At 45.7% G+C, this 126,773-nt stretch overlaps 1 protein-coding gene across 1 annotated transcript; it reads left to right on the top strand.

The window, feature by feature from the left end:
* Window positions 1–10,476: 10,476 nt before the first annotated feature.
* Window positions 10,477–121,367, top strand: PAX2 (paired box 2). The gene is made up of 12 exons (XM_031949352.1): window positions 10,477–10,748; window positions 23,261–23,406; window positions 23,490–23,687; window positions 27,990–28,158; window positions 29,110–29,307; window positions 63,287–63,372; window positions 64,272–64,391; window positions 96,542–96,717; window positions 98,616–98,742; window positions 115,726–115,827; window positions 118,239–118,325; window positions 118,775–121,367. Exons 1-12 carry the CDS (start codon window positions 10,477–10,479, stop codon window positions 118,849–118,851), a joined length of 1,758 nt encoding a protein of 585 aa, XP_031805212.1. The 3' UTR covers window positions 118,852–121,367.
* The last annotated feature ends 5,406 nt before the right edge of the window (window positions 121,368–126,773 follow it).

Below are 126,773 nucleotides of genomic sequence, written 5' to 3' on the forward strand. Positions count from 1 at the left end.
ATGGAAACCAAAGACAGACAGACTGAGCTGGAGAAACAGTGAGAGAGGGAAAGAGGGAGAGGGAGAGGGAGAGGGAGAGAGAGAGGGAGAGAGAGAGAGAGAGAGAGACAGAGAGAGAGAAAGAGAGAGAAAGAGAGAGAGCCAGGAGAATTGCTGCGCCTCCGGAGCTCGGCGGGCTGGGCTCCCCAGGGAGACGGCAGACACTTTGCGGAGATGTGACTCCGGAGTTGGAGACGATGATAAATATGATAATTTGTATAAAATCTGAATGGGTCCTGTTTTCAGGGAGAATGCCTCCGATGATGAATGGGCCCGGCTCTCAGAGAGATGGCTGATAAAAAGTGTATTGGATTGTTGAGAGCGATTTTAATTTTAATTCCCTACCTGCAGATGTCTGCTAATAACGCTGTCTCCCGGTAGCGCAGGGCTGGGAAGAACCGATGCCCGGCTCTGGCCGCGGCCTCTCCAGCAGCTCGGGAGACTTGTGAAATGACTCTAATTACAGAGTTATTAATTTTAAGAGGAGGGTGAGCGGGGGTTTATGATTATTAATCGAGCCTGTGCGCTCTCCAGGAGCGACGGGGGACTGGGCAGGAAGATGCCTAGCGTCCCGCTCTGGGAACCAGAAAGATCCGGAGGATTGGCCAGAAGTGCGGCCGTGGAGCCGAGTCTCTCTAGATTTGCTTAGTTCTCTTTTAAGTTTCCGGTAGGTTATAACTCCTGCTCCCTACCATGGTCCAGATCACTGCAGCCAAAGAGAATGGTTTCCTAAAACTATCAGAGTAAAACATTTAGTTTAAGGAAAGAAGGGGGGAAGGGAATAGGGGAGTAGAGGAAAAGGACTGTTCTCAGGAATTTCGGTTCCAAGTCCCATCTACCAACTTTCTACTGTCCCTCCACTTCAGGCCTAGCCAGGGAATAAGGGGTCCTGCAGGAAGAGAAGGTGTAGGGAAAACAGCATCGGTAGATCCAACTCACACAACTACTCACTTTCGTTCACACTTACACATACACACATTTTCTCATGCTTTCTCTTATATCTACTCACACAGAAGTATAATTGATTCACAAGGGAATGGCTATTAAAGTGATGGGAATTTTTTAAAGATTGTAACTTAATCTATGCAAAATCAGACTATCCCCTTTTAGAAAGGTCACAAATTTCAACAAAACTTTGTTTTCTCAGAGCTCTTCCCAGACCTAATTCTTCTCTTAAAACTACAGAAGTTTAGAAAGAAAAGCTGATTGTTTCATTCCTTTGCCATCTCATCCTGGTTTTGGGTTTTGTTTTGTTTTTCCCAAAATAGAATGCCCAAAACCATCTCCCTATTCACACCCCACACTTATGTAGTCTGAACCCCTTTGTGTAGTTTTTGAAAATCAAAGGATAAAGATGTTTTATCATGGAGAATATTCAGAAGCAGTACAGGGGTTTTCAAAGGCAATTCACAAACAGAAGTGAATTCCTAGACTATTCCCTACAATTGAAGTCTTGTTGGAACAAGTGGTTGTCCTCCCAAGGCAACCAGTTTAATGGGATGCTGTGTTCTTATGGATGCCTAAATTCAGGTCAAATATATCTATACACATACCCGTAGAGATGTACACAAATATACAATGTATAAACATGCACAAATGCATATTCCTAGAATCCATGCAGATGGTGACCTGTACAGATACAAACACAGAATTTTCCTCCTTTGTTAAAATGGAAGGAGATCAAGCTAGGTGAGCTCTAAGTATCCAGTTTTTGTATGTTATAATTGATTCTATGCAGACATGCAGAGATATACAGCAAAAGAACCGCCCCCACCCCCAAATAATAATAATCAGCCAGGGAATAGTGACCTGGAGATTTTTCTTTTCCTTCTTAAAACCTCTGCTTCTTTATAAAGGGCCATTTCTCCTTTAGGCTGTTCTTTGGAGTGTAGCATCTACCTCCTGCCAGCTCAGGGAAGCCTGGAGCAGAATCGGTTTGGCTTACAGCAGAGTTAGTGTGGAGGAGTCACCAATTGTTTGGTCAGTTCTAGAAGCTGGTTCCTAGTCTGAAGATGGTCAATAGCTGTTGGGCCAGGAGCAGGATTCCTGAACAACCTAGAGAGCAAGTAGGCCTGGGGTTGAAAAAATCAAGGAGTCAGTTATGGGTCTCCAGAATAAGGTGCAAAGGGGGAAGAAAAGATTTAGGGTTCTCTTTAAATGAAATTCATAATTTGCTTAAAGAAACAACTGAATAGACCCTATAATCCCATCACACACACACACACACACACACACACACATAGTACTAGAGTTCCTACATGGGTGAGCAGACAGGAGTGGGGAGTGGCCCTCCCACTGGGTCCAGAAAGATCAAACCACTGTCCCTATCCAAGCTGGTTCTGGCCTCCTCTCCTCAGAGAGACAGAATGAAACTCAAATTGGTGAGAGCAGAAAGCAGAGAAAACTGGAGCATGTCGAGTGCTGAAGTTAGGTCTGGAATAGAAAAGGATTAACAAATTATGAAAACTAAAACATTCTCTGAAAGACTTCTAGATTCCACAAAATTAGATCAAAATGGAATTGGGCCTCCCCAAGTGAGAAAGCCCCTATTTCGAAACTATTCAGTTTCTTTTCTCCAAACCAAAAACATCTGAGACCCAACTCAGGACATATCAAATTCTTCACTTTCCAGGATTTGAGGATCATCTACCTGCAGAGTCCATGAAAAACTCATCAGAATAGATGAAGGACTATCAGATGGGTGCCTCTTTCTCATCTCTAAATCCCATCTGATTTTGATAGCTAACCCAAAGAATTATTTTCTCCAAAGCTTTTTTGAACCACCACATCCTGCTCCCCCTCTCTCTTCTATTACCATCTGATTACAGCTTTGATACCTATTATGAATTGCCTGCTTTTGTTGGTTTTTGGAGTGGGTGCCCAGACTTGCATATACTTGGCATTTAATAAATGTTTGCTGAATTGAATTGAAATGAACTGTTGTAGTCCCTAAGGGCAGGGATGTGACAGCCTCTCTATCTGTCCAAACTTGGAAGGGAGGCTTGTATATTCAGAGGTTCATGAATGATTGATTTAAGGTTAGGTATCAAGAGATTCAGTGTTCTGAAGAGCTCTGACCCACAGACAGAGGACCTGTGTGACGGTGGGTAAATCATTTAATTTCTGAGCCTCAATTTACTAATTTGTAAAAAGAGGGGGCTGTACTATATCTCTTTAAATCCCTTAAGTTATAAAGTCTATGACCCTAAGAACTGTTCTGCCAAGGTGATAATTCTCCACAGTTGGCTGATGGGAGAACACAGGCGGCATGACAAGCTCCACAGATAGGCTATCTTTTTTGCTCTAGGAACACTAAGTCCAATGGGGGAGAGGGAGGGATGGAGAAAAATAAGGACATAAGGTGACAAGAAATTTTTCAAAAATCTTCATCTCTTCCTTTCTCCAAATGGATGCAGTGTAGTTCCAGGAAGCCAGTTTTTCCTTTCGATGACTTAAAGATCTCTTGCTCCCTTCTTGGACAGACTGTTAGCTGCCTTCTATGTTCCAACTTTGATCTATTCAACAGGAAGAGATTGTTTAGTTTAATCATTGGAAAAGCTGATTGCAACCAAAATGATTCATCAGCTCTACCCATTCATTTCCTATATGTGAACTTCTAAGTGCAAATAGTCAGATAGCAAATAGCAATAGCAAAACCCCCCAAAAAGTGCAAAGGAAATTCTTAAGATAATCTGGTAGGTTCAGTGCAAAACAACCCCCCACACACATTTTACACAGACACAGACATACACACACACACACACACACACACACACACACACACACACACTTCTGTGTATGGTCTTTTTGGGGGAATGTAATATAAAAGGCCTAAGTCCTGTAATTCCTGGAAGGAACAAGGTGTAAGACCAGTGTAGAGATGAATATGTATGTGGGAGAAGAGGCAGAACAAGGCTATAAGCTCAGGGTGATTCAGATGGGGCAATTCTGATTGTCACAACAAAACTTGTAAGATCAAGAAGAGATAGTGGTATCCCAGGTACTGACTCTGGGATTAGGGGAAAAACAGTTCTAGCCCGCTTCCTATGCTTGTTAGCCCTGTCCCTATCCTGTTTCCATGTTCTGCCAATTTCTAAGTCTTGAGGTAGATTGAGAAAGTGTCCTGGGAAAGTTCCACTAAAGAAAAGGAATTTCATTCTTTGTATGTCTCTTGTTTCTCTATGTCCCTCTCTTCCTGTCTCTGTCTCGCTGACTCTGTATGTCTCTCTGTCTGTTTCTCTGTCTCTGTCTCCCCCTTTCTTCTCTTTCTAGCCCTATAGAATCAGAAAGATTCTGCGGATTCCGCGATCTATATACCTCTTTTTGCCCTTTAGGAAAGAGGCTGCTTGGGAAATGCGCCCTCCGCTGGTCAATGGATACAGTTTCTTCCCGATTCTGCCTCCTTTGAAACCAATATTCAGAACCCAATATTCAGAGTGGATGATAGTGAAGTGGGAACCTGTCCAGAGGACAACTGTATGGACTGGGTGGGAGTCAGAGTTTCATAAAAGCTCTGATTTAACCCTCCTTAAACTGAGTAAACAGCTTTTGCCTGGTTCTGTCCCAGAACTCCCCAGTTTCTGTCCGATGTTGCAAAAAGCTCCTAGTTCCTACTGAGCACTCAAGAAAAAGTGATTGATGAGGAAGTAGGATTCGTCCACTGCCTCAAGTACTCAAGTCTCAGTCAATTTGACCGCAGTAGGTCTCTTTCCCTCAACCTCAGGTGAATAGTCCTGGAACTTATCCCCACCCTCTCAAGTGCCATTCTTCCTTTCCTGTGAATTTCTTATCCAAACTTCCCATTTTAAACACTTTGTCCGCTCCTGGAGTAGAGTTCTGCTGTAGTGGGGCCCGAGTAACCCCAGCTTTCACTGTGGCGCGTCCCTGAGGCCCAACCACTGCGGGGCGCGCTTTTGCTCCTTGACAAAGCTCCCTTGGGGCGCTAACGCTTAAAAACAAAAGCCTTTCCCAGTTTCTTCCTTCTTTTTTTTTTTTTTTTTCTTTCTTCTCCTTCCTTTTCTCATTTACTATATCCTTTCCTTCTTACTTCTTTCCGTCTTTTCCTTTTCTCTATCTTTTGCTTCTTATTTATCCTTTTCCCCTCTTTCTCCTGCTACTTTTGTTAGGGCTCCTTCCCTGTTATATATATATATATATATATATATATATATATATATATATATATATATATATATATCTTCAATAAGACTGTCTGTACATAGGTTTCTTTGTACTGCTTTGGAACAGCTCTGGACAGGAGCTGGAAGCCTGTCAGACTTTTTCATTTCTCCTGCGCTCTGTCTCCTTCAAAAGCTCCTTTTTGGATCAGTTTCTACCCCAGCGGGAGTCAGGTGCTGAACTGAGCCCCTACATAAGGAGATAGATTTCCAAAAGAAAGGGTGAACTAAATTACCCTAATGACGGGTTTGCAGGAGCGCGGCCCGCAGCTCGAGGCCCGGGAGCGGGGGGAGAAAATAGAACCGAGCTGAGTGCCGGGAAGAGGAGAGATCTGAGGCAGCCCTCCCGGGGTCGCAGTACCCGCTTCACCTTTCACCCGGGTTTCTTTTTCTTTCTTTTTCCCTTCCTTCCTTTCCTTCCTCCCTATTTCTTTTCTTTATTCTCTCTCTCTCTCTCTCTCTCTCTCTCTCTCTCTCTCTCTCTCTCTCTCTCTCTCTCTCTGTCTGTCTTTCTTTCTTTCTGTCTGTCTTTCCCTTCCTTTCCCTGGGAACTTTTCCGTACGAGTTAACTATTAACCGTTGGCAAAAGGCAATTTTCTTCGGAATTTAAACGATTTCCTTTGCGCGGCGGAGGCAGATTAACATGCAAATAATGAGATTCTCTGGATGTGTCCCCGAACCGACAAGGATCCCCCCGCACCCACAAACGAGTCCTTCGCGTAGGAAAACTACAGCACCCCCCCCCTCCCTTCCTCCCTCTCTCTCTCTCCCCCTCCCGCCCCCGCGCCCAGCTCAGAAAGCCGTGACGAAACCAGGGCGGCTTACAATTGTATGTGGAAAAAGCCGACTGCACGTGCTTGTGTGTGCTTGAACCCGTGTGTGCACCGCTGGTGCATTCACCCACTCACACCTAGAGATACGTGCACAAATACGATCCCCCATTTTCAGACACTTTCTTGAGTAGACTCACTCCAAACTTTCTCAAACTAAAGCTATTTACTGTTATTTACCAAACTTGAGCCTTGGCCACAAATCTCTGCCTCTTTCTCCTCTCCACCGAAAGTTCTCTGCCCTCCCTAGACCTCTGAAGAGTCAGTGACTTTCCCCGCCGAGTCGGTTCTTACTTTATTCCCTCCCCCGCCCAGTCCCAGTCCCAGCCCTAGTCCCACATAGAGGATACTTTCTAAGGACGACAGAAGTCTGCGCTCCCTTTCCCCACAAGCAATCCCAGGCAGCCTGTCCTCGCTATTCTCGGCCTGCGTGAGCTGCGTCCGGTCTCGTCGCTCCGCAGCAGGACTTCCCAAGTCCGTCACTGCTCGGCTGTACTCTGGGCAGTGACCAGGTGGGGAGTCCTCTGGCAAAGCACGGAGCCCCTGGCGGGTGACTTTTCTGCCCTCACTCCGCCTGCCCATCTCGAATTTTCTCTTCCTTTTGTTCTGTCTCCTCGGGTGGGAGGTGGGGAGGTGCTTTAAATTCCTGGCCCGTTCCCCTATGCCCTTGGTCTGTCTTCCCGATTCTTAAAAAACAACAATCAAGAAACCACCCTTCTACCTTAGGGCCGCTCGCTCCCTTGCTGCTTGACTGCTTCTTTGTCCCTGTCTCTCTGTCTCTAGCTGTGTCTCTCTGTCTCTGTCTCTCTCGTTTGTTCCAAAGCCCGGACACTGATTGCGCCTTATGAAGTTCTAACTGGTTTTCTGTCAGGAAGATCTTTCTCGCTGCTCCCCAGTGTGGCGTGACGGATTAAACATCAACTAGTTAAATAAAAATTAATATCAACTGCCTCCTAACTTCTAATGTCATGTTGTTTATAACTAATGAACTGATTAGGGGATAAACACATCAGGGAGACACATTCCGCTGCCCCAGCCTTTCTTCACATCTGCCCATTGCCACCTTCTTCCACTCATTCCTCTTGGGACCCGCAGGCCCAGAGGTTGCGGTCAGAGACTTTCTGGAGGAGACGCTGGTCTCCACTCTCTCCCTGCCTTTTCCTCTTTCTTTCCATTCTCTTTACCTCTCCCTCTTTTCCTCTCTTTTTCTCTTTATCTTTGACTCTCTTTTCTCTCTCCTCATTCTTTTCCTTCCCTCAGTTTTTCTCTTTTTGCCTATTTCTGTCTCTGCCTCTCTTCCTGTCTCTCTTTCCCTTTGTTCCTCACCTCCCCTTAAGTTGAATTCTTTCCTCCCTTCCAGTGAACAGTTAATGATTACCAGGACTTGTGTGGAGAGTTAGGGTTTCTGCTACTGGTACAAAGCAGACTGCTCTCCCTCTAGGCCACGCACCTAGTAGAAATGATTCTTAGCTTGGCTGGAATTGTTTTGTTTTGTTTTTCTTTTTTTAAAATGTGGAGGGGGGAAGTGGGATGGAGATCTACTTTTCCTATTTCCCCTTTATTCTTGGGGGGAGGCATGGACAAAAACTTTCTCTTTTTACCTTAATCCAAAATTCAGTAAAGAACTTTTGTGTTGTGTGTAAAAGGGAAAGAAAGAACTTGGGGTGTCTTCTTTGGAATCTCTAAGAGAAAGGGGTTGGGCTGAGGGAGCTGAGAGATGCTGTCAACTAAGCCCTTTCCATATCCCCTTCTCCACTTATTCCCTGTGTCTGTCACCTTCCACCATTCCAGTCACCTTCTTTTCCTAAAAAAAAGATACCAAAATACAATCCCAGTTATCATGAAGTCTGTAATACCTTGGGATTGCTTGGGATGCTAAGGAGACTGTAGTCACAACAGCATCACAAGATTGGGGAGGGTTTTTTTTTCAAGAACTCTGTTATATGTCCTCAGACCACAGAGTCTGACAAGAAAATAACAATGAGGGTGGGAGGGGGAAGCTTTTAAAACCAATTTAGCAAATGTGAAAATGTAATTCTAATGAAGAATCAATAGGATGGTGGATCATTTTTCCTGGGACTCCTTGGAGGACCTGAGAGAGACTTTCAATCAATGGGGGAGGGAGCAAAAAGATCCAAGAGAAAAAGCTGGGCTGGGGACCTAGGCATCTGGAGACAAAGAACCAAACTCACTAGGCCCTGTTCCTTTACCCAAGGCCACTTTTTTCCCTCTTATACTGAATGTTTTCTGAAAGCTTGAATTGTGGCTGGGTACAGAAGGGGTTTGCCAGCTACTAGAAGCAACACTCTCTCATTCCAGTCCTCACTTGGTTTCTATCTAGACTCTATCTCTCTTTTCTTACAGAAATTCACTTCCAATGCACACTATTCTAGCCATTTTGTCCCCTCTGCTCAAGTAACTTTTTTCTAAGAAGGCCTACAGAGCCAGGAGCAAGCCAGGAAGTAAGGACCTTCATCCAAGTGTCTCTCAGTTCAAGATGCTTATTTGTGCATGATCTTGTGCATGAAGATACATTGTATATGACTGAATCTTCATAAACGATTCTTGAGCATATATTTCAGAAAATAATTCTGTAGTATCTATAAAAGTGCAAGGCATGTATTTGTGAGGGAAAGAGTATAAAGGTGTGGTTCTGTAAGAATAACTCTTTTGAGTGGAGAAACCATTGAATGTGTGTAGCCTGGGAAAGTGTAACTGTCAGATTGATGGGTGGCTTTAGTTGTATAAAATGTCTGTGTCCCTGGAACTGTCTCTGTGTGTCCAGGCTTTTATTTCTCCAACCATGGAAGGACTCTGGGGAAGCCAAACTGGAGGCTGGAGCAAAGTGGATTGATTCATACAAGTATGTATTGGGAGTTTCTGTCATTATTTGCTTTAAAAAAAAATAAAAAAAGAAAGAAAAACCATACTTTTGGTTTTTTTCAATGATTCTGACACCTGAATTTGGCCCCAAGAATAGAATTTTTATCCTCATTTAGAAAAATGTATACTTTAAAATCTGTAGACAGAGATTTGAGGTTCATCCTTTTCAAGTGTCCCTTCACAATTAGTATGTTTGGGGAGAAGAGAGGAAAGGACTTACTTCAGGAGTGGGTTGATTCTACCAGGGCAAGCTGGGGCAGGCTAGACACAAGGAAATGTAATCTGGAGACTAGGCAAGGCATCTCTGACCAAGCCTAGAGTTTTCCAGGCTGATTATTCAAGGAGTCCGGGGAATTTGAGAGCCTTTGTACATCCCCCCCAAGTACACCGTATTTGTTTTCTGTGTGCAAGCAAGGGGGTCATCGGAAATGCAAGGTCATAGAGTCATCGTGTGGTTTTGTAAGATGTGTTATATATGGGTATGGGGAAGGGTGCACAAAATTGTGGGAGTGTGACAGAATTATTGTGAATGTGTAGACTGGAGAAAAGGTTAATGAATCTGGGAGAGAAAGAGTTAGAGGGGTGTTAGGGTATGTGATTGATAGGATGTTTGTCAGTAACAGTGCCTATATGTATGGGAATGTCCACTGGGTCAGGATACATGTGCATGTGAGAGCTTCACTTCTCGTTCCCAAATTAGTAACAACTTTTCCCAAAAATGACTCAAAGAGAGAAAAGAGACCTGGGTATGACTGAAGGCCATTGGGCCTTGGTTTGACTTTCATTTGTTTTGCTCCAGGCCCCAGATTGTATCCATTTAAGGAACCCTCTTTTCTTTATGATTTCTATTCTTGTTAAAAGCTTACAGACCTTAAAGTATAAGTGTGAGAATCTATATACTTTCTTTAATGAGTACAATAGATAGTTGGAAGTACATTTATGACTGTAAAGATGTCCGGAAATGTGTGAGAAGGTTGAGTTGTGAGTGGATGAGTGTGAGAATGTGGAGGAGTATATGGCTACTAGGATCTCTGGGAATGTGTGATTGTATTTCAGGGAGTGTGATTAAGGTTGTCAGTGTGTGACTAAGTGTCAGGGAGTGTGTGACTTGTGAAGATGTGGGGGAGTGTGTGGCTGTGTGTGTCAGGGAGTTTGTGATTGTGTATGTCAGGGAGTGTATGTGACTGTGAGTATTAATGGAGTGTGTGACTAAGGATGTGAGGGAGTGTGTGTGACTGTGAGTATATTTCATGGAATGTGGGACTGAGGATGTGTGTGAGTACGCTGGAAGTGTGCAATGTGGAGTGTCTGAGTGAGTATACCAGGGAGTGTGTGACTGTGTAGGGAATGTGTGTGTCTGGGAGGGTGTGGAGAGTGTGACTGGGTAAGTGTGCCGGGAAGTAGATGAATGAAGATAGGGAATGTTTGTGGATCTAAGGGTATCTCTCTGGGTCCGACTGTCTTTTGAGTGTGTAGATTGGTGGGTAGTGGTGGGGTGTCTAGGTGAGCAGCTGTAGGCTTGTGTCCTCGAGGCTTACTTTGTGTGGATGCGGGGAGTTCTGAGTGTGTGGCTCCTCGGGAGTGTGGCTGTGTCTGAGTGTTGCTACGTGCGTGTGAGAGAGCGAGAGCGAGAGCGAGAGAGCGCCAGCGCGAGAGGAGAGTTAGCTAGGTTATCCGAGCCGGTCAGTTTTGGGTGGCTGCGCCCGATCTCTGGGAAGCCGCGGTGGGGAAGGCTGAGCGCTCAGGAGGCCAGACTGCACCGCTGCGGCCGCACTCACAAGGGGGACTCGGAGAATGGCTCAGGGCGCGGGGCGTACAGGTAAGGGGTGGGGGTAGGGTGGGAGACCCGCGTCAGACCCAAAGCGGACTGAGAGCTTAATCCTAAAAAGGGAGTGAAAAACTCTGGCCTCCGCCGTAGCCCGATGTCCCCGCCATCTGCCCCTATCTTCCCTGGTCTCCGCTCTTCCCCGAGTGACCCAGGTAGGGGCTCTTTTGAGAGAGGGAGTTAGGGATGGGGGAGTAGGGGTAGGAAATGCCTGGCTTGGAGAGCCGGACTGCAGGCGGGCCATCTACTGAGGGCGGATCTCTCTAGAGGCTTAGGAGAGGGGGGAGGGGCGACTACTTCAGTCTGTAGGAGAAGCTCGGCTGAGCTTCTGTGCCCTCAGTCTGTAAGGGTCGCCCAGTGGGGGGCGAGGGAAAGAGAGGTGAGGTCTGTGGTGGCCGCAGAGCATAGGGGATAGTGCCGGGGCTCGACCTTTCCCAGCTACTTAGGTCCCCTCCGGCTTTGCGTCCTTGAGTTTGTTAAATCCATCACCAAAAACTTTTCTCCGAAAAAAAAAAAAAGTGAGTTTTCAAAATTCTCCTTGATTTTACGATAGAAATCCTGTTCCGATGTTTTCTTTTCTTTTTCTTTTTTTTATCTTTCCCATTTGTTCTCCCCCTCTTTTTTTATTACTTCATTTCTCTTTTAAAATATGCCGTTTAACTTGCTAAAAGTTTGGGCATAGTGGTGAATTGGTTGCATGGGCGTGGGGTGGGGGAAGTCTGTGCAAGTGTGTGGGAGAAGTTGGAGGTAATCTCCATCCCCCCCCAGCTTGACATCAGTGGCACGGAACTCATTGCCCTATTCAAGGGACTATCCTTCTTGGGAAGTGGCCCAACGGCGGAGAGAGTGAAGGGGGTCCTAAGAAGTCCGAAGTGCTAATGAGAAAGATCAGGAGTCCTCTGACGCTTGAGTGGGTCTATGAGTAGAATGGTTGCCTTTCCCCACTCCACCCCCTTCTCTCTTCCCCGGGGCCCTGAAGCTCCAGTCTACCCTGGAAAACAGACAGATTCCAAAGTCAATTTGAATATGTGGTTAAAATCATTAGGCTTCCCCATCCCATTTATTTGGGATGTTCTGACTAGGGAGGAGAGAAGAGGAGGGAAGTGAGGAGGAGAAGATCCAGTTAGGATTTGGAGGGTAAAGTCTTATGACCCGAGTCTTCCCCAAAGCAGTGTCTAGTGCCTCTTTCTTAACTAAACTGGGACCCAGCACGCTCACATCTTCCCTTCCCACCCATCTCAGATCCTGCTAATTTCCCTTTTTATTCTTACTATCCCATTTCTGCTACCCTTCCTGCTCACATCGTCTTTTTGAAGGGTCAGCTTAAAACCTCTTCTTTTGACAACGAAATAACCCAAGCCAGCCGGTAAACCTAGCTTATTTTTCCGCCTCTTTGCCCCACAGGCCGCCTGCTCTCGGGCCTGCCCAGCTTTAGATCTAGGCCTCCACCTAAGATGCTGAGCCCTCCGACTTGTGCTTCCTTTGGCCTCCCAGAGGGTTTCGGGACCCAGAGAAACCCCTCTGCACGGAAGGTTTAAGTAGGGAGATCAATAGCAAACAGTTGTAATGATCTAATTAATTATGGCAAAATTAAAAGCGAGTAGAAAATCAATCTCTGATGGTGTTGAAGATGGAATTCAATTGAGAGTCCATCTGTGCACCCCCTCGACCGTATAAATATGCAGCCCAAGGACAGAGCTAATAGCTCAGCCTTCCTGGGAACCTCTCCCTTTTCTCTCTGTGTTTAGGAGTTGGGCTCTCTTCCTCTGTTTCTGCTTACCCCTATCTCCCTCCTACTCTTTTTTCCTCTGGGATTCTTCCTACCTAGCTTTCTCCTTTTCCCCCTTTCTTGTACTGTGTAGCTTGTTCCCTTTCAGGCCTTTCCTTCCTTCTGCCCTTCTCTCTGGAAGTGATACACAGACCTTGCTTCACTTAGCTTCAACTTTCCTTCCAGATAAGCAACCTCCACCCCTACGCAGCTCCTACCCATCGGGTTTTGCCGGGAAGGACAAATAATCGGGAAACCAGCGGGAGCAGAGGAGGTTGCCCAACTGGCTTGGCGGGAGCCAGGCAGCTCCCTCCAGCTCCCCTGGTCCTCACAAAGTTTCCGGACACCATCGCCTGCCTCTCGGCTTGAAAAAATAGATGGTCTGGCTAGACGGACACAGATAGGATTGGGGAAAGAGTCAAAGATTTCGTCCCGGCTTTCCCAGGAGCATAGACATCCTCCCACCCTCCTGTGCCCGTGCCTACCTGCACCTGCCCCAGCTCTGCCAGCCGGCTCCCTGCTCCTCGGGGCTAGTTGGAGGAGATGGGAATGCAGGCACCAAGGCAGCTGGGCCGGGAGCCGGGGGCCCGCGCCCCTTCCTCCCTCCTTCCCTCCCTCTACTTGGCGCTCTGCGCTCTCGGCCGCCCCGTGGCTTCGGGGGGAGGGGGGAGGGACAGAGGCGGGAGTGAGAGCGGGAGCCTAAGAGGGAGGGAGGGAGGGCCGGGGTTATAAAGAAGGAACTGGTTCCTCTCTCGGCTGCAGGAGAGAGCTATTCGGACTCTCTCTCTCTTTCTCTCTCTCTTTCTCTCTCCTTTCCTCCTGTCCCCGCCCCCTACACATACTTTTCTTTTTTCCTCTTCTCCTACAACATAGTAGGGCTAGCCATAGAGCCACGCCAGGTTTTGGCGTTTCTCCAACTGGACCCCACTTCCCAAAGCCCTAGACTGTGCCCCTCCATATCCTGCTAATTCAGTATGATAAAAGACACACCTCAACAAACCATGCGAAACCCGGGCGATGGCGTTCAAGCGGGGTTTCCGAAGGATACGGGTTTTATTTGACTTTTACTGAGCTTTTTCCTTCTGAAAGCAAACTATAACAAACGAGGGAGTGGATGAATAAACTGTGGAAGGTTGGGGGGAAAAGGATTTCGTTTTTACCAGGTGCATTCTCAGTACCTCGCCGCTTATTTTCACACAATTAAATATTAAAATATTAATCTGAAAATTCCCCTCTCTGTTCTCCTATTGCCACTCCCACTTCTTCCCCTCTACTTTTTCTCGTGTCCCTTTCTCACCCCTTTTCCTTTTCTTCTCACTTTTCTTCTTTCACTCTCTTCCTGAGTCTCTCTTCTTTTCTTATCCCCATCCTATTCTTCTCTCGACATCTCATCCTCTTCGTTGGCTGTCTTTTTCCTGTTTTATGGGGAAGAATCTAGGAAAATTGTACTCTTTGACCAAGGGCACTTGGATTCAGCCTGACTCCACCATCCTGGTCCCTTAAGGCCTCAAAACCACGGGGAGTTTGGTTTGCTAGATAGTATAATTGCAATACTGACAAAAAGGATTGATTGGCATCATTGCTGGAGGAGACACTTCCTCAGTCTCTTTCCTCCCTTCCTTATAACTAAGCCTCCCCGTAAAAGTCAGGGGACAAAGGGAGAATCCAGTGAGTACTGTTTGTTCTGAGGTTGGTTTTTGTTTTGTTTTGTTTTGTTTTTTTGGTGGCTAATATCTGAGTTGAACAAACATACACCTTGATTCGTGTCCCTTCCTCATCCCACCAAAAAACACCCTATTAAGATATACATTAAAATATATCGAAAGTTCATCCTGGTTGAATCAGAAATAGAAAATGAGGAATAATATTCATAGTAGTTTGTTTTCAGAAAAAAAATCTAATTTTTCTAGATTCAGAGATGAGAGGAAATAGAAGCTGCCTTGTTGGGAGACTGGAGAAACTGCTCCTGCATTTACTTTGTACCCTCTCTTTTCTAGGAACAACAAGGTTAGGAATTGGGTGATGATTCTTGAAGAACAATTAATTTTTTAAAAAAAGTTTAACATATTAGACATTAAGTGATCTTGCCCATGTCTACATGGATTCATTTTACTCATGTTTCAAGTTCATGTTAGGGGGCAAGATTTGAACTTGATGGCAGAATTCAGACTACAAAACGGGCACTACAATTTAAAGACCCTTAAGAACCTTCCCAACTAAATCTCTCTTCAGATTACGTTTTCCATATTTTCTCCTTTTCTCCCCACTACACATACAAATATACCTCTGAACTGTACACTCACCATCGTCAGTAAATACCATACAAAACATTAGGAGATCCAGCAACATAAGCATGCACTCTCAGCTGGGGCTAAAGACATTTGTTTTGCCGTCTCAGGAAGGGGGAAAGAGGCACAGAAAGAGGGGAGGAAGGAAAGATAGATATACAAACCTACGCTGGTCAACAGAGATTCCCTTTCTTCCTGATGTTTTTCATTTTATTTCTTACTCTTTCTCTAACTCTGTGTCTCACCTTTATTTCTCCTCCTTCCCCCTTTTGCTACCTTGAATCTCTTTCCGTTTTAATCTTTTTGGTTCGATCCCTATCTCTGTCACTATCTCTGCTTTGGTTCGTTTCTACCAATCTCTCTGCCCCTCTCTCTTACTACCCTCATCCCACTCTTCCAGTCTCTCTCCAGACTCTCATCCTCCTCCTGCTTCCCTCAGAGTCTCTAGGAAGGAAAAGGGGGAGGAGGCTGACTGAGAGAGAGTAGATCTGGTATCTCATCATAACTCTAAGAAAACTCAGTTCCTGTCCTGCCTCTGTTCCTCCACCCACCCCCTTTTCCAATCATTGGTCTTCTTTTTTTTTTTCTTTTAGGAATTCCACCTCTGTGTGTGCCTCTCCCTCTTTTTGTCTCTTTTCTTCTTCTTCCCTCGTCTGTAAATCCGGCTCTCTCACTATTTCCCTCACTCTTTTCTACTGTGCATCTGTTGTTGCAACCCCCCCCTCTCCACTTCAGCCCCTCCCCTTCCTAGGGCTTCGTGCCCCTTTTGCTTAGCACTCCCTCTCTCTCACCCCTCTAATCTCTGAGGTGGCCAGGAACAGCAGTGTCAGAGACATCCCCACTTCTATCACCACACTCCCTCCTCTACACCATATCATTCAGTACTCGGGGCTCAAAACTGACTGGGGAGGGGGACGGTTAATCATTATATCTTAACCAACATCCCTAGTCCCAGCTCCTTGCTCTGCTGCTTTCTCCCTGACTGATGGTTCAACTGCCTGGTTGGGAAGCTCTCAGCTATCCAAAACAACCTCCTTAGTTCTTCCAAAGAGACAGGTGCCTGCTCCATACTCTGGGGTTCCCTAGTCCACACCCAATTTTCTTCTCTCTACTTTCCAATTATATCTTCCCTTTCTCTCACTCTCCCTGCGCTCCTCCTCACCTTCCCTTTCTTCCCCAGCCTCGTTTCTGACCAATGGGCTTCCCAGTAGCAAACCTCCAGAAACACCTCATCCAAACTCAGTGCTCTGGTCAGGTCTGGCTTCTGGGTTTGTGCCTCTCTTTTCCTTTGTTTGGAGAAGGGAGCTGACTGGCAGGGAGGAACAGGATTTCTCATTTTTCAAACCTCATCCCATACCCTTTTTCATTCCACCTTAACTCCCTCCCATAGGCTAGCTCTCCAGGCGGTCTTCCCGAGCTGGCCTGAGGAGGGGACAATGCCAAAGGCCATAATTAACCCTACTGCTAGGGAGAGAAGGGGTGTGTGTGGTGGGGGGGAAGCTGCAGAGGAGTTGACTGCTCCACTAGCAGCTGTGTTGTTGTGAAGGAAAGCCCGCACTGAGAGCTGGACAAGGGGAAAGAAACAGTGAGGACACAGTAAAAGAAAACTGACCAATCGGGATAGTGTTAGGAAATAATAGGAAAAAGAGAGAAAGAAAGAAAACTACGGGGGGAAATCACAGGCAAAAGATGAAGGAAGGAACCTCTGGAAGCCCTCAGATTGTGTCAGTCTTTGTGAAAACCTACAGCCTCAGCCCTACAGGCATGGCCACAACTCCTGCCTTTTCTCTCACCCCTTGGGACCAGAGGGAGATGAAGGAAAGATAGGCATTACCCAGGTCTTCCTCAGGCTAAACTGGGAGGCAGAGACCTCATAGGGATGTATCTGAGGTCTGCATTGACCTGCCAAATACATGTGGTTTGGAAACCATAGGCTCCCTCCATCTGGGCACTCATTTTTGTCTGTTGTATGTATATGAATGTATAGGCACGACACACTTATTCCGAGGGACCTCCTTGGGTTATCCTCATTGAGCCATCAGGACCCTAATCTCTGTTGGAATTGATTATTCATATCAGGAAAAGCAGAAGGTTACCGCTCCACAGCTACCCTCAGCCCAACTAGTCCCAACCAGTAGGTGCTGCTCACTTACCCTATTGTGGGTTGGCCTTGTGGTCACTACGGGCCTGTACACTTAGCTCAGCCCACTTTGGATCTCATCACAAGCTGCCAGTAGAGCAGCACACCGTGGCTTCAGCCCTTCCAGCCAGCCTAAAAGAGGCTGCTTTGGTGGCCAGATGTCTCAAATTGTCGCTACCCCCTCTAAGGGACTGAGAAGGGCCAGCCAGGCCGCATCACTGGGCAGAGGCTGTTAGTGAAAAGGAGCTCAGGGTTAAAGGGGGGCGGTAAGGATAAAGGGCCAAGCACGTGCGCAAGGCTCAGTAGGACAAACAGACCATGCAGAGAAATGCTTGAAGCAGTAGGGGGCAGGGATGGGGGGTGTGGAGAGTGGAAAGAAAAGAGAGACAAGGGACAGCCTCCTGGGCCTCCAACAAGGAGCCCAAATATTAGGGACAAAAGCAGAAAGGCGAGAGAGAAGGGGAGGGAGGGAGAGAGCGAGGGAGCGAGAGAAGCAGAAATTAGGGGGTCTTAGATGAAAAAAAAAAAAAGTAGCTTTAGGGGAAATGTGCTGTGGAGTGTGAAATTGCAGCCCATGGTGCTCCATATTGTACCAGAAGCTCTTCCAAAAAAAAAAACCCATCCTCCAACGTGACCAGAGGGCTGGGAAAGGGGAGGGGGAGGGGCAGGGGGAGAAAAGGAGGAAGAGTGGGGCTGGGCTGGGCTGGGCTGGGCTGAGATGGGAAAGAGCTGCAATGGCAGGCAGCAACTGTGCCTTAATCTGGGTTTGAGGACTTGTGAATGTGTGCCCTCGTGTGTCTCCGTGTGTAAATATCTGAATGCGTGTTTGTGTTTTCATGCTAACTTTGGGAGCCCCATTTCCAGTCAGCTTAACTAGGAAAAGAAGGGGATCCGCCATTGAGCAAAGCGCTCTCTCTCTCTCTCTCTCTCTCTCTCTCTCTCTCTTTCTCTCTTTCTCTTCCCTCATTTCCCCTCCCCTTTCCTCCTCCTCCTCGTTCTCTTTTTCTTCCCCTTGGACTAGTTTTTCCCCCCTTGGTTCTAAACAGCTTTTTCTGAACTTTAATGCGTTTAATTTGGTCCGCGCTGTGGGGAGCATTTCCTGGGGAGATACATTTAATTTCGGAATTTCTAATCCCCTCCCTCAGAGCCCCAACCCCAGCTCCCCTTGCTGCGCTCCGGGAGGTGGAGGGAGGGAAGGAAGGAGGAAAGCAGGAGGCGGCGGGGCCACTGGGGGGGGGAGGGGCGAGGGTGAGATTCTCTTGCATTATGCAGGGGCTACAGCTGTGGGATCCGGACACTCTCGGCCTCCCGGGACACAACCCTCGACCCTCAGGCCCGTGCGCAGTGATAAGATCCAAGGAAAGAAGGGGAAACCTTCAACACTTCAACTCCCTTTCTAAAGGCACTGGCTTCCATTTCTCCCTCCATCAAAGTCCCAGCCTGAGATTCTGAAAGGAGGTACTAGGGGAAAAGCCCTAGTGATGGGTGGAGAGCACCAGAGCTCTCGCCAAAACAGAATGGAATAACCTTAGTCTTCTCTGAAGTTCTTTCCCGAGCAACCATGGGACATGTGCAAAAGGACAGGAGAATATATACATATAGATGTTGATGTTGATATAGATATAGATGGCAAGACGATGGTGCATGTGTATATGCAGCAATAAAACTGGTCTGAAATCAATAGACATGCAAGTTGCACTTATGGTTCTACCTTTCACATATGTATGTACACATGTACACCTAGACAACCTTTCTGTGGCATCCCTTGTGGCACTACCGACACCTTTGTAGCCCAATACCAAGCACATATTCTTGTAGCCCAAATCCAGCAATAAGATCGTGGGCAGGCATGTCACCCAAGCTAAAGGAAACTCCTCCGGCTGCAGCCCCTGAGGCCTCCGTGTTCTGGGTGAAGACAGGGTACTGGAGAAGAGCAGGTTGGAGGGGGCCTGGATCATATCTAACCAAACTGCCTGTTCTGAGAGGGAGGGAGAAATCAGGAGTGCCTAAGGAACGAGGAGAGGGGAAAGAGTCGGAGCCGAGATCCACAAGGAAGATTTATTGGACAGATCAGATGCAGAGAGGCGGCTAATGAAGCAAATCCCGAGATCGGTATCAGAGCAACTCCCCAAAAGTTTATTTTCCTTTAAATTTCCGCAGGGAGGCGGGCGCCTTGTTTGAAGTGTAAATGCCCCTAGGTTGGGGGGTGGAGGGGCCGCTTTGAAAACACAAGAGAGAAAAGGTTCATTTAGAGGCGGAGGGGAAAAGCAACCAACCCTGACAGGTCGGAGCCCTGGTGGTGTTTGGGGTTGGGTTGTTTTTCTTTCTTTCTTTCTTTCTTTCTTTCTTTCTTTCTTTCTTTCTTTCTTTCTTTCTTTCTTTCTTTCTTTCTTTCTTTCTTTTTTTCTTCCTTCCTTCCTTCCTTTTTCTCTCCTTCCTTCCTTTTTTCTTTCTTTCCTTCTTTCTTTCTTCTCCCCTTTCTTCCTTTCTTCCCTTCTCCCTCCCTCCATTCTTTTCCTTCCTTTCTTTTTCTTCTTATCTCTCCCTCTTTCCTTTTAGTTTTATTTTTTCACCTCATTCATCTTAACCAGAAGAAGAGGGTAAAAAAGAAAAAATAAAAGAGAACTAAAAAGAAACTTTTCAAGCAGGGCCCTTTACCATAGCAATAGCGAGGAAACCAACTTTCACTTATCTTCAACTTTTTTCAGTGATTTTTTGCTAAGCTGCCTGACCAGAACTTATGGGGGAAAGAAACCAGCTTTTTGAAGAAAGTTGAAGAGGGTATGCAAAGAAAGTTGGCAAAAAACAGTTGAAGAAGAGGAAGGGCTTTGGGGGCAACAAGTATGTCTCTGTCTGCTTGCTTGTCTTTCTCTATTTTTATAAGTTCCTACCAGACCCAGAGCATGTTTGTTAGAGTTTGTAGTTTTCAAACACTAAGTGTTGTGTGTGAATAAGTCTTTTTATGTGCAAACACCATCACGAATATACATTCTCATTGTGTGAATATGACCTTACACATGGATATATTTATTTTTTTTTTTTTTTATGATAAGATGATACATGTATTAGGTGTGGTGCCACAAAAGCTATAATCATCCATTGGAGATGCTCATTTCCCTCTTCTTTTCTTTTTTTTTTTTTTTTTTTTTTTTTTTTTAATTTAATAGCCTTTTATTTACAGGATATATACATAGGTAACTTTACAGCATTAACAATTGCCAAACCTCTTGTTCCAATTTTCACCTCTTACCCCCACCCCCTCCTAAATGGCAGGATGACCAGTAGATATTAAATATATTAAAATATAACTTAGATACATAATAAGTATACATGACCAAAACATTATTTTGCTGTACAAAAGAATCAGACTCTGAATTATTGTACAATTAGCTTGTGAAGGAAATCAAAAATGCAGGTGTGCATAAATATAGGGATTAGAATTCAATGTAATGGTTTTAGTCATCCCCAGAGTTCTTTTCTGGGTATAGCTGGTTCAGTTCATTACTGCTCCATTAGAAATGATTTGGTTGATCTTGTTGCTGAGGATGGCCTGATCCATCAGAACTGGTCATCATCTAGTATTGTTGTTGAAGTATATAATGATCTCCTGGTCCTGCTCATTTCACTCAGCATCAGTTCGTGTACACATGGATATATTTATTTGGCTGCTGTGTGAATTCCACTCTGGGAAGAGTCCCATATTCTTCACATTATCCAAGACCTTCAGTTTCTGAATAAGAATTAAAGAAATGCCAGTGAATTTTAGAGCTAAAGTTGGGCCTGCACACCCTGGCACAGATAACCCTAACCACTGTCCTTTTACTGTAGGCCGGCAGAACATTGGGAGAGGATCCCAAGAAGAGGTGAAGGGATTGTTGCCAGTTTTCTCCTTTCAAGTTAAATAGTCGTTCAAAATCCTACTTCCCTCTAAAACCGACACCAAGGCCAGTTCCCACTTTAGGGTGGGAGGGGCAGAGTGTCTCCTAGTTCCTCTAAACTGTCTTCTTTACTGTTTCCCTTCTCCCCGAAAGCCGGTCTGTGTTCGTGGGGTTGAGGCCAAAGTAAACCCAGGAGCGCCACCTGCAGGTTTTCTGTGGAAGAGACTGACCCTGGACTCTGCCCCTGAAACCTCAGGCCCAAGATAGCCTTCTTTTCTTTAGGAGGTGCCTGAAGTTGAGTGGGCGTTGATGAAGGCAGCCGCTTTCATCCTAGAACTTTCCCAGAGGTTGGAGAGGGCCAACCTAGAGGAGTGTTTGAAGACCATTCTGTGTGGGGGACCCAGAGAGAGGAAAAACTAGAAGTCTCCTTGGGAAATAAAAAAACAGGCCTATGACGTGAGTCGGTCCAGACTCCACTTACTCAGATGGGAGTTGCCAACGACCGCAATATCCACTGGAGAAACAGGGTGAGGTCTTCTGGGTGACTGCCCCAGGGCCCAGAACTTTTTCTGTCAGGATGTTTTTAGGCAGACGCGGTGGTGATTACTGTCCAACCCCTTAGCCCCACTCCCAGAGGCAGAGGGAGATCCCACGGTGGACCTCTGCAAAATCTGCCCTTTCGGAGATCTAAAGGAATGGGGGGAGGGAGGGAGGGAAGGAGAGAGAGTTAAAACATCAGCTGAAGTGCCAAGATGATTTATGAGACGAGGGGAAATATTTCATAAAGATCTCTCAGATATTCTGTACTTAACCAGTTAGGAGACAAAGGGACCTCTGCTGCCTAGCGCGGGTGAAATAGATCCGAGCAAAGGAGGTTGGGGAGAGATTGCTCGGAAGCCAAGGATGTGTCGTTTTTCCTCCGGTGTGCTCGGCTTTGCTGCAGTGGCCGCTCCCGAGCTCCGAAAAAGAGGCTGTGCAGAGCTCCCCTTGCCTTGCTTTGCGGCCGGCTCTTCACTCCACCCGGGGAGAGTTAGTTATCCCCCGTTTCCTTAGCTGCCAGCTCTGCACAGCCGCCCACGTTCTTCCGAAACCCGCTCCCTTAGAAATAGAAATGCAAACGGAGCTCACAGAAACTCTTAGTGTTTTCTTGTCTTTGATTGGGTCACATTGAGGCAGTTTACTCTAGGTGGTCAGTCTTGCTCTGAGCTAAGTCTGAGCTTCCAGAGATGGGAAGGAGTGATCATGGGGACGGGGAAAAATACCTAACGTGGGAGCAAGTCTTGCACAGCTGTGACTAATTGGGTCTAGAACCGTCTGATCGTCATTCTAGGGGTGCCTGCTCAGGGACCGAGAGAACGAGTCTCAGCGAATGGCCGAGGGGTTCATCTATTGGGTTTCGAATCTGGAGGTTGTGAAAGCAAGTTGAAGGGGGTAGAAGATAAGGCAGAGAAAAACGGAGAGAAAAGGGAAGGAGGAAGGAACAGAGGAAAGTGAGGAAGGGGATGGCGCTGCTATAGCCTAAGGAGAAATGAGCCAGCAGCCGCACTAATGACACTCACTGCCTGTTGGAGAGGCCGGGACTCGGGACTCGGATGAGTTGGGAACGTAGGTCCGGAAGAGCCGAGCGCAGTGCGCTCCACAGCCCCTCCGCTGTTGCCTGAATATTCATTAGCCCGGTCCCTTCTTTATCTTTATCTAACGTTTATCTTATCGGCGAGTTTCGTTTCTCTCTGTAGTTTTAATCCTCGGCTCCCCCAGTTCTCACCACTGCTTCCCCCCCCCTCTGCACCCCTCCCTCCCTTCTTCCCTCCCTCCTTCCTCCCTCCTTCTCTCTCTACCCTCCCCTCCCCTCCCCTCGCCTCCCCTCACCGCCGCCGCCGCCGCCGGAGTGACAGGCGCGGGGCCCTCCTCGCCCAGGCTCGGGGCTCCGGCGCTGGCGAATCACAGAGTGGTGGAATCTATTGCCTTTGTCTGACAAGTCATCCATCTCCCGGCGTGGGGAGGGGGAGGGAGATCTGGAGGGGGCTTTGCAGCTTTTAGAGAGACACACACCGGGAGCCGAGGCTCCAGACTTGGGCCAAGCCTCTTCGCAGCCGCATCCCACCTGGGGACAGGGCTGCGGACACCGGCTCTGGCTCCAGCTCCAGCTTAGCTCCCAGCCGCTACGAGCGTGCGCCTGCTTTTTTTTTTTTTTTTTTTTTCTGGGGGCGGGGGCCCAGTTCTCCCTCCAACCCTTCCCTCAGGCTCTCGGACATCCCGGGGATTGCTACTTCTCTGCCAACTTCACCAACTCCCGGGACTTGAAGCGGCCCCACTCCCTGGCCCGCTCACTCGGGCCACCTGGCCTTCTCCATCCTGAGTCCTCTACAACTGCCGTCTCTTTAAATGACTGGGTTTAGGGGGTTCTGAGCACGGCCCCCCCACTGCCTCAGCCGCCGCCGCCGCACTGGCCATGAGACCCCTGTGCCCCCCGGTCGGCGTCACTGCCCCGGGGGCACTCTGCTGAACGGTCAGTCTCCTGCCCCGACATCCCACGCAGTGGCAGAAAGTTGTGGCGAGTGCTGCGGCGGCGGCTGCTGCAGGTCGGGGCAGAGGCGTCCTCTCTGCCGAGTGTAGCAGCCCCCAGTTCTCCTCCCTCTCCCCAGCCCCCGCCCCCGTCAGGTTTCCCCCCCCCCCCTTTCGCTTGGCTGACCCGCGGCAGATCGGCCCGTTCTCGCCTCTCCACCGTCCCTCCCTTTTTTCCTCAAGTCCTGAAGTTGAGTTTGCGAGGCGACACGGCGGCGGCGGCCGCGCTGCTCCCGCTCCTCTGCCTCCCCATGGATATGCACTGCAAAGCAGACCCCTTCTCCGCGATGCACCGTGAGTACCGGCGCCCAGCTCCTGCTCCCCTTTCCACACTCCCTGCGGTTCGGGATCGCCCCCGCCCCCACTCTCACCCCCCCACTACCTTCCCTTTACCGACCCCCCTCCCTTTCCTTCCCCTTTAGAGTCTCTCCGACCGCTGTCCCCTTTTACTTGTCCCTTTGCCGCTTTCTCCATTAAAAAAAAAAATCTTCCGTATGCCTTCTCTTTCTGTCCTTCTCTTGTCTCTATCCTCCTCTAACCTCTCCCTACTCTTTTCATCCTTCCATCCCCTGCGCCCCTCCACAGCTACACCCCACCCCTTCCACCTGCTCCCTTCGAAGGCGGACAGGTCTTCCCCAGCCCTCTCTTCCTTATCTAGCCTGGCTTTCTGCCGCTACCACTCCCTCGGCGATCCCTTTCTGCTCCGGTAGCCGAGGGAGGGGAACTGGGGCAGGGCATCCTTCCGTTTCTTTCTTTCTCTCTGTGGAGTCCGGGACATCAGGGAGACTCAGGAGGGACCCCTGGCGCAGGGAGCAACAGTGAAAGGGCAGAGCCCTAATCCGAGGTGAATCCGCCTGCGGGTGGCCCCTTCCCATCATTGCTCTCACCAGCTCAGGGCTCTCCAACCCTAGCCTGAGCAATTCTTGTTTGTTTGTTTTAAACATTCCCCTTCCCTCCTCTTTATTTTCTTTCCTCTCCTGTTCTTCCCTTTCTCTTCCTTTCCCTTTCTTTCTCTTCCTTTCTCTTTCTTTTCTTTCCTTCTCGTTCCTTTCTTTTTCCTTCCTTCCCTTTCCTTCCCTTCTTCCTCCTTTCCCTTTACTGTCTCTTCCCTTCCTTTTTCCTGTCCTGTCCGTTCGGATTTTGGTGGCGGTGGTGGTAGGGAGTAAAATGTCTTGTTAATACCCCATGGGATCTGCTTTAAAAACAAAGAGGGTTTCTGAGGGAAATTGCGGATCGGCTCTAGAAAGAGTAGAGCCCTCTCAGGGCCGTGGAGCAGAAGGGCCAAAGCCGAAAGCCCAGGTAACTGGGCAGTTCTGACCGAGTCTTCCTGCAGTTTCTGCAGGGATGAGAGAAGGGAAAAGGGAAAGGAAGGAAAATTATGAGGAAAGAACAAAAGGACAGCAAATGACAAATGAAAGGAAATATCGAATGCATGTAAGGAAACGAAAATAAAAAATAAAAAAAGAGAAGGGGAATGAGAAAAGAAAGACCAGGAAAATAAGATACGATATAATATATGAAAAATAAAGAAATAAGGAGAGTAAAGAAGGAAGAAATTGTTTTAATGAAATCCAAAATCTTATTCTTCTTCAGCTTGGAAAACAATTGAAAGAATTTTGTGAGTGAGTGTTTTAAGAGAAGCAATATTTCAAATAGGAAACTCGTCGCCTCAGGAGCTTAATAATTAAGGATAATTTGCAACTTTTCACAGGGAAACTTTTTAGACTTGGCTTGGTTCTCTACCAAGGACAATTGAACAGAAGAAATAGCCGATTTCTCTAAATAGACATTTAGAGTTTAACGACAGATTTTTACAAAACCTCCGAAATAAAACATTTTCTTGCCTCCCTCCCAATAATTACAAATCAAACGAAGTCGAGAGCTACGAGTCTGGGGACAGCCTCAGCTCTTCCTGAGCCCAGACCGTAAAACTGAACCCCTTTGGGAAGCTCATCGAAGTCTAGCTCCCTGAACGTCTCCGGCTGGCTGCTCGCTCGCCTGCTCTACCGCTCTCCCGGGCGGCTGCGGTTTCTTGCGTCCTCGGCTAGCTCCCGCAGGAACAAGCAGTGACCACTGACGCGGCTTTCAAAACCAGATGAATGAATGCAGAAACTGGGCATCGAGGTGGGGTAGGGGTAGCGAAGGACAGGCGAGAACGTAGAGCAATGCAGCCCTGGGCTAGCCAGCCGGAGTCGGAGCTGGAACCTGTGCGAGAGCGGGAGCGGGCTCGGGCTCGGGCTCCGGCGCGGCCCGAGGCCCCGCTCTCCTCCTGCCGGACTCCCCGAGCTCACAGCTAGTCCAGGTCGCACCTCCGATCGCCCATTCTCTCCTTTCCCACACCCCATCACCCCTCAGATTGGGCCGGAGGAGCCAGGCCGGGCCCAATGCCCGAGAAGGCTGAATTATTCATCTCTAATCTGCCCGCAGCTGCCGTCTTTTCAAGTCGGTAACGCGAGTTCTCTCGGGGCCTGAATTATTGATGGTCTAGGTTGAAGTAGGTTTGAGGGTAGGGACCGAACCGGAGCTGGATTCTTGGAGGTGGAGAAGGTTGGAGAGGGGAGAGCCCCACTTCCTCTCCATTACATTCTAGGGAGTTAGGAGAGAGCGGCCTTCTCTCTCCAGGGAGAAGACCGGACTCCTGCCCTTCCTTGTTTGTGCTCATCCGGACAGGTGGACCGGGCAGCGCCGGAGTAGTTGTAGGATTGGAGTAGGGTGAAGGTGGAGGAACGGGAAACAGACTGGGAGGTACAGATATGTCTGCTCCCCCTGAAAAACTTCTCTATTTTAGAGCAGTGAGCTCTTTAAGTTGTCAGCCGCCCCAAGCTCCAGGGTCTAGGGCTGCCGCTGTAATAATCCTGAGCCAAGACCTGTCTGGCCACGGCTGGCTTCTTAGCTCTGATTTGTTTATTTCTAGGAGGAGATGCAGGCTAAGGAAAGGGCTTGGAAGTGGAGGACTCAGTGCCCCTTCTGGTCGCTACCTTCTCCCCTCCCCCAACCTTCAGTCTGGGTCAGGTACCCCGGCTGTTGTTTGAATGTGTATATCTGTAGGTAACTGGGATTGAAATTCCACCCTTCCTCTCTTTCCAGGGAAGGACAGTCCCTTCATATTAATGCCCCCGACACCGATCGGTGGTCTCTCTCCTCTTCGATTTGAGCCAAATGATTTGTGAGCCAGGCCTCCGCGGCCGCGCAGGGCGTTTTCTATGATCCTTTGCCCTTTTCCAGACCAGACTGTTATTTCAGCAAGGGCAGCTGAGTTCCTGGGGAGATAGTTTTTTTCTTGAGGTGCAAGAGCAAAACTAAGCTACTCTATGGAGCGGTCCGAACAGAGTTTAATGTCCCTAAACCCCCGCGTCTCCTCTCCTTGGTTTTGTTTTGCTTTGATTTTTCCTACACGGATTTCTTTCACTTTATCTGCCCCTAAAACAAAGAGGACAAAGAAACACTAAGTGAGAAAAAAAATAAAAGAAATGAAGTTAATAGAGAAAAGAAAGGAGAGAGAAAAATAATAGGAAAAAAAATCAGGGAACTGGAAAAAGAGGAAAGGCTAAGAGCAATATAGCCGGGAAAAAGCGTTGGGTTCAGCGAGATACTGCCGCACCACTCACTATTCAGTTCGTTTTCCTGCCTTATTCGTTATATGAATCTAAGTAGCCTTGGATCACAGACCCCTGTTCCCTAAGGTCTGGGGCTCTGATCTTAGAAAGATTAGCCTTCTTCTCCCCTCTGCCTCCACCCCCAAAAAGTTCTCCTTCTCTTCTTAGCACAGAAGAAATTAGTCCCTTCCTTGTCCCGATTATGATCTTGAATACATATTTCTCTGCCGCTCCATCCCTCCTTCTTCTTCCTATCTTTTTATGTCTCCCCACTCATTCCATTCCCTTCCTCCTTTTCTCTCCCTATCTCTATTCTCTTCCTTTCTCTCTCGGGCTGGTTCTCCGGTCCTCTTCTCCTTCAATATTCCAGGAACATCATCCTGTTCTGTCCCTTCCCTTCCTTCTTCTCCTTCCTTTGCTTCCTCTCTTCCTTTCTGTTTCCTCTTCCCATCCTATGTTCTTTCCCTTTTTCTCCTTTCCCTTCTTTTTCCTTCTCATCCATTCTCCTCATTTTAATCTTTCAGGTTTTTAATTGTTTCCTTTCTCGCATATTTATTTTATTTCCCCTGTCATTCTTTTCCTTCTCTTTTCCTTTCTTTTCATTTTTTCTTTTTTTTACTTTCTCTCTTTCAAGCCTCTTATTTTCCTTTCTTATTCTACCTTCTTTGAAACCACATTTCATTCTATGTTTTTGCTCTGTATTTTTCTGTCTCCTTCCTTGTTTATCTTTTGTCTGATTCTTCTTCTCTCCTCTTTCCCTTTTTATTCATTTCCTCTTCTATCTCTTTATCCCTTTTTCAGTTCCTCCCACCCCCTCTTTCCTTTCCTCAGCCTTTTCTCTCAGTCCGGGTTCAGAACCTAGTCCCTTCGGTCTAGCGCTGGCTCCCAGCATCCCTTGTCCTCCCGCTCCCACCGTCGGGTCTGGCCTACCCGCTGTCCCTGACTAACGGCCTGTCTCTGCTGTGTGTGGGGCGTTGTGTTTTTTCTTCTCTCTCCCCAGCAGGGCACGGGGGTGTCAACCAGCTCGGGGGGGTGTTTGTGAATGGACGGCCCCTGCCAGATGTGGTGCGGCAGCGTATTGTGGAGCTCGCCCACCAGGGAGTCCGGCCTTGTGACATCTCTCGGCAACTGCGGGTCAGCCACGGCTGTGTCAGCAAGATTCTGGGCAGGTAAGGGCTACCCTGAATCCCGATCTGCTCAAAGCGATCTTTTGGAGGTTCCCTTCTTTCCCCTCCTTGCCTTTAGACCGAGTTTTCTGGAAAGAAAAATTTCCCCAAACGCAGAGAAACAGGGTCTGGGAGTGGGTGACCCCTCATCCTGCCCTGGGACAAGTTCCACTCAAAGAGAAAAAGGTACACTTGTGAAAGCTGGCCCTGGAGCCTCAACTCTTTCCCTCATTGTCTGGGAAGGGTAGAAAAGTGGAAGAGAAAGGAGGATAGGATAAGTGCAGCCCTTGTTTGCATTTCAGGGACTTTCTCATCAGACTTCAAGCCTCTTAAAAATGGGGGTGCTTATACTGAGTGAGTGCCGCCCTTAGCTAGAGGCTAGGAAAAATAGAGGGAGAGGGCAAAAGCGGACCCCTCAGGGGCAAAAAACCCCGAAGTCCAGCAAAGGGCTCTGGCTGCAGCACTGGATTACGGGAGATCGGAGAGGGGATAGGGTAAGAGATTGAAGGGTGGCGCCTTCTGGCTCAGCGCTCTTAAATCAGAGTAATCGATGGGCATTTCCCCCCTTGGCGGAGCGCAGATACTCTGGCCTCTTCCCGTATCTCTGGCTCCAGCCGTTGTCCCCCGAGAAAGGACGGGAAGGTCAGCTTCTCTTATCCTCTGGTCCAGCGTTTGTCTGCCCTCTCCCCAAAGAAACAGGCCCTTCGTGGGAGCGCTCCTAAATCCTCCTTCCCTTCCCTCTGTAGGGGATTCATACTATTCCGGAGAATCACAATGCTTTTTGACTTGATTCCTCTGATAGGACACTGAGGCTTCAGTGCACTGGGGTGGCCCCAGGGACTTGAGGCTGGGGAGCCGCGGTAGGGACGGGTCGAGAAGCTTGGAGCTTTGATCTTGTTCCCTTGGGGGAAACCACCCACTGCCTCCTGAGTCTACCGGGCTTCTCGATCACAGGTACTACGAAACGGGCAGCATCAAACCCGGGGTGATCGGCGGCTCCAAGCCCAAGGTGGCTACACCCAAAGTAGTGGACAAGATCGCTGAATACAAGCGGCAGAACCCGACCATGTTCGCCTGGGAGATACGCGACCGACTGTTGGCGGAAGGAATCTGCGACAACGACACAGTGCCCAGCGTCTCTTCCATCAACAGGTGAGAGAGCGCCCCCGATCGGCGGTCCAGGGTCCCGGGTTATTAAGGTGCTTTCTTAGGGGCCGGGGTCGGACCCAGGTGACTAAGGCGTCTCCTCCGCCTTCCATTCCTTTCTGGGCCAGATCGATCTGCTCTGCCCTGTTCTCCAATCACGACTAAGTGGAGACCCCTTCAGTCAGGTGGGACTCTGGCCAGGTGATACCAAGGGTACGGGAGAGGCAGTGCGGTGGTGGCCCTTTAGGAGAAGCACAAGGCTTCTCTCCGGCTTCCTGGCCTCGGCGTCCCTGCCCGGCCTCTCTCACTGTCCTGGAAATGAATCCAAGTGTTTGTGGTAATTAAGACTCCAAGATTACGCGCCTCACTATCTAGAGACAATCACAACCCGTAGCCCGAGCCGTTAAAATGACCAGGGTCTATTCATCGCCTCCAAACAGACTTCCCTTTCTAAAGGGGAGTTCACTTTCCCCAGGGGCATCGGCCCCCCTGCTCTGCCCAGGCTCTAGCTCTGGCTCCCTCCTCCCTTCTCCCTCATCCCAGCCCCATCAGAACTGCTTCCAAAAGCTTTTTAGCTTTGCTAGCTAGGTCGAGAAAACAGTCTTCCTCTCCAGTGGTTGGCAGAGAGAAGCCAGCAAGCCATCAGAGGAAGTCTACTTTCCCCATAAGCCCAGGACAAATTCTGCCGTAATGGGGAGGGAGAAAGGCAGGTTTCCCCTGTGACTCTTTGGAATGTCTTCTACTTTAATATTCCTAATGTGATTTTTAAAAGGTAACAATAAATAAACATCCACAGTCCATCACAATCATAAACTTTCACCAACAGGTTGCATTTGGGTATTGCCGTGACCCTTAGTTTAGGCACTGAAGATTCATACCCTGCTTTACCTACATTTATAACTAGCCCTATCATTCCCTCATGCCCTAAGGAGAGGCACCCACCAACACACACCTGTGATTGCAAACCTTCATTGAGAACTTATATTTGAACACTCATGCAGATACACATTTAGGTTCTCACCTCTAAACCACCCTGTCCCCTCCCCAATCCCACAGGGATCCCTCTGGAAAAACACATGTACACTGGATTTATGTGCATCTGCTAGGGAATGGCTTACTTTATCTGGTGATGGACCCGGTGTGGACCACAAGTATAGCCTGAAACCAGTGCCGGAGGAAATCACAAATCAGATATACAAATATACACACATGCAGCTAGAGGGAAGCCCACAGTAGAATCAGCCAACATTTTTTAAAGCCAAACAAACAAAAATTAAAAACTCAAACCTTTCAATGCAAGATGCAGAGGGGCAAAGGGGTGTGTGTGTGTGTGTGTGTGTGTCAGAGAGAGAGAGACATCTTGTTTTCTTGTGCATTCTTCATCAGGCTATTATTAGAATAATGCTAATAATTCAGATGGTGTTGATTTCTGAATCTGGCATCACATATCAAGGGTTTTCAATATTTTGCAAATGATATGGAATTATCCCAAATCATCTTGAAAACAGCAGGTAGAATTAGCTGGTAGAATGTACCTTGGCTAAGGAAGATTCCCTCTGCCACTCTCGGGCTGTAACGTACTGCAAGGCGACCCCGGAAATTATCCCAGCGTGTGCCATCTGTATTAAAATGGTTATTCAGTTATGAACAGGGTAACATAATACTGATCAGCTAATTATACACCCTCCTAAACCCCTCCAGCTCCCTGGGTCTAGCTCAGCCAGGTATTGAAAGCATAGCCATTTGACATTCAGACACCCTGGAAGGAGCTAAGGAAGGCACAGGGGTGTTCCTGAAAGGGATAAGACTGTCATATCTCACAGTCCAGGAGAAGGATGGCTAAGGCCCTGGGGAAAGAGGCCTTGCTTTCAAAGCCAAGCTGAATTGTAACTTCCCTTTGCTGGCTGTTCCTCCTGAGTGGGGTCTGGGCTGTAAGCTTTTTAAGGGAGGGAGGGACTGGGCAATGGGAAAGAGCAGCTGGGGACAAGCCCTACTGTGGAGACAGACTGCCAGGACCGGACACTATGTCTGTGGGGACATTCAAGGGTCTTTTAATGGCACAAGGTTCACGTCTTTGACTGGGACCTAGGAGTAAAGTAACCGGCCGTGTTCGTTGCTGGACTAAGCCTTTTTAAAAAGCCAGCTTGGCGTCCTGGACAACTCTGTCATGAGAAAGCACAGATAAAGGGGTTGGCCCCTTGGAATATACCTATTACTGCTATAAATGAGCAAATGGAGTGGGGAAGCACCCAGGCAGGTGAAATGGGAAAGGGGTGAGTGGGAGAAAGAACAACCCAGGTATTGCAGTGGTGGGAACAGCTCAAGATGAGGCTCTGTGCCCAATGTGTAGGTGTGGAACCTTCCTTTGGGGTGTGGCAGGGTTCACAGCAGGGAATTTTGTTGTTCGAGATCGAAAGCCAGTGGGAGGAAAAGAATGGGGATGCCACTGGCAGCACAGATGAAAAGATCCACTGAGTCCAACAGTCAGGTGGGAACAGGTTGGCACTGTTTCTTTTTAAATAAGGAGAGGCCAGAATGTTCCTATTTCTCACAATGGGACAGACACTGCTTTCTGTTTCATATTTCAGAAAGGGCTCCGCTGGTGGCCCGGAGCTGATTGGCTGCTGGGTAGCTCCTGGCCATAGCACCGCAGGCCCTATTCCTTTTGGTCAAGACAGCCTTTAGTCGCTTTGCTTCAATAAGGAAAAATTCCTTTTTTTTTTTTTTTTTTCTGAGATGAGTCTATTCTCTTCAAAGCCCCATGAAAACAAGAAACTTCCTGTGCATTGGTCAAGCATGGGATGAGAGCTCAATTGCAGAGACAGTATGGTGTAATGAAAAGAGCAAATGGATTTGGAGTCAGCTGATTTGTATTAGACAAATGGTTCTGATCTTTACTGACTGTATGACTTGAGATACGTCATTTAGCTTCTCCTGGCCTCGGTTTCCACTTCTGGAAAATGAGAAGGTTGGCTTCGATTATCTCTAAGGTTCTAAATCCTAAAAATCTTATGGATTGTGCTGGAGCCATTGCCCTTCCTTCTGCCCTCAGTTACAATTGCTTCCTCAGTGCAAGGAAAATTGGTGGCTTTCCTTTGCTGAGGAAAAAGGGGAGGACTTAAGCAAGAAGCAGCAGTAGAGCTCAGTGGTTAATGATTGTGTAGTGACAGTTTGTGTTGGTGTTTTTGAGTGCATATGAGGGAGGGTGGGGGGATGTGTGTCTAGATCTGGCAAGGAGAGAGGCTACACAATTGCTCACCCACCTGATCCACACTGCACGGTTTTTATCTTCCCCTCCCCAAAACAGATGCTGTCGCTGCACTTGAAATATGCTGTTGCGCTTATAAACCAAATTGCTTTTCATGCTTTAAAAATTGGCTCTTCAGTCTCGGCAATCTCTGCTCCCGTTGCCATGAAGACTTGTACCACCCAACCTACAGCTTCCTTGTAGCACATCCTTTTGTAAATGTCTAAGTCCTTTGAGAGCATGGCTAATTCCTAGAGGGTTTATTAGGATGGTCATTGCCAGGACTGAGAAGTCAAAGGAATTTCATCATTTACATGGCACACGGAATTTATCTGAATCGTTTTAAATGTTGGGGCACTTGCCCATTTGTGGAATGTGAGTTTGCAAGCTTGGTAGCTTTAGAAGAGGAGTTGATGTTGGAAATGGTGTAGAATTGAAAGCAAGAAGATTAGATCTTTGCTATAGAAAGGGGGGGAAGTCCTGAACTACTTTACTGGACAGTTGACTGGGAAGGGAAAGATTTTCCAGATAAAATGATAATGTTCCAAAGTTTAGCTATTACTTTAGGTTGGGAATATTTCTTCTTCAGAAAAGGGACAAACCAGAGGCAGAATCAGACTTCTTTGCAAGGAGGAAGGAGGTTCAAATCCCTTGGAATTTCCATTTCTGATTGAGCTAGTATTGGTTGAGACCATTCTTCTCCATCCCTAGCTCCATTCACATTTTCTAGGACTCTCAGGTCCTAGAATCCAGTTTTCTCAGCCTTTCTGAGTGAATCTCTTTCTTTGTTGCCCATTCTAAAGTGAATCTGATATCCTTCTTCTTCTGCACCAGTTGGAAATGTACTGAGTTAGGGCTCTGAGTGATGGCTGCTCCCCAGGCTGCCACGAAGACTGTTATAGTTAGGGAAATTCATCTTACGGCATTCATGATCCCTTAATAGGCAGATTTCTTGACTTATTTTTAAGAGGCTCTGGCATGAGAGAGATATGTCAGTCCACAAACGGCTAGGTCAAAGATCTTCCCAATCCAAATGATTGCCACTAGCCAATTAGAGGCATAGACTCTCTGGTTGATTATTTGTCCTCAGATGAGCCACTAGGGTTGGTATCTGTGGTTTTTCTTCTGATATTCAATGCTCAGGGATTAGTCATGGAAAAAAAAACCTTGACTTTCCTTGGATCCTGTGCTCCACTAAGTGACAGTGGAATGGCCAGAACTCACTAGGTCCTTGTAACTACTTGGTGGAAGGGTTCCTGGTTTCATGGGACACTCCAAAACTGGTTGCTTAGCCTGCTGGCTAAGGGCCCAGGAATGACCCTCTATAGGTGTAGGAATGAGTACATGTATAGGGAAATTTTGAGATTAATAATTGGCCTTTTTGACCTTGAGATAGACAGGGCTATCTCTAGTAGGAAAATGTATTGGTCCATTGAATTACAAACTAGCATGAGATGTCCCTCAGATCTTGCGTTTTAGTGGGAAATTCTCTTATTACAGAAACTTTGACTCTCTCAACCCTACTGAGAAGTGGGCAGGGCAGCTGGCTTTCTCATTGTTTGGGAGAGACCCGGTCTGACTTTCCTTGAGTCCCTTTTTCAATTTTCTCACTGGTTTTAGGAATTGTTTGCTATATTCGCTTCCTACTCATTGGTTAGTCTCTTCCATTCATCTTTGTCTCCTGGTCTAGTGCAGAATCCCATGTTAGTACATGTAGCCCCTGAGTAAGGAGAAAATGTCTACATTGTGAAGCTTAGTGTCCCCCAACTGGGGAGGGGGAACATGGTAACTGACTGGCAGGATATAGCCATCTGACTCCAGAGAAGGGGAAAGTGGGAGGGGTTGTCCCCAGTGAAAGCACCAGGTGGGCTCCCAAGAGAACTACAAAGAAAAAGAGAGGAAAAACCCCTAAATAAATAAATAAATTGTGTCCTAACTGCTCAGAGAACTCAATAAAACAATCACATCAAATATGAGGAGGTATAAATCTCACGTCTGCACAGGTAACCCACTCAATTGCTTTTATTATCGCTCAGGCTGGCTCCATTTATTACCGTCCGCAGCCTGGGTGAAGGAGACTGCGTGGAGGGTGGTCTCTGGTGCAATCCTACACCAGGAGTGGCAACAATCAGGCCATACAGCCGGGGATTTCGATGGGAGACTGGGACGGGCCCATCTGTCTGCATGAAAACCAATCAATAACTCTGTAACCAGAGCCCTTGTCACTGGGAAATGGACAACACAACAGTTCAATACAGGGGCCACAGGGGGAATTAGCCAAGTGGAGACAGGGCCAGGCAGGGGATGGCCCCCGGAGGGAGGAAGGGAGATATGGGGGACTAGGGGATTTGTGTTTATGTTTTATGTGCAGGGGAAAAAAGCATATGTACATCTGTGTGTATGTGTCTGTTTGCACGTGCACATGCACGCACAAGAGCAGAAAACACAGTTCTTGTATATAAACATGAAGAAGAGGAAAGGGAATAGAAATGGGAAGTTGGGGATGGAGGTTAAAGAGCATGTGTGTGTGTGTGTGTGTGAGAGCAGATGGGAGCATTTCTGCTACCATAGGTAGCATGTGTCTGTGTGTGTGATTGAACTAGAACCATGGGATTCAGAGCTGGAAAGGATTTTCAAGATTATCCAGCCCAACCTTTTCATTTTACAGATAAGGGAACTAACTGAGACCCTGAAAAAGTTAAATGACTTGCCCATTGTTGCAAACATGGTAAGTGACAGAGTCAGGATTTAAATCTAGGTTTTCTTATTTCAAAGGCATTGGGCTTTCTGCTATGCTACAGTGACTAGGGGCGGCAGGCTATCCAGGGAAATGGACCTTGACCTTGCTGTCCCTTGGTCAGCTCCCCAAGGTGCAATCTTCCAAGTCTGTGCTCAGAAAAGAAGGCTCTAGTTCAATGCTCAGGAGTTAATGCTCCCTAGGTTTCTCAATGGTTTTTTTTTAATCTAAAGGATAGCTTTCCCTTCCTCCAAGAGAAAGAGCCTCATCCTGCACCCTCAGGTTTCCTGATCCCAATACCCACTAAATATTTTCCCTGTATTCCTGACCCTGTTCATAACTCTCTCCTTTCCTTTGTTTCCTGATTTACTAGCTCCTGCATTAAGATACAAACATATATAAATGCCTGGATATTCACTTTAATTCATCTGGACAAGCATTTTTTAAGCATCTCTAGGGACACACACACATACACACACACACAATGAGAAGCCCCTTAAGGAGTTTATATTCTCCTGAGAGACATGAGAAGTACGCAGATAAATAAATACAAGATAATTTAAGGAGCTTGAGAGCAATGATGCTCAGGGGGATCATAGAAGCCTTTCTATAGGAGGTGCCATCACAGCCTTGAAAGCAGTCTGAGAGGCCTGGGTCCATTCTAGGGATGAGGGACAATCTCTGCAAAGGCAGAGAGGCGGAAGAAATAATGCCAAGTTCAGGGAATAGAGAGGAAAATTCCTGGGGGAAGAAATATTAGAATTAGAATCAGGGAACTGGGATTTAAATTGTGACTTTAGTAGTGCTCGAGTAGTCTTGGAAAAGTCACTTTCCTTCTCAAGCCACAGCCTTGTCATTTATAAGATGAAGGGTTGAATTGGAATGTCTTGTAAGTCCCCTTTCAGTCTTAAATCATGATTGTGACCTAAACACTCAGGGGAAAATGGAATAAAAGTCAAAAGGCAAAATATTTCTCTGAAAGATCCCTACCCCCAAACCCCAGCAGTTCCAAGTACTCCAAGGTGGGATGCAGGGCCCCTTTAGGGACATTAGTCCTAAATGGAAGGATCTGGGGAGAGGTTAAATATGTCCAACTTATCTTTGTAGGCAATGGAGGACATATCTATCTACCAGGTGCCAAAACAAATCAGTAAAAAGTAAAATAAATAAATAAGTAAAATTGACTTGCATTCTGTTAAACAAATAACTAGATTGACAAATTAAACAATAATAATTTTTTTTAACTGACCTAACTGGTGGTTTTGATGTAGTGAATACAACTTAATAGTGTTCTGGCCTTCATGTCAGCTCCAGCTGTGCTTGTATGCATATGTGTATGTGAATAGAGGTTTATGTTTACTGTGTAATAGATCTGCCCAAGGCCATAGGCCTTAATGACCTTGGAAACATGGAGGGGCAAGAGTTTCCTCTTGGAAAGAGTCCAGGAGACCCTTACTCTTGGCTCAACACTTTCTCCTTTGTTATATTTTCAACCTTGCTTCTCTCTAATCCCCTGGGATGAGACATAGAGTCCCTGACCTTCTTGATCTCTGATTGCTTGGCCCTTTGGGCTTAGAAATCAGCTTCATCCAATTCTTAATTAACTCTCCCTTCTTCAGCCTTTGCTACCATCCATGAATTCTTGATTCTAGCAACCATAACTACTCTCGCATCATTCCTCTGCTTACACGGGCTCTTGATCATGTCTAGGTTTTTTTTCATTTTCTAGGGTTTTTTAAGTACAAGGGAAGAGACTAGCTTACAGAAATATCAAGAATTAGGTTTGCACGTGGGGTAAAATGAAGTCTAATTTTAGTACTAGGGACCCCAGGCCCAGTCTTAGGGCAGAAGACTTTGGTCTGGAATTTTTAATTAGTTTAGGAGAGTTTAGTAAACTTGAATACCATCTAGTCAAGGATGAATCATTTGCTTTTGAAATTATAGTAATTGTTTGTAGAAAGAATTTCTTGTTTTTATCATTTATATTATTACTCCACTACATGACTCAAGATAGTTTGGATATGATAAGATGAAAAAGTAGGGGTGCATGGAGACATGGGCATCTCTGAAAGACTGCATTAGACAGAGTTTTTAAACTGGGGAGAGTAGAATTCAGAGCCTCAGAAATGAAATTTTATCCTCAGTCAGAGGAAAAGTCTGGAAATTGCCTTACTTCAGATAGGAGGCAATTTTCTTCACATAGCGTGTTTCTATGCGTGTGCCTGTGAGTTTGTGGATACGCCTGAGAGGTATGTTTGTGAGTGCCGGTGGGCTCTGTGTGTGAGTGTGCCTTTTTGATCTCCAACTGGGGGAGAAGGAGAGGGCCAAAAGCAAGAAATAGAAGGGGAGGAGGGACTGCAAAGCAGACCGTGGTAGATAAAGGATGTATATATGACACAGAATCATCTTGTGCTTCCATAATACCACAGGGATGGTGCTGGATTAGGACTTTCCAGTTCATGAGAATACAAAAAGAAACATATTTTATGTAAATAGGCTAAATTGTCACATCACCACTTTACTGGGTATAATTCCAAGAGTCAAGCTATCTCCAGATCATAAGGGTATTCTTTTCAGTCATGACAGCAAAGTCAAACATTTTTGAAAGGAAGGACATGAGAACATTAAGCTAATTCACAGCACTGGTCAGTAACTGGCTTTCCAGATTCAGAGGAGGGGCTCTGTGGGAGCACTCCCTCCTCCCACAGCCACAGCCACAGCCAGAGCTAGCCAGCCACAGCCAGAGTACCTCAGTGTGGCAGCCTGCCCAGACGCAGGGTGGGGGTGACGGAGCCATCACCTCACCACCAACTGGAGCGCATTCATTGGCAGAGTCCTCCCAAGAGACAGGCCCTGCAGCAGAATCTTCCTCTAGGAAGCAAGATGCAGGGAAACCAGGAAGGCTTGGAAGAAAATGTGAGATTGGAAATTGGACGGGATCTAGAGGTCAAGTAGGGCATGATGTGGACAGGAGGGCAGCAGAAACCACAAAGCCCCAAGGGAGAGGAGGAAATTATGACAGCAGCTAGAAAACACTTCACAGAATTTTACATTTTACAAATATTTTCTCATTTTACCTACACAATAACCCCAGGAGGTTGGGTCTTTCAGTACTATAATTATCTCCACATTACAGGTAAGGAAACTGAGGTATACAAAGGTTAAGTAATCTGACCAGATCCACATCTGACTGATAGTCAGGTACCACCTAGGTGCCTATAGCTATAAGGGAAACAAGAGGAGATCTGGGAGTGAAAACAGGCCAGGAGGCCCAAAGGGAACACTCATCTTAGACCTCTTAAGACCAGACAGTACAAGGTCGGGGAGAGTGGGAAAGTGGACCAGCTGTATAACTATAAATATCTTACCGACAATCCTAATTAGCCATTTGCATGACTTTTTGGTAGCCATTTGATATAACCACCATACCTTTGTTAAGAAGCAAAGCATTTTATGTTTCCCCCATCATTTGACCGGACATACATTTGAAGAAATAGCAGAGTGGAAAGGTTTGCTTTAGGTACAGAAGATAAGGGAAGGCATTGAGTTTAGAATAATAGGGTTCAAATACTCTAAGTATAATCTGTGTGACCTTAAGTGTGTCACTTTATCTCTGCAGACCTCAGTTTCCTCATCTGTAAAATAAGAATTAGACTAGTTAGCCTCTAAGGTCTCTTCTAACTATAAGTCTGTCATTCCATAAGAGTGGTCATAAATGGGAGGTTGAGGAAATTCCCCCTGGAAAGAACAAAATCTGGGAATGTATTGAGGTCTCTTAGGATTAGACATCACTTTAAAAAAAAGATTCCTTTTGACTGTGAAAGCCTAGCAGAAGACATCGGGGAGTTTTTGTCTTGTTTTGTTTTTAAAAGGGAGGGAGGCAGGCCACGGTGGGGGTATAAATCTGAAAGCTGAGAAAGAAATAGAGAAGCTAGGTAAAAAAGGGCCAGATTATAGTGCCTTCTGTGTGTTTAAAGCAGCTCTTAGATGGTTTATATGTAAATACAGTAGGTGATGCAGAGACAGGTTGAGAATTGTGAAAGCGAAGAAAAGGGGCAGAGAAGTGTGCTCATTTGAGCTAAAGGTTTCTTGGATCATCTGTTGTCTGCAAAGGACAAATCCTGTTTGGGATCAGATCCCTTTGGGAGGCAACCAGAATGCTGGGGGGGTCATTAAACATTTTGGGTTGGAGGGGACTGCCTGCTTGAGATTGTTTAGAGGCTTAAAAGATCCCGAGGGGAGAAAGGTGAAAGAGAAAGACACTCATATTTCTAAGAGGAAAGAGGTGAAGAAGTTTCCAAGAAATGACCTGAGAGCAGGAGGTGGAAGAGCTCCAGGGAAACTGTGAGGTTCTGGGAGTAGATCCAGGAGAGCATGTGGGGCCAGGCACGGTGACCATACGATGGACATTGATGGTCCAACAGACAGGCAGTCGGGCAGCGTACCTATAGTGGGAGGAGGTGGGTACCAGTGGCAGAATAGACTGTTTTTTCGATGACCTGCAGTCTGGTTGCCTGCAATGCAGTTACTCCCACCCTATCCCAGAGATGGAGGGAGGAAAGGAGAATGAACGACCTCTATTTCCTCAGAAGGACTCCTTGTTCTGGAAACCTATGGTAACCCTGCAGAGGACTCCCCCTTTCCCCTCAGGCTGCACTCAGCCTGGCCTGAACCTCACTAAAGTGTGCTCCCTACATTGACGTAAGGATAAGAAAAGAGCTGTGGGTTCTTGAGATGAAGGAAAGGTTGTGCAAGAGAAATAGAACATAGAAAAGAAAGGCAATGCTGTGGGGATGGAGAATGGAGAGCATTAGTTTAGAAGAGGAAGGGAAGAGTGAGAGCAAAGTAGAGGACTTTGGGAGGAGAGAGAGAACGCAGTTAGTGACAAGATTTTCTGTCTTGTTTATAGAAGACATCTCTTTGCTGTGATTTGGTTTTGCTCTGATCAGATAGAGTAGAATGGACTTAGGGTAGAGATAACGTACATGTTTACAGGACTAAGCAGAGACCTTTTATGGAAAAAGGCAGGCAAGAGAAGACGGAGCGTTTCGGCACACTTGCCCGACTTTCTCAGAGGGAGCCAGAGGAATCACAGGGGAAGCCTCGGAGCCCCAGAGACAGCAGACAGACTTAAATGTGGAAAGGAGAGAATCCCGGCATTCTTATGACATCCAAAGATCCCTTTCCTCACTTCTGCATTGCTCCTCCTGGGCTGTATGCCTGAGTGTGTGTCGACTCCGTAGGGGCCTGGGAAAGCATCCAGGATCATTTGGGTAACATCCTCTTGGTTCTATATGGAGGATGAGTCCCTCAAACTTTTGGATTTTGGTATTTGTCTATTTGGAAACAGAGATTTGGGGGCCAACCTCGTAGCCTGTTGTTATATGGAGATGTCAAGAAGGTTCCTATTGGAATGTCAGCTCAGAGTTTAGAACATACATTGTTACTACTGTTAAGTATACCTGATGGTGACCAAGATGCAGGAATTTTCATAAATCCCCTCTATTCATGAATCTTGCCAAGTAAGTAAAGCATCATGACATGTCTGGGAAGCACATACACATGAATGTCTATATCCTAGCTTTAATGTTAAGTTTTATGTCTTGGTGTGTACATGTTAAACAAAGATTAATTTTTCATGGTTGTGCAGGCACAAGTTTATTTAATATGAGCATAATATGATCTAGCATGTTTTAGAAAGAATCATTTAGTTCATGCTTTGCTGAAGTGCTTAAGAGCATTTCTGAGATTCAAAATATTTATCTCCTTTTATCATCTGCAGAATTACATGTCTCAGATCCTTTCCCCATTCATCTCTCAGCACCCTTCTCCTCCTTTATCTTCTCTTCCTCCTCCTTAACCAAGTTAGCTTGTTTGGGTTAAGAGGCCAATCTCAATAGACTATAATTGAAGAGCGAAGAGAATTTGATAAGATAAGGAAGGGCTATCCTTCCTCTAGGGACCAATAGAGGTTTCATGTTCCCCCACTCCCCTGCTGTTTCCCTAACGAGCTGACACTGGGAAAGGGAGGGCCAGACATAGGCTACTTTCCTAGCCCAGGTTATCTATAGCAGGATAGCGAACAGAGAGAAGGAATTGCTTATTGTTTTATTTCCCTTACCTATCCCCAGTCACTTTGGAATTATAAGGAATTTTAAAAAAAGCCTTCCAAGCATCATGAATGAGAGAGAATTGTTCTTTGGATTAAGGAAGGAGTAGGAAGAAGGGAGAAGAATGGGGGAGGAGCCATAGGGGGATGCAGAGATGGTTCCTTGGTATTCCTCTTTCTATTCCCCAGCCCACAGTGCAACTCCCAAAATGGGGGAGAACAAGACGGCAGAAGGAGTCTTGCTTTGAAGAGTTAACCAGCCAATCTGTTGTGACCCAGCAGTAAGACCTTCCTGCCCAAGAGGTGCATTCCCTCCAAATACCTTAAACCATTTTTTGGAGTCTAAGGGAGTCCTATTCCCCAGGGAGGCAGCTTAGTGAACCCAGGAGCCAGCCCTGAGGCGGGCACAGAAAAGTAGGAAGAAATTCATTTCATGGCCTGTGGCTGCTTAGAAAAGGCGATTCCAGCATATGTATGTGATAAATGTTAACTGAGCATTAATCGCATTAAAGAGGGCCCTATAAACTTTTCATTTCTAATTAAATTCAGTCCAGTGATGCTGCTGGAGCCATGTACTCTGGGCCTTTGTTTATGTGGAAAATTAAAATGCAAATACAATGGGATTTATTTTCATGACTGGAGTGTTAGGTTGGTCCCTCTGGCTGACTACCAGACTCCAGGGACCAGAAGAGAAGGTGACTGACTGCTTTGATCTGGGGTGTTGCCACCTTGGAATTCAGGCTACAGTGAGAAAGAATAAGCCAGGGTTACCCACTAGATTCAAGGTCAAAGACAGATTTTCCTCTTTCATTGGGAAAAAAATTAGAAAGCTTAAGATGGAGAGGAAGAAGGGGACAAAAGCATCAGAACACTGAAGAATATATAGAGAAGGACTTCTTTCCACTTTAATAGCAGCCCAAAGTCCATTAGAAGCATCCTTTCATTCACTGTAATGTTATTTGTGAAGGTGAGACAGGGAAGGAAGATTTTTGGGGAGATCGACTTTGGAGGGTCTTTCTCCATAGTCCTGGTTCATTATCGGAGTGGGTCAGAACCAGGAATGGTCTCTAAATGTTTAGTGCTCTAGCCTTCTCCACTAAGATATGCCCACCAATGTGAAGGTACATTGACACAGGGTAATGATTCACGTAGATACAAACCTGAGAAGACACTGAACATCCAGATAGGAAGAGCTGACTTTACATAAGAATAAATACATATGTACACTGGAACAGAGCATCATGCTTGTTCCTCTCGGCAACCAGAAGGTTGACCAGCAGGCAGGTGGGTCATTTGAAAATTCTTAATACCGAGTGCTTTGGAATGGAATGATACAAAGCTGATTTTTCAGTTCCTCTGTATTCCCTTGACCAATACATTTCAGCAACTCAAAGTAACTCTAATATTAGAGATTTGCCCAGTTCATCAAGAGAAATGATAGATGACTTGTCCATGGTTACATAGTGAGCATGTTTTGGAAGTAGGATTTAAACTGGGTCTTCCTGGCTCCAAAGCTTGTCCTCTACTAAGTCATATTATCACTTATATATAAAGATATTTTTTAAAATAAAGGAGATAAAACCAAAGATAAGAATTCCCTTTGGTGGTGTGAGTTAAATGTCCCAAAAATTTCTTGTGGAGGAATTACATGAAATTACATTAACCTTTGAAAAGGAAAGGAAAGAGAATAAACAAGCATTTATCGAATACCACTGTGTGTCAAGCACTGCGCTAAACACTTAACAAATATCATCTCATTTGATTCTCACAACAGCCCTGGGATATAGGGACTATTATGATGCCAGTTTTACATTTGAGGAAAGGAGCAGCTAGATGGTATAGTGGATGGAGCACCAGTCCTGAAATCAGGAGGACCTGAGTTCAAATCTGGTCTCTTAACACTTCCCAGCTGTGTGACCCTGGGCAAGTCCCATAACCCCAATTGCCTCACCACCACCCCCAAACCAACAAACATACCGTTGAGAAAAGTGAGAAAGACAGAGGTCAAATGGCTTACCCTTGGCCACATAGCTAAGTGACGAGAAGTAAGCTCTCCATCCATTGCATCACCTAACTAGATGTAGGTAGATAAGGGAGGTGGGTGGAGATGGCAAAAGACTAATTATGTACGGATTTACCCGAGAGGTACTCAGGACATGAGGGTGCACTAACACGGTAGAAATATAAGCAAGCCTGCTTGTGCCCCCATCTGCATGGTACGGAAGGGGCTGCATCTGTGTGAGAAGACCTACCTGTCTGGGACACCCTTAGCTTGGTACCTCTGCTCAATTGGACTGAGGATCAGCCAGCTACAGCAAAGTGATGGGATGTGATTATAAAGAAAGCCAGAGTGGCCATGTTAACCTGTGGCTCCAATAGTCAGGGTCAATCACCCAGAAGTTCTAAGTATCTGAGCTTAGAAACATTCAGCTAATTAAATGTCTCCATTTTTATCCATCACTTTTGGCTTCTAGCCCTAGCCAGAGAGAAGCTACCTCACTACAATAAAATGCATAGATTCTTTCATTATTCAGGAGTGAAAATCTTGGAAAGGAGAAGTCCATGACTGGTACCACCCAGCCTGGTTCTCTGACCTGTCAGGAGGCTGGGACTAACAGAAGGCCGTGTTGGGGAGCCTTGTTGGGGTTGGGAGAATTTGGTGAGCCTTCCAAGAGGAGCAGCAGCCATTAGGGACTTTTTGGGATTGGGGGGGAGGAGCTGTATATTGTGTTGTCCTAAGAAGCTAGAACAGGGATTAGGTAGGCAATTGTCAAAGTCAAATTTAAGGCTTGAGGTGTTTGGAACAAAACAACCAACTCTTCCGAAAAATGTCACAGGCAAGCCATTGAAGCAGGGAATTTGTAGATGTGATGGGACATGTATAAATGAACAGAATAGAGATTTGGGAGTTGGTGTGTCACAGGAGAAAAAGCTCTCTGGAGTCACAGGACTTTGGTTCAGATCCCACTCAAAACCCTACCTGTGAGTTACTTCTCTATGGCTGTCAGTTTTTTCAACTGTAAAATGGGAAGGTTGGTCTAGACCCTATGAGCTCCCTTCTATCTCTAAATCTTCAAAAGGCTTCTCATAAATAAGATGAAGGAAGGCAAGAAATAATGCTGCAGATTGGATGTGAAACAAAATGGCACTGAGCTGTGTGACCTTCAGGGACCCATTCTGGAGAGCAGCCCCTGGACTTTTATGGGAGTGAGGGGCACGTTTGGGACTGTACCTTTACAAGTTAAGGGGATAACTGAGGACATTCTCCATATATTTAAAGAAACACAAATCTATGCTTCAATTACATGAAGATTTCAAGGAAAACTGATTTTCTTTGCACTTTAATTGATCCACATGACCCTGTTGTCCATTTCACTTTGTACCTGTTGTCTGTGTTTAAATACGAATTTATAACTCCTCCAGTATGATGAGACTTGCTGTTCCTTTAGTGAAAATCTCAAGGCTGGCATTTTCCAGGTTTCCTGGTTTGTGTTACTTACATTTGATGGTGCATTTTCTAATATAAAAGCAAATATTATAGGAAAAATCTTTGATAGATGTCTTTGGTTTTCCTGAGATTCTTGTATGTGATGGAGAGAAAGACAGGAAAAGGAGATGAGAGGAGAGGAGAAGGAAAAGATAGAAATTTGAAAGAAGAGAAAAGGAAGAAAGAAGGGAAGTAGCTAGGTGACACAGCGTATAGAGCACCAGCCCTGAAATCAGGAGGACCAGGGTTCAAATCTGGCTTCAAACACTTAACTCTTCCTTTCTGTGTGACCCTGGGCAAGTCACTTAACCCCAATTGTCTCAGCAAAAAGAAAAAAGAATGGAGAGGAGAAGGAAAAAAGGGGTGAAAATGGAAAAGAAGGGGAGAGAGATAGAAATATAGATGAAGGAAAATTAAATCAAAAGAAAACATATAAGCAGCTGAGAGTGGAAGTAACTGTTCTTCACTCTGCCAGTGTCCTCATTATTTAAGTTAGAGTGCCGAGAACTGAATGAACTCTTTATGGGACCTTCTCCTAAGAGTTGTCAAAATCTATTGGGAGCCCTAGAAGCCCAGAGCTTTGGCTCCAAGACCCAAATGTACAAATCCAGTGGCCTTCACTTGCTCAGTCTAGAGGAGGCTTCATCTTGTTATGGCTTCCAGGCCTCAGTCATGTGGGCACCCCCAAATCAAAGGAAAAACTTGTCAGTTGATTTTTTTAATTCAAGAAGGGGTCACTTTTGCCTGAATTATTCAAATCTTTTGGTTACCTAAGTGAGGTATGGGTGAGGTAGGTAAGAGTTTTGTTTCTGGCTTCTGTTCTTTCTTATAGCTTTGCTCAGGTAGATAAAGTGAAAATCAGAATTCACATGATTTAAACATTCTTCCTAGTCAAAGGTGGCAAAAATACTTTCTGCCAAATAACCCAGATTTTAAATTCTCAACTTGGGGAATGAGATGTGAGATTCAACTGTCTACATCTCTCCAATTAATGAATAATTGTAATTTTTTTCTTCTTACTTTATGTCTACCCAGATAAAACTGTAACCCTGATTTTCCAAAGTAGCAAATAACCACAATAGCTTATGTTTATATAGGGTTTATGTAAATTAGTGTTTACAAAGTTTACAAATCCCTTTTTACTTCTCTTCTACCTCCTTTTCCTTTATCCTCCATTTTTCTTCATGTCATCTGCTTACTTACTACCTTAACTTCTCCTCACCACTGGTCTTTACACACACACACACACACACACACACACACACACACACACACACACACCTTATTTGATTCTCTCAAAATCCTTAAAGGTCTATACTATTATTATCCCTGTATTACAGAGATTGCTCAACACAGTTAATAAATGGTAGAGATTGAATTCCAAGTTAAATCTTCCAGGCTTGAGTACCCTATCCACTGTGTAACTCCGCCTTTCAATTATGTGGAGACCTTATTGCCGGGTCCCCCACCTTTATGAAGGAAAACTTTGGTGAATTCTTAGAAGGTGATTGAGGTCTCCTTCTTGTCTTTACCTTAGAGTTCTCATTCTTCTTCATCAGCTTAGTTGAGCATGTCTCTGTCAATTACTCTTTGAGAGTTTAGCTCAGTGGGCTTGGACAACGCATAGGAATTACTTTATTTCTCAAACTCTTGTTTCTCACAATTTACATACCTGAATGTATACACTTTCCCTAATATGAGAAGGTCAAGCTAATTCCTCTCTATTTATTGATTGAAGAATTGGCTTTAATAAGTTGGAAATAAACATTAAATCTGTTAAGTAACTAAGTTTGAGTTCTGGAAACTCAGTTAATTTTCCTTTAATTTAAAACAACAAAAAGAAATTCAACACAATATGGTGCATAATCAATAAATATTTATTAAGCATCAATTATGTGCCAGGTGCTATGCTAAGCATTGGGAATATAAAGAAAGACAAAAGATAATCCCTGCCCTCAAGGAGCTCACAATCTAATGGGAGAGATAACTTGGAAGGTGCTATGTACAACAAGATACACATAATAGAAATTGGAGATAAGCAATAGAGAGTAGGATTAAAAGTGATGGGAACATGATTCATATGGAAATATGTAAAAAATTAATGTACATGTATAACCTAAAAATAAAATGAAAAAATACATTTAAAAGTGATGGGAAAGGTTTCTTATAGATGAGATTTTAGCTGGGACTTGAAGGAAGCCAGGAAGTGGAGATGAAGAGGGAGAGCATTCCAAACATGAGAGATAGACAGTGAAAATAATCGGTCAGAAAGAGTGTCTTGTGCCAGTAAAAAATATCATCTTCTCTTTTCTCCCTTGCTGTGTCAGTGCCAGAGGGCACAGTACTAAGAGAGAGAGGAATATAGAGAGACAGAGATAGAGACAGACAGAGAGACAGAGATAAAGACAGAGAGACAGAGACAGAGAGACAGAGATAGAGACAGAGACAGAGAAACAGAGACAGAGAGACAGAGAAACAGAGACAGAGAGACAGAGACAGAGATAGAGACAGAGGGACAGAGAGCTCCAGCCATTTCCCTTTCAAGCTCTCCTGGACCTTCTAGGGTAGAGACCCAAGGACACTTCAAGACCCTTCTCTCACTGAAGTTCCCTCATTTTTCCACTTTAAAAAAATGCACATACATTGTTCACATTGGATTCTGACATTGGGTTCTTCTGTAAGTACCCCTCTTCGCACTTTTTGGTGTCTAGACATAGGGAGTTGTGATGTTCATACTTACACATGTGAACCAAGGGAAATGCTGACATGCATCCTCCTCCCCTCCTCCCCCCCCCCACCATATGTTCTTTATGTTCATGCACAGCTGTGAGTTCACACACTTACCTACCAGCTCAGTGTACAGAACTCCACGCCATATGCAGAGGCTCATGGCCCACTCTGCACATATGAAAAATGCTGTCCCATCCACGATGTATACAGACCCGGCTCAGATCTGGGCTACGGCACAGCGTCTTCCTCAGTCATTGTCCCCCAGCTGAGAGTGTGCAGGGACCCCCTCCCCTTAGGCTCCAGGAACTTTTTATGTGTGTGGGATCATGCTGAGTCACAGAGTCCTTGGCGGGGCAGGGCAGGTGTGAAGGAGAGAGTTATGGGCAAAGCCATTAGACTGAGCCTTGCTGGGGATTCTTGGGGGTAGAATGAAGACTTGTTAGTTTTCTCCCTCCAGCTACTTGTGGTGATTAGAAGGGGGATTATGGAAGGATACATTTATGGGTTTTTTTTCAGGGACATCTGAAGGTACAGGGTTTAACTCCAAGACCACAGGGTCCAAACTAGTGGGATACCAGTCTTGGGGAGAAATCTCTCTGTCAATGTGGTAGGGAGACCAAGGCCATTCGTTCATCAGGGGACTTGTCTCTTGGTTCCTTCCTGGGAGAATTCTGGGTTCTCTTGCATCTGGTAGTTCGGAGGTTTTTGAGAAGAGGTTTTTGTCCCGGGGCCTTCTTTCTGAAACAGGCAAGCTGAATTAATGGCAGAAGGGGCATCCAAATCCCACATAATTATTCAGTCAACATCACCGTAGACACCATTAACGTAACCTTTAAGACACATATTCCCAAAAAAAGACACAGATATGATCAAGGCACACGCCACAATTCAAACAGCAGCATAGACCTTACCTCCAAACAATACTCACATTCCTCCAGCTCAATGCTATACAAAGTGCACCTATTCCTCCTCCCGCCCCCTTGTAATGTCAGAAAAAGCTGCTGGAATGCCTCCACACAATACAATGCAGCTGACAGCACCACACAATACAATGCCGACTCCCAGCCCTCAGTCACACCCATGTCCACACAAAGAGGGAACTCCAGGCAGGGAGCACCCGACTTGCAGCAAACCCTGGTCCTGGCTCCCGATGGAGGCAGGATCAGCCACCAGCTGTACAGAGCCTTCCTATGCACAGACACAACTGTAGAGCAGGATGGACCCTCCCCATTCGGGCTTCCCACCATGGCCTTCCAGGCCAGCAGCAAGGGCAAGGGCCTCCCCAAGACTCCAGCTTCTCCTTCCTGGAAGAACAGGCTGTCCCCTGAGCCCTGGTTTCCCGATGACAGGGCAGACCAGCTCCACCCTATTTGGGGCCATAACAAGGCTTGGTTATAACTTGCAATGACAGAGCTTGAGGAGAGGACAGGCAGAGGGGGAGGGGCTGGCCAAGCTGGGTGCAGGAATCCCCTTCCTCCCCGAAGCCGAAGTCTGTGGCCCTTCCAGAGCTCAAGTCCTCTTGCTGGGTGTTCGCTGAGTATTGATTCAGTCTGCAAGCAATTTTAATATTTCTTCAGGGACTCCCAGCAACAGCACAAGTCATTAATTCACCCTCCCAAATTGCTTATTCAATAGCAGGAACATGGCTCCTGAATAAAGTCCCAGAATTTATGTGACTCACTGGAGTCAGGAGGTCAAACAACTGTTATGGAGCGAAGTTAAAAATCCAAATAAAATATTGACACTTTTTTGGGGAGGGGAGGGGGAAGCAAAGGTATTTAAAATAGGGTTTTGTTGCAATGCCCCCAGGATAAAGAACAGAAGGAGACTGAAGACAAGTTGGAGTTTGTAAAATCAATGGAATTTATTGCATATTTGCTTGGTGTTTAATAATTCTCTCATTTCCCCATTCCTCTCCCCTGTACGTAGAGAGATACACAAGTACACAACACACACATATCCACGCTGATAGGTAGGCAAGCATGCAAACAACATACATCTCCAAGCACACTGGTGAGTAAACAATGACAGGTTTATTTTGGCATGCAGACTCATATGCGTATGTATACACAGAGAGAGATAGACATGGATATAAAATATAACAATTTACACAGATAACCCTCAATGCAAAAGATAGGTACAAACACATTTTGAATGTATAGGTACATTCAGAAATGCAAAAAAATTAGATTCCTATACTATCCTTCATATATCACATTCAAGAGTCACATGAAATACATGAAAATTTAGCAGTATCCGATTGAAAAATCCAGTGACACTTATAGGGCAAATGTGCAAGCTTACAAATCACAGGGCACAGATGTGACTCCATGAACAGGTATTTCTATTCACCTGACTACACAGGCTTTTTGCTAAAATGCCTGCACATAGATTTGCTCAGATCTCCTGTTCAGATGGCCAAATCATAATCATATCAAGCTATTCCAAAATAGAGAGGCCAACTTGTATTACCCAAAGCCACCAATAAACCCAGAAAAATGCCCACCTTTATGGCTAAGCCCCACCCTCTCAAAACAACAACACAACAAGACTTAAAGGTTCTCTTTACTCTAATGCTCCTGGAGAAAAATCCAGGCAGGATTTGTTCCAGAATTTGGCTTTGAGGGCTGATCCCCTTTTCATGTGGAATTGTTTTTGTTTTTTACAAATACTGTGGAAAGATGGTTTAGGACTGTATTTTGAAAAACCTTGAGTTCTGAGATGCACAATTTGAACTTGATCTAATAGATAGTGAGTGGGAAACCACTGGAGTTTTTTGAGAAAGGGATTAATAATAATTACTATAAGGATTTATACTAAAGATTTACAATGTTACATTTCAATAATTATAAATATCCAAATATTTATACTAAATTTATAATTATAATCATTTATACTAAATATACATTCATTTATACATTTAAGGTTTCCAAAACCTGTATTACATCTGTTGTTTTATTTCATCCCCTCAACAACTCTGTGGAGACACTGTAAATATTTTTAACCACGTTTTATGAATGAGTCTCAGAGAGATTAAGTGATATATAATATTACATCATTGAGTCAATGTGAGAGATGAAATTCAGAATTCCTTCTCTTTATTAGAAGTGGGCAGGTTAGATTGAATAGAAGAGAGCTTGGATTTAGGAAGGATTCAGGAAGCTCTCCATCTTTTCAGGGTGCAATTCTCTACAAGGATCCATGCAGAGGGGAAAATATAAAAAAATAGGTTCTAATTTTTCATGTGGAATGTGGAGAGGACCTAATTTTATGTAGGGAGCAGACTAGATAACCTCCTTGGGTTCCTTTTTCAACTCAAAATTCTAAGGGCGACTTTGCCACTTCTGGAGGAAGGGAGGCTTGACACAAAAATACTATGTAAGCACAGATCCTTAGCCCTTCTCCTAACCTCTGGAGCCAGAACCTTTCAAGGAAGGGTGCTGAGGTAGACAGTGGATTCTCCTCCAGTCCACTCGGTCACCAGACAGACCCAGCGCAAACCTGGAGGGCCCTGACAAAATCAGAGAACAGGCTCAATGGAGAGTGGGACTAATCTGGTCACGCTCTGGGTTTGGCAAGCTCCTCAGACTGGTTTCCAAATGGTTTGTCAAACACATTTCCTCTTAATTTTTAAACCTATGCATATCTTAAAGTCAAATTAATCCATATGCTTTCAATTCATTCTTACAAGCCCATCTGAACTGTCCCCCCTCCATCAGCCCCATGGCTCACCCAGCCTAGAATTCTGTTTCTGCCATGGACACCAAGGGGCACACTGAGGGAGGGCCTGGCTCTTCTTGATGCCAGTCTTAGAAGTCCAGGCATATACCCAAACAGTCAAGCCTCCTCGGCCGTCCATGAGGGATCCATCATCTAGAAACTGATCAGAAACAGAGCTGTTGATAATTGCAGCTTCCAGTTCTCTGGGTAGGGGATTCTTTTTTTCAGATCTGGGGAAGCCTTCTTGCCTTCTGTAATTTGGATGAGTGGCAATAGTGGGCAGTCTGACGGACTTCAAAGGTGGGGCGGGATAGGTCCAATGCCTCCCCAAGATTAATGAAACACTGGCTGGCTGGCTGCTCTCACCCTTCTGCAGCTCTCCTGAAAGAAACCCCAGAAGAACTCCCCATTTAGGATCTGGTTTCAGCTTCTGCATCCTTAGCCCATTAACTTGACATATACTGTATGCTTGTCCAAGTCCCCTGGCTTTGGTCTCCCAATAGGCTTCTACGGAGCTGAGATGTTCACAGTAAACATTTGTTGGGTGCCTATTTCTTTTGAGGTAGGTACTAAGCATAATACAACAATAAAACCAGATCATGTAGATATAGGAAAGGGTATGTTTACCTACTTAAAAAATTATCTGGATCTCTCACTATACTACGAATTATACACATATATGTATATATACATATAGTATTAAAGATTATAAGGTCCTTGAGGGCAGAAACTGTATTTTCTTCATCTTGGTATCCTCAGTACCTAAAAAATAGTCACTTAATAAGTATTTTTTGAATTGAAAGACAACACAGCCTCTTCCAACCATTTTTGGTATGGAAAATGTAAAAAAAGGATTTTTATTATTATACAGGATTGGTTATAATATGGACAAAGGAGAGCTCCAAACAAAGCGTTCTAAGAAAATCTGAAGAGGGAAGGAAGGATCCTAGTTAGCTGGAGGATCAAGAGAGGCTTCATTGAAAATTTGGCACTGAAGCTGGTTCTGGAAGGTAGAGGACAATTCTAGGAAGCAGGGAGGTAAAGAAAGCATGGGATGCTGCACAGAGGTAGCAAAAAAAATCAGAGAAAAGGTAATAGTTTTGTTTGACTGGAAAGCAGAATGTGTGATGGGAGAAAATGGAAATAAGAACAGAAAAGTCTGTTGCAGACAGAATCTACACGTTTCCAGTAAGGTAGCCCCTTTGTATCATATCTTGACTAGGTTATTTCAGGCCAAAGAAAGCCACCAGAATGTTGATCAGAGTCACTGGCTCTAAAGTGACTGATTAGTACCTACTTTAGTAATTTTTGTTTGATCAGGGACAATAAAACTACACTAAAGAAATTACTCCTGCCTGACCAGCCATATGTCCCCAACTTTCTCAGTTTTGTTATTATTATTATTGTTCCGTCATTTCAAACTCTTCATGACTCCCATTTGGGGATCTTCTTGGTGAAGAGATTGGAATGGATTGTCATTTCCTTCTCCAGTTTATTTTACAGATGAGGAAATGGGGCAAACAGGGTTAAGTGACTTGCCCAGGTTGACACAGACAATGAGTGTCGGAGGCCACATTTGAACTCAGATGAGTTTTCCTGATTCCAAGCCCAGCACTACTCCCTTTGCTACCAACCTTTCCTTTTTTCAAGGACTTAACCAATTAACAAAATATTTGTCAAGAGTTTATTTCCTGTAAGGCACTGTCCTAACTGACAGATCCCCTGCTCTCCCTTAAGAGACTTACTATTTAATTGTGGAAACAAGTCAAAAAGATATTTTTCATATTTTTTTAAAAAGGCAACACAAGAGACAAATAACAGTTCAACACAATATGAAAGGTGATAGAACAAGACATTAATTCTCGAATGAGTGACCCAAACACCAAATGTTATTGCAGTTCAGATCAAGAAGAGATCACGATGGGATGGAGCAGTCTGGAGATTTCAAAGATGAGGGATTAGCCTGGAGTTTGACGGATGGGGAAGATTCAATTCAGCAAAGCAAAGGGAGGGAGTAAGACATACCAGCAAAGGAGCAGAGAAAGACATAAACCAAAGCATGAATTTTGAGGTAGAAAGCATCTTCAGGACAGTGATGTTTCTGGGCTTGCTCCATATATCATAATAAAACCTTTTTTCTTTGATCTTAGGATAATGATATCTGACTAAACTATTTGTGGAATACTATCGATAGAAAAATTTTTATAGAGACAAACCTTGTTAATTAAGATCAGCTACCTAAAAAACTTAGACCAAAACTTAGGACTAATACTGGCTTTCTCTTCCTTCTCCTCTATTTCACAAACTTCTAGCCTTGTTGTTTCCCTTACCTTCCCCTCCCCAAGACAATAAGCAATCCAATATAGGTTAAACATATGTATAATAATGTTTATTTATTTATTTATATAAACACATCAGATCGATTCCTCAGGCTGATGGGAAAGGGCAATCAGAGAAATATCAGTAAAAATCACAGGCGGGATGTGGTACTTGAGCTGAATTTTTCCAGAAGTTGAAATACTAAGAAGTGTAGGTGGGAAGAGAGTACATTATAGGCATGGGGGATGGCTTGGACAAAGGCCCAAAGGTGGGAGATTGACTGACATATGTAAGTTACTGCAAATAGGTTTATTTGGCCCGACTATAAAATTTGTGAAGAGGAATGCTAGATGATAGAGTGGAGCCAGGCTGTGCAAAACTTTAAATGCTAACCAGAGGCCTTTGTATTTTATCTTAGAGATAATAGGGAGTCACTCAAACTTTTTGAACAGTGGCTTGATAAGATGAGACCTAGGGAAGTTAGGAAGAGGAGTAGGCTTGGTGGAGGGAAGATAATTAATTCTGTCTGGGATATGTCGAGTTTGAGATGTCTCTGGACATCCAAATGGAAATTCAATAGAAAGTTGGTCATATAGGATTTTGAGATCAGGAGAGTGACTAAGAGTGGAGATATATGTATATATATATGCATATACTTATATGTATAAGTATATGCATATAGTATATTCAGTGGTTCTCAAAGTATGGTCTAGAGAATCCTGGAGATCTCTGAAACCCTTTTAGAGGGTCTACAAATTCAAAAATAGTTTTTATTTCCAATATGGTAAATGTCTATAAATATACCCCAGATAAACAAAAATTCTTTGGAGAGTTCCGCAAGAATTTTTAATAGGATAAAGATATTGAAAACAAAAGTTTGAGAACCACTAGTATATATATATATATATATATATATATATAAGAGAGAGAGAGAGAGAGAGAGAGAGAGAGAGAGGAGGGAGAGAGAAAGAGACATAGAGGGAAGGGGACTGAGAGAGAGAAAGAGACAGGGAAAGGGAAAGGAGAGAAAGATAGAAAGGGGAGAGAGGGTGAGAGAGAAAGACAGACAGACAAACAGACAGACAGAGACAGAGACAAGAGATAGAGAGAGAGAGAGAAAGCCTTGGAAGTAAATGCCACTAAACGTTTCAAATCCAGGCTCAGTATAGGAATAGAGATCTCATAGAGGCTGAAAACAGGGTTCTTATGTTCAAAATAATAAATCCTGTTTCCTTTGATTCTCACAGCAATCCTATAAAGCAGATAATGCAAATATTATTAGCCCAAAATTTTGGAGAACTCTAAGACTCAGAAAGATTAAATGGTTATAGGTTATATAGCCAAGATTCAAATCCAGTTTTTCTGATCCCAAATCTAATGTCCTTTGCACTATACTATAGCCATATATCTATATATGGGTTTAAGATTTAGAGCTAAGATGGGAAAGGGAAGGGAAAAATGAGGGGGAGATATATCAAATGAAGATTGCATGATGTACCCCGGAGCTCTGATGTATATTAGACCTTAGACTTCTGAAGGAACAATATGGTGTGAGTGATACACTTTAATGACCGGGGTGGGGGGTATTTTGGTGTGAATGGTGTGATATTGAGGTTCTTGAGGTTGGCAGTGTGGGATAAACATATTGGCTCTGAAGGATAGAAAAGTGGGCATCATTTTCTGGAGAAGTGAATCCCTTAAAAATAAATCTTCTATAGTTCATGTTTGAAACCCTATTGGGAAAAGTCTCATGATGCCTTTGTTACTGATTTGCCTTAGGGGCACAGCGCTAGGGTGGACTGCTTAGAAAAGGCACCTTCATACCCAAGTAGAGTGGAGGAAATTACATAGATTAGTTGGTCAAAATCCCCTTGGCTTCCTGAATCACAAGAAGTTTTTTTGGCTGGGATGATTTTTGATTATAGATCTCCAAAGCATGGATTCACTGAATAAAAACCCTACTGTCTGCTCACTTAAGACAAGTGAGTATAGGGAACCAGTTGGCCAGAAATAATGTATTTGTAGGTTCTTGGATTTGCCAAGTCAGAATGAATCTCTTTCTCCCTCTCTCTCTCCCCCCTCATTCTCTTTCCCTCCCCTTCCCTCTCCCCCTCTTCTCTCTTTTTTCTCTCTTTCTTCCTCCTTTCCTGTCTCCCTTTCTGTCTTCCGCTCCTCTTCTTTTCTCTCTATTAGTTTTCCCCCTCTCCTGTTTTTTCCTCCCTCTCTTTCTTTCTCCCTCTCCCCTTCTCTTTCTTTATCTTTCTCTCCCTCTCTGTCTCCTCTCTCCTTCTCTCCTCTCTCTCATATTCATGAATATGTAGATATAGTTAGAGCTACAGATGTTAATTATAGACATAGAGTATATAACAACCTCTTCCAAGACCCCCTCAAACCCTTCTGGTCTGTTGTTACTGTGGTTCAGGACTTGGGCACATCAGCATCAGAAAGTTAGTTTTTGTGGGAAGGGGACATCCTGTTTTGTCCAATTGGTCAAACTCTTGTGGCCAAGGCTGGCAAAGTCTCATGATACCCTTTTGCCACCATCACCTGCCCCTATTTCATAGTTATGAACAATCCAGTTGATCTCTGAAGTCCTTTCTAGCTCAAGATATACAATCTCTGAATGACCCAGAATGTGGAAATCATTGACAGACTGGAATAAGAATCTGGAATATGTTCTCATGCTCTTCCATGATCCGTTTCTTCCTTCGGGCTTCCAGGAAAAGGCACAGGAGCATTGCTCCTAAAAACCCTGACAGACCTAGCTCTAGAAAAGTGCTAGTGGACGGCACCTCGGTCTAAGATGAGATGTCTGATGTCACTTCAGTGCTAACAGGACCTCTTCTTGTCCCCTCCTCAGGGAGAGTTTTCACAAGCCATTTATTATAATATAACATCGTGCAATATAATATCATACATAACATAACATAATATGATGGGTAGGTTAACTTGGAAACCCTGAGGCGGACTGTGGATGGATGGATAGATGAATAGATACATTTGTACTAAGTATACATACATTATATCACTCTATTGATTTGTAAAAAGTTCCTGGTCTGCCTGGCTGTAATGAGATTTTTGAACTTTGCGTGGCGATCAATGAGAGGAATATTATTGGCCTGGAGAATTGATATACCTGCTCTCGGTGGCTTGTTCTGCTCCCGGGCTGCCCCGGCCCCCCAGGTGTACGATTCCAGCAGACACTTAACCTTTTTTACAGTGTCATCAGGCTAAAAGGAATCTAATAGTGACACAGGACTTGTGCTCAGCACTCTGGCACTATTGCTTTCCTGTCACAAATAATTTATAGCCTTCTATTTCCATCCCTATGCCTGCACCCCAGCTCTACCTCCTGCTTTCCTCCGGCTCTGGGGAATCAATACACTCACATAGCCACATTGGTACTTCAGGGTGCGGGCCAAGGGAGCCCAAGACAGAGAGACAGACAGAGCGGAGACAAATGGACAGAGACCAAAGCAAATGGAGAGAAGCTGAGAAAGACAGAAAGTAAAGGGAATGACAGAATTACGCGTTACCTAGAAAATGGATTACATGTGAGAGGAAAGAGTAAATAAAAAAGATCACAGCCTAAGCACATTCTTAGAAGCTTGAGATTTTCCTCTTCAGTGTTGGTTTAAAAAACTTATGATTCAGATCCTATTATTTTAATGCTCATTAGAAGTACTAAAGTATTGTTAACCCATAAGGACTCTCTGGCGGCTGGAGATTGGGCGAGGAAGGGGGCTGCCCTAGCCAAGCACCCAGAGTTCCTTGAGGAGGAGGCTCTGAGTGTCTTTTCTGAGTAGCAGCTGCCGCATTGGCTGCCCAGGCCCAGATGAAGTACCAGCTGCCCCTGAGCAAGGGCTGGGGCCAGGGCCAACTCCTGATCTCTGCAGATCTTCTGCCTAGGTCAGCGCCCGGAGGGGAAGCCCTGGCCTGCCCCATCCATCCTCCCCTTCTCAGTCCTTATTCACCTGTGTCATGGTCAGGGTTCCATCAGCCCTTCCAGGGCATCCGTCTCCAGGTAGAGCATCCTTCTCCCTAGCCAGGGCTTTCAGTAGGGACTGCAGCAGGATGCCTGGACCTCACCAGGGGAGAGAAGCTCCCACTGGGGCTGGCTTTACCCACGGGGCTGACGCATCTACAGGAAGGGGCTGACTGTGTGGAAGGCCTTGAGACCCGTGGCTGGCCATTCCTCCTGAGCTGAGACCCATGCCAGAATCCCCGAGTCTTCTCAGGAAGGTCTGAAGGGAAGGGGTTTCGGGGGAGAGAAAGAATGCAGAACCTGGATTTGGTTAGAGAGGTGAGGAAGAGCAGACAGGCTGTGGGAGAAGGGGAGGCTAGCTGAGCCCTTGCCTGAGGCAGTCAGAGAAAGTGACGACTCTCTGTAAGCCCCTATGTGGATCCTGCAGTGAAGGAGTGCAGGGGAAGGGAGGAGGCAAGAGTAACTTCTGGAGAGGAGCAACCTAAGGTTCCATCTGCTGGGTGGAGAGCTAGCCTTTCTGAAGCCGTGAATGAGTGTGTGTGTGTGTGTGTGTGTCGTGTGTGTGTGTGTGTGTGTGTGTGTGAGTGTGGGTATGTGTGTGAGACCAGTTGGAGGCCACCTAAGTTTCATAGCATTTCAAGCTGGGAAGTCATGGAGCCCAAACTCACTCATTTAACAAATAAGGAAACTGAGGAACAGAGAGCCTCTAGTGGCGGAGCATACAATGAACAAGCTAGTGAGCTGCATTGCCCCACCTTTATATAAGTCCTTCCAAGGGACAAAAATGGAATAATTGTGTACGGTGGAAAGAACACTCGGTTTGGAGTCACAAGTCCTGGATTCTAATCCTGATCCCTGCTTCCTATCTGTACGACCTTAGACAAGTTATGTAACCTTCCTGAGTTTTCTCACCAATAAAATGAGGGGGCTGGATGAATTGATCCCAAAATTCCCTTTCAGCATTGAATCTATACCTCTATGGCCTAGACTTACCCCTTACATTGGTTTCTGATCGTAGATGCAGGAAGGAAACGCTAGGCCTTTGGGAGGATGGTGGGTTTGTTTTCCCGCCGCTCTCAAGTCTCCCAAGATCCGCCCCTGGGGACTGAGTGCCCGCTGGGTCGGTGGCACAGGCACCAGGACTATTAGTAACCCGACAGCAGGAGCCCCGACCCCTCCTTTAGCACGCGCCACCAAACTGCTGTCGCAGAGTAGTGATTTTCCATCACTTCTGACTCAGCTAAATCTGCACCAGTGCCCTGGGGGTCAGGGGCTTTGGGTAACAAAGACAAGCAGCCCAGCAAGGAGAGCCCTATCTGTGCTGGGCTTTGAGGCTTTACCTTCTCCTAGTCTCAGCATTTCCTGCTCTTGGCCCGCAGCCCATCAGCAGAGTCTGTATTCCAAACCCAGAGAACTGGGCCCACCTAGGATGCCCATTGTCAGTTCTCAGAGCCTTCCTGGCCCGGAAACAATCTGCCTCGGATGTTCAGCAGTCCTTTTCATTACCTCATGTGGATCTCTGAGACACTGCCCACCCTCTTCTATTTTCTTCAAGCCTACGACCAACTCCCTCTTTCCCATCTCACCTCCTCCTTTAGAGAAAGATCATTTGAACTGCCTCTTTTAGCCTTCTTGTATTGAGAAATATCCCTCTGTGTGTGTTTTGGGGGATTTGGTTTTTTGTTTTTGTTTTTGTTTTGTTTTGTTTTTACCATTTCTGAGTCCCTTTCCTCCACTCTGAGTAAGATGTTCCCTTTATTTCCAATATAGAAACCCTTATCTGATGTTCTTGATCCCCCCTCTCACTGGCTCTCAGGCCTTATCCTTTCAAAGATTCCCTGTCTTGCATGACCAAGCATTTCCTCTCTCTATGGCTCTCCCCATTCTCCCAACAAACATGCTCATGCCTCTCTTAATCTAAAACCAAAACCAAAACCAAAAAGCCAGCCAACCTTTCCCCCTCTATCCTTCTGCCTCCTTGTGCTATAGCTAAATCTCTCTCTTTCTCTCTCTCTCTCTCTCTCTCTCTCTCTCTCTCTCTCTTCTCTCTCTCTCTCTCTTTCTATCTCCTGTGTCTCTATTTCTCTCTCTGTCTCTGTCTCTCTGTTTCTATCTCTGTCTCTCTCTCTCTGTGTCTGTCTCTATGAAACCTTTCAAAAGGATAGTCTATATCTCTCTCTACCTCACTTCACTTTCACTACTTAACCCCTTGCAATCTATTCCCCAAACTCACTTCTCCCACAGTGCTGCTGAAACTGCTTTTTCCAAGGTCATCAACAATCTCCTTCCCAAGAATTTTCCCATTCCTTATCCCTCTTAAATATCCTATTTAACATTGTATACTGCTTCCTCTTTCTCGATGGTCCTTTGACATCCATGATATTGCACTACCTTAGTCCTCCCTTACCTGTCTTTCATGGGTTCCACATCCTCACTCAGTTTTCTTGATAGCCCTCTACTCTACTAGCTATACCCTCTCCTTCTGAGAGATCACCTATTCCGATGACTTCAACTATCATTTAATAAAGAAATGCAAGGATAGGAGAAGGGGAAGAGACAGAAACATCTGTGATTTCCTAAATATAAGCATCTGTGATTTTCCTAAATATAAGCACCTCTCAGAAAAGGAAATTAATTCCTTCTACCAGTGGAACTCACAGGCTCAGATAGTTACCTAGAGAAGCGTTGACAAACTCAAATAGAAATGAGGCAACTAATGTGTATATAAAGATCCCTGAGGGCCAGGTATTGACTTAGTTTTAAAATATAATATTGCATACGTTTGATTGTATTCTTATTTATTTTAAAAAATATTTCCCAATTACATTTCAATCTGAGGCTATACTGGAGTGTTCCAGGCTGAATACAGTTGGCAGGCCAAGTTTGACACCTCTGGCCTGAGAGGTTAAGTGAATTGTCCTGGGTCACATAGTGAGTATGTGTCAGAAGCTTGGCTTGACATCATGTCTTTGAGGATCCAAAGCCATCTCTCTCTCCACCGCTGGCCGGGCTGAGTCTCTCACCTGAATACAAATGATCTCTAAATTTACATTTCCAGCTCTGCTCTCTGTTCTAAAGGTCCAATGCTAGATATTTAATGGCCCACTGACTATCTCCACCTCAATATCCCACCCCGACCTCAAGCACAACATGTTTAAAAATCAAACTATCATCTTTCCCTCTTCCTGATTTCCCTCTTTCTGTCAATAGTGCCACTAATCTCCTAGTCACCCAGGCTTGAAACCTCAGAATTATCTCCGATTCTTCCTCTCTCCTCCCCACATCTAATCAGTGACCGAGCAAATCCTGTGGATTCTTCACTTTGATTCTTCCTTTACAATGTTTCTCTAATCTGTCCTTTGCTTTCCATGCCCATGTCCAGCACTTCAGTCCAGGACCTCGTCACCTCTTGCCTGTTCTACTACAATAGCCTTCTAACTAGTCTCCCTATTCCTAGACTCTCTTTACTCCAAGCTATCTGCTGGCAGATTCGCATTTCTAAAGCACTGTTTTGCCCATATTCCCCTCACTCTCCACCCGTTAGAGGCTCTTCATTGACAGCCCCACATATTGAAAGATAACACCTATATTCCTTTTCTCCCAGAAAGCAATAGATTTAGACCACATGAGAAAAACATCCTGTGCATAGCCCTGCCTATATATCTGAGCTTCTTCCATTCCTGCTACCTCTACTGCCCTTCCCTGTCTCCTTTCTCATTTTAGAATCATGCACAAATACTTGTGTATTAGAAAGTACCTTTTATAGTCTATAATTCCTTGTTTTATAGATTAAAGAAACTGGTAACCAAAGAAATTGATAACTGAAGATCACATAACCAGTTAATGGCACAGCAGAAATAGAACCCAAGATTCCTGATTCCCAATTCAGCCTAATTTTCTTTATTTTTCTTCTTTCCTTGCTTCCTTCTTTCCTTTTTTCTTCCTTCCTTTTCTCCCTCCCTCTCTTCCTTCTTTCCCTTTTTCTTCCTTCCTTTTCTCCCTCCCTCCCTTTTTCCTTCCTTCCTTCCTTCCTTCCTTCCTTCTTTTTTTCCTTCCCTACCACAGCTTCAAACTCCTGAAGTTAGATGATACATCAGTCTCAGACTTCCCCAGTAGAAAAAGATACAAATGTGTGCTGTCATGATGCAGCTTAGTTTTACCTCCTCCTTTTTCAGACATATCCCAGGTGAATCACCCTACAGTGCTCTCTCCCATCCACAAACTCCTATAGCACTTCTCTTTTTTCATTCAGTTGGATTTATTATACATTATTTTGTGTTTTGTATTATCTTTTTATCATTCTTTCCAAAATCGATTGTGATTCCCTTGAGGATATTCCCATACTTGTTTCTCCCCATCACCTAGTATGGTGCTCTACAAATTTCAGGCGTTCAATTAATATTAATTTCCAGGGTCTTGCACATAGTAGGTATAAATATTTGTGGAGTATGCATTCATACTAATACTCATTTTAATTCATCTGATAGCTTGACTTTTTCAAATATTTAAGACCAATCCACCTGAAGATGTCCCAGAAAAAAGTAGTAATTTCATTGAGAAAGTTCTTCCCAGGACACCTGATTTGTCCAGTGTTCTGAGGGACCCTCCCCTAAGCATTGCTTCTTAGATGAACCTTTCAGGCTGGTGGTCAGACCCTCGGAAACCAGAATCATCCTTCAAACCTGAAACTTTTATCTGGTTCCTTTTACTCTGAGTCAATGCACAGAGTTCCAACCCAAGCTTTTACATAGTGGTAGGCATTCAGTAGATATTGATTGAATTGAAATGAACTGAATTCATGGGATCATGGGATTTAAGACTGGAAGAGATATAGATATCCAATTTGGATATTGCTTGTTTTACTGATGAGCCAATAGGCCCAGGGAGATCATTTGTCTGGGCAAACTGATATGAATGGCTATCTGGGGGAACAGTTTTCTCCAGGTAGAGGCTGATCTGTATGGATCCAGACTGAGGCTCTGGCCTGTTTGAGGTCAGTTAGTAGGATGACATCCTCCTCCAATTAGGATTTCCCACTGGGATTATGTGTGATCTTTCAGCCATCTCTCACCTTCTTCTTTCTACTAGACAATCTTTCTGGCTCCCTGGAAACATCCTGACATCTCGGGTTTTTTAGCTAGGGTGCCTTCCCCTCTGCCTTCTCTAGGCTCCAGAGCACTTTTGTGGGGAAGAAACCTGCTTGGTGTCTGGCATTTCCCTCTCCCCAGCTCCTGTGGGCCTTGTGTACTTTGAAGGCCGGGGGAGAGAAGGAGGCTCTGAGAGTGCAAGTCTCCCTTCCCTCAGCCTCCCAGAATGGGAAATACCAGCTACTGGGCCCTGCTGTGCTGTGCAGCGCCGTTGCTTGGTCTGCCTTTTTCTATCCTTGCTGCTGAAATGAAGCTGCAATTTGGATGATGCCCAGGGGTAGGACAGAATGCAGATTGCTTCCTCACTGAGCTGCACTAGATTGGATTGGCAGAGCCAACAGGAGGGAAAACTTTCTCCTTGCAGCAGTCAGGGCTGGGCAACTGGGAGCAGATGGATGAGAGAGAGTGAAGGCATTAGGGAGAACAGAAAAAAAAAATCAGAGCCAGTGGCTGGACTGAGCTAGAGTGAACCCACTTTGTGACTTGACCCATTGTTTGTTGCAGGATCATCCGGACCAAAGTTCAGCAGCCTTTCCACCCGACCCCAGATGGGACAGGGACAGGAGTGACAGCTCCTGGACACACCATAGGTAAGAAGATAGGAGGGACTGATCTCCAGGAGACTCCAAAGCCATGCAAATGAGAGCTGTCCCTGTGAGTTGCACACCAGCAGCAAAGGGAGAGGCTGCTCTGACCCCCCTGCTCTTCTCAGAAGGCATCAAACAGCTTAAGATTTCCCCTCTGGAAAGCTATTAGAAGATCCTTTGATCATTTTCTCCCCTCCTCCTTTTTCTTTATTTCTCTTTCTCTTTCTTTTTTCCCCCATCTAATACTGACCTTCTGCTGTCTGTCTCACTCTCACTTATCCTCTCCCCTTCTATTCCTTCCTTCTGCTTCATTTACTCTTTTTTCTTTCCTTCTTTGGATCTCTCCCTCCCTAGGGGAAAACCCCTTCCTTCCTCTTTCTTGCTCTCTAAGCCTCTCTTTTCCTGGGTCTCTATATTTCTCTCTCTCGTTTTCTTTCTGTGGGTTTTGGATTTCTCCTTTTCCCTGCTCTTTTTTCTCTGCCTGAAGTTCATGGTGTAGAGTTTAGCCTTGAAGGGTAAGAACTATGGAAAAGCGACTTGCTCTGAGGTGATTTGATCTGACCTAGGAAATGGAAGCGGCTAAATGTGGAAATATCTATGAAACAGACTTTGCTAAACACTCTTTCCTTGGTTGGATTGATCTTGACTTGACTTGTAACCCCTCTTGCAACCCCTATAACATCCTGAGGGATGTGTAAGAAAGGGCATCATTACCACAGAGCAGCTTGTGGAGATGAGAGAGAATTAAATGGGGCTGAAATGTAGCAACAGGGGGTGGCCCACACTGAGTGCCAGAAAGAGGAAGGGATCAGGCTCCCTCTGAATGTGCCCTCCTTGACTTGGGGTCTTCACCCCATACTGAAGCTGCTCTCCTGACAGCCTTCCCACTTTGCCTTGTCCAGTTCCCAGCACGGCCTCCCCTCCTGTTTCCAGCGCCTCCAATGACCCTGTAGGCTCGTACTCCATCAATGGGATCCTGGGGATTCCTCGCTCCAATGGTGAGAAGAGGAAACGTGATGAAGGTAGGGAGGAGGATAAAGGCTTGGCCTCCTTTTGCATGCTTTGTCCCTGGGCACAGGGCTCCGGTTTCTGGGCTGGCCTCCCAGCTGCTCCTTGGTGAGATCAGTTTTAGTAGTAAGCCTGGTCCCCCCACTGCCCTGCTGGCTCCCAGACAGAGGTAGGGTGCAGGCTCTGCCATCAGCTCCGCCATCTGCTCACCCACCACTGGGACTCACCCTATCCCTGTTTAATTCTAGGGGGAACAGAAACCACTTCTCTTTAGAAGTTTAGGGGGGCAGAAGATGCAGAGAGCCAAGGAGTTAGCCTCAAACCCCTCCTCTTACTTTCTATTCCTTTACCTGACCCAGACAGTCAAGGTAGGGCTGGTACCACCCACAACAGGTCCTGGTTTTCTTTCTCTGGAAAACTATCTTATGTAAATGACTGAGGGGCTGGGAGTGGGAAGGAGAGTCTTACTTAGCCCCATATGAAGAGGTTACATCCTCCATTTGCTTGTAACATTCCATTACAAAGTCCAGGTAGCTGGGGGGGAAGGAAGGAAGGAAGGAGAGTTGGAAAGATATTTTAGTTCTTTCTAAGAACTCTTTCTTTTCCTCCCTTTTGCAAAGCTCCTTTCCCGCCCCCCCCCCCTTTCAAGAGGAGAAAATTGTGGACTTTTTGAAGAAGGGTTTTCTGGATTTGCTTGAATATTAGTGTTATAGGCTCAGTCTTAGCAGAGGCACTCCATATTCCCCAATGCCCTAGCTGTACACTCCCATTGAATCTGAAACCACCTGTTCAAGAGGTTATGTATATAAGAGCTCTAGAGCTCCAGATGGAGGGGATAGTGTGTGTGGGCACCCCAAACCTGAGGGGGGCAATGTCGATGAAAGCTTCAAGCCAAGACAGTCCTATGTAAGGATTCTAGGCTGAGGGGGACAGTGAATGAGAGCCCCCAGACTCCAAACTGGAAGACAATGTATTGAGGCCCTCTCGATATGAAGGCAGTATGTGTGTGAGGGCCTTAGGCGGATGGGACAATGTGTTCAAGAATTCCAGACCTCAAGCTGAGGGGACAGTGTGTATGAGCACCCAAAGCTAGGAGCACAGTCCCTGTGATAGCCCCAGGCTGAAGGGACAGTGAGTTAAAGCCCTCAGGTCGAAGGGACAGAATGTGTGGGGGCCTCAGGCCCTACTCTAAGGGAACAGTATGTAGGTATGGATGAGGGCCCCAGGCTTCAAGCTAAGAGTCCAATGTGTGTAAGGGCACTCCGTGTATAACAGAGAGGAACATGGTGTATAAAGGCCCCAGGCTGAGGGCACAGCGTATGTAAGGCCCCCATCTGAAGGGACATTAGGGGTGAGGCCCCCGGACCTCAGGCTGCGGGCACAGTGTGTTTGAGGACCCCAGGCTGAGAGGACAGTATGTGAGAGCCCCAGGCCTGGCAAGATAGTGATGACCTGGAGCTGGACTCCTTCCAGGAGCCCTAATGGCCTCGTTTCACAGGGAAACAGCTTGTCTGGCTCTATTTCGCCTTCTTCTGAAATATCCAAACCCATTTGGCTGACATGGGCTACACCACTCACTAAATTTCATTTTGGTTGTTTTGGCCGAGGCAGTGCTGCATTAGGGTTAGGGGTGGTGAGAGAAAGGTTCCCACCCCCAAGTCTAACCTGGGCCCAGTTATGGGGAAAGAGGGATTGTATCAGAAAAGAAAAGGAGAATGTATCCATCATCTCCAGCCAGTTTAGGAATTCTCATTCCCTCCCAATCCCTGCTATCTTTGCTGAATCAAGGGATTTTAAAGTCTATTTCAAATCCTCAGAAGTATTTAATCTTTAACTGCCTTGCTGCTCCTTTCCCCTCCAATTCTGGGAATCCAGGAAAGTGTCCCCTCTCTGCACTAACCCACCTTCCATATATTGAGACCTGGGCTTTTTGGTGGAAGGGTGGGGAGTTGGAAGGTGTGAAAGAAGACAGGGACAAGTCATGGAACCATTTTTCTTTTTCCTTCTCACTTATTACATTGCTGGAATGAATTTGAATGGGTCTTCTCTCTGCTCTTGGGGCCCTGGAAGAAGGAACTAATTTGTGGCAGGGTATGGGAAAGGTGGAAGAATACAATTACTGTATGCTAGGTCTGGCTGGGGCAAACTTCTTTCCTCCCTGGAGAACTGACCATGTTTGTTGTCTATAGTTTTTAGCATCCTTGCAACCCTGATGAGTAAGAGGGGAGGTCAGAAGCTTAGCTCATTCATTCTGTCTCTCTCTCTGTCTCTCTCTCTGTCTCTCTCTCTGTCTCTGTCTCTCTCTCTGTCTGTCTCTCTCCCTCTTTCTCTCTTTCTCTCTTCTCTCTCTCTCTCCTCTCTCTCTCTCTCTCTGAAATTTTTCCCTTACTCTAGAATAGGGACACCTACAAGGTAAATAGGTTTCAGTGGAGTCTGTGAACTTGGATGGAAAAAAATTACATCTTTATTTTCATTAACCTCTACCTGAAATATGACAGTTCCTTCAATTCTAAAAATAGACAAATATTATTCTGAAAAGTCTACAGGCCTCCCAGACTACCAAAGGTTAATTAATTAATTAATTAATTATATTAATTTTTTGATTAAAGCTTTTTAATTTCAAAACATATGCATAGATAATTTCACCTTTGTAAAACCTTATGATCCAAATTTTTTTTTCCCTTCCCTGGAAGGCAAGTAATCCAATATGTTAAACATGTGCAATTCTTCTCTACATATATTTCCACAATTACCATGGTTAATATTTTTTAAAAGGTGAACATGATAAGATAGTTTCCCTCCCTGTATGGAGAAGAAAGTTTCCATGAGGGGTTCCCCAACCCAGTCAACTCTGCAGGATCTCCTCTGAGCTTAGTTGCACTGGAGTGCAAAGTGGGGGCAGCTCTCTCCCAGCCCTCATTCAGGGCCTACAAAGTGCAGCCTTTTCTAGCCTGTGTTAGGTAGCAACACAGATGATTAAGAAGAGAGCAGATAATTATATGTCAAGATGATGTAGCCCAACTCTCCGGTCGGGCAAAGGTAGCAGAGCGGCCGGTGTCAGGCTGTACAAGGGGGGCTGGCGAGGAGCTGCTCAAATGCCCAGGTATATCCAATGGGTCTGATGGAAGAGAGAGCGGAGGCAAGAAGGGACCAGACCCGGGCAGTTTGGGAATGGGGGGAGGAGAACTTAGGAAGTGCATCCCCCCCCCCCCCAGCAGCTTCCCGGAAGAACGGGTCTGCCCTGACCCCCCTCGGTCTGCACTTGGTGGTAGGTCTGACTGGCATTTTCCGTGGGGGCCTGGTGGGCTGCAGGAAATGCCTGAGGCCGGAGCCCCAGGCTGGGGGCAGAGCTTCCTCCCTCCAGCCCTGCTGCTCAGTACAGTGGGGCCCATTCTTCAGCTCTAACAATGTCACCGGGGTGGGCATTAGGAGGACAATCGCTGCAGTATGTGCCGGCATTACTGGAGACAATCTCAGCAGGAGTTATTGGTGCTCACGGTGATAATACCCAGAGCATTATTGGCATTGGCGCTCATAATACGGACAGTGTTATTAGAATCTGCAGCAATCATAGCTGTGGGGTTATTAGCACAGGACCTACCGGCCCGGGCTCTGTGGGAGGCAAGGGGGGTTACAGCACAGCCTTCGGTGGGGTGACGCGGGGAGGCTGCTGGGTTTGGGAAAGGGGAGATTGCTGGGGAAAATCCCCTCCCAAAGCTGCCACGGCGGTGTGGGGGTAAGCCATGAGCCACTTGGAGCATATCTGTGTCTCCCTCCTGGACTCCGAGAAGGCAATGTACCCAATTTACTGCCCCTGAAACTTTCATCTTTAAGCTTCCAATTAAAACTCACTCCACTGGATGGATGGGGTGCTCCCTGGGGCATTGGGTGGCACTAGGCAGAAAATGTATTTGTACAATAGCAACAGAGATAGAAGAATGTCGTTTTTTCATAGTGACAGGAGGTGGACCTTCACTGGCCAGTCCTCCTCCTCTCTCTTGATTCAGTAGCTTCCATCTGGGTTTCAAAACACTTTTTGTGCATTAAATGTTGCTGTCTGCAGCCTGAGAAAGGGAAAGTGAGTCACAAAGCAGGTCCAACAGATCTGCCAGAGGATCCTAATGAGGTTGCATGTCTGGTGCTTGAGGGGAGGGAGGGAAGGAGAGATGAATGTGGCTACCTATGTGTATGTTATCCTTCCAAGTGTGAAGTGGCCAGAGGCCAGAAGTTTGCATTACATTAATTAGACACCCAGTGAATTGTGGTGTCCGGCAAGCACAGTTATGCTTAGTGTATTGTGTGGCTGCAAATGGCAGATTCCTATCAGTTTCTTTAATATCTCCCTTCTGATTTGGATAGAGCCGTAGTCTGAAAAAGTCGTTTATTTTCTTAGCAAGCTTTTCACTGAGACATCCCTCTGGGTGTTGTGCTGGTTTGACTTAAAGCAAGCAGGGAGATTAGGTTATGAAGGGGGGGGGGTAACACCTCGGGCTTCTGCCTTAGGGCTGGGGTTGGGGGCAGGGGGAGAAGGAAGAGGTCCTTAGCTGACGGGGAGAGGGGAGGGCTACAGAACAGAGCCGAGCCAGGGAATCAATGAGGTCCAGTAGACTTGGGGCGGCCTCGTTCCCTGTCCCCCGAGCCCAGTAGTTCCTGAAAGTGGCTGAAGGCCTGTGCAGGCCTTTTTTATTGGCAGGTAGTTATGAATGTATCTGGGAGTAGGTCTGTGAGGAGAGGTCATGAATTTCAAAGGCAGGATGGGCAGAACCATCTAAAAGAGAGAAAGTGAAGTCCTATTAGGCAGGAACTTCCTCGAACATAGCTCACACAGTCCTTCTGTGTCCAGGTTCTTTGTTGGAGCAGGTTTCGGTGGGCAGGATCAATAGGTAAAGACCCACACACAGGACATTTGGCTCTTGTCCATCCATATCTGCTATTACATGTTTGATGGAGCCATGGTTGTCTCTTAGTATACTAGAAAGAAACATTTTAAAGTATAAACAAATAGGTAGTGATAGAATGTAAGGCACTCTGGCCCCAGAGTTAGAGGACCAGGATTCAAATCCTACCTCTGCCTGCCAGCTTTCTGTATAGCAAGTAATTTAACCCCATTGAGCCTCAGCTACCTCATCCAAGCCAGGTTACATAGAAAATGAGGAAGCTGACCTAGGAGACCCATTCCTTCCCTTCTAATTAACATCTATAAAACCAGACAGATGCACAAAATACTTTACTGAGATGTTTAAACTCCCCTACCCCATGCTTCTAAATCTTTTTCCACACTCCCCTGCCTGCTCCATCTCCCTTGCTCAAATGATCTGCCCGTCCCAGTCTCCTTTCCAGTAGCAGGGCATTCACCTTCATACCTGCCCCTTCTTGCCACACTGTTCCTGTGGCTTCAGTGATACTGCATCCTGAATTCTCTTTCTGACCCTTTATGCTCTATCTCCTTTAAGAGCCACTCCTTAGCTTCATTTATTCTTTAAACTTAGCTGTCCCACAAAGTCTGTCCTCAGACCTCCTTTTTCTCTTTTTACAATCTTCTCTTTACTGTTCTCATCTACTCCTGTGGAGTTAATTAACACATCTACAGTATGTGGATGACTCCCAAATTTCTATTTCTAGCTGCAGCTTCTCCTCCAAGCTCCAGCCCCATATTTCCAACTGCCTGATGAACGTTCTACTAGCATCCCAAACTTAACAGGGACAATACAGAACAATTAGCTTCCTTCCCAAAGCCTTCCCCGCCTGACTTCCCCACTTCTCTTGAGGAACCATTATACTCCTATTTACCCAGGCTCAAAATCTCCAAGTCATCTTTTACCTAACTCTACATTTATTTGTAAATTTATGCTGTATATAATATTCGTAAAGTGCTTAGTTCAGTTCCTAGCACATAGTAAGTGCTTTGTAAATGTTTATTTCCTTCACCCTTCCCCACATTTCTAATGAGTCACCAATTCCTGTCAAGTCTTCCTCTGTTTTCCTCTTTATCTATCCCATGACAACTATCCTAAGTCAAATCATCATCATCTCATGTTGTTTTGTTTTGTTTTTATGATTTTAACTACTGTAACTGTGTTTTGTAAAGTTATCGTAATTATTATATTAGTATGGTACCTGGCCCACAATAGAAACTATGTAGCTGTTTATTCCCTTCCTTTTTCCCTTATTATATACCTTGTAACCAGTCTTCTTGCTCCCATGTCTCCCCTTTCCTATCTGTCCCTTTATTGTCCTTCCCAAGTAATCTTCTTAATGTACCCATTCCTACTATCATTCATCCACTCAAAAGTCTTGAAAGGTTCCTTATGACCAACAAATAAAATATGGACATAGCAACAAAATAAAAGTAAAACACATAGTGTTTTAGACATTTTCTCATTTTGATCCTCATATCAGCCCAGGGAAATCGGTGCTATTATGAATCCCACTTTACAGATGGGGAAACTGAGACATAGAGAGATTAAGTGATTTGCAGGAGGTCACACAGCTAGTGAACATTCCAGGCAAGATGGGAAAGCCAGGACTATCCATTGTGACACTTAGCTGCTCCTTACACTGATATCCAGGGTATTCTATGGTATGATTCCAACCTCTGTTTTCATTCTCAGCATCTTACATTATTTCTCTTACTAAATAGCCAAAATAGATTCCTCATTGTTCTGTTCTCATCTCACTCACATCTTACCTTCTCTCGTCTCCCATTTTTGTTCAGGCTGTTCCTCATGCTCAGAATGGATTCCCCTCCTTTCCCTCCCTTCCCAACCCTGTCCTTAAAACCTCTCCTTTCCATTCAGACCAATCTACTGCTATCTTCTCCATCAAGCCTTTCCTGGCTTCCTCCATCAGGAAGTGATTACTTTGCCCTCAATATGCTCATCTCGCCATTGTACGTGTCAACATTCTGCCTGTAATAATTATTACAATTATTTACATCTATGTCTTATCCCCCATACTAGATTATAAACTCCTTGAGGGCAAAGATTGGGCTTTATTTTATCTCTGTAGCCTCAGAACTTAGCATGGTACTTTGCACATAGAAGCACTTAATAAGTGTTTTTGATAGAAGATGTCTCTGTTTCTCCCTGCCTCCTTTCATATACACAATAGTTCACATATCTTGAGGTCTGTTTTTACTCAGGAAGTGTATGTTTATGTCCAGATGTCTATCTATAATTTTAAGAGAGACAGAGACAAATAGAGGCAGAAAGAAAGAAAATATGTGTATGTTTATCTTTGGATGAAGAAGTCTATAGAAATACCATATCTTGATTGGGCAGAATTTCATTTCTCTGAATACTATGTATGTCTGGAAACATTTTGAGCTGTGAGAATATGAAGAAAGAGGATGTTCTTATGAATTTGGGGACATGTGTTGCTGAACTGCATTTAAAATAACTTGTATAATGTATACCTGGTTTGGGAGAACTCCCTAACTGAGGGAGGGGGCAGTGTCTCGGTTCCTGAGACAGTTAATGATCACATGGGTATGTGTAGGTGGAGCATCCAGGACCAGATAGATGCTCTGACTCATGCTGATTGGCAGTAAAAGGGGCATGAATTTTTTCACTTGCTAATAGGATGAGCCCTGTAAGAAACTGGGCAGAATCGTCAAGATGGAGAGTACCAGGAAAAAGGAACGGTCAGAGATGAAGGGAGGAGAGATAACAAGACTGAAAACTCTACCTTCAAGTTAAAAAGCATAAAGCCAAGCATTTAGCTAAGCTTGAATCTCAGACGAGGCTTAAAAATATCTAGTTTATAATTACTATGGAATTATTAGAATTATCTGGTTGTTCACCAGCCAGCTATTTTTTTTTTTGCATTATCACTTCTTGTACCCTCTGTATTATCTACGAATTTAGTAAATATCCTTGTTTAAATCTCAGTCTGCCTAGTTGGGGATCAGACTAGAGCAAAAAAGTATCAGAAGATTGGCAGTAGTTGCTAGGGGAAGATACAGGAACAAGAACCAGAGTGCTGATCAAAATATATCACCTGTGAGGTGGCAGGAGATCTGGGACTCAAAGCCCTAGTCACAAGCTGGTATCTTAGTTTGTGAGCCTCTGGCAAGACCAGCTGCATTGACCAAGTCAACCAGGCCCAGCCAAGGAGACAGGATCTTTTCACAGCAAGGGTGAGTTTAGTAAATGGGGAAATAGGAGATTAGGAGAAGACTTTGTCCTGGATATAGGGGTATGGATTTGCTGGAGACTTACCCTGGGTCATGAGTGTATTCAGAGAATGAATGAAAAAAAGAATGAATGAATAGAAAAGCATTTATTAAGCATTTACTACCATGTGCAAAATATTTTGCTTTACCATGGGACTCCTTAGATTATTGGCTCTTCTTGGAGCCTCCCTCATGGGACAGAATTGCAAAAACCAACATTGGGGTTCCCTGTACCCCCTTTTTCTTTTCCAAATTCAAGCCCCATCCAGTCCTTTCAAGTAGAGTTTGCTCTTTCTGGATCTCCGGATTTATCTGTCTTCCTGCCTTCCTTTCAGAATCTCTCAGTGTCTGTCTGTCTGTCTCTCATTTGCTCTAGTCAAAGTATACACTGCTCCTGTCCACATTAGAGGAGGTGGAGGTTTGCATCTGGTCTGGACTTTGAGAGGTATGGGGGTTGGGGCAACATGGTCTTGGGGATCAGGGGACATACTTCTGACATTAAGAGACCAAGAGCCAGGGAGCCAGGGAGAATCAGGCCTCTTTAGACTGGCAAGGAACTTTGCAGGGTCTGGAGCACGGGGTCATTCTTGGTGAGGTGGGGGGAGGGGACCTTGAAGCACTGTATAGGCTGGTCGAGGAGAATAGGGTGCTGCCCACTATCAGGTCTGCCAGTGAAGGTGGTGGTGGGGGCACTTCTGCCAGCCTTTGGAAAAACAAAGAGCAGATCGGGCCGTAAAACAAAAGCAAAGGAGACTTGGAAGCCCTGACAGCTCTAATTCATCACGGCCCAAGTTTTTTCCCGTGTTCCCATTATATTTGTTTGTAAAAGTGGAAATCAATTTTGAAGGTAATTTTCTGGAAAGAATGGAAGGGAGGTGGGAGGGCCGGATAAGGCAGAGATGGTAAAAGGAAAAATTTAGGCCAGGCACAGCCCAGGGGCAGCTCTTGGCAAGGTGAAAGAAAATTGCATATTCAATCTCCATCCATGAATCTCCCTCACTGCTGCCCGCCTCCTGCTTGAAAACAATGAAGCCTTTTCCCCAAAGCTGGGCAGGGCCTGACTATCAGCCTCACTTTAACTTCAGGGTCATTAATTCCCTGATTATTGAAGGAGAAGAGCGGGTTGCAGCATCTTAGGTTCCAAAGAGCTTCCTCTCACCCCAAATGTGGTCCAGCCCTGCTGGAGTGGGGGTGGGAGACAGCCTCTCTGAGTGTTGTGGCCTAAACTGCAGGCTACGTTTGGGAACAGAAAAGGGGGGGAGGAAATGGGAGAGCCAACTGACCCGGGAGGGGGGAGCTGGGAAGCTGGGGGGAGGGTTGGGAAAAGGCAGTCATTACTGCATACCTCTGTTGTGTTGTTATTGCAAATTAAAAGTAGCATGTTCCACTCCACAGCTATCTTTGGGGAGGGAGGGGCGCTGAGGGAGGTGGGGGATCTTATCATTGCTTCTTCAGCAGACCGGCGGCGTGGTGGTGGTAGTGTCACCGTGTGAGGTGACATTTGAATTTACAATTCCGCTGAGAAAAGCCATTAATTCACAAATTAACATTTCTCCCTCTCCCTCTCTCTTTAACACTCTCTCCCTCTCTCTCTCTCCCTCTCTCTCTCTCCCTCTCTCTCTCTCTCTCTTCCTCTCTCTCACATGGATGTGCAAGCAATTGAAAAGACAAAGGAAATAGCCTTAAGGAAGAGACTTTACTGCTAGTCTGTCTGTGCTGAGATTGCTCCCCCTGCTTCCAGATAGATAAACCAATTACCTGAGAGGCTCCGCTAGGCTCTGGCTCGCCGGCTCCCGGCCGCCCGCTCACACCTCCTTCCGTAGAGGCTGACTCTGTGGTTGGATCAGACTCGGCGGAGCTCATTAAAGGGAGCCCGTCCGGCCCTGGTCATTGACCTGCCTCCCCCACCTCTCCGCTCTGGCTGTGGGGGGAGAGGGATGACTTGGAAGGAGGCAGTCAGCAGAAAAGGGAGGCACGTCCATAACCCGGGGAAAGGGCCAAAAGTCCCCAGGGAAACCCTTTCAGCTACTAGGACCAAGAACAGCAGCCTGCCATCTTGAAGTTGGACTATGGGGAAACCCACTGTGGGTAGACTTTGGGATGGAGCATTGGAAGGGGGCAGGGCACAACTGCTCGTTGGTGGAAGGGACAAGGAGAGGACTGGCAGGAGCAGTGGGGCCAGGAACCTGGGACCCCCTGGGCTCAAGTGTACAGGACTAGGTTTGGATAAGTAGCGTGTGTTTTTAGGGTAGACAGTCTCCTGGAGAACAGAATAATACCTGTAATTACTGTGATGTTAGAGTTAATTTAAAATATCTACTTAGATGGGTGATCTGGAGGCACACAAATGTACTGCCCTGCCCCACCAGACAGCACTGCTTAGCTCCTGGGATCCCTTAGTAACCCCACATAAACAAGCCCAGAGAATTCAGAGACTTCTCAGTCTTTCTCTGCAGGCAAATCCTGCTGAACTCATAAGATCACAGGATTTCAAGGTGGATAGGACTTTGGAAGTCACTGAGTCCTATTCCCACATTTTACAGATAAGAGGCTTCTCAAAGCCTTTCTCTGCATGCAAAATCCTGCTGAACTCATAAGAGCACAGGATTTCAAGCTGGATAGGACTTTGGAAATCATTGAGTCCTGTTCCCTCATTTTACAGATAAGATAATTTGTGCATTGATGCCCAAAGAGGTGAAATAATTTGCTCTAGGTCAAAGTTAGTAATTAGCAGAGCCTAGATCCAACCAAGCTCAGATATTCAATTTCAGCTCTTTTTCCACTATACCACGCAAGGAGACAGTACATTGCCTTTTGAATCAGTTCCTTTGGGAGCAAGGGTGGAGAAGTCCCAGGATGTCAATGGCCTGATCATTATATATAAAGACCTACATTGGATAAACAAAACAAGCTAGCCAGCCAACATGCAGGACTGACTAAAGCCAGACTGGCTAACCGTCAGGTCTTTTTGTGCCCACATGTCCAGGTCGGATTCCCTTTTTCAACAAATCCCAAGAGAAGTGCAAGCCTGCCCTAAGGCAGGAGTTCTCTGACCTCTGAAGGGAAGGAAAGCTGAGGACAAGATGCCCTTTGCATTCCAAGAACTTGAAAAACCTCCCTTTGCATAGAGCCTCCTCCCAGCTGTTCATGGGCACCGTAAGGATTTACTTTTGTGTGTCTGGCACAAAGAAATATAAGCCACATCTGGAGCAGGGAAGTAGAGGGGATGGATTGCTCTCAGCATCTGTAAGAGAAAGTTATTGAAGTGACATCCTCTCTAACCTACTATACGACAGAGTATAGTCAGAGGACAATCCAGAAACCAAATTAACAGGGAAGCATCTTTATTTTTAAATATACAGGTATAGTTCACAGAATTGTCTTTGGGCCTCTTAATGCTCAATACCTAGCTAAAATGTTCAATAACCTTGATGTCCTCAGTCAGTTGAGAGACAGGAAAATTTCTTCAGAGGCATAGTTTTAGAGAAGGAAGGGAGGTTGGAGATCATCTAGGCCGATGCCTCCATTTTACAGAAAAGAAACTGAGGCTCAAAGAAAAAAAGAGAAATTATTTACACAGCTAGTAAGTGTAGGGGCAAGATATTCTAACCCAAGCCTACCAAACTTCTAAGTCTAGAATTCTATCCATATGACCTTAAGGTATGAACCCAGCTTTAATTTCCTAATTCTGTATTTCCTTTGTGATGTGGCATATTACTTAAAAAAGGGAGTATGGAGAATTTTCCTTGTTTTAACTTAAATTACATATTGCAGATTGGTTGGCCTCTTTAGGGAATGCACAGTATTAGCCCACTGTTGAACATTAACCATAATAGGATCATAGTGGTATTGTGGAAAGAGTGCTGAGTTTGGAGTCAGAGGACTGGGGCTTTGATCCCATCTTCTACTCTGTGCATTTTTTCAACATCACCATGCCTCAGTTTCTTAAATTCTAAAATTAGAAAGTTGGACTAGATGATGTTTTAGGTTCCCTTTTAGATCTAATGCTATCATCCTATTAACCCCCTCATCTTATAGTTAAGACACAGAGCTCCAAAGGCAGGGAAATGCCTTGCCCAAGATCACACAGGTAGTTAAGTAGTAAAAGCTGGAATTACAACTTGAAGTCTTCTAACTAAAAACCTGGCGTTCTTTTCACGATGCTGTACTATATACACACACATACACATAAGTGGGTATGAATGTGTGCTTGCACTTTATCAGCCTAACAAATGGCATTCATTGAGGGCCTATTGTGGGTACCGAGCACGCATGTGCATCAGTTAATCTAGAAACTATGGCATGGTAGAGAGAGTGCTTAAGTCACCATTTGTCTTATTTTTTTTTTAACTGTAAAATGGGGATAATAATAGCATTTATATCCCAGAGTTGTGAAGATTAAATGAAGTAATATTTATAAAACACTTAGCACAGTATCTCAAACATAGTAGATACTTAAAACATGTTTGTTTCCTTCCTTCCCTCCTGCTTTTCCTTCCTTCCCTCTTTCTTCCTTCCTTCCATCTTCTCTTTCATCTTTCATCTTCATCTTCCATTCCTTCTCTCTCTCCCTTTCCATCTCTTTTCTCTCTTTTCCTTCCTTCTTTTTCCCCTCTTTCCTTCCTTTCTTCCTTTCCTCCTTTTTTCCTGCTCTTTTTCTTCCTTCCTTCCCTTTGTCATTCCTTCCCTTCTACCTTTCCTCTTTCCTTTCTTCCACCTTTTCTTCCTTTTCCCTTTTTCCTGCCTTTCTTTCCACCTCCTTTTCCTCCTTTTTTCTTTACTTCCCTCCCTCTCTCCTTCTCTACTTCCCTTCTGCCTTCCTCCTTCCTTCCTTTTTTCCTCTTTCCTTTCTTTCATCTTTTCTTCTTTCTTTCCTCCTTTTTTCCTTCCTTGTCTTTCTCTCCCTCCCTTCCTTCCTTCCCTCCTTCCTTCTTTCCTTCCTTCCTCCCTTCCTTCTTCCCTTCCTTCCTCCCTCCTTCCTTCCTTCTTCCCTTCCTTCCTTCCTTCCCTCTTCCCTCCTTCCTTCCTTCCTTTCTTTTCTCCTTTTCCTTTTTTCTGCCTTCTCTCCTTCTCTTTTTCTCCCTCCTTTCTTTCCTCCTCCCTTCCTTTTTCCTCTTTTCTTTCTTCCATTTTTCTTCCTTCCCTTCCTCCTTCCTTCCTTCCTCCCTCCCTCCTTCCTTCCTTCCTTCCTTCCCTCCTTCCTTCTTTCCTTCCTTCCTCCCTTCCTTCTTCCCTTCCTTCCTCCCTCCTTCCTTCCTTCTTCTCTCCCTCCTTCCTTCCTCCCTCTCTCCCTCCCTCTCTTCCTCCTTTCCTTCCTTCCTCCTTTCCACTACCTGCACAAATAAGACAACACAGGGCTCTGCCTCAAAACTCAGAAGTGGACGCTGGGAGGCAAGTCTTGCTCTTTCAGGGACCTTGACCAAAGTACTAGCCACCTCTACACCTCCGCCTGTCTGTGTGAAAAGGACAGAGAAAAGAGTGAGACTGGGTAGAGAAAAGCGTGTTTTGAGATCTAGAACAAAGAAGAAAAGATGGGGCATTTTCCGGGCCCAATGGCCGTGACATTTGTGTGACAAGGACATCCCCCGAGTCCCCCTCGCGCCGCCGTGTGCGTTAGTGAGCCAGGCGAGGGGAGCGCTCAGGCCGGGCAGAGGCTGCCGGGCGGGGTCCCTTCCCTCTGAGCGCTGTGCTGCGCGCGCGCGCCTCCGCCCCCCGGCGTAGCCGCTAGCCCGGGCCACCCTTACCTCCAGCCTCGCGGATAGATCCCTTCCCCCACCCGGCAAGGGCACGGATCTGGAAATCTGCTGCCTCAGCTCTGCCCTTTCTCCCCCGAGCGTCTCTGGGCTGGAGGAGGGAGGAGCCCGGGGAGCCGCGGCTGTCCCCTCGGCATTGCTCTGCCGCCAGGGAGAGAGGGGTCTCTTTGTCTGCCTCCTCATCCTCAGCCCGGCGGGCCCGGGCCGGGGGTGGGCTGGCGCACGGGGACCCTCGGCTCGGGATTTAGGGAGAAGGTGGGCAAGAGACAGACGCGCGTCCCAAGGGCCGGAGCTCCCTTTCTTTGCCTCCTCACCCCCGTGGAGGCCCTGGAAGTGGAGTCCCTTCGTGGCTCCCCCATTCTAGGCAACCTGGGGATGCTGAAGAGGGGGGAGGGGAGGACAGGCCCAGCTCAACGACTGGGAGATGGATCGCAAGCAGCCGAGCTGCTGCCGAGCCAGTAATTCAAACCATCCTGACCCTTCGGTGAACCCGAACCTGCTGACCTTGACAGCGGTAGACAAGGGAGGCCTCAGAAAGCCCAACCTGTGTGGAGCCCCCGGCCCACTCGCGCCCGGGGTCGTCCCCTCCCTGCTGGGAGGTGCGCAGCCCGGGGCCTCCAGGTGCCTCCTAATTTGGCTGTCTCTGCACCTCATCTCAAGCATCCCCTTGGATGTCAGCAGCTCCTCACTCAGGGAAGCTGCCTCTCCTCAAAGCAGCCATTGTTGTGCTCTGGCACCGGACAGAGGCATGCTGAGGGGCTCCTCGGGGTTCTCGGGCCCAGGCCGGGGCGGGGGTCTCCCTTTGTTCCGAAGGGCTCCGAGTTCCAGCTGCCGGCCTTCGCTTCTCTGGCCTGGCTGCGAGCGAGCGCGTGGGCACGCCTGAGTCCGGGCAAGGGGAATGGGAGCTTGGGGGAGAAGGGCAGGCTCTGGAAGGGCACGGAGGGAGAAGATGCGAGGGCGACAGAGGACGAGGGGAGGGCTCGCCAACTTGAAGGATGGCAGCCCCAGGAACCTGCATTAAAGTCAATGCAGTTTATGAAGTTTATGCTTCTCTCAGGGAGCACTGGATCTCGTCCAACAGGCCTCTCGGTGCCTGCCAAACAGCTCCTGAAGCAGAAAGTGTGGGCATGCAAGCCAGCAAGCCAGCCCGCCAGCCAGGGAGGGAGGGAGAGAGGCACACACAGACACACACTCTGGCTCCTATGCAAGTCTGCAGATCCTGGCAGGCCAGGGAGACTGAGAGAGGGGCTTTAGGAGCCCCGGCCCTCCTCGCTGCCTTTCTGACCGCCAACCCGTTAAGCTGGCTCATCCTGACCTTGACCGACCCGTGCAGGCGGGCTATGTGAGATCCTGGTGGTCAAAGTGTAGGAACGACTCCGGTGAGACCAGTGTGGCCAACCTGGGGAAGGCTGTGTAGGCCAGCTGGGGCAGAGAGTCCCTGTGGGGATGGGCTCCTTCCCAGAAAGCTGCTTTGTCTTCAGATGAGGGGCGTCTTGTCTGCTCTGGCCACTTGGGTAGGAGAAGGAAGAAAGTTAGAAAAGGGGTCTCTTAGAAGGGGTCTAGGGATTGAAACTGGGCCATGGTTTCACTGTTCTGGGGAACGCCCTTTTACCAAAGCAGGCCAGGACTTCCCCAAAGTTCTATCCTCTTAAAGAATCTTAGAGCACCAAAAGTTGAGTGGCTTGTGCAGGTCACTGCCCACTTGGGGCTTGAACTCAGCGCTTCTGGTCTCAAAGTCAGCTCTCCATCCCTAAGCCATGTTATTACCTCTTAGGAGGTAATTTCTGGGCCAAAATATTTACCCTGGGATAGAACTGAAATGGAGTTAGGTGAGAAGCAGTGAAGTCTTGGATATGTTTCAGTTATCTCTGATTCTTAAGCTTTTTTTTTCATAGAATGTATTTGTGTACACAAATGTATTTGTTTATGTGTATATATACACATGCAGAGATACTGTGAAGATGAATTAGGACTTTAGACCAAAACAATGGTTTGGATATAAAGCAGGGAAGTGATTTGGAAACAAGGGGAAATATCTATGGATCTCTTGACAGAGGGCTTTTGCTATGGCTTGAGTGTGAAGGCAACATGTAGGAAGTGCTTTGGACTTAGTCTGAACACCTGAGTTCATATCTCACTCACCACTTGCTGACCCAGTGACTTTAGGTTAATCTTATGATTTCCTTAAAAACTGTGTTTTCTTTTATTTGTCAAATGGGGATAATAACACTCTCACTAACTTCTTCCTAGGGCTGTTACAAGACTCAAATGAGATTGTATAAGAACATAATTTTGCAAACCTTAAAGACCAATATATATGTATATATAAAGCCATCATCTTCATCATCCCCATTGAGTGATTTGGGGATCACTTTAGCTCCTTTAGTTCCTCATCCTTTTATCCATTACCACCCCCACGCCACACAAGGTAGTAGAGACCCCAGTGGTCCCTGCAAGAATGGGCTCTGGATTGAAATGTGGTCACCAAGCCCAGGAACTCCAGAGAGAAGGGCAACATCCACGAAAAGCTAGAAGGACAGAGCTAGTCCATAGAGAGGGGGAAGTTACAAGGGGAAGGCCAAGATGAATGGGGTGAGTGCTGGAGGAGAAACTGCTGATTTCACAAGATGGAGTCTGGATAGCTAGGCACAGATGGGCACAGGGAGGATATAGCCGGCCAGGGCAAAGCTTTCCCCCTTCTTTCTCTTCCCTCTCTCCCCCCTTCTCTTTTCTCCCCCCTTTCCTTCTCCTACTTCTTCTTTCCCTCCCCCCTCCTCCCTTCTTCCTCTCCCTCCTCCCTCTCTCTCTTCCCTCCTCCCTCTCCTCTTCCCTTTCCACATCTTTATTGGTTCGGGTAATGGTGCTGATTTGCATGTCAAGCAAAGCCTTGCTACACACACAAAAGGAAAGAAAACCCAGCTCTGGCAGTGTGGCAGTGTCAGCTCTCGCTGTTGTTCGACAGTGTAAAATTAAATTAATAAAGCCCCCAACACAGGAAAACATAACAGGAAATTAATGGCCTTTACTGTCGCTCTGATGCAGTCATTTGCAACCCTGCTTTCCGCACCAAAGACTTCATAAATGCAAGCAGTTTCTCTAAACAAGCATACTTAGGGCGGCATGGTATGTAATTTTTCGCCTTGCCTATGTCCTTTGAGCTAACAAAGCCCCCTTCCTTCAAGGCCCAGGAGGGGTTTCTAACTGATCTCACCTCTAGCTCCTATTCTACTGGTGTGCACACTGGAAAAGAGATGGCCTCTACTGTGCCGGGGCCTGAGGAGGGAAGGGGGAGAGGAGCCCGGCTCCATCCCAACCTCCCAGCTTAGGGGGAAGAGTACCAGGCCTCCCCTTTGCAACCAAGGGGGCAGTCAGGCCCAGCCCCAGTCCGAAGGGCAGTGGTGGGATTCACGGGACACTTGGGGAGGGAGGGATGAAGCCAGATGCATTCTGTTACTACTTCCCCACCCTACCCCAGATCTTCTCCTATTTATCCCTCATCTGCATGGTCCTTTGCCCCCATACCTCTTCTCCCCATATCCGTACCCCTCTCCTTCCCACACTCAGGTGCTCTCATCTCTTTCTCCTGCCCCCATTCTCACACAATTGTGTGACCCAGTGGCCAAGGCCATGCAAATCAACCTCTAGTCTTTTTTTTTCCCCTGGGAAATATCTATACCTGCTTTCCATTCTGTACCCCACAAATAGCCTAGGAAGGCTTTTGTCCATTCGCCCCATGTCAAACTGCGGGGGAAAGTCCAGTGAGCAACATGCCTCTAGAGGTCTGTATTTCAGAGTTGGGGTACAAGCAACCCCCAAACATGAGGGCAGCAGTATGGGTACATAGAATTCTCAAAGGAAAGGGGAATAACCCTGAGGAGTCATCCCCATGTTGTCAAACAAGAATGCCCTTAAATCCTCTCAAATAGTTGGAAGTCTGGTTTTTGAGAGGGAAAAACAGGTGGGGATACCATGAAAACCCTCCCCTAATCCCTGTTCAACTTTGTCTCTATATAGCATAAGACCCCTCTATGTTCCTATCATCAACCTACAAAGGCCTCCTAGAGACCAGCTTTGTAAAAGGACTGTGCAATATGGTTTCTAGCCTCTGTGAGTTCATGATCTGAGCGAACAGATGTGACACACGAAACAGAACAATTAAATGACAAACTTTGTTGTGCAAGGACAATGGGCTGTCTGAGGAAGGAGAGGTCTGACTGGTTTAGAGGAATCGATAAGCCCTTCATTGAGAAGGTAAAGCTCCAGCTGGGTATGAACTTTAGGTTGGAAGAGTAGGGAGAGACACTCCACGGGAGGAAAAGAATGTGAGCAATAGCAAGAAAGTAGACATGAGCCTTCCCTGTGCAAGAGAAGGGATAGGTTGGATGGGAATGAAATCTGAGACACTTAAAGTTGCAAGGAAATATCAAAGTAATCTAGTGTAAGCTCTCTCTCAATAACAGGAATTTTCTGTTATTCAGGCATCCAACTTCCATTTGAATAGGTCTTGTGACTTTTTTGAGCAACTATAATATATATATATACCTACATACATATATAATATGTGTAATATAGACTCTCTGTAACTTCTACCCCAAAATTCTAGTTCTTTTCCCCTTGAAGTTACATGGGGCAAGGCCATTGAAGACATTGTGCTAAGCACTAGGAAAATGAAGATGAAATAAGGTATAATGCCCTTGAAACATTATTGTCTTGAATTTACAGATAAGGAAACTAAGGTTCAGCAAGTGCAGCTCTGGAATACACACCCCATTGTGACTCCAAGCACATTGTTCTTTATGCTACACCATCTGTCTCCAATAATAGGCATATATGCAAATAGCAACAATAAGAATTAAAATATGATCAATGAAATGGAGAGGTACAAATAGAGTGTTACAAGATATCTGATAACTGGGAAAAATCAAGGAAGTCTTCATCAAGGAGGTGGCTTCTGAACAGGGCCTATAAATAAGGAAATGGATTTCAACGGAGATGAGAGTCAGTGAAAAAGTCTATTGGAGTGATAAGGATTTCCTGAACAAAGACACAGAGCGAAGAGAGGGCTGAGACAAGATCAAGGAATGGTCAGTAGTCTAGTCTGATGAGGCTATAAAGTTCATGAAGGAGAGAGTAAGGTTGTAAAAAGAGGCTGAAACCAGTCTGTAGAGGGAATTGGATGCCGAGCTAAGAAGCTTGGACTTTCCATTTAATTCGACAGGCATTTCATTTCTTTTGGTAGGCTCTGGGGGGCCACTGAAGGTTTTTGAGGTGTGGAGTGACATCAGAAAAGGGGCATAAGGAAGATTAATCTGCCAGCCTATGTAGGATGATTTGGAGTTAGGGAGAGACCAGTATCAGGAAGGACAATTAGGAAGCTGTTATAATAGTCCAGGTGAAAGATAGTAAGGGTTTAAAATGATGGTAGTGGGAATGGAAAAGTGGAGACCAATTCAAGAGACATTGAAGAGACAGGATCAGCAGAATTTGACATCTGATTGAATTGGGGGATTAAGGTGGGGGCAGGGTGGAGAGAAGGAAGAGACCAAGATACCAGAGGTTCAAATCCTGGTGGCTACCTAATCCCTCTTCCATGTGATGAAACTTCACAAATTTGAAGGCAGATTTATTTACATAGCAAAATTCCCTATGTTTGTTCCAAATGTATTTGTTGGGGGTCTACTGGATATAGGCACTGTGTGGAATACATAGTTGGGTTAAAGCCAGCCCCTCCCTTCAGGGCAAACTCTATTCTACCCTTCTTGCTCTCCTAAAGATGTATTGTAGAGTGTTCTCTTCAATGTGATGGTAGATCAGTCATTTAAATTATGTCTGACTGTTCATGTTCCCTTTTGGGGTTTTCTTGGCAAAGACTGGGATGGTTTTGCTATTTCCTTCTCCAGATCATTCCACTTTCTTCTACAGACAAAATTCAGAAAAGGGACTCTGTCAAAGTCTCCTAGCTTATGCCAGAGCTGAGATTTGGTTCACATTGAGCATATAGTCAACTAAAACCTCAAGATCTTTTTTCAATACGAATTTTTGTCAAGCCAGATTTCATCCCATCCTTTACTTATGCAGATGATTTTACAAACCTAAGTGTAGAATTTTACTTCTACCCATGTTGAATTTCTTCTTGTTAATTTCGGCCCATCATTCTAGCTCATAAAAATTATTTCTAATTTTGACTCAGAATTGTTAAGATTTGACTTTTCATGTCTTCAGTAGCACCTTTAATATAATTGTTCAACAGGACAGGGACTAAGAACAGAGAGTGCCCTCTACTTCAGCAATAGAAATCTCCTTCTAGCTTTATTATGATCCATAAGTGAAAACTTTTTGGATATTCATTCAACCACTGAAATTCATTTAACTCATTATCTAGTCTAGTGATATCAAACTCAAAGAGAAAAGCATATTGACTTAGAAAACCATAAATTAACATTATCTATGTTGTGTTGTGTTTTATGTATTTGTAAATATTTCCCAATTATGTTTTAATCCGGTGGGGGCATACCTGAGATTTCTGCAGACAACAAATAGGCTTCGAGTTTGACATAGCCAAATTTCTCCTCTTCTAGAAGATATGAATGGCTTTGTCAGCTGACTGTCTGAAATAAAGGTACATTACATAAATTTCAGTTTATATTTATCAAAAAAAAATGAGATGAGTTTAACATTCATTTTCATTAGTGAATCCATGCTGGCTTTTAGTAATCGCCCCATTCTTTTCTAAATGTTTGCAAACCATATGTTTGGAAAATCTGTCCTGGATTTTTGTTAGAGACCCATTTCAAGTTTACTAGTCTATACTTTCTGGAATTCAGGGGAGTTCTTTATCTCTGATTCCAAAGTGCTTTTTTCTTTCTTATTCAAGATTCCTTAAAAATTATAGTAATTTCACAGTCTCATTGGCATTGTTTTTAGTTCTCGATACATAATGCATCTGGATTTAGAGACTTGAATGCATGCAACTCAATTCTCTCTTATCTCCTTTACCTATCATAGACTACAACTCCTTTCTTATAATATTTATTTCACTTTGAAGCTCAATCTCGGTAAAAAAAAAACACAAGACCTTAGTAATTCAGTGGTTTTCTGTCATCTTTCCCTAGCAATAAGCTTGCCTTATTTTCTCCTTGCCCTAAATATATGTTTTTTTTAAAGATATCTTTTGTCATCCTACTAATGAAGAATAACAAACTCCTTTTGTCACTGTATGTATGAAAAAATTTTGTTATTGTAAACCTCCAGTGATGCAATTCTGGACACCCATTCTCCAAGTGGAAATGTAGGAAAGTGGGTAGGTCTGGTAACCTGAATCCAATCATTGAACCCAGGGCCTGTTAGGCATCTATTTTCTGCAAGTGTTCCAAGAGCTCCAGCCCTCTCCCAGTTCTTCAGATAGAGAAACTGAGTTAGCGTGTAGAAAGAGAGAAGTCTTTGGTTATAATCACTGGAAGGAGCTGATGTAATGCATTGAGATGGTTTGGCTAGTAGTACCTAGTCCTGAGACTATATGGCATTTCATCTAAATATTTCCTTTGTCTCTATAATATTTTTGGCCCAAATAAAGCTACTCTGTGTTTATGTCATATCCTCCCTAGAAGACTGTAAGTTTCTTGAAGGCAAAAGCTATTGTTTTTCATCCTTAAATGTCCAGGACACCTCCTGACGCCCCGCAAAGTGCTTTATGTGTAGATCAATAACTGTTTGTTCAATTGATCTGCTAGATTTGTATAGCTAAGGGCAGCTAGGTGGCCCAGTGGAGAGAGAGTGCTGGGCCCAGAATCAGGAGGTCCTGAGTTCAAATTTGACCTCAGAGCCTTATTAGTCGTGTGACCTTGGACAAGTCACTTAACCATGTCTGCTTCAGTTTCTTCATCTGTGAGATGAACTGGAGAAAAAAATGGCAAGCCACTCCAGTATCTTTGCCAGGAAAACCCTAAATGGGATCATGAAGAGTTAAAATGTGACTAATCCACAAAATCACAACAACAAAGGTCTGTATATAACAGACTGAGAAGAAGAATTTTTGGGGACAGATAGAGAATCACCTTCCTCAGCCCACAGTGGGATGGGAGCCATCCCATGCCTAAGTATGTCAATACAGCATCCTAGGACTAGAAGGGTTGACCTCTAAGTCCTAGCAGACAGCAAAATAGGAAGGGGGAAAAGCTGAATTTATAGAAATAGTACCCAACTCTGCCACATAGCCGCTGCGTGACTTTGGATAAGTTATATTCTTTTCTCTAAGCTACCCTTATCTTTAGAATGATGACATAGTAGTCATATTTCAATGCAGTAGCATTTCATATTCTGCCAAAATTCTCAGGTGAAGGAAACTCATTATATTCCTTCTTCCCATTCCCTTCCTCCCCAATCCTTAAATTACCTTGCACTTATTCTGTGCATATTTTGCATGTATTTATGTGTGTACATGTTTTTTCACCACCCCTCCTCTTAATAGAATATAAGGCAGGGACTATTTCCCTTGCATGTGGTAAGCACTTAATAAAAAGATCCTTTCCCGCTTTTAAGCTATGATTCTAAGACCTGGAGATTTACATCATAAAGAAGGCTTAGAAACAGGTTCTGGAGGGGATCGAGGATCCCAATTGATCTGGTACTGTTATCAAGTTAAACCTGTGGGACTTGAATAGCTTGATCTAGCATCTACTGAAAATCGTTGTTGCTGTTCAGTCGTGTCCAACTCTTCCTGATGCTTTTTAGGGTTTTCTTAGGAAAGATATTGGAATGGTTTGCCATTTCCTTCTCCATTCATTTTACAAATGAGGAAATTGAGGAAAACGGGGTTAAGTGACTTGTAAATGCCAAGAGGTCATATTTGAACTCTAGAAGATGAGTCTCTTCTTGATTCCAAGTCTACTGTTACATACACTTAGCTTCCCATTCACTGAAATAGAAGTGATACAAATTATTAGAAGAGAAGTGCCTGAAAGCAGGATCAGCCAATTCAATCCAATGTAAGGCACTAATTACCTCAGACTGAGATTTTTGTAAACTTGTAATTTTTAAGCTTTAACATTTTCCCCCTTAATTTTCTATTAAATTCCCACTTGAAAAAGTCCAACCTTCTCTCTGAATCCCAGCTCTGCTACTTAACACCTGTGTGACCTAGGGCTTCACTTCTCTAGAGCTCGTTTTTTTTTTTTTTTTTTTTTTTTTTTAATTTGTAAAATGAAAGGGTTGGACTAAATGATCCCTTAGGTCTGTTCCAGTTTTCAGTTCTATAATGTTAACATACTATGAACAAACTGTATTCAATTGGGTTAGGAAGGGGAAAGGACAGGGAAATCAGAGTCAACTTTAGTGGTTCCCAGTTCTTACCTCCTTTTTTCCTTTTTCAAGACCATTAAAAATCTGTCAGAGAGCTCCTTGTGCAGCCACATATGATTCTTTTGTATGACCTCCCTTTTAATCCTTTTAACACTCTCTTTGGGATGGTTCACAATTATATCATCAAATTTCTTCTTTGAACATTTCCCGTTCCTCTAGAGTCATCTTCCCTATCATTTCCCTGAACTCCCCTAAATAACGGTTTCAGCATTATTTCATTGTCTGTTATGAACTCTAAGATGATATAGCTACTTTTCCCTCAATATTCTTTTTCCTTCGTCAATTCATTTCTTTTTGTTGGTTGGAATCATGTCCAGGATTACAATTCCTTTTACTACGTCTTTTTCCCTTCTAAGGAATAAAATTATCAATCTGCCCTCAGACACTTAACACTGCCTAGCTTTGTGACCCTGGGCAAGTCACTTAACCCCAATTGCCTCAGCAAAAAAAAAAAAAAAAAAAAAAAAAAAAAGGAATAAAATGATCAGAAAGGAAGGCTTAGAATTTTTCAGAAACTGCTTTTAACAGAAAGCTGAATTTTAGCCAAATTTCTCCCATTTTACATTTACAAGTAAGTGCCTTGCTGAAGTTCTTATAGATAAAATAATTTGCTTATTCGCTCCTAATTAGAACTGAGATCTACTTATTGCATCTGAATATAATATTCCAGCCCTCTGAGCCATTTCCCTCCAGATTCATCTTATCCCACTCTGTCTCCCTTATCAGTACTGGCTTTAGCAGGGCTTGATACTCCTAACCCTTTGCTCTTTCCTCTCCCTGTTCTGACTGAGCTACAGATACATAGGACCATGAGACCTGTTTGCCAAGGATGAAGGTTGAGATTCTAGTTTAGGCAACAGAATAGAACTTAATGTTGCATAGAAGTATGATATTTGGAGCCAGATTTCCAGAATGTTTCTAGCCCCTTCCTCCTGAACACACTCCTGGAGCTAACTGGGTTTTCCTGCTAAGTTATCTGGACCATCGGTGATGTTTGCTACTGATTGGCTTGCAGGAGGACCAGGAAGCAGGCATGTGTCTGTGTCTAGCTCGCCTCCCAGCTTTCAAAGGAGGGTTATTAGGAAGGGGAGAGAAATGTCATTTTCCTGACACAAACACGAGGCTGATAGAAGTGTTGAAGCTGGCATTTCCTCTGGCTCCCATTTTTAAATTCCCTTCCCATATTCATCCCAGCAAGACACTTGGGCTGTTATCATCCAGTAATCCTTGATTTGCTTAATTTCCCCTCCCTCTTCATTGTCATTTTGTCCCACTCTTCCAACCTGGTCCCCAGCTCTACTGGACAAGAAGGTGGGGTGGCAGCTCAACTCTAGCTACCCAGCCCCCCTGAGACCCAGGAACTGAGCTGGGGCTGGGGGTGGGGGGCTAGGCAGCCCTGAATGACAAGCGGGGATATTGATCGCATTCTGAACTCGGCCCAGCCGATAGAAGGTAATTAATGACTCCATTTGCCTCAGGACTGAGGAGAACAATTGAGTTTGAAACTGCAACAACTGGCAGTTGGGGAGGGCTAGGGATATCCAGGGAGGATGCCTAAGGGGGAGCACAGCAGAAGGGGAAAGGGGCCATGGCGGAAATACAAGAGTAAGAAGCCAGAGCAAGCCTGGGAATAGACTGCCCCATGTCAGCACTCTCTCTCCCCTGGTACCAAGCGCTTCACAGACCCTTGACCCTTCCTGTCACCCTTCCCATTCCCCAGCCAGGGCCCATCTCTAATAATACAATCTTCCCTTGGCCCTCAGGACCTGTTATTGGGAAAGTAGCCTAAACCTATAGCGTGGATGTGAAAGAGAGAGATCGAGAGATTCAGAGACAGAGAGAGAGAGAGAGAGAGACAGAGACAGAGAAAGAGACAGAGACAGAGACACAGAGAGAGAGAGACAGAGACAGAGACAGAGAAAGGGAGAGAGACAGAGAGACAGTCACAGAGGGAGAGAGAGAGAGAGAGAGAGAGAGAGAGAGAGAGAGAGAGAGAGAGAGAGAGAGAGAAAGGTTCTTTTAATTTTAGCATACATCTCCTTTTCAGGTAAGTTTCTGTCCTGGGGGTGAATAAGCTTTCTCTTTATTATGTTTTCCCTAAAATCATGAGTTTTAATCTTCCACAAGTATCCCCAGTCCCCATTTACCAGAGTTGGGTGAACATTCCCATATTTATCCTATCCTTATCCTGATTCAAGATCACAGGATCATAGATTTAATTCTAAAAGAAATTCTAGAGATCCAGTGTAAACCCCTTATTTCATTGTTCAAGAAACTGGAGCTTAGTAACATGCACAAGTTCCTATAAATGGTCTGAGCAAGGCACAGGACAAGGGTTTCATTTCTCTGATTGATTGACTTATACAAGGAATAAGCCAGAGACAAAGTGACATCTCCACCTTCACCATAATCTTCTGGCCAGTTACCAAATCATCATTCCTCTCTCAGTTCACCTCTCTTGTGAGCCTCCATACTGAGCCTTAACCCTATAATCTGAGAAGCAAAATGGTATACAGAAAACACTAAATTTGGTGGCACAGATCCCAGATTCAAATCCAGTCTCTGTTCCTGTATGACTTTAGATAAGTGACTTTACTTCTGAGTCTCCATTTCCTCATATGAAAAATGAGAGCATTGGATGAGGTGATATCTGAGGTCATCAGTACTAGATCATATAATTCCAGGATTAGTGCCAGTTTCATAACTTACTAATCCCTTTGCTAGGACTTTCCTCCCCTACTCCTTACCTCTGACCTTCCTTTCTTTCTGACCTATTCATATTTTCTCCCCCCTTAAATACAACTTTAATGTTTATGGATAATTAATAAACCACTAGGTTTACACATATGTGCTGAGCAGATTTGCTAGATCACCCCCATTCTCATCTGGTTCTAGTCTCTGAAGGGAGAAGCAGAATACGTACTTATCCTAGAAAAACTGTCCTTTCTGAAACTACAGTCCTGGATCTGAGGGATCCCAATGCTTAGGATGAATGCTTTTTTATACCTAGGAAGACAAAGCCTTTTAACGTTAATATATTAGTTTTTTATTCTATTTGCAATTCTCCTTGCCCCCCATTCTCCAAATCTAGATATCACTGGAAGAAGTCACAAAACCAAGCAGATTTTACCTACTATTAATTTATGATTGGTAATCTCATCTGGACCCTCAATGTTGCTTGACAGTCCTACTTTTACTCTTTCTGACTTCCTATCTCATTTCTCATATTAATTATTCCAAATCTCCTCTTCTCTCCAACTGAATCTGTTTTTTATTTATATTTATAATAGATGATTTAGTCTCCTATTTCACTGAGAAGATTGAAGTTATATGAGAAAAATACCCTTAACTACTCCCTTTACTCTAAGTGTTAGCTTCCTCACCCACCTTTCTTCCTTCCCTCCCATTACTAAAGAAAAGATAGGCCTGCTCCTGTGTGAACTAAGGTCACTCTCTCACCCATCACTGTTTTTCTACTTTCTCTGTCCACTATCTTGTTCTATCAGTTCACTCCCACCTCCACAATGTATCTTCACCGTTCGCTTCTCCAGGGACTTTTTTCCATCTGCTAACATGAATATTCACAATTTCCCAATCCCAACAAAAGCCTTTCTTTCACCCCCTATCTCTCCTCCCCTTAAACTGCCAAATTTTTGAAAAGGTATTTTTATACCTTATCCCTCCCTAGAATTACTTGCCATTCATTCTTTCCTCAACCCACTTGAACTAGTTCTTGCCCCGGCGAGGCTACTGAAATTGCCTTCTCCAAGGTCATCATTGGCCTCCTAAGTACCAAATCTGGTGGACTTTATCTCCCATCTCCTTTAGCTATCGGAAACATCTGACACTGCCTATAAAGCTCTTATCTCCTGAGTCTCCTGCCATCTCTCTAACTGCTCCTTATCAGCCTTTTTCACTGGCTTCTCTTTCTCTTCCCCAACTCCTTCAGGAAAATGTTTCAAATTCCAAGATTCTGCCCTTGGACCGACCTCTCTACACTCCCTTCCACAGCAATATCATTCACTCTCATGACTTGAACTCTCAAATATATGCACCTATATATCCAACTTTGACCTCCCTTCTGAACTCTAAAACTGAATCTCTAATTTCTTACAAGTCATCTTTACCCAATTGCACTTCAAACTCAACCTATCTAAAACCGAGTTTATCTTCTTTTTCCCTAAATCTGTTCCTCTTTCAGATTTTATTATTTCTATCAGTTAGGTGATGCAGTGGATGGAACCCTGAAAACTTACCCTGCCTAAAACTGAGTTTATTTTCTTTTCCCCTACCTGTTCCTCTTTCAGATTTTTATTTTTCCATCGGTTAGATGAGGCAACTAGATGATACAGTGAATGGGGTCCTGATTTGGAGTGAAGAGACCTGAGTTCAAATTCAACCTCACACTGGTTGTATGATCTTGGGCAAGCCATTGAATCTCCATTTACCTCAATTTCTTTATCTATAAAATGAAGATAAAATCACCTGCCTCTGGAGCTTGTTATGAGGACTAAATGAAATATAGGTAAAGTGCTTAGCACAGTGCCCAGCATTGAGGAGATGCTATATAAATACTTGAACACTTCCTCTTTCCTTCCCTCATCAGTAGAATCACCATTAAACAGTCGTCTAAGTTTAAAACCTTGGTTACCTTTGTCTCTTCCCTTTCCCTCACCTTTCCTGATTCAAATGGTTGCCAAGTCCCGCTGATATACCTCAGAACTCTCTCCTGCACTGTGTTTCTTCCTCATTATTCTTGACACATGAAAGGTCTTTATGTCCACTCTTTCCTTCCTCCATATCATTTTTCCTACTACTACCAGACGAATCTTCAGGGTGCATAGAATGGCTGCGTCACTTCTCTGCTCAGAAATCCTCAGCAGCTCCCTATTGCTTACTGAATAAAGTTTCAAATCTTTTGTCTTCTATTCAAGGCTCTACCGGCCTTCTCTTTGGCTTCCTCTACATTTAATTTAATTATTTTTTTAAATTAAAGTTTTAAATTTAAATTAAGAGCCACCAACTTTCTTGCTCTTTCCCTACAGTATGTGTAAGGGCAGAAGGAAGGAGTGACACTTTGCCCCTCTGCAGGGCACTTATCAAGCTTTATTTTGCCTTGTCATATCTTCAGACTCCACGATCAGATCTTACTTAATTTTTATCTCCCTTTTATGCGATACAGAGCAGTACTGCAGCACACAGTAGGTGCTTATCACATGTTCATTGAACCAAACCGACAGAGACTTTCCAGTCTGGCCCCTGAGTTAGTCACTTGGCTTCTCCCCCAGCCACCTTTCGCTTTCCCCTCCAGGCCAAGCCCCTTTTGCAGATGGAAGTAGCTGGCCCAGACTGGGGAATGGAGCTGAGAGCCGGTCCCCTGTGCCATGTTTGGCCCATTAAGGGATCCTGTTAAGCTCGGCTGTCAGCACCTTGATGTCGGCGTGGGCACCCTGGCGCGTGGCCCCGGCCCCTTTCCCTTGGACCAGACATGTATACATGTGCCCCCAAGGGAGAGCTGTTCCCTGACCTCAGGGCCTGCCTTTCTGGGGAGAACCTAACACCTCGATAACAGAACTGTGCTGGCGCGGCTGCCCCCCACAAGCACACTGAGCAGGCGCTCTCTGGTGGCCCCGGGGGCTTCTGGGACAGGGCTGCGGGCCGAGGTGGGGTGGGCCTCCCTCCCTGCCCCCACCTCCTCTCTCTCCTGCCCCTGCCTTCCGGCCCCACTCGGGCCTGCTTTCCCCGCCTCCCTCCGGCTTCCTCCACCATAATGTCGCCTCTACCTTCCTGGTGGCCTTTTCATTCCTTGCTCAGTAACTGCCCCTCTGCCGCCTCCACCCCTCACTTCCCCTACAATAGCGGGGCTTCCACGTGTGGAAAGCCCCACACTGTGCCCTCCCGAAGCGCTAACCACAGGGCAGGCTTGCCGGGGCCAATAACCCCTCCCCCAAAATGACCTGTATTGACCTAGTCCCACTCTTTTTTTTCTCTCCTTCTTTTCCTTTCCTGCTCCTTTTGTTCCATTCAATTCTCCTGTCTCCTTTCATCCCTCCTCCCTTCCCTCAATTCATCCTTCTTCATCCTTTCTTCTCTTATTTTCTCCTCCTCTTCCTCTTCCCTTCTTCATCCTCCTCCCATCCCTCCTCCCATCCCCTCTTGCTCCTGGCTTCTGCTGCTGCTTCCCCTCCCCCCACCCCTTTGCCGGCTCTGTAACCCGTCTCATCACCGGGGCCTGAGTTTACCAAAAAAAAATAAATAAATAAAAAGGTCAGTGCGTGGAGGGAGCAGCAATAACCCCTAAAACAGTACTATCAGTGGAACATGATTGATCAATTGAATTCCATAGCGGCTGAAAAATGTGGGATTAAGTAGTGTATTATACGCACAATGAGTTGAGGCATGATGTTCATTTCAAGTTCATTTCGCCGGCCTCTGCCACCAGATCAGGCAATCAATAGGGGCAGCAGATATCATATATCACCTCTCTGCGGGCCGGGGAGAGAGCGCCATAATCTCTCGCAAATTTAGAGTGACAGATTTGTCAAGATCTGAAGGGCCCCTGAATAAATGAAGGAAGAGAGACTCCTGCAACCAGTGACCTGAGGACAAAGCTGCAGTTCAGCCCTTGCACAGGCACACACACAGCCCCTCCCTCCCCATGCCCGCGTGCAGCCCTGGGCACATACACTTCCAGGCTTGCACTCGGCCCATCCCCGGGGGCACCTGAGCAGCCCCACCCCCTCACACAGACACTCGGGGACATTCCCTGGGCCCCGGAGCCCTAGGTGCACGCTGAGGCAGGAGGGCCCCACAAAGGCTGGGAGGCCGTGAGAGATGCAGGACTGCCCAGACTCAGACAGCAAGGATACCATCCCAGGGGGCTCCCCTCTCTCTGTCTCTCTCCCTCTCTCTCTGTCTCCCTCTCTCTCTCTGTCTCTGTCTCTCTCTGTCTCTGTCCCTCTGTCTCTGTTTCTCCCTATTTTTATCTGTCTCTCTGACACACACAGACACACACACACATACACACACACACAGGTACTCCCACCCAGGCTGTTTACACACACACTGAAATGCGCTTGCCCAGTTGCCTGTGAGCACATGTTGGATACGTGCAATGGCACACAGACATTCATTCATATGCTAACACACACACAGATTTTAGTACAGATAGAAGAGTTTGTGCCCCCAGAGGAAGCCAGGATTTGGGGAGTCGGCAGCTCTGCTCCTACCTCGCTGGGCGACACCGGCAGAGCCTCTGTGGGTCATTTGTATGGTTCTGAGGCTCTAGAGGTTTGAGGAAGGCCGGCTTAAAACTTGATAGTGAGTAGGCACTCCCCAGAACTGCCTTTACATCCTTTTCTCTAACCTCCTCCTGGACATGTGCACATTTGTGTTTTTCTCCTACAAACTTATAAAACACATGCCTGTCCTCTTCTCCATATTTGTGTACACATGCCATAGACTCTCCCTTTACATCTCTCTTCTCTCTCTCCTCCTCATTTGATGTCTCTCTTCTATTCCTTTTCCTCTTCCTTTTTTCCTTTCTTCCTTTCTTTCTCTTTCTTTTTTTCTTTCTTCCTTCCACCCTCCCTCTTTCCTTTTTACCTTCCCTCTCTCCCTCCCTCCTTTCCTTCCTTTTTTCTTTCTCCCTCCCTCCCATTCTCTCTCTCCTCCTTCTCTCTCTGCTCCTTTCCTCTGTCTGGCTGCCTTTTTCTCTCTCACTTGTCTCTTCTCTCTCTTTCTCCCTCCTCCTTCTTTCTCTACCCCCTCATTCTCACTCTCCCCTTCTCCCTCCCCCTTCTCCCTCCCCCTTCTCTCTCTCTCCCTTTCTCTCACACACACAATGGCTGCAGGTTGAGGTTAATCAATATGTAATATTTTCTATGGTCTCACGAATGATACTGTACGGTGTTACTGTATATAATGCAATATTGATTATATCATATCATATAATCACCTATAAACTGATATATATAACATCCCCTGTGCTTTTGGCGTGGCCCTGGCTGTGGGCCCAGTGCTAGTCCCAGGGTTCTGCCAAGGAAGTTGAGTATAGCAAAGTCAAAGAGTCCCAGGGCTGGGGCTGGGGTTGGGCCTCCATAGGAGAAATACAGGATGGGGAATCAGAAGGAAGAATGACAGCAGGGCTACTGGGACTAGAGTGGGGTATTTTTCAGGCCTGATCTGACTGGGAGGGAGGTGGATAGAGAGACAAGCATTCATTTGTTCCCCAAAATGGGACTTGAAAGGTTGGTCTTGAAGAAAGGCCCAAGCTAGAGCACAGCCTGACAGCTGGGAAGCACCTGGCCATGGGATGGGCTTGGACCCAGAGCAGAGGATGGCTGACAATGGAAGCCCCCATTTCTAATTTCCCCCTCTCCCTGATGCCCCCGACTCACAGGTCCCCACTCCAACTCCCTAAGCCTTTGCTCTCTAGCCTCCTCCTCCCTTCCTGGTGGAGTTAACTGTTTTACTCAGTGACCATATTATGCTCAGCCGCAGAGATTTGGTGATTTTAATCCTTGGAATTGATGGAACCGAGACTTATCTCTGAGCTGACCTTGATTCTCCACAGGCTTCCCGTTGCAGCCTGAGCGGTAAATCCAGCTTCTCTCTGAAAAAGGCTCAGATTCTGGGAGTGGGGATCATAGCCCCTTCTGGATCTGTTCTCAGCATCCTTCCCTGACTCCAAGCTTTCACCAGTTTTATTTCCTCTTCCCAAATTCCCTGCACCCTCCTGGGTCTGGTTCTGTCATTCCTGGCTGCTCTCCCCCTGGAAGCTGGCCCAGGTCAAGGGCTGGCCGCAGACCTCCTGTCCACGCTTTTTCCCCTCCGGCTTCTCAGTCTCTCCCTGATGCCCTCTCTCCTCTATGTCCTGCAGATGTGCCTGAGGGCTCCGTCCCCAACGGAGACTCCCAGAGTGGCGTGGACAGTTTGCGGAAGCACTTGAGAGCGGATACCTTCACTCAGCAACAGCTGGAAGCTTTAGATCGGGTCTTTGAGCGTCCTTCCTACCCCGATGTTTTCCAGACATCAGAGCACATCAAATCGGAACAGGTGAGGGCATGGCGGCTTCCTGGGCTGAACCTGTCAGCCAACCTGAGACACAGGACCCACGGACATGCCCAGTGAGACATGTGCTGTACATGGCCTTGTGTGTCTGGGGTGCACCCAGGCTGGCGGGAAGGCGCCCACCAGTCCGTCCTCCTGACTGTGACGTCATTTCTCCCTGGGGCCCTTCAGAACACCTGTGCTGGCCCCTAAACCCTTCTGCCCTGACCTACAGCGGGGAAGGCTTTAGCATTTGGAAAGAGAACTTTTCCTGAGTTTCATCAGCATCCAACTTGATCTAGACCCCGAGATCAGACAAGAAACCTTCAGCCCCATCATATCAGAGGGGCAGCTTCCCCCTCGGCAGCACAGGACAAGCACAGACACAGCCAGAACCCACAGAACTGTCTCTGACACAGATGTTCAGCAGGGATTAAACGCACAGGGCACAAAATGCACCCACATGGCATTCACTGCAGAATGCACATCTCTCTCACACACATAAATACACAGAGACAAACAGCACATTTAGACTACATGCTACACACACAGGACAGCCTGGCACAGGCCCAGATGCTCTGGACAGCCCAGCTCAGCTTTGCTCTGAAGTTCCCTTCAGTTCCCAGCTAGCTACTTGCCTTCCTCCCAGCCCTTCCTTTTATCCCATAAGCTGTTTGTCTTCATAAAACAAAAATCAAAAGTCTTTTTAAGGTGCCCCGAGTCATAAACCAACAAAGGAGTCTCAGGCTGCTCTGGGCCGGCTCCGTGAGCTCGCCCTGTCCCCGGCTGTATTACAATGAATAACCTTTATTTACTTTCATTACACTATTAAACACTAGCACAGTCATTTTTCCCCCTGAAACTCGGAGCAGGGCCCATAAAGCAAATCCGAAGCCTAATTGAGTTCATTTTAATTTCTCTCCGATCACAGCGAATTACTCTGGTGATAAATCAGGGGGCAGCTTCACCCCCAGTAGAAGGCCTAATTTGCAGCTAATTACAAAACTGATTTCTACAGGAAGATCAATACGAGAAGGAATTGGAAATGACGAGGCAATCCCGTCCAGCCAGGGAGGGGAGGGGGCCCACTGGGGGGGCCAGGAAGCGGAAGGGAAAAAAACGGACCCGAAAGAGCAGAAAATCAGTTTTAATTTAACGTAATATTAATCAGACCAACTTTTCCTGCTTTGTGCAGGCTCCCCCTTTGCCCAGCTCTGGGGTCTGGCTTGGCGGCTGCCGCAATAAAAAGGCAATTAGCCGCGTGTTTCGGGCAGGACACCCTTTCAGAGTCAATGACTGGCCCCCTCCCACCCTTCTGTTAGCCATGTGGACTCTCCCCCTCCCCAATTTCATACCCCAGTGCACAAGCAGAGAGCAAGGGGGCCTGCTGAGCCCTCTTTGTTTGTTTTTAAAGAAGGGGAACCCATACCCACTCAGAAAGGCAACCTTTGCCAGCCAGCCAGGCCTCAGAAACCGCCTTCCTCACCCCCACGTACCGGTCACTGCCGGCACCTTTCCTCTTTCCTCCCTTGATGCTCCCCACCTCAGGGAGCCCCAAGGAGCCCTTTCCCCTCACCCTGAGGAGGTTGGAGGATGGCCCAGGCCTTCCTGCTCCTGCTCTTGCATAGCCTTTCCTTGGAGAAATGGAAACTCAGCGTTGCCCCCACCGCTTCCCCAGCAATAACTCAGTCTCTGCATATCCCTCTCCCTTGGGAAGCAGCCGTCCCCATCCCCCACAGTGGGGACACTTCATCTTCCTCTGAGACCTTCCCCTTTCCAGGCCTCCTTCTTCTTCCCCATCTGGGAGGACTCCCTGTTCCTCCTCCCCATCTGTACCAGAATGGTTCCTTTCTCTTTCTCTCAGTGCATCAATAGAGAGCTGTCGCTTTTCTCTCTCCTCCCAGGGGAATGAGTACTCCCTCCCAGCTCTGACCCCTGGGCTTGATGAAGTCAAATCGAGTCTATCTGCCTCAGCAAATCCCGACCTGGGGAGCAACGTGTCGGGAACCCAGACGTACCCCGTAGTCACCGGTAAGCACCCATCTCAATGGGGGGCTATGGGAGGGGCCGACAGGGTCTGGTTCATGACTCATGTCATCTTTTTTTTATACCATCTGGGTCTGGATATAGGAGGGAATTCAGCAGTGATGACACTGAAAGGGAGGGAGGGATTGTAACAAGATGAGTAGGTGGAGGGTAGGGACAAAGGGAGACATTTTTTACTTCCTTTCTGGGTCCTGGAGCCCCTGGGTACTTCTGGACTGGAGGAGGGGGGTATTTGCTAACTGTGTGACCTTAGATAAGTCACTCTCCTTTCAGTTTCTTCGTCTCCAAAATGAGGAGACTGTATTGGATGATCTCTAAGGCCCCTTTCAGTTCCACTGATCTATGACTCTGTAACTAGTGCTGGGAGTCAAGGCTGCTTATGCTTATTAGCAGCTTTTCTCTTTGCTCCTTTTCCGCATTTACCATTTTACCCAAGATTCAGTCATTACTGAGCCATGGCTGAGAAAATGAGGGGTGGGGGCAGCAATGTCTAGCCAGAGGAGAGAGGTGCCAGCATAGTTTTCTGTAAATATATGGCATAACCCTTACTCTGTGTCAGACACTGTGCAAAGTTATTCATTTGATCCTCACAGCAACCTTGGGAGGTAGGTGTACTATTGTGATGTCCATTTTTTAGCTAAAGAAACTGAGGCAAACAAAGGTTAAATAATTTTCCAAGGTCACACAGTTAAATGTCTGAGGTTGGATTAGAACTCATCTTCTTGACTCCCGGGCCAGTGCTCTATCCATCCCTTCAACGCCAAACTTCTCAAGCCCTTAATAAGTGCTTGCTGAATCTTTTCTATATCCCTATCCTGTCTCTCCTCCCTGTGGTGTCCACCAGCTTTCTGGTCCATCCTCTGCCCAGCAGGATGGTCGGATGATCCTCACTCCCTCTCCTGGAGCCAGACCCACTGCCGCTGGCCAGGCTATCGCCCTCGGGCGGCAGGCAAGGCAGCCCAAACATCACCTTGGGCAGGGTGGGTTCCTTTAACATCTTATAGACAACTGATTCCATGCTACAAACATTTGCTAATTATCTGCATGTGCTGAGACACTGGGCTTGGCTAATGTAGACAGAACTATTTTCTGAGAATAGGAGAGGAGTGTGAGCTCCATGCGAAGGAAGAATTTGGGCAAAAGGCTATGAAAGATTTTGTAAAGAGACGTGATGGTTTCAGCTGGGGGTACCATGAGGGAAAGCTTCCTGAAAGATAGATAGGAGGGCTTCAGCAGAAAGTGATGCTGGGAAGTCCCTGTCTGAGCCGGGGAAATGCCCTGAACAATAGCAAGATGTGGGAGAAGGGGAAGAAAAGTTGTACGAGAAAAACATGGAAACATGGGTTGGAATCATATAGTAGGTAGCCTGAAATGTCAGATTCAGGAGTTGACACTTTAAGAGCTGGAGTGCATATAGTACCCATTCTGTGGCAAGCGCTGTGCTGAGTACTTTACAAATATTATTTCTTTTGATCCTCATGATAACGCTGCAGAGTTGGAGTTTTGATTGTCCCATTTTACAGTTGAGGTGAATGAGAGAGAGTGAGTTAGGGAGTTACTTGCCCAAGGTCACACAATTAGCAAGTATCTGAGGCTGGATTTGAAGTCAGACCTTCCTGACTCGAGGCCCATGTCTCTCCCTTACGCCAACCGCTCGCCACCACATCGGGGAATCAAAGCTTCTGATTCCTATGCTTACAGATCACAGTGTTGCTCAGGAAGCGTCCCTGAGCAGGAATGCGAAAGACACACTGAATATATTGAAGAGTAGGTGACTCAGAGGCAGGGAGACCAGGCAAAGGTCATTTAACCGCTCCAACCAAGAAGAAAGGCTGGGTTAGTGGCAGGGAAATCAAAGCGAAGGTCAGGTAGAGATTGCCGAGGAAATGGGACCAGCCGGAGCTGGTGAATGGTTAGGTGTGAGGGATGAGGAGAAAGTAAAGAGTGAGCCTTGCTGGATGAGATGGCTGAGCCCCCACGGAGCAGCGGAGCCAAGAAAGGGCAGGCTCCTGAAAGGTGGCGAGGATCCCCTTCTGGGCACTGAGGCTGCAGTCGGAGAACAACCAGGCAGAGAAGGTAGGCCTGAGCTCCGGGAAGAAATAAAAGCCAAGAGAGAGACTAAGAGCCATTTACCGGGGGTGAGAAGCAAAGGCAGGGCGGGAGATGGAGTGGCCCAAGGCCGGGATGGTGAGAGAGAGGAGGGCCAAGGAGAGAAGCCTGGGAAACTCCGCTGGGAAGGGAGAGGAGGAGGCCGCCCGAGAGAAAGAGGAGGAGGAAGCCTGAGAGAGGGGATGGTGACCGCCTGGCCCGAGCGGGGGCTGGGGCTCGGGGAAGGGCCCGGTTCTGCAGGAGCTCCTGGTGGCCCACAGAAGGTGCCTGGCACTGCAGAACAGTTTCCGGGCCAGGAAAGTGCCCAAGTGTGAGAGACACACATTGAGGTGTTATTAAAATTCACCTAATTATTCTAGAGACACTAAAGCCAATGTGCCGTTCATTGGGAGACAGGATGATTGAGAACGGCCGCGGTGGGGATTGGGAGACACTGAGGCGTTACCCGCCAAGCGAGGAATGGAGGCGGCATGGGGACCTGGCAGAGGGGCTGCGGGTGCTCTGCGTCACAGCGGCGGTGGCGGCAGGGGGCAGGCGGCGTCCCCGCCGACAGAGCAGGCCCCGGGCCCCAGCCAAGAGCACTGGGAGTGGGGACTCGGGGGAGGGACCCTGGGCCCCCCGGCCTCCGCCCTCTCTGCCTGGGCTCCAGGGGATGGCGAGTGGGGTCGCTGCTTTGCTGGGTGCAGAGGCAGCCAGCAGCTGAAGTTTGGGGGACAGAACCTGCCAAAAGTCACAGGAGTGGTGCGAGAGTCTGCCTCCTCCAAGCCAAGTTCTGGGGCTGACAGACTTCTCCCAGAAGGCTGCTTAAGCCAGGACCTCGGCCCTTCCTCGGGCCAGTCCGGCCTGTGGGCCGGCAGACTCCAGCTTGCCGTTCCCCAGGCCTAGGGCAGACTGAGGAGAGGCACTGTAGCTACCCCAGACCGGAGCTGCCCAGGGAGATGTCAGGGGGTCCTCCTCTTCCGGCCTGGGCCACCAAACCACCCAGGGACCTCCTGCGCCAGGGACTCGGGTCTGGGTGCGGGGGCTCCTGCTGCAGGAGCACTTGGCTGATGCAGAAAGTGCCTCCACCTTCCGCGCTTCTCCCCCCCACCCCCCACCCCCAATGGCCCTGGAACGGTCCCAGCTCAGCCTGGGAACATCTCCGGCTGATCCATCTGGATCCAAGTGTGAGAAAAGTTCATTTCAGACCCAGCTTGACATTCCCAGGTGGCGAGTTAGCACTAACATCTCAATCTGTATGCGACATTTCAATCAAGCGAGAAGTAACAAAAGCAGAACCATTAACATTCGGAGCTGTTCACCAGTGGTAATGACGGGGAAACTCGCTCCGAAACTGGAAATTACCAAAAAGAGAGGAGTGGGGGTGGGTGGGGGAGGGGAGGGCGTGAGGAGGGGGCAGAGAAGGGAGATGATTTTTCTACACTTAGGCCAAGATCCAATGTTTGGATTAATGGCGCCATTACCCGAGAAAGGGCTGCAGATTACGCTCATTCTTAAAATGTTTTTGCTGGCAATTAAACGGCTGCAGTTATTGATCTTTGTTGATTTTATGTCCTCCTGATTTGCATAATCTATTAAAGATGAATGATTCATGATGTGTTTATTATGGGGACAAGCAGAGTATGCTGGAGGTGCCGTCAAGGTGAGAACCTGGGTGCTGTTCGGGTCCTCAGGGGCCATCTCAGACCCTGACCTCCTACGGGTCCGCGGCCCCCCACCATTCCCTGCCTCCTTGGGAATCCCGAGTTAGAGGAGGGAGCTAAGGACTGGGCTGTTGTTAAGCGGGCTCCCGACCCTTCCCATTTTTCTGTTCAGTGTGTTGCTGAGAGGTGTGCAAGCTGGGCTCTGAGCGTCTCTAGGGTTAGATAAAGTTGGGGATTGAGGGGCCAGGAGGAGGAGGAGGAGGTCTGGGAAAGGCTTTACAGACCCGGCTGAAAGCTTCTGGAGAGTCTTGCTTTGTTGGAGAGAGTTAAAGGCTGTGGGGGAGGGGAAAGGTGAGAAGGGAGGGAGGAGGAGGGGAGGCTCTCTGGGGAAGCAGCCGCCAGGTGGAAGCTTGCCTAGGGTCTGCAGCCTGGCACGGGCCAGACTTGTTCCAGGGGACATCCGGTAGCCTTTCCTTCCTTGGGACACGTTAGGGAGCAGCTCTAAGTAAAACGGCCCAGCAGGAAACTCAGCCCAGTTAGGAGGGCTTGGTATGTAGGGTATTTCTGCTGCATTCTGGTAAGGAGGAGATTGATTTCAAACTTAACCAGCCACTTGATGTACCTATTCCACAAGGACAGTGTTAGGAGAGGAAGTCTTTGGATTGTAAGTGTAATGTTGGGGGGGGGGGGTAAGGAAGGAGAGGGACAGTGGTTTATACTGAATTGGGGTCTCTATCAGGAGTGATAGAAGCCCCGCTGGCGCCCCACCCTGCTCACCTCCCCTTTCTTCCCTTCCCTTCCTCTTCACTCTTTCCTCTGGCACCGAGAGATCAATTTTTCAGGGCGGTATTTGAAAGTTCTGCCGAGATTTTAATTTCCCTGCATCACAACTCAGCAAGCTGCCCAGTCGAGCTGGTTATTTAAATTTATCACCCACTTTCCCTTTCGCTGCTGGGCCGCTCCAGCTCAGCCGTGCCTCTTCTCTCCAGCCCACTGCTTGGGGCTGCTGGTCTGGAACTGAGCCCAGTCTTAGAAGTGATAAGGAGAAGGGGACCAGTAAGAGGAGAAACTTGGCTGGAAGGGGAAGGCAGCCCCCCAGCCCCAGCCCTCACCCAGGTTTCCCAGCCCAGAGAAAGGCCAGCGCGGAGGCAATTGTACCTTCAGGACCCAGCCAGCTACCCCTGAGGGAATGCCCGCAGAGTTCCCACCCCAACAACTCCAGGAAATCCAGGAAGTAGCCAGAGTGACCCTGCCTCAGGGGACATCTCAGCCCCCGGGGGGTTAGGCAAGCACAGGTGCATGGGAGGCACCAGCAAAGAAAAAAGAAAGGAAAGGGAAAGATTCAGGGCTCCATAGACTATCCAAGCCGAGAGTAAACCCAGAGATCATGTAGTCCAAATGTCTTATTTTTTTTTTTTACAAACAATGGAAACTGAGGCTCAGAGTGGAAAAATGACCTGTCCTTGGTCTGCTAGAAGCCTCGCCAAGAAGCCTAGGCAGAGGAAAAAGGGCAGTGGATACTAAAGGTCCAGCAATTGTCCGGCAGGGGAAGGTCCTTTCTTCCCTCAGCTAAACCCTTCTGGGACCAAAGGGTTAAGTGAACCCACCCTACTGACAGCTGAGCAACCCTCTCAGCACCCCCTCCCCAACATCCTCTGGCCCTCCCACTAGGGCAACGGGAAAAGACAAGCCTAATACAGAATTCCATATACAACCGTGAGATGGTTACAGGCAGGGTCCCATGGCAGGTCAGGGGCAAGCCTACGCAGTGGTATTCCGCTCCCACCAGGATTCTCTCCACCCACCCTCCCACTCCCCAGCAATAACTTCAATGTCTTTAAGGCACATTCATCCCCTCACCCCGAGCTGAGGGAGACAGATTTCCTCAGACTTAGTGTCTCTGTCCCTCTCCCCTAACTTAACCTCACTACATTCTTAATGTCTCCAATTCTCTAAGGCCCCACCTCCAGCTCCTCCCCATGAATCCTGAAAGCCTCAATCCCAAGAATTCTTTGTTTCCTGTTGTTAACACCTCCTCCCTTTCCAATGTCCTCACCTTCCCTCTGGTTCCCCCTTCCACCCCCAATAAAACAAACAACCTAACCCCTTCTTAGGGAGGAGAGGGTAATAAAGGTTCTAAGGAGTGTAGAGGTCTCCTGCCCTTGCCTGTGGGCTTAAAACTACTGTCAGAGGAAAGGCATTTCTTCACAGAGATCACCAGTTCCCCCTCCTGCCTTGAGAAGAGAAGGGCAGCTTAGTTGCCACAGGAGCTTGGAAAGATGGAGACAGCTTTTCTGTTGCTATCAGACCAAAGTAGATTTCATCATCCCATCATCCTTCAGTGGCTCCTTTAGTGCCATGGCAGTTGCCCCAGTCAAGACATGGCAACTATGCCAAAGAGTGCCCCTGAGGAGTCCAGTCCCCAGGCTTCAGACTTAAGCAGAGGGGTATTTCCATAGCAAGTGAGTCACTGACAAATAGAACCTGTGCCCTGGACCTCTCTCCCTCTCTGTCTCTCCTTCCCCTCCTTCTTCTGGTCTTCTACCCGCTGATACAGCCCTGAGCAAGAGAGCGACTTGTTGATGAAATAGTAGGGGAGTAAGAAATATAGGCAGCTATTTCAATCTAAGGCCTAGGGAAACAGCCCAAGTTTCACATGCCCTGCAGCCATGTGCTCCACCTCCCCTGCAGCCCTACAGATCTTCCTAGTCTTAAATCCATCCTCATTCCCATCCCTATCCTTTCTTCTCTCCCTATCATGCAATCCCCCCTCCCACGCTCTCCCAAACCCATATCCAAAATCAACCCAAATCCCAATCTCGGGGGCAGCTGATCTCCCCAGGGATGTGCTGCATGGAGTGTACTGTGGTTGAGGGTCAGAGGTAGAGGGAGGTATTAAATATGTTTAGGAGAGATGGAGGAGTCCATATAACTTTTCTTATTTCATCCTCTTCATTTCCCTCCTTCGGAAGGATTACAAGTAGACTAGTCTTGCCATTACTTCCTGATCTTGCTGATTCACTCAGCCTAAAACAGGAGTTCTTACTTTTTTCCTTTTTCCTTAGTATCACAGACCCCTTTGGCAGAATGTCAAAACCTATAGACCCCTTCTGAGAATAATGTTTTTCAAATGCTTAAAAATACACGAGTCTAAAAGATACCAGGTTAAGAACTCCTTGTCTGAAAGAATGAAGCCAGTGTGACTTAGTGACAAATCTAAATCATAGAGTATTTTTAAAGAAATCGATTTCATCATCAAACTAGGCTAACAACGTGTTTTCTAGTCAACGGCCTCTGGGAGCATGTTTTAATGAATAGCTAGGTTTGTAGTTAGCATATTAGCAGTTTGCATGTAAACACAGCTTCTAAAGTGCTGGTGCTGGAAAAGTTTGTACCTTTAAATGTTTTAGACCTTGTCCCTGAGATCTTGTTTATCTCATTAATTTACCTCTCCATAAAGAAAGGCTTTGCTGAGCAAAGGGAAAGCCAATCAGCCTGGGTCTATCTGAACCATCACAACTTCCTAATTAGCGGGGTCCAAATGAATTCTTCCTGGATCTTTTGGAGCCCTGCTCTCGGAAGCTGAGAGATATTTTGGCAGGGTCTGCCCCCCGTTACTCAGGGAGATGGAGAAGTCAGCACCTCCACACCCGTACACCCCATTCTCCATAGCCACTATTGTGGTAGAGGTCCTCCTCCTCTCCCAGGATGACAGGTGACCCCCCCCCCCAATCCTACCAAGGTCCGGAGGAGGTCTGCTCCCTGCTCCAGCCTCTCAGCCCCTTAGAAATCTATTCCTTTCTGCTCATTAATGAAGCCAGAAGCTTAGGGACAAACAGCGGGAACCCTTGTGTTCCTGAGCTCTGGGAGTCAAACCCTGCGCTATTGTCACCTGGGAGAGGGCTTTGGGAGCCTTCAAATTGGAATCCCCTTCTCTTCTCTGGACTGGCAGCTGGGCCGGCAGGCAGGGAGGGAGGAAATCCTGGGGCTGGTCAGAGACGGACCTAATGCGCCAGCAGCTTAAGTGGCCGTTTTCCTTGGGATTAGGGTTTCACTTACACGGAGCGGCTGAAAAACACTCCGCTTTAGGAAGGATTAGAGCTGACAATTCAGTGCTCTCAGAGAACAAAATAAAGCCTGAGAGGAACTGGAAAACCTGGAGTATCAGGAGACTGTGTAAACAGGATTAGCCTCTGCCCACCCAGCATGAGGGGCTTCAGACTGCATAAGTATACCCCAGGAGCCACCCCTGCCCTGAGCCCGGCTTCAGGTTGCAATCACCTTCATCAATGCCAGAGAAGTTTGCATCGTCCTTCGGGTAGCTATTTATGCCTTGCTCCCCAGCCTCATTCTTGTTCCTGACAGGACTCTGAGGAATATTTACTAGGGCTCCCATCACTTGGAAATTGTTATGGCTGCTGTTTGTTCTTTAATTTTGAGGACCACCAAGATCTCAGGGAGGTCCTCTCCCCAATTTATTTATTTACTTAATTGGGGGGGGGGGACTAGGTGTAAAAAGGAAATTTTTTTTTTGCCTCAATTGCTACCTAGACTTAATTACTTGGACCTAAAGAGACCCTCTCATTATGACTGAGTATAGAGTCCATTGATGATTAGGGAAAAGCTATCTTGTAGAATTCTTTCACAGCAGAAGCAAAAACCTTTTATCACCCATTGGCTGGTGGCTTACTCAAGACCTAGACCAAGCAGCTTGATCACTGAGCCCTTTTCTGGGAACTGACCAAATCTTAGGTCACTTCTCAGCTCTGCTTGCTAGTGAAATTCCCTTAGGAACCAGCCTCCACCAAATCCACAGAGAATTAGATTTGAAAACAACTAGTGCTACAAAGAATTGACTCTACTGGCTCCAAAAGGAACAGCATGTAACCCACTGCGATAATCCATGGGAAATCAATCACATGTAACTCAGAGAGTTATATATATGGGGATTAAGTCACATAATATAACTTCCCCCAGGGAATCAGTTATAATTAATCTGCAAGGTAGTGTACCTCACTGATAATTGGACCACCAAATAGTCATACCCACATATTTCATAAAAGCTTTCAAGTAAGAAGTGATAACAATTTACAGTTTTACTAACATCTTTACAACAACTACATAGGGCAGGTAGTTTAAAAAGAATGTAGTCTAGATGATCTCCAAGGTCTTTTCTAGTATAGTCTTAAATGTTGTGATTTTTACAGATGAGGAAACCGAGATTCAGAGACAGGGATTTGTCCAAGGTCCCAAAAAGAGTTAATAGAGAAGCTAGAACTCTAGTCCAGGCCTTTCTGACTCTCCTTTTGTCTTTCTACTAGCATGATCTTTTTATACCAGGAGGTATTTTTTGAGTCTGTTATGTCTAGCACAGGACTAGACAGGAGGATGCAGAATTAGTATAAAATATGGTATAGTAATATATCCTTCAATGAGCTTATAACTGGAGATGAGACCAGAGATTTTAAATTTTTAGAAAATTTGAAAAAACAAGGAGAAGAGAGAAATAGAAATTTAGGGGTGAAATGGACGAATATACTTTATAGTGCCCTCTATAGATGGAAATTGACTTGGTTAGTTCAAGAACATGTATATTATGTATATGTATGTATGTATACATATATAATTAGTTTGATCATAAAATTGTCACTCAGCTTCTTTACCTGTATATTGAGGGGCTTATATATATATATGTGTGTGTGTGTGTAATGATGGTCTTTAAATTTTCCTTTTAAATGATTTTGTTTGCTTACAAATGGATTGTGTATAAATTGGTTGAGCTTTAGAAACTAGACCAGCAATTTTTTTGGTTTTGAAAAGCGATGCTAAAAGTTTATTAGATGTTTATAAGAAACATGCTAAAAGTTCAATGAAAACATTAACATCACAGTAACACAAAGTTACTGTTTTCCTGATTTAGGTCTTCCTATATAAGCATGCCAAGCTGATAGAGAATGAACTCATCATCAGAAAAACAAATGAACAAAAAAGGATTTTTAAAAATCCTTTGTATCAACTCCAATATAACTTTATCCCATTGTACTTTGTCTAATCATGCCTTTCTTTGTGGATCATTTGCACTGTCATTGTCATTACATATTCTGATGTTTCATTTTTCTGTTTTCAATTCTATAGCCATGTTCTAAGTACTAGAGAAGGGACAGTTTAGACAAAACACAAACCCTGCCCTTATGAAGCTTGCAGACTAGTGTGTGTTGGGAATGGGTGGAGGGAGTGGGGATAAAATATACAAACAGATAACTTTAACATACAAGTATTACAAATTCATGGGCTTCTGAAAACAAGCTTGAATTAAAATTACTTCTACCACATGTTCACTGATTTGGTCAGTCCTGAAATATTATATTTCCAGATAGAGATTGATTTCTATATTCTTCAGAAGGTAGAGATATCTACTCAACGAGACAGACATTGTGTAGGTCAAAGACTTCCCCACCACCAAGTTATAGAAGATGCCTAGTTGGCAGGATCTAAGATGGTTTTCTTGGACCGAGCAGCCAAATGTGACCTCTTTCCTACATTACTTAAATAGTTCTCTCTAAAAACAATGTCTGGGTGTTGTTTTAGAATCCAGTCAAATGCAGAATCAGGGCTATCATCACTTACATGTTTGCCTCTGAATCTTGGATCCAGGAGATTTGCAGCAGTTGATTTGATCTGGACCATTTGGTAAGGAATGCCTGACATAAGTGCACTGTCTGATTTGGATGCTGTGATTGCTGAAGGAATTGTCTTTAGAATCTTCAGGGAGTTCTGTATTTGAACTCAGAAGACATCCTCATCTAACACAGCACTCCTTATACTTCTGGGTACTTTAAGATCCTCAACTGTTAGTCTTTCTTGAAGACCATCTTTATTTTTTAGTAAAACTCTCAAAGGACATTACCACTGCACCCCATTGAGTTTTACACCAGTTTCCATGTTACTAATGTATTCTTTGCATTTCACTTGCCGTTTCTCGAAAACAGAAATCCCGGTATGAGTAACATTCACTTGCTTGATAATTCAAGTATAGTTGTTAAAAGAATAGTCTAAACATTGTCTTGCATATAACATGTGGATATTTCTTGGTGATAGACTCTCATGAGGTCTTCCATTTGTTCCCTGCATTTTCAATTGGCAAGAGTAACGTGTCACCATTCCTTCCCTTTTAAGAACATATTTTTTTTGCTGGTGTGTCCTACAGTGCATTGGTTTGTTCCTGTTTCAGTGCTTCCATTAACACACACACACACACACACACACACACACACACAGGTGTGAAGATCACAATCTACAATTCCTTCTCCCCTCACATTTATCCATCCAGTGATAGACACTGTAAAGAGCAAGGCTGTGTTAATTCTTCCTGGCAAAAATTCCAGTACCCATTTATATGATGATCTTAGTAATTTACAACCTTTTCCCCAAGATACTCTCTTCTGTTATTGACAGTGGCAGTTCCAGAAGAATAGACTCCTTTGACAAGAGTTGGGTCAACATATTCCTGATCTTTTAGCATCCCCTGTAAGCAAGGGCATTGACAGTACCACACAACTGCCTGCAGTCTAGGGTGACTTGAAGATACTGAATGAGCAGCTTTGCGAAGAGATCCCATTCATTAACTTATTCCTATATGCAAATATTTATGATGTACTTACTGCGTGCAAAGTCCTGTGATATTTGGGACAGTAGCAATCTCAGATAGAATTCTGAGAAGAGCAGTTTGTACTTTTTGTAATATGGTCCTTCTCTCATACACCCATAAAGAATGGCTTACTGATCCATAGGCCATATCTATATGTAAGATTGTTTGTTTTTCTTTTCTAAAAGCATTTAGAAATTAATTTTTAATTTGATAGTAAATCATTTTACAGATTTATCAAATTTCAGACTAGGAAGGAAAGTCAGAATCAACTAGTTCATTCTCTCTTTTTACAGATAGGAAGCTGAGGCATAGAGAGGGAGAGTGACTTGCCTCAAGTCACATAGCATACTAATGGAAGAGCTACAAGCAGAACCCATGTTTTAATTCTCAATTTAGGATAATTTCTGCTTCATTGCACTATATTTGCAAATCATGATTTTTTTCCTATCAGAGTAACTTTCAGTAAAGGAAAAGTTTGCATATGTTAGAAGTTGATTTTTCAATTTATTCAGAGAGAGACAGAAACAGAGACAGAGAGACAGACACAGAGGCAGAAAGAAATAGTAATTAAGGTTGAATAGATGATTTTGCACAAAACAACAAATTACTAAGAACTGAATTACAATTTACGTAAGTGGGGAAAATACGCTAATGTATTTTTAAAAAATAGGTTCATTAGAGTTCAGATAAAATTTAAACTCTTAAAACCTGTGTTTCTTAATGGAATATGCCTTTTTTTAGTCCCTTTGTAGATCTAAAGGTCACAGGCCCTGGAGGAACCAGGTCCCAATTTCCATTTAACTCCAATAATCTTTAACCAATCCTTACTCCTTTCTGTCCCAACCCTTTTAGACAAGCAGAACAATTCGCTTCTTGTTTCTAAGATCCACAGGAATAAGCAGATGCTACTTTGCCAGAGTGGGCAAGGTTTAAGGGATCAACATTTCCCTATCCTAATTCAGCCACTCTAATCACAATGGGTTGATGAGCAAAGTCATTAAGGTGGTTGAGCTTTAAATCCAGGTTCTGTGTCAGTATTCTTTCCATTACAGCAAACCACTTCTTAGTTGGTCAACAGAATTTCTTGAGTAGATTCAATAACATCATTTTGCAGATGAGGAAACTGAGTCTGAGAGAGATTAAATTACTTCTACAATGTCATACAATGTCCAAATTGGAGACTGAACTCAGGTCCTCCTGACCAAGTCCTACACTCTCAACTGTTCTCCTAGCTGAAACACAAACATACTTTATAGTTTGCAAAGTATTTTCCTCACAGAATGAGGTTTTCTCATCTTACAAATGAGGAAATGGAGGCTCATAAATATTAGGTAATTTGTGGTGAAGCCATATGATCCATCATTGGTAAAGCTGTTGCTTTTTCTACTACAAGACATTTTATCCTTATGACTGGAAAATGTCCTCCAATTTCTACATTGAAATTCAACAAGAGAAAAGAAAGCTACCAAGAAAAGGGCTTCTAGATAGTCCTCCCTTTTGAAAAGTAAATGTGTGTTATGCAGGTCCAAAAACATCTAATACATTTAATTTAATCCAATAAACATATATTAATCACCTAAATGATAGAGAGATACAGCACCTAGATAAGTCAAGGTCTCTGCCCCAGTTTCATATATAATCTTTTTCCCCCCCTGAGGCAATTGGGGTTAAGTGACTTGCCCAGGGTCACACAGCCAGGAAGTGTTAAGTGCCTGAGATCAGATTTGAACTCAGGTCCTCCTGACTTCAGGGCTAGTGGTTTATCCACTGCTCCAACTAGCTGCCCCTTCCATATATAATCTTAAACAGACACATGAATATATAACTATAAGGCAAAATAATAAAAGAGAGATGCAAACATAATGCTTTGTGAGGTCTAAGAAGGGAAGGATGGTGGGCTTTAAATGGTAGGATGTCAATAGGTATGTTTTCAGTAGAGGGAGAAGTTGACAAACGCATAAATGTAGTAAAGCACAATGACTGGCAAATAGAAAACCATTTAAAGACTGCCCATTGATTGATAGAATTTAGAAAGCTCCTTGTGGACAGGGACTGTCTTGCATTTTATTGGTATATGGGATGCTTAATGGGGAGCCCAGCATGTGATAAACTCTTAATAAATTACTGTTCTTTTATTCATTCTTCAAAGCACAGGATATGTGTGAGACAAAGTAATTTGGTTTGTCTGGATTGTAGCGTCATGGAGCTGGCACAAAATGGTGGAAAGTCTGGGATCCCAGGCAAAGAAGTTTGAACATGATATGGTAGCTAATGGAAAGGCATTAAGGAGTTTTGAATAGGAGCGTGAAATTATCAGAAATATACATAAAGAGGATGAGTCTGGAGGTAGTGTTGTTATTGTAATGGTCCAGGTGGGTAACAGTGGGTTTAGAGGAAAAAAAGGATGTAAGTGAGTTACTGAAATAAGATAACTGATGGGACTTGACAATTCTTCTGATGTGAGAGGTGAGAGAAATGGAAGAGTCAAGTGTTAGCCCAACGCTGCAAAGACAGGAAACTGGGAAAACGATGGTGGCAATGACAGAAACAGTGAAGCCAGAAAGAAAGCCAGCCTTAGCACAAACAATGAGCTCAATTTCAGACATGCTAGGTTGGAGGGGTTGATGAGATATCCCGGTGGAAGGCTTTTATAGACAACTGAGGTTGTGGGAAGAGGAGTCAGGTCAGAAATGTCGATTTGGAAGTCACCTGAATGGAGGTGTTAATCCAGCCTGTGGAAGAGATGACCAAGAGAGACAGTGTAGGGAGAATAAAGAAACAGTGGAGGGGCAGTTAGAGAGGTAAGAGAAGCAGGGGAGAGTGATCTCTCTGAAACCAAGGGAGGAGTGAATGTTTAAAATGAGGGGCTGTCAACATCACCAAATACTGTCAAGAGATCAAGAAGAATGAGGACAAAGAAAGGCCACTGGGTCAGTAATAATGAAGTTTCTTATATCCTCAGAGAGAGTAGGTTCAGTCAAAGATAAGGGTTGAGTCAACAGCATTGTTCCAGATTGCTGTTTTTCTTTTTTTTTTTTTTCTAATAGGAATACTGAATATCCTAATTTACAGGAATTTACAGGAATACTGAATATGCTAATACTGAAACAACTTTGCACAAAAATCTTTCTACTGAATATTTTTAAAAATAATTTTCTAAAGATCATATCCAAATATTTATTTGAATATTTTTAGAAATTTGTTTTAAAATTATATAAAATGAGGAATTTCTAAGACTTATGCAATTCATTACTGTACAAAGCTATTAGTATTTTCTTAAATATACTATTCATCATTCTAAAATAAGCAAAACTCACAATTTAATTTTGGGAGGGAGAATATTTATACCTGAAATTCCAACCCACTTTTTTTTTGGCCTTTACATCTAGCACAGGCATAATAATGAGAGAATAATTAAATGTTAAATTGCGTGGTACTGATTACCAGCACAATTAATCAACAGGTATTTATTGAGCACCTGCTATGTACTTATTACTATGGGGAATACAGAAAAAGAAGACATAGTCCCTGCCCTCAAGGATCATGCAATCTACCTGAAGAGGACAAACTATTAATTGCTAAATTGTGTAGGGTAGAGTTCAAATGCTCAAAAAAGAGAGATCAATGAGAACTGGAGAAGTTTAGGAAAACTTCAAGAAAGAGTCAAAACCTTGAGCTGAGCCTTGAAGGATGGAAAGGATTTGAGGAACCAGTGAAAAAAGGGAGCACTTTCATACTAAGTAATGGAAATAACACAAAAGTGATGAGTAGGGAGACAGCTAGAACATCAACCTGATTAGACTGAAAGGAGCATGCTAGAAAGTAATAGAAAAATATCAGTGAAGAAGGGATAGAATCAGGCTATGGAGGGCCTTGAATGGTGGGGAATAGGAAAGCAATTCTTGTTCTTCAGAAGGGATGACATGTTGAAAATAGTAATTATGGACTTTTAATTTTGTAGACTTATGTAGACTAGGTTAGAAGATTTCTCTGGGGTTAGGAGCTCCTTTGGAAGGTTGATGAAGGAATTTAGGTATCAGGTGATCTTAAGATAAACTTGGCATGGTAGCTAGCAGCGGAAGTGAAAGGGAAGGCCTTAATTTAAGAGACATAAAAAGAATTGACAGGACTTAATAGATGTAGGAGACAGAGTATGAATGAAGAGGCAGAGTTGATTCCAGAGTTTCAAATCAGAAAAAAGGGAGATGGTGACAAAATATTGACAAAAAGAGGAAAGTTGGGGGAAGGGGGCAGAGTACTGGTTTGTAGAGAAGGATGACCTAAGTTTTAAACATATTGAGTTAAAGATGCCAAAAAATGTTTTAAAATAATTTTATTAGTCTTGTGATTTCATCAGTATTGGGAGCACTTACTTCCATTGGAGATTGTCTCTGTAATCTTGTTTTATATAGTTGCCAGTGAGCACTGAGAGGTTAAGAGGTTGTGACTTGTTCAGGAACATATCACCAATATGTATCAGGAATAGGATTTGAACCCAAATCTTCTGGGGTGAGGTAGTGTGGTATAGTAGATAGGGTAACTATGTGATTACATAATTTTCCAAAGAAACACATCCTTTGTCTACATAATCCACTTTGGGGTTCCCTGTGAAGTTTGAGATGAAAGCTAGACAGCATAAATCTATAAAGAACTAGGTTTGCTTGGTTCTAAGAGCCTTTATCAGGGCTTTGCTTCCTGGGATCAGGAGCAGGGAAAGCTCCTAGGAACACCAAGAATGACTCAAATTCAATTAAATGAGACACAAACAAACAACAAAACATCTCCCTCTTGGCCCTGACACCTGCCATAGAGAAACCAGGCAATGTCCATCGTAAGGTTTATGTCCTTCAGGACTCAAGAAGGAATATGGCAGGAGAGGTCAGTATCAGGATGGGGGTGTGGCAGGAAGGTGTATTCCCTGGAACCTTAGGTGTTGGAGAGATTAAAATTGGAAGGGGGGTGGATGTGGTGGTGAGAAGATTGTGATATTACTGGGAAACAGTGGAGGGACCAGGAAATCAAGTCAAGAGGCATATTTGAAGGGCTTACTATAGGGATTTTTAAAAAGACATACTCATTTTGTGTCCTAAAGAAACTCAAATTGTAAAGGCAGAGACAAAATACAAATATTGGAGTTAATCAAATACATACTATATCTAATGTATATATGCATATATATGTGTGTGTTTATATATATCTATGGTAAGTGGAGAAAACATAAGAATAGTGTAATTAATCAAAAAAAATTAACGAAATACAAACTCTATATGTATGTGTATACTGTATATAACATGTATGTGTGGGTATATATATATATATATATATATGTATGTATGTATGTATTTAGGTGGTGATCAAAGTCCCCTTACTCCCAAATCTGCATCCTGTGTTCTCTCTGCAGTCCCCTGAGAAAACATGGTAGCCAAGCACATAAAAGATGCACACATACACAGTGTCACAGATGCTGATGTGCTGCTGTTCCTACTTGATCACCCGGCAGTTTCTTTTTCATAACGTGACCTGGCTGAGAACAACCAGTCCCTCACCCTGTACCTTGTCTCTTTTCAGGTCGTGACATGGCGAGTACCACCCTGCCCGGTTATCCCCCCCATGTTCCCCCCACTGGCCAGGGAAGCTACCCCACCTCTACCCTGGCAGGAATGGTGCCTGGTAGGTGACAAAAGGCCCATCATGGGCTGGGGAGAAGGGGAGGGTTCATGCCTGGGGACACTAAATCAGAGGTGTTCTTCGAGGACGGATCTCCCCGCCCTGCTACATGACTTCTTTCCCAGCTGTCCCCAAAGGGTGGTCCCTTTCTGTGCCTCCCTTCCTCTCCGAGTGGGCTGGATGGAGCCCAGGCTGGGGCAAAGCCCTCGGGGTGTAGTTGCAAGGGTGCCTATCTGCCCCCGACTGCCCCGGGGGGTCACCTCTTCTGTTACCTCATCCTTTTCCTTTCCCCTATCCGTGCCCAGAGGCCACTCAAGGCCCTGGCCAGAGAGCAGGCTAGATACCCAGGCCAAGCTGAGATGGCTTGGAAAAGCCTACCCTGGTTTCCATGGAAACCTGGAGTCAAGCACCACTTCTAGATAAATGTCAGTCACCTAGACAAAGCCACCCTGGCTAACCCCAGCCCCCAGTGAGGAGGCTGGGAAGGGCAGGGCAGAGGGACAACATCCTAGAAGGCGGACTTGGGATCCAGGACATGATCTGGGGTCAGAGGAGGCTCCAGACTCAGGGAGATCAGTCAGAAATACAGCCACCTCCTCCTGGAGATGCCCTGTGCCTCAGTGGGGGAGATGTCACAACCAGCAATTCTCTCAGGGCCAAGTAGATGGGGTGCAGAAGGCAATTTCTCTTGGCTACGACTGCCCCTGTTTTCCTGGGACTGGAGGATGGAGCACTGGAGAACGAGTTGGCTTTTCCAGTTGGTACAACCCACGCTTTAGGAAAACCCTTTTACCAAAATGATGGCCTAGGTCCCCTCTCTTCCACACCCCTTTTTCCTACATGCTGGGGACTTGTAATCTGATTTAGAGGGGCACATCTGTGGTGATGTCTGTCCCAGGCCACACCCTGCAAACATAGGAGGGTACCAAGGGAATTGGGGGCACAGAATATGGAGGAGCTGAGGAAACTGGTGGGACACGAAGAGGGAAATCTCAAGGGAGGAGAGGTGAGATGAGTGAAGAGAGGATGAGGACACTGGTAGGAAGTGGAGAGACCCCCTAGGAGGAGCAAGGGAGCAGGCAGATAAGGGGTAAGGGAGGGTAGGGGGTAAAATGAGTCAGTGGGAGGGAATTAGCCCGGGAGGGGGGGGTAATAGGGAAGTGAGGGAGGGTGAAGGGAGGTGGGGGAGAGAGGCAGGGGAGCCGCAGTGGCAAGAGGGGAGTCGTTAAACAGAATCCAGTGCTGATGAGGAAATTACACTTGTTTCATTAGCGATCGGGGAAGGAGATAGCTCAGTTCCTCTTGGTCACAGTTGAGCTCAGAAGCTCATTATCCTGCTGCACGCATGCTTTCCCTCCTCGTCAATAAACAGGCTTTCCAGTGGCTGCATCCCCCCTCCACCCCCACCCCCACCACCCTAGCTCCCTCTCTGAGAGGGGCTCCTTCTCCTCTACTTAACCTGCGCTGCGGGATCAGTGTAAACAGTCTGGGGTCATCACACAGGAGAAAGGGTGAGAGAAAAACTCAGAGGTCTGGCCTTTCTGAGAGGAGAGAGAGAGGGAGGAGGCAGGGTGACAGCCAGTGCCAGCTCCTGGGCATCATCCCACCCCCACTCCAAGTCTTTGGGGAGCTTGCCCTTCTCTTCAGGGCTGCCAGAGGCCCTAAGCACTGGGCTTCCTTCCCTCGTTAAACCAAAGCAGTGTCCATCTTCTTCCTGTCTCATACTCTCTTCTCCCGTCCCCTGTAGTCCTAGAGAACCAATCTTAACCATATTGTAGTTGGCTCTGCCCACACTGATTTCCTCTGGGCATGACAATGGATAAGAAACAGTTGCTGGGCTTTTTCTGTGTCCGTGGACATAAAACACAGCTATCCCTCCCCACTCCGTTCCAGGCCATTCTCAATAGCACCAATTGTAGGAAAATGGGTTTCTTGCCCACTGGTTCGTTCTTGACAATGCAAGCCAGAAGTCTAGGTTCAATGGATGGTCCAAGCCCTTCAGCTGGATTTGGCCCAGTGAGGATTTCAGGTCCTCCTGCTAATTCCCACTGGGCAGTGCCCTCTCCCCAATAATAAGAGCAGCAGATAGTTCCAGATTTCCCCGCCTTTAAAGGGAATCACTATCAGAAAAGGCAGGAAGCCAGACTTGGTGAGCAGGTACAGCCTTTGGAAATGTTCTTGAAATCCAGACCCCTTTGTGCTGGGACGTCACTCAACAAGCTCCCCCTGGTCTACTCCTGCCCAAGTCATCACCTGCCTCTCCATGCACCTGCATCAAACCAGGGCTGGGTGTCAGAGGCTTTTTGACTCAGACGGCTCAACTGCCCATCCAAATGATGATAATGCTGCTGTGGTTCAAAGTGTCTGCGTCCCTAGGACTCACTCCCTCCGTGTCTCCTCTCCCTTCCCTGCAGGAAGTGAGTTCTCAGGCAACCCCTACAGCCACCCTCAGTACACAACCTACAACGAGGCCTGGAGATTCAGCAACCCGGCCTTACTAAGTGAGTACGGCCGCCAGAATGTCTTGTCTGTCTGCTCGCCGGCCCCATCCTGAATTTTAGCCCCACTCATGTAGGGAATGGGAGATCGTGGGGGGTGGGGGAGAGGTTAGCTCAGACCCCCCACTCAAAGCAGGCTCCTGCTTCGCAGAGACCAGCGAGTCTCCCCCCTTCTTCCCTCCTCCGTCCCAGATGGGCTGGGCAGGGCAGGTAAATCTGAGTACGGGCACTTGGGACTCCCGGGGTTTCAGCAAGCGGGTGATGGACTCGCTGGTCCCTGCGGGCCCGGCGGGCGGAGGATCGGATCTTCCCGACCTAACACCAGAGCCGGCCCGGCCCGCGCTCCCCGCCCGGACCACAGTCCCGGGAGTTTTCGGTTTGAGTTACTTTTCCTTTTTGTTCTCCTGTTTGTCCTCTCATCCAGCCCATTCTTCTCCTGTGTTAACTTCCAGGTTCCCCTTATTATTATAGTGCCACCCCCCGGGGCTCCGCCCCTGCCGCTGCTGCCGCTGCCTATGACCGCCACTAGTTACCGCGGAGACCACATCAAGCTTCAGGCCGACAGCTTCGGCCTGCACATTGTCCCCGTCTGAAGCCCGCCCGCCCGCCGCCGGCCTCTCTCCCGCCGCCGCTCTCGGAGGGGGGTCGGATCCCCGCCACGCCTCGCGACGGGACGGGACGCTACGCCTCCCAGTGGGCCCCTGTCCTCCCCATTTCCCTCTTTCCTCCCCCAGTCTTCCTTTAAATCCGGGACCCGTTGGGACGGGACAGGCTGAGTCTCGGGAGGATCCCGCAGACCCCGCCTTCCGCCCCTCTCCGGCCTCCGCCTCGCCGCCTTCCGCAGCCGCCTCTGGGTCCGCGGGGAGGGCGGCGAAGGGATGCGCCCCAGCCTGGCCAGGCGCCCGCCGCCTCCCCTCTCGTGCGCCACCTCGGGCCGGGGCAGGGTCTGGTGGCCTTGGCCAGGGCGTGGGACGCCCAGCCCAGGACGGGTCTGCTAGCCTGGGCCCGGGCCAAGTCGGGCGGGCTGGACAGCCCCACCCGACCCGACCCGGTCGGGCCCGCCCCGGCCCGCGCCTCCCCCGGCCCGCCCCTGCGGGACCAGAAGGAGAGAGCGGCCCGGTGTTAAGCCGCCTCGCCGGGAAGGCTCGGGAAAGAAAATCCCGAACAAGAGTTATAAACTAAAGGAAGGAACTACCCACCTGACCCCTCGTGCGCTGGGCTCTCTCCCTCCATCCCCAGCCCCGGACGTAAGGGGGAACGTGGTGCAGAATGTCTGCGGAGCCTGAGGCCCGCGAGACTATCTCTGCCGATGGGACACAGGGCAACAGGCCCTTGCGGATAACCCGACTTCAGTCTGGTTCTTTCCTCGTGCCACCAAAACCGCCACACCCTGTACCATCACTCTGCCCCTGTTGCTGCCTGTCGCTGTTTCCTGCCCCAGCCCCCAGGGGCTTCCCGGAGCCCTGGGACACGCCTGACCCCGCATCTCAACGCCTCCCCACTCTCTCTCAGCTTTTACAATCGTGTTCGATCTCAGCTGGGCCGGATCACCCTAAGCAATGGGTCCCAGGCCCGTCCCAGCCCTGTTTCTGGACATAGCCCCTCAAGTCTGGGGCTGGCCAGGTGGAACAGCCCTGGACCAGCCTGGTCCGCTCCTCCTCCCCCCGCGAAGCCAAGCCGTGGGGTTTGAGGTCCAAACCGGGTCAGCCTAGGGCGATCCCTGAGCTCCGGCTGCCTGAGATGGGCCTGGGAGCCAGCAAGACTTCCACTAGCTGTGTCAGTGAGCCTGGGCAGGGACCTCAGATTCTGCAATTATTTAACATTATGGTATTTGCAAAAAAAAAGAAAAAAAAAAAGCCTATGGCTGCTGCTTTATAGAAAGACGGTGTGTGTTGCGTGAAGGCGAATCCTCGTGTATATAAACCCTTCCCATGCCCCTCCCGACCTGGGCCATCCTGTATCGTAGTGACTAAAGCCACCCGCTGCCCGCCTGTAGATAAGCCCTGCTGTCTGTGCTGTGAGAGTCGCCGCTCACTTTGGGGGGGAGGGGGGAGGAGGGAAGAGATGGGGGGAGGGGGTACACAAGATACATACCCAATAAAGCACAGCACGTGGGGGAAGGGCGCGGGGCAGGGGGGGATTTTTTTTTAAGTTGCAAAAAAAAAAAAAAAAAGGTTTGAAAGAAAAGAAATCACTATGCAAAATGACTCCTGTGGACTCCTCTCCTGTGGTTGTTCCCTTTTAAACCATCTCTCTCGGTCCCGTGCTTCCGCCCCGTTTCTCTTTCTGTGTCTCTTTCCTCTAATACTGGCTTCTCCCTCACCATCTCCTCCTACCAGGCTTGACTTACCATCCTTGAGCTCTCAGTCCTGCCTGGCCCCCAGATATGCACCCTCCTGTCTTGGGAAACTGATGGCTTGAGCAGCCCCCCACCCTCCCCCGCTCCGTGCCAGTAACTGTCTTCTAATTTCTTTTTTCCTCCCTCTATCCTTCTCCCTCTCCTTTTTCCTCCTTCCCTGCCTCTTTGCTTTCTTCACTCCTCTACACGCTTTCTCTCTCCACTCTGCTTCTCTTCTCTCTTTTTCTTTCCTCTCTCTCCTCTTTCTTCTGGTCCCTTCCCCAGAGCGGCTGTGCCTGCATGTTTCCTCACCTGTGGATAGTGACGACTCGAAATAACAGAAACAAAGTCAATAAAAAGTGAAAAAAAAAAATTTTTTTTAACTGAAAGAGTCCGGAGCCCGAGCCTCAGGGGGAGGCTTCCTCCAGCCTAACCCACCTGGCGGGTCTCTGAACTTTCTCCCAGAACTTTACCGAGAAAAGTGAGAAAACACAATGGTTTTAATGAACTGTCGGCGCCCCGGGGCGAACCCTGCCCTGAGCCTAGTCAGAACAACTGACTGACAGGGCAGGGACCTGAGCCTGGGAGACTCTGAAAGTCACCCTCAGCCTAGGACTGACCCTTAGCCTCCCTCAGCCTTCCCCAGCTTCCTTCAGCCTCCCTCAGCGCCGGTTCTGTTTGATTCCTTTTGTGCACATGAGAAATAAATAAATAAATAATAAATAAATAAATAATAATAATAATAAATAAAATTTTGTATGTCATTCCCAAGGACTCCTGGCTTCTTTCTCCCAAACTCGGAGGGCCTCTGCGCTCTCTACAAGAACCCCCGACTAGCCCCTCCCACTGACCCCCTTATTCATTAAGCCCCTCATTAACCATAATACTCACTTCTCCCACCTATATCACCTATCACAGTCTCATTGATTCCTTCCCATTACTGGTCCCTCCCACTTATTATCATTCACAGATCTCCATCTCGATCCACCCCATCCTCAATTCCCCAATCCTAGATATTCACAAAGACCTTCCCCGGCAATCCCCTCATTCCGACCCAGATAGAACTGCATCAGAATGGGCAGGTAGGCAAAGGTAGAAGAGAAAGTCTGATCCCAACCTCCCGCCGCTTCCCTTAGAGATGCAGTTTCCATTGGAGTGGCCAAACAGCCAATCAGCAGACGGGTTGGAAGGGCTTCAAATTCTCCCCTAGTCCGCTCCTGCGTTAGGTATTTAGGTGTGGAAAGAATAAGCTTCTGTCTCTGAAGAGGGAACCGCAAAACTGGTCTCTGGGTTTAAGGCGGAGGTGGATTTAAATCAGTAACTCTCAGCTGGATGTGGGAAAAGGGAGATGTGGAAGCTGACCGCTGGACTAAGTGTAAGTCTGAGCAACTCCTGCTGGGTAGTGGAGTTATTAATCTGTCCTTCTTTGGAGGAATGAGGGCTGACACTTACAGGCATCCACTGAGTGATGGTAGTTGGAGACCTAAAAGAAGGCAGTTCACACATGAGGAGAAATGTGATTTCTTTTGTCTTAAAGTTTTCTAGGGGTTACTGGTCTAAGACCAGATGGGCCCGACAGCCCAAAGCCCCAAGCTCAAGTTCAAAGTTGCTGGGGATGCTGATGCTGAGAATGATGACCATACTAAGACCTGATGGGCTCAACCACTGTGCTGTACCTTTGGTCCTTCCTGGGGGGTCAGATTCTACCTTTTGAGGCTGTGAGAGGCCAGGGCAGTTGGCCACTAGAAGAAAACAGAAGTAGACATCCTTGTGTGCCCAACACAGGGAAGGAGGGAGAGACAGTAGGAAAGGAAATGCACATGGACTCTTTCCTTTAATAAGGAAATTATTAAATTTCCTTTTAATTAAATAAGAATTTCATGTTGGGAAAAGAATTTATGACACTAGATTGAGTGTTCATCCTCAGTTCCAAATGAACTGCAAAGATGGTGGGTGCTAAAAGAGCATACTGTGGTGAAAAGAGCGATGAATTTAAGTAAGACCTGGGTTTGGATTCCTGCTGTGCCTTTGACCTTGGTCAATGAATTGACAAGCATTGATTAATTTTCTACTATATTCCAAATACTCTGTTAGGCACTAGGGGAAAAAATTACCACCCTAGTTGGAGCTCTCCATACTTCAAATATAAACTATAGTAATCTCCTAACCAGTCTTCCTGCCAGCAATCTCTTCCTCTTCTAAGAGATCTTTAAAAAAAATAATCTAAGTAATTGAGCCTCCTTTTCCTCTTTCAATCTCTACATCTGTTACCTGCCCCCAAAGATTTCCCCATAGGACCTAATTTAATCTAGAACTGCTCCATTTCCAAGATTCTGAATTTGCAAATTCCCAGCTCTGACCCCAGTCTCCTGTCCTTCCATCTCTCTCATTTTCTCACACTTTACTCTTTGTTTTTATTAGTATTCCTATCCGCTTAGGAATCCTTCCCTTTTCTTTTGGTCTATTCCACCTCGGGTTTCCTACCCCTTCACTCCCAGATTGAACCCCTAAAATCAGTAATTTCATTAATGTGTTACTACTATTGTAGACTATAAAAAAGGGTACACTTAATGTTGAACAATAGGATCCCAGATTTAGGGGTAGAAAGGACCTTAGTATTCATTCCCATAATTTTACAGATGAGCAAACTGGGATTCAAAGAATGAAGTGATCATTCCAGGTCAAACAGGTAAGAAATAAGAAAGCTCGAATTTGAATTCAAGCACTGACTCCAAATTCAGTACTCTTCCAAATAATAACAACGAAGATATAAGCTGGTATTTGGATTGTACTTTAAAGTTTACCAAGCATTTTACATGTCATCTCAATAGATTGCCATTATTCCACCTTTGGCACCATTCTTGCCCTTTATATTCTAATGTGCTGACCCATATGGTAATTCTCGTCCCTGGGTCACCTCCACCATTTTTTCTCCTATTTCTGGGCCCTGAGCACACAGGTTAACATTACACACTCACATTGTTGAACTTAATTAATGTTAGTATTTTTATCAGTGCTTCATAATCTATTTGTGTAACATCCACTATTTCTAATATTCCCCACAATTTCCATTCCAAACTTCCTTATTCCTTGCACATCCAACCCCTTCACCACCTCTCCATCGCAGCAGATAACATTGCTCTTACTCAGAAGGCCTAGACCATCTAATATGAGTTTCCTAACTTTATATATCCTTCACACTTCAAAATGTTCTCAATTTCACAGATCTTTTTCTTTTCCAAAGACAATGTCCCTTCTTTCTAACTTCTTCCTAAAGTTAATCTCTCCACCTAGGCACTGGATTTTACTCTATCAATAACTTTCTTTCTCTCATACCTCTTCAGTTTCTCCCCTGTCCTGGAACTCCTTTACAATTGTCTAAGAAAATGGTCAGGTCTCTTCTCTCCCTCTCATAAGAGATTGTCCTTGTCCCCACTACTAACTCAAGCTGCTACTCAATATCAACCCTAGACAGTTTACTCTCCACCTCCACTTCTTCACCATCTTCTCATTCCTCAATACTGAAATTTAGTTTCTACTTCTACTACTTCATTGTAACAGCTCTCTTCATTGACTATCTAATATCCAAATTCAGTGGCCTAGTTGTTGGTAATTTCTGTTTTGTTTTGTTTTGGTTTGGTTTTTGCTTCTTTTCAGTTTTTATACTGCTTTATCTCTCCATAACATTTGACAATTTGAAAGCCCCTTCTCAGTATTCAGTTTTTGGCTTCTCTATAGCATTGTATTTTGCTAGTTTTCCATTTCTTACTGCCTCTCCCCCTAATCTCTTTGCTTTCTTACCCTTTTCAAACCTTCTCTCCTCAGAAAACTCTCTGACCTTAACTCCAAATTCACTAAATTATTTCTCAATACTGGGCTTCCTTATTGTATTCAGCTATATTTTTGTCAATCAATCATTGTCTTTACTATTTCTGACAGCTAACTTGTTTCTCCTTTCTCCAATCTTTGCTTTTTTCAAGCATCCTAAATATTGGTATCTCCCACCCCTCAGGTTTTCTCCGTGGTCCTCTTCCTCTTAGATTCCCTCCTTTGGGAATGTCACCTACTCCCAGAGCTTCAGCTATCACTTCTGTATAAATAATTCTCATATTCTAGCTCTAGTTTTTACCTCTCTCCTGAGTTCTGGACCCTCATAGACAACTGTCTTCTGGGTATTTCCATAAGCTTACCCCAGTGACACCTGGAAATCCAATAGGGGCAATAGCTGGAGTCAGAGAATGAGAAAATTCCACTTCTGGGTTATTATCTGTGTGACCTTGGCCAATTTCCTGAGCCTTAGTTCTCTGAGCTGTAAAAGAAGGAAAATGGATTAGATGGCTTCAGAACGCCTTTTCAGTTCTTAATTTGCGATTCTATGAGATCCCAACTAAGCTTATCATCTCTTTGCACCAAACTGGTTCTTTCCTAGTTCTCTTTTCCTAACTGAAAACTTCAGAGATATCTTTAACTCTTCTTTCTCTCATGTCTCTCACACCCAGTCCAACTCACATCACTTCTGCTTTTCAATCTGCTTGCTTTTATCCATCTCTTTCTTTCCATTCTTTCTACCACCCAAGTTCTGGATTCTCATTACCTCTTGCCTGGACTCTTTCAACAGCTTCCTAATTGCTTGATCCTATGTATGTTATTAGAATAACCTTCCCAAAGCATATCTTTGTTACGCCTTTGTTTAAAAAACTTGTTTGCCATCGGACAAAATCCAAACTATTTTAACACTAAAGTCCCTCCTCAGTGTAGCCCCATCCTTCCTTCCTTGTTATGTAGTTTTTAACTACTTTTTTTAGTGTGCTCCACACTGGACTATTCACCATTACCTACTCATCTTTCCTGTCCCCTTACACTTGCCCAGAATGTTCCTTATGACTATAGCACCCTCTTCCAGTGTGTCTATTGAAGTCCTACCTAACCTTCAAGACTCAACTTTGAGGCTACTTTCTTCAGGAAGTGATATCTGATCTCCTAACAAGAAATTATCTCTTTTTTCTTTGATTTCTTACGGAATCTTGTTTGAATGTCTCCTTTGCATTTATCAACAAACATCTATTCAATTCAATCTTGATTTGTTAAATAGAAAATGTAAGGCACCAAGCCTGGCACCCAGAATACAAAAATTGAAACCAAATAGTCCCTATCCTCAAGGAATTTTTACTTTTTACTAGAACAATACAATATGTATTTAGATGAACATAACGTACAAGGTGGGACAACTAGGAGGCAAAGTGGTTAGAGCACTGGACTGGGAATGGGACCATGAAGAATTAGATATAACTAAAATGACTGAACAATAGCACCGACATACAAGATAGAGAACAGAGGAGTAAAAGTTGAGATTTTTTTTAAGTATTCCAAGAATAGTTGAGGAGAGAAAGAACATTAATAACTGAGGGAGAAAGAGATGGCATTCAAATGAACCTTAAAGAAAGACAAGGATTTGAAAGTTGTATATAAGAATGGACTTCCTTATCAGGGATCAGGGATGGTTTATCTAAATAGGCAGTGGTAGGAGATGATATGTTGAATTTAGGGAATAGCTAATAGTCCAATTTAACTACAATGCACAGTTTACAAAGACAAATGATATAAAATAATGCCAGAAAAGAAAATTGGTGAGAAATTATGGAAGGTCCTAAATGTTAGGCTAAGGAATTTATATTTCATAGTAGAAGCTGTGGAAGCAAGTAAGAAAGACAGCAAATTATCCCTTCTAATGTATTTCATATTTATTTATGCTTCTGTCTTAGTCCCTAACACTAAACAACATATTAAGATCTTTGAGGGCACCAAATTGTGCCTTATTCATTTTTATATACCTCATTATCAAACACAGTGTCAGATATATACAAATACACAAAAGTTATAAGGTATTGTCAATATATGGAACTTCCATTGTGACATCTCCATCCACCATTCACCAAAGCACATCTAGGTAGATAAATCCCAGAGAGTTGTATGAGATACCTATGTGTGACTTTACTTGGGTCATATAGCTAGTGAATGTTAAAGGCAGGATTTCACCCTGAAACTTCCTAACTCTTAAAAACTTAGCTCTGTATCTACTTTATCACTCTGCCTTTATGTGGTACATAGTGGGG

This window comes from Sarcophilus harrisii, chromosome 2, assembly GCF_902635505.1.
Source record: "Sarcophilus harrisii chromosome 2, mSarHar1.11, whole genome shotgun sequence".
Lineage (NCBI taxonomy): Eukaryota > Metazoa > Chordata > Mammalia > Dasyuromorphia > Dasyuridae > Sarcophilus > Sarcophilus harrisii.

Bases quoted from the DNA above. Each gene is read 5' to 3' on its own strand.
- PAX2 (XM_031949352.1), top strand. From the start codon at position 10,477: ATGCGGGGAGTTCTGAGTGTGTGGCTCCTCGGGAGTGTGGCTGTGTCT. The intron at 23,688-27,989 runs GTGAGTACCGGC...CTCTCTCCCCAG, and splicing joins CCCCTTCTCCGCGATGCACC to CAGGGCACGGGGGTGTCAAC. The intron at 118,326-118,774 runs GTGAGTACGGCC...GTTAACTTCCAG, and splicing joins CAGCAACCCGGCCTTACTAA to GTTCCCCTTATTATTATAGT.